This window comes from Hyaena hyaena, unplaced genomic scaffold (genome assembly GCF_003009895.1).
Source record: "Hyaena hyaena isolate Hyena2069 unplaced genomic scaffold, ASM300989v1 scaffold_28, whole genome shotgun sequence".
In the NCBI taxonomy this organism is placed as follows: domain Eukaryota; kingdom Metazoa; phylum Chordata; class Mammalia; order Carnivora; family Hyaenidae; genus Hyaena; species Hyaena hyaena.
In genome coordinates this window covers 28,281-172,459 of record NW_024080660.1, presented here as the reverse complement: position 1 = coordinate 172,459, position 144,179 = coordinate 28,281, and positions in this window count along the sequence as shown.

The following is a 144,179-nucleotide window of genomic DNA, read 5'->3' as shown; positions in this document are numbered from 1 at the left end:
CTGTGGGGAAGACAAAGAAAAAAAGATGTTTCTTCCCTGCTGACCACTTAGTAGGAGGAATAAGATGTGAACCTTGAATAATTCTAATATAAGACAAAAGGTGATATGATAGGAGACTCAAGGCTGTCTGAGCTAGCCTACAGAAGAGAGAAAATGGAGGAAGCTAGGATTGACAGGAACAGGAAGGAAGGACTCCTTCTTCCCTGGGATGAAGAGGACATTGGGTGGTAATTGCTGCTTGTAAACAGAGTTTTAATCGAGAAGACTCTTGAAGAGAGCATGGCTGACCAGGAAGGCCTAGAGAGAAAGCAGGGGTGAGACAGGGAACCCCATTCATCTGCCCTGGATATGAACATGAGGTGAGCTGTTCGGAGTCCACTTTGGTGACTTGCATTTAGGGCAGAAGGGGTCTGCAGGGAGAGATGCTGTCAGCTGCAAGCTGCTGTGCTGTGCTGCTGTTCTGTCACAGTGAAAGATAAAGGGTTGTAGTAGTAGGTGGCAGCGAGTTATACTGAGGTGTAAGTGAGATGAGGGGCTTCATCTTGTTCCAGTTTCAGCTCAGGGCCAACGTGGCACAGCATATTGCCTGAGCTCTGGTTCTGGAGCCTGTTTGTCTGGGTTCAAGTCCCAGCTCCCCCATTTACTATTATGCGACCTTTCACCACATTTTGTAATGACTCTGTGCCTCAGTTTTACCATCTCTAAAGTGGGCATAATAACTTATACCTACCTCATAAGATTACTGTGAAGACTAAGCAAGTTAATGCTTGCAAAGCATTCAGAATGGTGCCTGGCACAAAGTACACACCATGGAACTAACTGTGAGGCCTTACAGTGCATCTTGCATTCAGTTGAATTTTTGTAAGACTTCCCTGACCCGCCTTGCTTCAGTTACCAGCAGCTGAAGAGAGGTGTGGATAACAAAACTTGAACTCCACATTCATAAGGTATTTGAGTAACTGCTCAAAATACTTTGATGTTCACAGAAAAACATTTTTCCTGGGGTCATTACTAATGTTGGGACAATGAAATCTCTGGGGCACATCCAGGAAAACCCCTCTGTGGACTACAGAAGGATGTAGGATCATTTAAATATCCCTGATTGTAAGGAAGTACAGAGCCTTATATTAAAAAAGAAGAATCTATTAGAATTTGAGAGAAAGCTGATTACAGATGAATGCAGAGAAGAGAATGTTAAGAAGATTAAGGACGCCATGCCCAAGCCCCCTTGTCCACAGGGATATTCTAATGCAGACACCGTCCCAATCAGTAGTACCCAAAGGCGATCCTTACCTCTCTGTGCCTCTCCTACTAAAGAGTGAACTCAGGCTTTGGCCAAAGGTAACAATAAATATTAAAACCTTTATTATCAATGTTTGATAGCAACATGAAACATTTATATTTATATGTATTATTTCATTTGCTGTAAAGATGCAGGTGGTTTTAAAGATGCTATTGCTAGGTCATTTTTAAAAAGAAGATCTAATTATCTTCCTACCCATTTCCCTTTGTTAGAGCTGAGCAGAGTGGATGAAACAAAGAAAATCTGTGCTGGAAGTAGGGCTGGGGTAATGCTGGCTTACAGCTAAATCATTTGTTCTGAATCAAGGTCGACAGTATAAAGGCTGTTGTGTTTTCCCTCTTTCTTAATTTTCTATTTAACTTCCTTCACAATCTCTCTGTGATTTAGAAGCAAATGCGTGCAGACATTTTGGCAATTACAAAAGCCATTTTCAAATGATAGAAAGCGTTAACAAGAGCTAAGACATTAAGAATTCCTTCGGCATGGATGTGGTGAGACCTTGTTCCTCATGTAGATGTCTTTGTGTAATATAAAAATGAAGAGAAACTGGAGCCCTCCATCTGCCTCTCTTGTCTGTATGGACATAATTATGCCAATCATTTAACATATTTTGTTATGATAAATGTTGCACATACATGAATACTTTTAAAATGTGTGCTGCAATAGGATTAGGAAAAAAATCCTAAATTACAGATCCTAGCATTTGTAATCCCAAATCTCTAACTGGCCCAAAGAGGTAGTCAGACATTAGAAACAACATTGGTTTTGGATTATAGCACACCTAGACTTGAATTCCCACTCTACCACTCACACTTGGGTGATCTTGGACACGATGTTTTCTGAGACTTACTTCTCCTGTCCTTGGAAAAGAGATAATGACATCTATCTTTTTGGGGATTTCTGACAGTGAACTAAGATAATGCTTATAGAGGTTCTTAGCAGGATGTTTTGGGGGAGAGCAATCTGCTCATTAAATGGTAGTTGTTTTGCCAGTACCAGTAATACTCCTTTTCCTTCTTCGGTTTAGAGGTGAAAATAGTTACTCATGTTTTTTCTCTATATGCAGTTATTTTGTCAGGTTATTTAAAAGTTGTATTTTTGATTTAAAATTTTTTAAATGTTTTATTTATTTCTGAGAGAGAGAGAAGGGGAGAGAGAGAGACAGACAGACAGACAGCATGAGCAGGGTAGGGTCAGAGAGAGAGACACACACAGAATCCAAAGCAGGCTCCAGGCTCTGAGCCAGCTGTCAACACAGAGCCTGACACGGGGCTCGAACCCATGATCCATGAGAACACGCCCTGAGCTGAAGTCGGACACTCAACTGACTGAGCGACCCAGGCGCCCCTAAAAGTTGTATTTTGGTATATTAAGGATGTCTAACTTCTTAAAAAGTGTTCAGCTGTTTCTAAAAAGTGAAGAATTTAGTCTCCCTAAAATTCTACTTTCTTTTTTTTTTTTTTTAATGTGGCTTTGCAGAACTATGAAGATAATAGTTTCAGGGTAGTGTGTGTGTGTGTGTGTGTGTGTGTGTGTGTGTGTATGTGTGTGTTGTAGGTAGTGTATGATTTCTAGCCAACTCTTCTTATAGATGATTAAATATATCTATTCCTACCTGGCTATGCTTTAGTTAAGGTGGCTCTGCTAAATTTTAGATACTGGTTCTATTCTGCTTAATAATTTCTCCCACTGGGTGTCTGGAGGTCTGACACAATGTAAACCATACACTTAATAAATAATTAAGTACATATCTTTAAAGGAGCTGAAAATAACACCCGTGATAATGACTTCTCAGAGTACAAAGGACCATTCAACCATCCAGTTGAAACACATGTTAATTAAAAATTGAAAGTCATAAGTAATTGAATATTGATTTAATGTTTCTGCCCTGAAGGACAAGTTGAGGACTCTGGCAAATTTATATAGGAAGGAAGCCTTCTGCAGACATCCCAGGGGAGGGACATATTTCTAGAAAGTCCTTGTTGAACTGAATTTTGTTGGTGGTTCTTAAGGCTCCAAGCACTCATCTTGACCAATGGCATTTCTTAGATTTTCCATCTTTATGCAGCCTTGGTCTTGTCATTGTATGAAGTGCTCAGTGAGATGGGTCAAATGCTTATTCAAGGACCCTAGAAGCCAGCCTGAGGATCCTGGAAGGTTGGTGATGGGATGTCAACAGGATGAGATGGTGAAAAGTTAAGCTAGCAGTATTTCTATTACATGGGGCAGTTTGTTATTGTGCTCACTGAAGCAGAAAGAATGCAACATAAACAATTTAAAACAACTTCTTTTGATTGTAAAGGAAGATGCATTCATTATTTCAAATTTGGGAAAATCAAGAATATAATCATAATATTATTATCTGGTAGCACTGTCTGCTAATGTCTTGGTGATTTCCTTCTAGTCTTTTTTTTTTTTTCCTTTGCTAATCATTGTTTTACATAATTTTTAGAGAATGAAATGTGAAAAGAAATGGGACAAAAATAATTAATTGAGTCAGATATTTAGTGATTCCTATATTCAACAAAATAATTCCAAGGATATGGAAATTAGTATTCTATTCTCTATTGCACAAGGGCTTTCAACTCAAACCAAAAAATATATCTATCAGTTATTTGTTTTTTCACATGTCTGAACAAGGGAATATGTTATTATCTGCTTTTTATTTTTATTTTTTTGCAACAGGTATTCCATGAATAGAAACTTCATCTCATGATTTACACCTCAGAATTCTGTATTGCTTTTCTAAACCTTTTTTCCCCCTGGAATAATACTAGAAAAGGAGTAATTCCAACTTTGAAACATTTGAACATCGGGGATGAAATAGAGAACAAGTATTATATAGCATCATGGAAATTTAACTGCTTTTGATGATTGGATAATTGAGTGCTAATAGAATTTTTCATAGTTTAATACTTACGGAGTCTTGAATGTGTTTATTAATTACTTGCTTATAAAGGCAACTCTATAGAAGAGGGGGAGGATATTGAAATAGTACTGTATATTTTATCTTTTATTTATTTTGTTAGATTTTGAATTCAGTGAAAAAAGGGAAAAAAGAATATGTTCATTTTGATAGATCATAATGTTGACCTATTGGAGGAACATCATCTTTTTTTAAATAAGATTGGTATGGATAAAATTAAAACTCAGTAAAAGATGGGAAATTAAATCTTGAGTCTTTAAAAAAATTTTTTTTGTTTTTTATTTATTTTTGAGAGACAGAGAGAGACAGCGCTAGCAGGGAAGAGTCAGAGAGAGGGAGACACAGAATCCAAAGACAAGCTCCAGTCTCTGAGCTAGCTGTCAGCACAGAGCCCAATGCGGAACTCAAACCCACAAACCATGAGATCATGACCTGAGCCGAAGTCAGACGCTTAACTGACTGAGCCACCCATGCACCCCAAATCTTCTGAGTCTTAAGTGAATTTCTTACATGCTTTAGGCTAGTGGAGCATTTTCTAGTTGCTTATAACCTTTCCTATTAAATGTTTAACACCCCACATCAGTATATTTTATAGGCTTATGTAGAATTTAGAATATATCTTTCTGTGTTCTATTTTGAAGGAAGTGTGGTTTCTCAGCTTAGGTAAACCTTGCCTGAGCTTCTGATTAAACAGATCTTCAGAACTCATAAATTTAGTCTGAACCACAAAAAAGTGCTCATCTTCAGAACTGAAATTTTTCCAAACCCTTGGCATACTAGGAACCAAATGTAGTGTGATTTTTCTGCAAAAAAAAACCTTTTCACAAATTGAACAGGTTAAATTGTGGAATTGCTAAACATACTATTATAAAAATACATGGGAAAAGGAAAATCTCTTGAGCTCATACTTTGAGTCTCACCTACTTCAGTGCCAGAAGATATGATGAAATAATTGTTCTGACTGAAAATTTTGATGGGCTATACTATAAATAATTTGCTGTCTTATAATAAAAGTAAAATTCAAAGTGATAAATGGTTTTACTTGTAGGATTATTTAGGATCTTGTTTAGGTGTGCTTAACACAAGCCCCAAATTTCTGAAATTACTTAATTTTTATTTTGTTTTAGCTACAGATGTAAACAATTAACTCTATAAAAGGGATTTCCTTAATCATGTCTATTTTATTTTAAAGTAGCAACTAAATAACAGATATTTGTTAAGTACTTGTATGTGAAAGTATTGTGGTATTGTGGTAAGTACTACAGAGAGCAAAAAGTAAAAAGAAGTTATCTATTCGGGGAGCTTAAGGAATTGCCCAGACCATGAGACATTTGAATAGGAAATTATTAGAGACAAAGCAGTTTATGGTAGAATATTTATCAAATAAATTTTTGAGAAGAACAGTAATTACAAGTAGTTAATAAAACATGGAAATTATCTCACTAATAAAGTTTTTTATTTAAAAAAGTAAAGAATTACAGCCAGTATAACATACACCTGTAGGTAACAAAAGATTTGTGTGTATGTGCGTGTGTGCGTGCACATTTATATATGTGTAGATTTCCCTGCTATCTGAAAGCACAGTGTTCCATGAAACCTATCTAAGCTGAAATGGCATAAATCTAAGAAGCAATTACCATTAATTTACATGGGAAAATTTTGAGGGAAAATGACTCTGACTTCAAAATGTTATACCCAGACACGTAATTCATGTTCAAGTGTTCCAAATTATATTCTTTTTACTATTTTGAAAAAAAAAATTGCTTACATCTGTCACCAGGTAAATGAAGCAGAGTTAAGAGTTCAAGGATGGGGACTTTGTGCTATGAAAGAAATGGCAGTGAATATCAGAAACATTTAGCTTTAGAATTTAGAATAAATTTATGACATTTGGGAAAAAGTTCAATGCTAATCCAAATACAACTTTAAAAAGAAAAGATATAAAGTGTAACTGTTGTTTTGTGGCAATAATCTGGAGACTGGGGAAGACAGGGGGTGAGTGGGAGGAGACCAGACTGGTTCTGAGAGCTCATCAGAATCTTACATCAGAGAGACACCAGCTGATAGAAGCCAACAAAGCACAATTCACATGGCAAAAGGTCGGAAAAGAAGTTGGAATGATACATACAGAAGCAAAAGTAAATGTTATAGGAATCAAAAATAGAGGAGTTAAAATTCAAATTAACAGACAAAATTTCTGAGTAAAGTTAAAAAAATCCAGGAATATATTACTTATAATTTCCACAAAAGGTTTCAATGAAATGATGAAAATGAAAAAAAAAAACTTTCATTATAAAAACAAACACCTGTCAGTGATAACTTTGGATTTATTAAAATGCAAGACAAATAGAATAGAATTGGACAAAGAAGTTTAGTACTATTGGTAAAATGTAAGATTCACAAGCACTATAAATCTTTAGGTGCAACTATAACAAGAATGAAATATAAGAAACAAAATACTATTGAAGATACTACTTTTCTTAGTTTTGGATAAATCAGGTAGCCAAAACACAAGTTGGAATAAAGCAAATTTGAAAAATATAGTCATCATTGTTGAGAATTCTGTGGGATATTTTACATATATTCTCCTAAATGCTTATTTGGCAAAAGAGGAAGTCAAAACCACAACGGCTATTTAGAAAACATAAAAAAATATTTGTTATCATCAATGGATTTTTCTGCCACAAAGTGATACTCAGAGAAAATTTGAGATATTAAATGATTTGAAAATAAAAGGAAATAATAAAAAGACATTAAGACACATTCAACACAAATTATTAGAACATAAATAATGAAGTAAACCTTAGGAAAATAGGAGAAAGCCATAACAGAAGTATAGGTAGAATAACAAGTCAGAAACAGGAAAGCAGAGGCTTGTTAACTTAGTTTAACTCCTATTTAAGGAAAATAGGAGAAAGCAATAACAGAAGTATAGGTAGAATAACAAGTCAGAAACAGGAAAGCAGAGGCTTGTTAACTTAGTTTAAGAGTTAAAATAAGTTTAAGCTGTTAACTTATTGGCAGAAACATTGAGAAAATTCTGACTTCTGTTTGACAAAAATGGAAAACAATACGAAATCAAAGTATAAATGAGAAAAAGTATTGACTAGCAGGTAAAGAGGTGAAAGAGTATTTGTAACTGAGTATTGTAGAGAACTTCATGGTAATCCATTTGAAAATAGTAGAAGAAATTCTTATACATGATGAAAATGTAACCAAGGGGCAAAAGGCTTCAATAGACAAATAAACTGAGAGAAATTTAAAATACTATTACTATTTTGAATAAATAAGGTTGTAAGACTAATGTTTCTTTAGTGACTTATTCTTTTTTTTTTTTTTTTTTCACAGAACTCTGCTTGGAACATTATGGAAAGTTTACATTTTAAAAATATAACTATGATATAAAACTTTTCAAAGAGAACACACAAAAGGAAAATGACAACTTATTTTGCAGATTTAGTTTTGCAAGTAGATAGGAACAAAACTTCAAAGTTACATGAGTGTAAGAACAACCACTAATCTACAGCAAAGAGAGTTTTTATTTATTATCAGAGAGTCTATTATGTGTATTCTCAATATGTGAAAAAAATTGTCACTAAGATGCTAAAGTAGTATTAATAACCTTCTATATTGATTCTTTATAATGATAAACTACTACCAGAAATATTCTTCTTTAGCCTGATTAAAATAAAATATCCTGCACCAACAGTCAATATAGTAAATAGAAACTAGAACTATTTTTACTAAATTTGAGCACAAGGATGGGTGGTAATCATTATTGTGACTTAACATTATCCTAGAAATTCTAGCTGTTTCAATAAGCATGAAGCAAGGAGCACCTGGGTGGCTCAGTCGATTGAGCATCTGACTTCGGCTCAGGTCATGATCTCATGACTTGTGAGTTCCAGCCCTGTGTTGAACTGGAACCTGCTTTGGATTCTGTGCCACCCTCTCTTTCTGTTCTTCCCTGCTTGTGCTGTCTCTCTCTCTCTCTCAAAAATAAATAAACAGTAAGAAAATTTAAAAAAAATAAGCATGAAGGAAGAAATTATTAAGAGTTATAATCTATTAAAGAAGAAGAAAATATATATACCTACTTTCAGATTATTTTTATGGTCCCTTCAAAATATTTAAGACCATCAACTGAAAAAGCCATTAGGTAAAGTGGCTAATTAGCTAATTATCAAAACCAATAATTTTTTTCTAAACTTGTATAACAAGCTAGAAATATGATGAATAAAATATCTTCCCAGTAGATACAACAATTAAAATACCTAATAAATTTAATAAGAAATGTAAGATGTATATGAAGAGTACAGCTTTCCAGAGGAATATAAAGGAAAACAAATACATGGGACCGTTATCCTTTTCTTGGATAGGAAGACTGAATATTACAAAGATGTTTATTTTGAAATTAATTTTAGATTGACTTCAACTACAATTCAAATTCCAGTTTTTTTCTAACTTAGTTAAATGAGTCCAGATTTCAGTGGGAAAAAAGTGAGAATATTTATGGAAATTTGAAAAAAAAAGAATATGAGAAAGAGCATTTCCTACTAAATAATAAAAAGAATGTGATTTTGGTGCAAGAATCACCAGATTGACCAATAGGCCCAAATAACTCAGAAGTAGATTCTAGTATACACAAGGATTTTGCTTATAACACGAGATATTATAAGTTGGTGGAGAAAGGAAAGTTCATTAACAGTGCTGAGAGACTTGTTTAAAAATTTGCCATCCATAAAGTTACATATCACCTCTTACCTGTAACCAAAATAAGTTCTCTACATTTTTAGGAGTGATTTTTAGGGGAGATATTTTTTAAAAATTAAAATATAAACATAAATACTGAGTAAAAATGGCTATATTCTATTTAAAAATAAACAGCATCATTCTTGAAAATATAAACAAATAAAAATAAAAGATTAGGAAATTTGTCTAAAAAATTAGACAAATAAAAAATTAGGAAATCAGGGGAACCTGAGCAGCTTAATTGGTTAAGCATCTGGCTCTTGATTTTGGCTCAGGTCATGATCTCACAGTTGTGTCCAACTGTGTGCTGGGCCTGGGGCCTGCTTGAAAGTCTCCTTTCTTCTCTCTCTCCCCCCACTTTGCACTCACTTTGTCTCTCTCAAAAAACAAAACCAAAAAAAAAAAAAAACCACAATTAAAAAAACTCAGAAATCAATTGTCCTGGTGTTGGAGAGACCAGGGGCTAATATACTAAACATAAAAAGACTTCATAAAAATGGATTAGCAAAAACACTCGGCCCCATTTTCTAAGAAAAGAAAATGGGCAAAAGATATGGTTAGGCAAGAGACAGTAGAAAATATTCCCCAGAAAGTAAATTAAGGAAAAATATTCAGTACAAAGAAGCCATAAATTTAATCATACTCTCTTTCTACTTATTAGTTTAGCAAATATGAGGGAAACAGTGGTATTTGATGTTAGCAGGCATTTGGAGAAATATGCGCTTGTAGTGCTGGTGGGAATGTAAGTTGGTATAGCCTTCCTGGTGGGAACATGGCATGAGAATAGTTCAGACCTTTTGACTAATTCTCCTGGTAAGGTATTGTCCTAGAGACATAATCACAGATGTAGACAAAGATTTATATGGTCTGATATAGGATATTAATAAAATTGGAGATGAGAGAAAATAATTTCAGAACATATACAATGGTGGAATATTACTGAGTTATTAATTATTATGTTCTCAGACTATATTTAAACAGAGGGAAAATGCCTAGAATGCTGAAGAAAAGGAAAGAAATTTAAACAAACAGGCTTAAAATGATACTAATTGTGAGTCTGTGTGTATGTGTATGTAAAATATGTGTACACATTAAGAAAAGACTGGTAGAAATAAAGTGTCAACAGTGTATTTTTCATGGTAGCATTATTTTCTTTATACTTTGCTTTATTTAAAAAACTTCTACATTCTGGAATGGTTCTGTACACCATGATTTCATCTAAGTAAATTGTAGGTGCTTATTGTGAATAATGTAGAAATATAAGAATTATATGAAGGAAGTAGGCTTATAGGATCTATTATTGCTTTAAATAATTTTCATATGTTATTTTTAAACTTAGGAAAAATGGGAATTTATGGAGAGTTGAAGGCAAAGATACTTTAATATTTCTGAATCCTCTAATGAACGTTTTTTTTTGTTGTTGGAAAACTATCATTAAGATAAAATCCAGATAAGAGCATAGTAAATGTGGCTCCATTTCCTATCATTTTTTTTTTCCTTCTGCTTATCTGGGTTTAGGAACAAGTTTCAAAAATGTTGACTCATATTTTCCCTAAAAGATCTTTTTTTTAAAAAAGGTCAATACTGTCTTTGTTTTAAAAATATTTTTATTTATTTCTAGGAGAGAGAGAGAGACAGCATGAGCAGGGGAGGGTCAGAGAGAGGGAGATATAGACTCTGAAATAGGCTCCAGGCTCTGAGCTGGCAGTCAGCACAGAGCCTGACGCGGGGCTCGAACCCACGAACCGCGAGATCATGACCTAAGCCAAAGTCAGACGCTCAACTGACTAAGCCACCCAGGCGCCCCTCATATTTTCCCTAAAAGATCTTTGAAAAACTAAGTACCCTGCTTTGAAAGACTAAGTTGACAATCTACAATTTTGTTTTGCATTAATGAATAAAGTAGAATAGTAACAATTTCTGATGAATTGTAAATGTTTAAAATTTTAAAATAAGTTGTTAGATTACTTTCTAAATGTATCCAATGGAATCAGAAAAGCTTAGTCCTGCTGTGTGGCCGATGGACCATGGAATTCTGAAGACCCTTTCAGGTTATCTGCCAGGTCAATGATATTTTCATAATGATAAGAATGAGTTATTTGCCTTTTCCCACTGGCTTGGCCTGTATGCAAAAGCAATGGATAAAACTGCTGGCACATTCACATGGGTCAAGATAGCACTTGACTGTATGAGTTATTGGTGACTGTATATCTCCTCCCCACACAATCATGGGTAAAAAAAATGCCAGTTGCCCTTAAGAAAATCCTTTAATTATATTAAATCTTGACTCTTGTGTATACATCTTTTAGATATTCTGTGTGCCAACATGGGAATGCACATAGTTATTTCAAGGAAAAGCATTTTGTGATTGTTTCAGTTGATAACTGAACTTGTTACTTTTTTTTTTCTCTCATGGAACCACATTTTACCTGAAAGAACTATTGACAACCTATGGTTCTTCAGACTTGGATGTTTGTTAGACGTTTTTTTTTTTTTTTTCAGAAATGAGCCAAGTGAGTCTATTGTGGCAAGAAAAGCAACTGATCGTATCCGAGATACACGTAAGGCTTTCAATCAAAACTTATAGTTTGGAAAATTTGTATTTGCTGCTAGAAGCATGACAGCCTCCCAAAATGTCAAGACTTTTCTGATGAGACTAGTGGTGATAGCTAACATGAATTTTTGTTATTGCATAATGACATGTGTCAACACCTGGAAAATCTCTTTAACTCAGTGAGTGCATATTTCCTGAATAACCAGTATAGAATGTTCAAAATCATGCACAGGAAAAACATCCATTCAAAGCACAGAATAGGTCAAAGGATTTTAATGTAACAATATAAAAACTTCCCTGATAAGCTTTCAGATTGAAAATTCAGATTTTCAGTGCAACTAACCTTTAAGGAACTACCATTTGTTGAGTTTTAGTGTAGCACCAAAAAAGAATTTCTACAATGATAAAAGATTAATTAAGACACTCTTTCCTTTTCCAGTTATGAATCTTTGAGAGACTAGATTTTCTTCATATACTTTACCCAGATGGATTATCAAATAGGTTAAATGCAGAAGCAGGTTTGAGAATGTGGTTGTCTTCTAAGCCAGATGTTAAAGATACTTGCAAAAGGGTGCCTTGGTGGCTCAGTCAATTAAGCAACTAACTCTTGATTTCCCCTCAGGTCATGATCTCACAGTTTGTGGGTTTGAGCCCTGTTCTGACAGCATTGAGCCTGCTTAGGATTCTTGCTCTCCTCCTCTCTTTGCCCATCTCCTCCTTAAAAAAAATATATATATATATATGTATACATATATATATATATACACATATATATATATGTATACATATATATATAAAGATTCTTGCAAAAATGTAAAATAGTGTCACTCTTCTTACTAACTTGTTTTGTTTTGGAAAATGTAGCTACTTTTCATAAAACATGAAATTTATATTAACATGAATGTTTACTATTTTAAATGAATGAATTTAAAAAACTTATAATAAGTACCTTGAATTTTGAAAATGTTCTTAAAAACATCTTTTGGGTTGAAATATTATACTATTATTAATGCATGCTTGATTAAAACAATAACATAAATACATCTTCCATTTTGGTAAATACTAAATATCAAAAGTAAAATTTTATTGAAATCGTATCTCTTCAGATGATGGACATGGCTGTTTTTCCCCATCAATTAGTTCATGTATCTTATAAATAAATACCACATTTGCTAGTTGAGACTAGATTCAATAAAAACTAACATTAAAGGAAGGTAAGTTGGGGTGCCTGTGTGGCTCAGTCGGTTAAGCGTCCGACTTCGGCTCAGGTCATGATCTCACAGTCTGTGAGTTCGAGCCATGCAATGGGCTCTGTGGTGACAGCTCAGAGCCTGGAGCCTGCTTCAGATTCTGTGTCTCCCTTTCTCGCCCCTCCCCTGCTCGCTCTCTGTCTCTGTCTCTCAAAATAAAATAAAGACATAAAACAATTTTTTTTAAAAAGGAAGGTAAATTATTGGGCAATTAGGAAGTGCAGTGCTTACAAAAAGTTCCACTAGGGATTATATATATATTTTAATGTTTTATTTATTTCTGAGAGAGAGAGAGAGGCAGCGTGAGCAAGGGAGGGTCAGAGAGAGGGAAACAAAGAAACTGAAGCAGGCTCCAGGCGCCGAGCTAGCAGTCATTACAGAGCCCGATGTGGGGCTCGAACCCATGAACCGTGAAATCATGACCTGAGCCGAAGTCGGATGCTTAACCGACTGAGCCACCCAGGCGCCCCTAGTGATTATATTTTAAGAGCAATCTTAACATTTGGATCTACAATATCTTACAATTGAGTTCATTAAAATTAAATAAATGTATTGAAAGAGTAAATACATGATCAGAACAATGGTTGAGGACAAGCTGGAGACTTTCTCAGGGAGGAGAAATGAGTTTCAGTCTATGCTACCCTTTCTTCTTTTGGAAAAGTGATGGAAATGTTTCTTTTACGAGTTTGAATACAAGGCCAAGGAAATAGAACTACTAGTTACCATTGACATGTGTTATTTCTACCCATGATGTAGTGTTGAGCTGTCAAAGGTCAATGTGAAACTTTTTGCCACCTTGAAATCTGCAAAACATACAGCTGAGGAGGAGACACATGTCTTGATTAACAGAAGCTTAGAAGACACACATATTTCATGTTGTCCCTTTGCCACCTCAAAGAATTCATACTTTAAGGGATACCATAGTAAGAATCATAAAGGGCAAGAAGTATGCCTTTCTTTTGTAAAGAGGGTAAAGGGTAATTGTGCCAGGAAGGTGGGAAAGGAGAATAGGTGAGCTGCCCTGATGGCGACTTGCTCTTAAGCAGCTCAGTTTATTTTATTTTTTTATTTGAAAAAAATTTTTAACATTTTATTTATTTCTGAGAGAGTGAGAGACCACATGAGAAGGGGAAGGTCAGAGAGAGAGCAAGACACAGAATCTGAAACAGGCTCCAGGCTCTGAGCTTGCTGTCAGCACAGAGCCTGACACGGGGCTCGAACCCATGAACTGTGAGATCATGACCTGAGCCGAAGTCGGCCGCCCAACCAACTGAGCCACCCAGGCGCCCCAAGCAGATCAGTTTAGAAGAGTATATATGGAATGTGTGGGTCTGGAAATGGATTACCTTAAAACTAAAATAAATGGATACGTCATTCTTTTAAATGCATCCTATGGAATCTAAATATCAAAGCAATTTGTTACTCATTATCATTTATTTTATAAAATACATGGAAAAAGCTCTTCTTTTATAGTTGAAATTTGTCATTTCTTTTCACAATTAAATTCATATTTTATCCTTTATGCTTGAAAGCTTTTTACTAATCACTCTGCAATGAAAGTGCCTTCCACTGGGGAGTACCTGGACTCCCATTTGAAGATCTCTGTCTTAGAAATACACAGTAGGAATGTGAGCTCCACCCAGTGAGACCTCTCATTCCTTGATGCCTTTTTTAAGGCTGCCAAACATTGCAATAGGATTCGTTAATTTTGCTTTTACTTTTGGTGGGTTTCTTACTTTAGAGAAAGCCGACTAAGGACTATTTGTACCTCCTGCAAATTCCCTCGACTCTGATTTCTATTTCCAATATTGAAGGCAAATGTTCTTTTTATTTTTTTGCTTTTTTGTTTTTTTTCCTCTTCCATAACTTTATGGAGGGAGGGAGGTATTGACTCAAGTTACTTATTTGTAGATTGGTTCTAGTATGAATATAAGAGATTCATACTTTTGAACCTCTTTTGATCTTAATCCCAAATGCCCCCCTATTCAGAGCCTTGGTGCCTAGACTTCAACCCCAAAGGATGCAGTATCTTAGACTAGTAGTGTTGTTGCTTTTCTCTACCAGTGGAGTGAGAGGGTAAACGAACCCAGGACAGCTGATTATGAAAGAAGTGCAGAAGGAAGATAGAAGCTTAGAGAAAAGGTAGCTGGAGTTCTTAACAGTAGGGAAGAGGTTCTTTTGAAGTTCTAAGACCAATTTCAACATGTATGTCTCCAAGCAATTCTTATGTATCAGTAGAGTATCCTAGAATTCAACTCTGTTCTGACGTGATCTGCTAGAGATAGCATCAGATCCTGCAGGTTAAGGGCTCAGTCATTCAAGACTGCCCCCCATCCAGACACCAGTCAAGAGCCTAGTTAGTCATTTGTGCTTTTTATTAACTGGCTATAAATCAGAGGTTCCTACAACCCCCTCTTTGGGTTTGATTAATTTGTTAGAGTGTCTCATAAGAACTCAGAAAAAAATTTTACTTACTAGATCACTAGTTTATTATAAAAAGATATACAACTCAGGAATAGCCAGGTGGAAGAGACACACATAGCCAGGTATGAGGAAAGGGGCAGGGCTTCTGTGCCCTCTGTGCCAGTGTTCCCAAATCTCCCTGTGTTCCCCAACCCAGAAGCTCTCTGATCCTCTGTCCTTTGGATTTTTAAAAAAGTTTATTTATTTTGAGAAAGAGAGAGCAAGCATGTGTGTGAGTGGGGAAGAGGTAGGGAGAGAGAGGGAGAGAGAAAATCCCAAGCAGGCTCTGTGCTGTCAGAATGGAGCCTGATGTGGGGCTCAGTCTCATGAACCAGGAGATCATGACCTGAGCCACAACCAAGAGTTGGGCGCTTAACTGACTAAGCCACCTAGGTGTCTCCTTTTGGATTTTTATGGAGCTGTCATTACATATGCATGATTGATTAAACCAGTGGCCATTGATGATTGATTCAACTTTCTGCCCCCACTCTTCTCCCCAGAGGTCAGGGGATTGGTCTAGGACTTGGCTGATTCCCTTGGCAACCGTCTTTCATCCCTGGGTAGAGTCTGAAAGTCACCTCATTAACATAACGAAAGATGTCTTTATGGCTTTTATCACTTAGGGAATTCCAAAGATTTTAAGAGCTGTAGGTCAGGAACTGTGGAAAAGACCAAATATATATGAAAAATCTGAATGGCCAAATATATAGTTTGTATAAATCACAATATCTTACAGACCAAACACAAAGCTATCTGACTTCATGATTTTGCCTTAGACTATGAAAGTATTGTAAATTAGAAAGTCTAGTGTTAGATCAAATTTCCATCAAGGAGGAGAATGTGGAAAGGATTTTGGACGTTATTCCAAATATCTGAGTTAAACTCATTTGTCAATACACTTGAACAGCTTTATATTTTTATATATTAAGGGAGTCTCCAATTCCTTATGCCTTATAACAAGATCTTTATAAAGGAGCTATGTGGATTGCTTTTAGAGACAAAACCAATTTGACCATTTTAACTGAAGTGTTTCCCATCTCAATTGACTTGTTACCAGTTAAAAGGTAGAAATGTTAGTGCAGGAAGATAATGTTTAGTAATGGTTTCCTCTGAGGGCCATGTTTTCATGTGTCCTGGTCATTTTTATTGCTTACATGAAAAAGGTATGCCACATGGCTTATGTATATACACGTATTGCTTTGAAGGCAATCACATGTTTACACCTGCTAAGCTTATGTTGGAATTTATTTTAATTCATTGTACAGGCACTGGTGGCCAGAAAAGACATATTCATACATCTGTGGAGATTCAAGTAAATTGGGAACACATAAATTAATTTTTAGCTAGCATATTAAAATATGATTAGGAATGTTAGGTATCATTTAGTCTTGTCTTCATTACTTGCAGTTATAAAATTATATATTAGCCAACCTAAAAACTGAGTATGTTATAATTAACATAATTAAATATATATAATCAAATATATGTATAATTAAAAGATAGGGCATCATGGGCTTTGGAGTCTTGTGTTTGAATTTTGACTCTGCCACTTGCTTAACTTCCTTTTGTCTCCATTTCTGTATCTATAGAGTGGGGATATTGGAGATCCCTCATGGAGATACTGTAAAGGTTAAATGACAGAATACAAATGAAGCACTTAGCATAGTGTCTGACATACTAAGTGTTCAGTACATGTTAGTGAAATTGTTTTTTATTTATAAATTAAGAATTTGAAACAAATTGTTTATGTTTTGCAGTATGTGGAATATGTACTCAAGGTATGTGGAGATAGATATATTCAAACATCTTTTCAGTTGATGCCAAGGGTAAAGAAATATATATTATATTATGTCTAAATAAATGGGTCAGCATAAACTAGAGGTTTGGTTAGGCTCAATGAACTGATATGTATTAACCTGATTATGACGATATAGTTGCTGTGTGGGAACAAGGCCAGGACCCACGGAGACAAAATTAAGTCTTAAGGTACCAACTCATAGTATATATAGTGAAAGCCTTCCTGTTACATTAATACCTAAAGTTTTTTTTTTTAATTTATTACAAATCCATCTCCTTTTGTTTATTTTTTTTTTTATATGAGCAGGGGAAAATATTGTAGTCATTCTTCATACAACACTGCATTGTAAACACTTTTTGTAAATGTCCACAGGCGTCCTTAGCTGAGAATGAATCTATTTGAATAAAACCAGTAATCTGAAGGTAATTAAAGTAGTTTTGTAAGGTGCAGTAAACATCCATTGTTGGGTCTACAGAGCATTAGTTTATGCTATTGTGAAGAAGATGTCTTTTTAGGCCCTGAGCTGTTTTGAAAAATTTCAGAGGCCACAAGTCTGAAAAAAACAAGGACAAGATAATGACTAGAGACACAATTAATCCTGGTGCCTCTGTATAGTACAAACTGTTACAACAAGCAAAGAAAAAGCTGCTCAGGGGTTATAGAAAGAGAAGTTAATGCACAGTCTTAAAAAAAAAAAATAAAGGCTTATATGTAGAGGACTAAATGGGTAGAATGAATAATAGCTGAGAAATTAAACTAGCATAAGACAATACATTGTGTTATAAAGAAAGGGAAAATCAATTTAAAATGTTTGCAGAAAATATGCAATATAGTTTGTCTCCATGTGTATGTGAAGACAAGATTGAATTTAGGTAAATACTTTTGTATCTTTAGGCATGACCTCTTTTGGTGTCAAGATTTCAAAACCCCATGCAATACGTCACACATTCCTGACTCAGAGTTCTTGCCCACCATGTAAAGGGGTTGCACGTTACAAGGAGCCTGGAAGAAGCTGCTGATGCACGCTCTGAAGGTCAGCTTTTATCAGGAAGCAACTTTTTATTACTTAACTCTTTTCAAACTTCCTTCACAATAGCCTATGTTTATGAGGATGAACAGGAATAAACAGACACTTTCTGGGTCTGACTCCTACCCTAGTGGCCTCTAACTTTGGTACTTGATTTAGAAAATTAAATCTAACCTTTAAATATGAAATAGTTAACTTCCCCACCCTGAAGCTGAATGCTCAGGCAGACGGATTTCAGCCTTTCTGCTTCCCACCCCCTTTCTCACAAAACAGATTCAGTCAGCATTTTAGGAAAACCTCATTTTTTATCTGTGACCATTTCACATGGGATTTAAAATAAAACAACGGAGTATTCAGTTAGCCCCAGTGACCTCTTCTAGATTCCAGGGTGGTCATTTAATGGCTGTTTGAACTCCCTGTAACTTCAGACAAGTAAGAAGTATCTTCTTGCTTCTGTGTTGAGTTGGCATAAAGGCATTTGGTTGGAGCTGGGCTCAGCTCAGCTGTAGCAAGTTGGTGTACTGATTCAAATCAAGTATTTCTCCCTCATTCTCAGCAATCTTGTGCTAAGTTTTACACATGGCGACAACTGTATCAGTTCACTGATCTTGGGGACATCTTTTCATATATCTATTTGCATCCGCTAATCCTTTTAGGCTGGACACATATGGCCTCCGAAGAATCAAACACTGGTCTTCAGGAAAACCAGGATGCCTCACCTGAATACCTGTGGCTTGAGCGTGCCCTCTGCATCATATACTGAAATCCTTTGCACACATAATAATTAAACTTTTCCACATGAGTCTCTGACCTCACAGTCTTCCATAACCCTTGGAAGAGGGTTGCCAAATTTAGCGAAAGGCAAACAAACAGCAATGACAAAGCCAGATGCCCAGTTAAATGTGAACATCAAGTAAATCTTCATTTTTTTTTTTTTTTTTTTTTAGTGTAGGTATGTACAATACAATAGTAGGGACATACTTACACTAAAAAAAAATTCACTGTTTATCTGAAATTCATATTTAGCCAAGCATCCTATATTTGGTTTGGTAACTCTGTCTTGGAACCATGATAGATTACAGTTAGGAAAGACAGTCTGTTTCACAGTTGAAGTAATTGAGGCCCAGTGCGGGGGGGAAATAGCTTTCCTCCAATATCCTAGAGATTTGCTGCATTTGGTCACTTCCCTGGATGGCGTGTTTGAGGGACAGCTGAGAGTAGGCAAGGTTGTCATGGGCATTTTCACATGCTCTCATTCTTTTTGATTTTTCCATTCTTGCTCTGCCATACCTGCTCTCAAAATACATATTCAGATAACTGCCAGTTGAGAAAGCTCTATTATATTATTTTGCCATTGTGGGTAAATTATTGATTTACTGGCTCATTTACTTTTCCCTCATGGAGTGAATCTGTGTTGGTGGAATTTCAGGCATCAATTTGTGATAAATGGGAGAGGAAATTTGAGGTTGATGTGTGGGTTCTCTAAATATTATTAGATTGGGCCAAATCACAATATTCTAAATATTAATGCTATAAACCTGTGGCTGATGGCTGTATATAAAAAAACAACTTGGCCAGCTGAACAATATGTAGATATATGGCAATTTTATACCTCTGCCCCAGTAACTCTGGGATGAGGGATTCAAAATATATACTTCACCTCCAATATTGTATTATAAATTTTTTTGAATGTAGCAAATTTGAAAGAATTATACAATGAATAGCCATATACCTATTATTCAGAGTCTATAATGAACATTTTGCTCTATTTGCTTTATTGTGTATCTGTCCATCTTTTCATCACTTTATTCATCTATCATCTCATCTTTGATGCATTTCAAAGTAAGTTAACAATGTTTGTATACTTCATGCCTACACATTTCATTCAGCAGGTATATCAAATGTACCATTTGGTACATTTCAACAAAAATATATACCACAGATTATGTCTGTGTAAGATACAGAACACTACCATCACTCTAGAAAGTCTCCTTATGACCCATTCTAGAATAAGCATTTGCTGTTCTGATTTTTTTTTCATTATAGATTAGTTTTACCTGTTTAGAACTTCATAGAAAGAGAATCACACAATATGCGATTCTTGTGTAAGGCTTCTTTCACTCAGCGTGTTTTTGAGATTTATGCATGTTATTGGGTATATCAACGTTTTGTTTCTTTTCACTGATGAGTAGTATCCCATTCTATGAATATATCACAGAATGGTTAGCCATCTTTCTGTTGAGGAACACCTGGGGTGTTTCCAATTCATATCATAAATAAATTTGTAATAGGAGCGTCTGGGTGGTGCAATCAGTTAAGTGTCCAACCTCAGTTAGGGTCATAATTTCACGGTTCATGAGTTTGAGCCCTGCATTGGGCTCACTGCTGACAGCTCAGAGCCTGGAGCCTGGATCTTGCTTCGTATTCTGTGTTTCTCTCTCTTTCTGCCCCTCCCCTACTTGCACTCTGTCCCTCTCTCTCAAAAATAAATAAACATTAAAATACTTTAAAAATGAATTTGTGATAAATCTTTTAGTATATATCTTGTGGACATATTTCCTTCCCCTCCCCCAATCAATTCCTCCCATCCTCCACCTGTGGAATAAATGCTCAGGAGGGGAATCAACCAGGTTTGGGAAGCATTTTTCTAGCTTATGCTATTTTGAAAAATATTGGTTATCATATTGATTACCTACTAGCTCTTTTCTGGTTTGCAAAGCTTGACTGACTTTACTTTTTCTCTGCGCTTCTCACTTTGCTCTTAGATCTCAAAGGATTTAGATCTTCTCACATGATGAAACCAGTTGAAGACACTCTGGATTCCTAAAACTTGCTTAGAATAAGTCTTCATTCTATTCTGGATGTAGGACACCTCTGGTAGGTAGGGTCTTTGTCAGAATCCCATTTTATCATGAGTATGATATAATGAATGAATATATATATATATAAAATGTAATATAATGAATGAATATATATAGAATATATTCTATATATAAATGAATGAATGACTTATTTTCTTATTCACTGATTGTATATTGAGTGGATGCTAGATGCTATGTCCTGAGAATATAAAGGTGATAAAGCTTGGCCCCTGATTCAAAGAGCTCATAGACTTGTAGAGAGGTGGACAAGACAAATGGCCATTTCAGTACAATGTGGTAAATATTTTGGTAGGGGTAAGTACAGGGTGCTGTGGGAGTACCTTGAAAGTGCACTTGACCCAGAGTAGGATATATCAAGAAAGTTTCTAGAGGATATGAGTTATGTTATGATGGACCCAGGAGCAGTTAAATAGCAGGTAATAAAGGGAGTGTATTTTGGGCTGAGGGTTACAATGAAGTGTTAGGGGCAGGAGAAAGTGAATAGCTTTGAAAGTTCAATGTCAGTAGGTGAAGCTAAAGAGAAAGGAGGGGGAAGATCATAATGGGCTTTTAGATTTAGTTAAGGGTTACTTTATATTCTGAAATGTTTATTGTGTATCTATCTGTATCCATGTTAGGAGTAGGTCATAGACCACCAGTTATTTCTGTACCCATTTTGATAAACTGAAAAGAGTCTTTGTCCAGTGGCTTCAGCATATGCTCACTCTTCAAAATAAGGTTCATAATGAGTGTAAGACATCTAACTGGTGAAACTGCGTTTTTTTTTTCTTTCTTAAGAAAGAAAAAAAAAATGCTCAGTATCAGGCCATACATGAAGGGAAATTTCAGAATCTTTGCTAGAACTGGATAACTGCTGACCCCAGCATCCTTAAATTAACCTCTCAGGAAATGCAAGATTTATAAGTTGTGGGCTTTTTTTTTTTTTCTTTTGAAAAAAGGTCTTAATAATTCAAAGAACTTTTTAATGATTTTAAAAGTGCATGTTAAGTACTTGATGGATTGGATCAATTCAGTCTTTGTAGTGCTGTGTGTTGACATCCTCCTCTCTACATATGGAAATTCGACAGATGTACAGAAATGCTACACAGGATGGGATGTTTCTTTATGACATTTCCTTGTGCATTTCATTGGAGAAAAGAAATGTGTATATGCACTTTATAGTTAGTCATTAACTATAAAAACAAGCTTGTTCACAAACCTGCTTTGATCTGAATTTCCTGTGATTTATCTTTGGTGTCTTAGCATTCACTGAACTCCTCATTGTTATTAACTCCCCAAATATTTACATCACTCCAGATAATCAATGCTTATCACAGTCAATACAGATGTTACAAGATCCTAGAAGAAAGATAGTGTCAGCATAACATTTTAATTATTATAGCATGTGTTTTCAACTGTATCTTTTGTTTATAGCACCAGCTAGCACAGCTACTGTATATATCTATTAATACATAGAAAATATTAAAATGGTAGAACATGTAAATTATAGCTTTTCCCACCAAAGACTTGAAGCAATTGTGTTCAAATGCTTGAAGGTATTAATGCTTGTTTAATTAATTTAAATCATGCTGCTAAGACCGTATTTTCAGTTTCTGTTCCCCTGAGCTTGTACTCTCTGCATGGTTACTCAACTGTTATGTAAAACAAATTTGCTTGTGGATGTTTTAATGATACAAAATATCTGATTTGAACTAGCATGTCACTTCTGTTAATGAAATCACAAGATGGACTATTGTGAGGAAAAAAATAATGGGACTTTATTTTATCTGTTTGGCAAAATTCTGCGTGATTTGTAAGTCTCATTTTTAAGCATCATGCCTCAGTTTTTACTGTGCTGAGAGCAAAATGCTGCAAAGTTGTCTGAAACCTATGATACCCACCTCTGTGACTCCCTCCCCCACCCCAAGTATTTCACAGCCGCCGCCCTCGCAGAGGTAAAAACTGCATTTTGGGGAGTGAATGAGCAGAATCAGGTTGCTGGTGCAACATTGTCTAGCTTTTCCTAGCTGGAGGTATGTCACTGCCTCTCTTGTAAATGGTGCAGTTCTGCCAAGATATGTCCACATTCACTCTTCCTGGAAGAGCTAGGGTTTTATTTCAAGCAGCTGCGCCAAAGGTAATGGCACAAAATTATGCCGTGTGGAGGGTGTGCAGGAGCAGGATGGGCCGTATCCAGCTCTGTCAGTGAAAGCTACATGCAGGTGGGGTTGAGAACTTGCTGATGGTTGAAAGTTGAAGGTCTGCCTTCAACTTTCACTTGCGTTTTCTGATGACTATTTGCTCTGATAAAGTAAAATGCTTGTGCCCTTTCCCAGCTGCGAGGCTGGGCAAACTGCAAACTACATCTTCTATGCTGCGAGGCTGGGCAAACTGCAAACTACATCTTCTATAAATAAGAAATATCACAGGGACTTAGTGGGTTTTTTTTTTTTTTAATGAAACACCAGAGGAAATATAGAGTAATATCAAAGCTCTAGGGGTGCCTGGGTGGTTCAGTCAGTTAAGTGTCCGACTTCAGTTCAGGTCATGATCTCGCGGTTTGTGGGTTCGAGCCCCGCTTCGGGCTCTGTGCTGACAACTAGCTCAGAGCCTGGAGCCTGCTTCAGATCTGTGTCTCCCTCTCTTTCGGACCCTCCCCTGCTCATGCTGCCTCTCTTTCTCTCTCAGAAATAAATAAAACATTAAAATAAAAAACAAAGCTTTAGTTTTAATCGGAGGCCTGTGATGATAGCTAAAATAGCTAAGAATTCCCCGCCCCCCTCTCCTTTTTTCATATCCACCAAAATAAGGGCTTAAGGAAAGATACCATAGCCAAGTTAGTAAACTTGGGTTCTGTGCCCAGTACTGCTTCTGTTCAGGCTTCAGGAAAGAGACCATCTCTAGAAGGGAAGGACTTCTGTCAGACTGTTCTGAAGTATGAAGTATGTTCTGCTTTCTAGGCTTCCTGTCTTCTCCAGGGGCCTAAATTGGCTACAGTCTTTCAATCAAATGTGTTTGTGGATGGTTTTCTTTTTTTAGTTCAAGATACTAAATATATTGCATTTCCTCACAAGGAGACAAATATAGTGATGTTGGGAGCCCTTGCGGACTAGTGCAAGCTCAGGAGTCAGTAGAGTATCACAGTAGGTCTCCCTTGTAAAGACAATGTAGAGAACTTAAATCAGCACTAGCTTCTTTCTCATGGAAAAGTCCTATTACAGTAATGCAAGAAAGCCTGTGAAATGCTGAGAGGCCCTGAAGGCAGGGTGTGGTATCTTATATTCCTAAAGGAGTTCAAGAATTTTATCAAAATCATGTCTTTGACTTAAAGTACCACCGAAGAGAAACCATTCTGGGAAAAAATGAGTATAACATTTACTTAAATTTAAAATAGGTGTGCATGGCTGGCTCAGTCGGTTAAGCGTCCAACTTTGGCTCAGGTCATGATCTCAGGGTTTGTGGGTTTGAGCCCTGTCTTGGGCTCTGTGCTGACATCTCGAAGCCTGGAGCCTGCTTCAGATTCTGTGTCTCCCTCTCTCTTTGTCTCCCCTGCTTGCTCTCTCTCTCTCTCTCAAAAATAAACATTAAAATAAAAAAATTAAATAAAATAAGTGAGGTGCCTGGGTGGCACAGTCAGTTAAGCATCAAACTCTTGATCTCAGCTCAGGTCTTGATCTTGGGGTCCTGAATTCAAGCTCCACGTGGGCTCCACTCAGGGTGTAGAGCCTACTTTAAAAACAAACAAATGAACAAACAAACAAACAAAGTAAAAACCTCCAGCAAGACAATAACACTACCACAGCCTCTCTATTCTATTCCATAAAATACCATCATCACCAGGTTTCTTTGATTACTCAAACTAGAATATTGCACATTGACTTCGTTTCTGAGAGTTTTCCTTTGATCATTCATTAGTCACCATTTTTTGAATTTCCACAGCTCAAATTTATGAACAAGTAAAGAAATCATTATGCTAAAGTGGGGAAATAAAATAATAAAGGTGTACAGGAGACATTACTGAGATAGAGATTGGGCCCTGAATGTAGCGAGGAGTAGGGGAAGTTGGTCTAGAAGAGCTTCCTAGATGGTTTCTAGTTGGTTTTGCTGGAGGACAAAGAGTTTAAAGAGGGGAGAGAGATAAGTTTGCCTTTGTGGGCAGGGGTGTCTTACAGAGCAAGGGCTTTTCCAGTAACATCAATTTATAAAACTTTTTTTTGAATAGTATTTTTTTTTAGATATATAACTAGAATATACTTACGCTTTAAAGATTCTGTACGTATTAGACTGAAAGAAGAAAGTTGTAATTATTTGGAAGGATTGAATTTCAAATATGTTAAGTAACAATGATCTTTTTGGAACAATCTTCATTTTGCAGAATTACGTGACCACATACCATGTAAAGTCTTGTGCATTGCCTCAGTTTATATGGAAGTGTGATTCATCCATGACCAAGCCATCATCAATGTGTGATCAATTTTTTAAGTGAATCAAGTACTTTATAAATGCCTTATTTTTCTTTAATATCTATTTTGGCCCAAGTTATCAAGATTTACTCAATTTTTATTATTTTGGACTATGTGAACTTGGAATTAATACTCATTGGGACTTGGGACAATTTTTTTAAACAAATACTTTCAATAACAAATTAATTGAAAATAGTTTTGTGCTAGTAATTACTGTTGCTTTATTAGAGTTGGATCTTCCAAGGCATTGATTCCAAAGATACAAACCATGTTTTTCGAAATAATGAATTTGCATTTCTTTGAAGAATTTCATGTAAACTTTTCTCCAAGTCACACTTAGTTTTCAATTTATTAATACTTTATTTCTCTAGTGAAATATTTAAACTAATTTTTCTATCTTACATATAGAATGGATATTGTCTTTATGCTACAAAGCTCAAGGTTTAGAAAGGTCAAATATGGAAATGGAGGCACAAAGTCCCTCAGGCCCTATACGATACAACTCCAGGGGGCGCCATACACATAAACACAATCTGAAAGACAGCCAGTTCTTGGAATTGTAAATGGCTGCCCTGGGGGCTGAAATGTGGGGCTGGGGAAGGATGTTTTCTAACAAACAAACTCAGTCACTGAACCAACGGGTTATTTAATTAATTGATAAACCATTCCAAATTCTTTTTGAAGAAACCTTGGTTGAAAGGGATTTTTAAAAGTGCTTTCTGGACCAAAAGTTTCTATAGTCTAATAAGTTTGAGAAATTCTGGAATAAACAAGTTTTTCTCTCAGGACAGTTTTAAAAATGCTAGTGTGCTTTGCGAATCTACAAGTGAGGCCTAAAATAGTCATTACTTCCCAAGCGTATTTGACCATGGAAATGTTTATTGGCAGATTTTGTATTGGCAGTACTGATGTTTCAGGGTCTTATCTATCTGTTTAGTCATCACGGACGATCAGAATGACACTGTTTTCATGGATCTGAAAAGATAGGCAAGGGATTAGAATTGGAGATAATTCTGAGTAAGAAACAAGAGAAGAATGCTTAAGTTCTCTAAACTATAAAATGAAAATGGGCATTTGACTGTTTTGTTCTCAAATCTTTTCAGTCCTGCTTTTCTTAATGATGCTATACTATATAAAGATATGTACATATGATATATATTGTAGTGATATGCTCATACCTATTTAAAGGATACGATAAATCTTAATAAATGAAAAATCCACTATGCTTTACATTAAGATACACATAGGAATATATTGTGAATTATAAATAATTTGGGCTAATATAATACTTTGTAGTACTCAGATCTGAAACCTCCTTTTTCCCCCTCTCCCCCTGTCTGGTGACATCAGTATCCTCAGTTGTTTAGGATACTAAATGACTTGAAAATGATTTAGGAAACATGGGACTTCAATATTCAAGCTTTGGTTTGTTAAATAAAAAGAAATATCCACACGGCCAGTCATTTTTGTCATGTAGACAGTCTTGAATGAGAACATAGTACCTCTACGTGTTGAAAGCAGTCCCAGGGTGCTCAGTCAACCACAGCAGCTTTGACTTAAGAGTCTATTTTACATCAGATCATAACTTTTTTTTCTGACTGGCTTAGAGTGAAGTTTTGTTTTGAACAATCAATAGATACTTCAGTTCCCAGATTCCATGATTTGCTCACTAGTGTAAAGAATCATTATTTTATGATTGCATAGTTTCATGATTTTTGTTCACTCAATCTTTATGGTTAGTTAAGGATAAAACCGTTTATCACCTAAATGCCACATGTATTTAACAATTTTCTGAATTGTTTTCCTTTGACATTGTGAAATGAAACCCACATTTTTTAGAATCACATACCAAACTATTATAAAAATGAAGTGTTAGAAATCAATTCAAATGTTAAATACAAAGGACATCCTTGGCTCATTAAGTAAAAATATCTCATTTAATGAGCAGGAAAGCACTGGAGCACACTGAACCCTGACACAAAGCAAATTATTTAAGTGATAAATTATATTTTATGGGGAGTGTAAAAGTTAATAATACTCAGGGGCACGGTAATAAATGCAGAGGTGTAACTGACTTCATCGACTGCTTTACTTACAAACATGCCATATGTACTTAGTTACTTGAGATGATCATAAAAAGAAAGAAGAACAACTATACAAAAATTCATAAAGCGACCTCAGTATGATTATTTTTCAGTTGCTTCCCTTAAGTTGTATGATTTTAAAAGATTCTCTCTCTCTCTCTCTTTTTCCTGTCATTTGCAACATTCTGCTTCCTTCATTTTTGTTTTCACTTTTGGTCAAGTATTTGACCTTGCAGCAGTTAAAGCTGCAGCCTGCTCCTTATCTCTTGGCAGGCCTCATAAAATCAGCCATGCATTCATTCTCTCTGGTGGCCCACAAATGACCTCAGACCACACTTCATGAAGACCAACGTGTCATATGAAGAAATGGGTGGGTTAGCTTTTGTATTGGCACCACCCTGGCTCTTTCCTAAGCAAATATTTCTCAGTAGTGTTGAACGGACCCATCAACAAATGTGGTCAATGACCCCCACCCGTGCTTTGCTCAGATGCACAGAGATCTGTTTGCCAATACTGTCTCCACACAAGAGGAGAGCCAGGAAGACTTGCACTTGTCTAGATAATTAGGAGGACAGGCTGAGGGTGAAGTGCAAGGAAAGGAGCTGCTGTAGCTGCTGTTTCTTCTTCTTAATGTAAATTATATCTCTTTTGTTTGTTTGTTCGGTTTTAAAATGAGATTGTTCCACTTTTTTTCTTGACCTCTGCCTGTTTTTGGATTATGAGCAAATTCTAATGCCATATAATATTGCCTTTGTAGAGGTAGATTCCAGATGAAAATGTAGTTTATTGATGCTATACAAATGATTTTTCCTCCTGGATTTGGAAAGTAATATAGTCAGATTCTGTATTCAAAGCTGATTTTAGTCTGTGGGACCACTCTGCAGTGAATTGCAGGTTGGGAAGTAGAGAATTCCCCTAATGCCAGAGCAAATATGACTTACAGTGGTGTTTCACACCTCTGAGCCTTTGTGTATTCTATTTTCAATGCCTGGTTGCTCTTCTCTCTTGTCTGCTCAGCAAGGTCCAATAGACATTTCAAACCTACCTCAGAAATGGATTCCAGTAACTACTCTCTTCCTCCCTCTCTTCAAGTTCAGTTAATTACTCTTTCCATGCTACTTTTTAAAAACATACTTATACTACTGTATTTTCTTCTCATATGATACTTTATCTATTCACATTTTTCATTGTGGTTTAAGATTCATGAGTATAGAAACCTTGCTTTGGTTACCATTGTATATACCTACACGTAGACAGATAGTGGCCCATGATGATGGAAGCAAGAATAAAGGAAGAACAGGTGGAAGGAAATAAAACCCCTTCTTTCTTTTTTTTTTTTTTAAATAACTTCTTTTTAAAATTTATTTATTTATTTTGAGAGAGAAAATACAAGTAGGGGAGGACCAGAGGAAAAGGGAGAGATAGAGAGAATCCCAAGCAGGTTCCCCTCTGTCAATGCAGAGCCGGGTGTGTGGCTTATTTCATAAACTGTGAGATCATGACCTGAGCTGAAGTTGGACACGTAACCAACTGAGCCACCCAGGTGCCCCAAGAAAACCTTTCTTATTACATATGGCACCCTGTTCAAAACTTTTTTTTTAGAAAAATATTTTCCTTCCTCTGGACTGGTAGAGCTTTGGGCAAGGGTATAAGGCTTGGCTAGTGGATAACTATTTGGGTTTTGGTTCTTGCTCTTTGACTCTTCAGACTGAGAAAAAAAAAGGAATAAAGAGAGAGGAAAGGGGAGATAGTGGAAAGAATGAGAGATAGGGAGATATGTCTCTCTTTACTCTTCAACTATGGACACCCTCAGGGCAAAGACTGTATTTTTAAGTTTGAGTTCTGGAGCCTTGCACATAGTAACACTTCATACATATTTACTGGGTTGAATTGGATTATTGATATTTGACTTTGTGTCAGATTCCTTTATATGCAGCAAGGAACTGAAAGAAAAGGTATTGCTAAGAAAGAGGATAGTTGGAAAATGGAGAAAGGTTAGCATGACAGTTGGAAGAGAGTAACAACACTCTGAGTAGTCACTCACTGGAACTGGATTTATTATTTAAGCATTTTCAAAGTAACTTTGTCTGGATTATAATCATCCTTAAAAGTAAATATATATAGAATTCATTTTGAATCATTTGTTCCTTTGAAAGGAATGATTAATCTACCACCTGGGTGCCAATCCCATTTTTGCTACTTAATGGGGGTGATTTGGGGTAATTTAACTGCCTCAAGATTTGATTTGTTCAACTTTAAAATATATATTGAGTATCTACTTCAGCGGGTGTTTTGTGGTCTAGATGAGGTAATGTTTATAGTGTGCTTAGCACAGAGCTTGATATTATTACCACAGCTTAATGACAAAATATTTTGTAAATTTTTTTCATAGTATACTTATGTTTTTGCCTACAGCATTTATTTTTCTTTGGAAAACTACCTCTCTTTTACTCTTAGTTGATGGGGTTTCTGTGGAGGTGATGATATCTCTTGGCTACAGTGGTAGACACTTTCCAAAGCCAGTTCAATAGGAGCCAGTGAGTATCAGTGTGGAACTGGTGTATAAAGTGTTCTCTTTAGCTGGAGTTGCTATCTGAAGCTGCTGGTGACTATTTTTTCACTTTACACGGAGGACCTGCCTGAGATATTTGCCATTGCAAAAGATGGCAGATCTAAGTATTTACATAGAGAATGAGAAAGAAAAAAAGAAAGAAAGGAAAGAAGGAAGGAAGGATGGAAGGAAGGAAAGAAAGGAGAGAAAAGAAAAGAGAGATGAGAAAAAAGAGATTGATTGATTCTAGGTGATACTGTTTGAGCATCTGGATACAAGTCTGACTATAGCTAGAACTGGGAGCTGGAACTATCTCTGGGCTTTTTAATATGTGAGCTTTGGTTAAGTAAGTTTGAGTTAGCTTTTTCTTTTCTTTTTTTTTTTTTTGTTTGTTTTGTTTTTTGTTTTTTGTTTTTTGTTTTGATTTGCAGATGAGAGTCCCAAGTAATTGAGATTTGATTGTGGTCATTCACAATGGGGGTATTAGTGGCAGTGGACCCCTCCCCTCTCCATGCTTACGCTTGTGGGCTTCTTTGGCTTCTTCCTATTTGATGTCAGTGTACCTATTTTTAGCAGGTATCTCCCTTCTAGTTAAATTGGAGTTCAAATACTTAATGAAAATGAAATTTAGTTATAATCAGTGATAATTTATCTAGAAAAGGGCACTAGCAATTAGAGGGTTTTTATTGAAATTAAAAAGAATTTTTTAAAAATACACTTGTGTGCTTCCCAGAGTTCTCCAACAAACTTCTCTAGTGAAGGGCCTGGGTCTCATTCATTTTGGTATGCCCTGCCCCAGAAAGAGTGTTTGCCAGTTCATAGTGGTCACTGAACATTTGTTGACTTTAATACACTTGACTACCTGAGATGTGGAAACTAGGCCTCCCTCCCCTTCCCTCCTCAGCCTCTCCTTCCCCATCCTTTCCTCTTCTTTCCTTCCTCAGTCCTTCCTTCCTTTATAAGAAAAATTTTAAAAATACTAAAAAGTACAAAGATTATAGAATAAGCACCCTTGTTTCCACCTCACATTAATAACAATTAATATTTTGCCATGTTTTCTTCCAGTCTTTAATCTTCCTTTTGACTTTTTCCCATTTTTTCTCCTACTACCTCTTTGGGTAAGAATGATCATTGTTGTGTGTGTGTTTACTATTTGTTTTGTATAACATTACACACCTGTTTCTCCATTAATGACATACAGTATATCACTGTTTTGTGCATGCAGTAGATCTTTTCAGTTAACATTATGCATTTGTGATATGTGCATTTTGATTGCTTTTGACTGTAGTCTAATATTTCATTGAGTTATTTTATTATATTACATTATCTTTTGAGGGACACATAATGTCTTTTTCCAGTAAGAGTATTTTACAAAACCTGCTTTTATAAGGCAAAAATTGTGGTTGAAATTTATTATAATTCCAATTTAGTCATGGGAAACAAGTAGAAACATTAAAATAAATAACACCTCTGTATAATCAATTTCACCAGATGCAGGTTCTCTTACTGTGCTTTCAGATATTAACTATCTGCACTGATACAGATAGATAGATCTTTATATTTTCTTTTCTCTTTCTTTCTTTCTTTTTCTTTTTTTTTTTTACAACTTTAATGTGTTTGTTTATTAAGAAATGAAAGGTTTGGGGGCACCTCGGTGGCTCAGAGGGTTAAACATCTGACTTTTCATTTCAGCTCAGGTCATCATGTTGTGGCTTGTGAGTTCCAGCTTGGCATCCTGCTCTGCACTGATAGTGTGGAGCCTGCTTGGAATTCTATCTCTCTTTTTCAAAATAAACTTAAAAAAAAAAATAAACTGGGTATGAGGCTACTGTCTCCTTTCAGTTCACATGCCACAGCTCCTTCTTTTATTCCAAAAAGAAGACTAGCTCTGGCTTTGACAAAACAAGATCTAAGAGGATGTGTCCACAGTTCTCTAACATCACATCTCTGTACAGTTCCCGCTGACTGTGGTTTAGGAATCTCTTCTCCTCCTGAGAGAATTCTGCGGCCACATCCCTGAATGTCAGCAGTCCCTGAGAACTGGCCATTTCTTCTTCTTTCACCTTGTCCTCTAGATTGCCTTCTCAGAAGATATTTGTGGAGAAATCCTATATTTTCTTTTTAAAAAATATATATCTCTAACTCAGTATAAAAGAACGCTATGATTATTTGCTCTGGCCTCACTGGCCTCTTTGCTGTTCTTTGAACGCTCCAGGCACACTCCCACCCCAGAACCCCCACACCTGCTGTTTCCCCTGCCAGCAACACCTCCACAGACCTCACATGTCTTCGTCCTCATCTCTTTAATGTCTCTGCTCAAATGTCACCATCTCAGTGAGGCCTGCCCTGACTGTCCTATTTAAAATCACACTCTTTACCGTCTTGGTGGCACTCTCAATCCCTATTTTTTGATGTTTTCTCTCCACATTTGATCACTTTCTGCTAATCTATATATCCTAATTTTTCTTTATCTTAAAGAGGCAGAGCCCCATGAAAGTAGGATTTTATCGGTTTTATTTTTCCATTACTGTATCCCCAATGTTGAGAATAATGAATGGCATATAATTATGCTCAATAGCGTGTTGAATGAATAAATGGAAAATAGTAAATATGAAAATTACAGATAGTGTAATATGGAAGAAAGAAAAACCCTCATAAGCTTTCCTCTTAGAAGTAACATTTTGTTGTATCAACTTACAATATTTTCAGGTATATATATTTTATTTAGTTGAGATCATATAGCATATAGAACTTTTGAAAAGGTGTGATCCTATCTTTCTAGCTATTACACTGTAAGCAATTCCACTTTTCAAACAGTCATCATATTTCCTCATGCATATGTACCATATGCTATACTACCAGTTTCCTATTGGTTGAGATTTAGGTCACTTTAAATTTGGGAGTTTGTAAATGACATCCTGATGAGTATATTGTGTTTATATCTCTATCTGTATTTTGTAGTTTTAAAAATCATGTATTTGCAGAAGTAGAATTACTGCATTTGAGTGAAAGATGCATATTGCCAGATATTTCCCCCAAAGAGAGGCAGTATCAAATTACATTCCTGTCCCTGCTGTCTGAAAATATTTATTTCACCTCATTCTCATCATCATTGAGTATTTTCAAATAAAACTAATTTGCTATTTTGTTAGGGAAAAAAGTAGTTATTTGTTTTCATTTGTGCTTCTTTGGCTACGAGAAGAAGAGGGGAGAGCCCTCTCTGTCCTTGTAGATCGTGGGAGGAAGAATGGCAATGCAGACAGGAGAGTTTGGGGATGAGACACATCTGTCCTACTGTTCCCTCAGTTTAAGTCAGGAGAAAGGAGATAGTGTGATCGGTCTAGAGGAACTCGGAGAGAAAATTCCGCTGAATCTTATGTGTGGGACTTCAAGAAGAGACCGCTCTGTAGAATGCCTTGGCACCAAACTGATATGGGTGACCATATCAGGGGAAGAGTGGAGATGACGCAGAGGGAAATCCTGTCATAACTCATATATAGCTCACGTAGAGCCCTGTGGTTAAGGGATTAGGATGGGCTGCCTCAGCATCCAACCAAATTAGTGTCACAGTCAAACTTCAGGGCTACGGTAGCAGCAAAAGAGTGGAGGTGAGGACTACCTGTCAGGGAGAGCATTTTGTCTTGAGTAGGAGATTACAGTGGGAATGCAGAAGTGACAGGTTCAGGAAATGTATAGAAATAGGATTTTCTGGTGGGGGCATAGGAAAGGTGGTGGGAAGAAGTGAAGGATAGCTTCTAGATGTCTGGCACAAGTAACTAAGTAACAAGTAATATTACGACTGGGTGAATTGTAATGCCCTTTTCTGAGATATAGAACATTTGAGGAAGAAGAAGAAAAATACTTTTGGAGGGTTGGAATCAAGCTTGATTTGTGGGCATATCAAGACTGGAACACCTTTCAAATATCCAAGTAGAGTTGTTAGACAATAGGAGACATAGGTCTGGGCCTCAGGAGAGAAGCCAACTGGGTTGGAAATAGACATTTAGAAGCTATTGCATTTGCTCTAGTAAATGAAGCATGGGGTAGATTAGGAGACCTACAAGAGAATGTGGAATGAGAAGAAAGGAGGTCTTTGACCTAGATGAACTCCAACAGTTAATGGAAGAGAAGAAAAAGGAGTGTGGAGAAAATAGGCCAATGGGTTAGGAGGAAAGCTAGGAGGGTGTAATGTCAGGAGATCTAGAAGAAGTCTGTTTAAAGGAGAAGGGAACGGTCAACATTAGCTATTGTAGAGAATGCAACTTCCTCCATTTGGTGCAAAGGGGTTTAAAATCATGAGTCTGTTGTGCTTAACAACAGAGAGGCCATTAGCCATCTATGGATGATCCCTGACTTAGGACACTGGAAAAGAGGTATACATTCAAGTAGAAACCATACTCTGAAAATTTGCTCTTAGTCTTGGGCTAGCAATATGCGGTAAGATGCTCTCTTGTGATGCTGGGCAGCAAGTCCCATCCCCCAGTTAGCCACACAATTGTTAGGGTAAACAGTTGGCACATTTACAACCATTGTGTTCCCATACAACCCTCTGTGTTTCACTTTCAATACAATATTCAATAAATTACATGACCTATGCAACACTTTATTACCAACTAGGCTTTGTGTTGGATAATTGTGCCAACTGTCAGTGGATATAAGTTTTAAAGTAGGGTAGGCTAAGCTATGGTGTTTGATAGGTTTGGTGTATTAAATGCATTTTCAGTTTAGATATTTTTAGCTTATGAGAGGTTTATGGGGACATAGCCCCATTGTAAGTTGAGGAACATCTCATCCTGTCCAGATTCTTTCTACCAGACTGTTCCATCTACGCTCCCGATACTGTGAGATGTTTGCTCAAAATGGACTCTTTTTCTGAAGAATTGCCCTTGTCCAAATGGAGGGAGTTGCATTCCCCACCTCTTCCTCCATGGTGTGTTTGCAAATGTTTAACATTCAGCTTTCTGGTAGAGAAATTTATACCTCTATCTGCATCCATCTCTCTGTCTACTTTTATTATAAATTTTACTGATGTAAAAGACATTTAGTATACAATAATAATCAAACATCAGATTTTTAAATTCTAAATTCTATACAGCCAGTTGATTTTTATGGAGTGCTTTCCTTTTTCTTTTCTTTCTTTCTTCTTTTCTTTCCACCAAACTCTTGTATTAATAGCCAATACCTACATATTCAAATGACTGACAAATGTAGTTTTGTAAATGCTGGCTGATATCTGTGTTTATGTTAATGAGTAGTATGGAAATGAAACAGCAAGTATGTATGTCAGGATTTCACTCATTTGTCAATGACATGAATGGCTTCTTTATTGAGTCAGATAGTAGTTTTCATATATATCCAAGACTATTTCCGTAATTTCTTTTGTGCTATTCACAATGTAATGGCTACATTACATTAAGGTTTTCTCCATCTCTTAAGACTACCTGATTAAAAAACAGTAAACAAAGCCCTAATTTGTAATGTCAGTCATTTGCTATGTAAATACTCTCACTGTGGTATTTATATAGAAATGTGGGCTACTGGGGCTCCTGGGTGGCTTAGTCAGTTAAGCGTCTGACTTTCACTTAGGTCATGATCTCGTGGTTCGTGGGTTCGAGCCCCGCGTCGGGCTCTGTGCTGACTGCCAGCTCAGAGCCTGGAGCCTGTTTCAGAGTCTGTGACTCCCTCTCTCTCTCACCCTCCCCTGTCTCTCCCTCTCACGCTGTCTCTCCCTCTCTCTCTCCTAGAAATAAAACATTAAAAAAAAAAAAAAAAGAAATAGGGGCTACCAATTTTGGGCTCCCAAAGTGATGTCATGAACCTGGAATTGGAAAGAGCTGCTCATTAATTTACCATTATACTGTAGTTCTACCTACAGCACATAATAGATGTGATTAACCTCAAGGACACGGATAAAAGGTAGCAAAAGAATTAGGAAATGATGCATTTTGAGTATTTATTACCTTTGTTTTTAATATACTTTAATTGTACATTTATATAATTTAATTTATAATAGTAGCTGTGTTTAACAACCAGTTGGCAAAATTTTAAGAAATTTAAAAATTGGTTCTCACACGCCATGTAAGTCAGCTCCAGTACGCCATTCCCCAATTCCACTCTTTATGGTGCCTACCACCAATGACTGACTGACATGGAGGTAGAGAAGTCCAACTCTTTTGCCTCTGTGGGGCAATTCGTAGAACTCCCTGTAGACTTGGCTAAAGCTAGTCTCTAGTTGAGATGACATTCTTGCTTAGACTTTTTCCCTTCTGCCCAATTATGCTTCTCTCACTCCATTTTCCTGAGAGCACCCCATGAATAAATCATTTGCACAAGAATACCCATCTCAGGATCTGCTTCAGGGGAATCCACCCAAGATGTTATCTTATTAAGAATATGTTTGGTAAGGCTAAAGCCTAATTGACAAGAATGAGCAGTGAATTGTAAAGGGAGGAAATGGAGACAGCTAGTGTACACAGATTGAGAAGAGCAATGATGAATGAGAAAGTGAGTGGAAAGTGAGTGTACTACAAAGCTCATTGACATTGCTGGACCACGAAGTGGACACCAGGGTAGCAAGAGATGAGGCATTGGAATCAGTTCTTTCACTTTCTTCTCCCAATGTCATATAGTGTATGTTTTTATGTTTATTGTTAAACCTATAAATGTGCATTAAAAAAATAAATATTTTACACCAAACTGTAGCTAGTTATCTTCACATGAGGGGATTATAACTGATTGTTTTTACTTATTTTTGCTCATCTAAATGGTTTTATTTTGTCATATTTTTTTTCTTTTTTATTGTGGTAAAACAAATATACTATAATATTTATCATTTTAATTATTTATAAATATATAGTTCAGTGACATTAAATACAGTCACAATGTTGTATAACATTACCCAGTATCTATACTCAAATCATTTTATCATCCCCAACAAAATTTCTATACATGTTAAATAATAACTTCTCCTCTATTCTTCCCCCAGTCCCTGGTAGCCTCAATTTTACTTTCTGTGCCCATGAACTTGCCTATTCTAGGTACCTTATGCAAGTGGAATCATATAATATTTGTCATTCTGTATCTTATTTCATTAAGCATAATATTCTCAAGATCCATCCATGTTGTAGCACCTATCAAAATTTCATTCCTTTTTATGGCCGAATAATATGCCATTGTATACATATACCATGTTTTGTTTATCGATGCATCTATTGATGGACAGTTGGGTTGTTTTTTACCTTTTGGCTTTGGTGGATAATGCTACTACAAACTTTGGTGTACAAACATCTGTTTATTTCTCTGCTTTCAATTTGTTTATAAATATACCTAGTAGTGGAAATGCTGGGTCATATGATATTTCTGTTTAACCTTTTGAGAAACTGCCAAACTTGTTTGTAACAGCTATACCATTTTATATTCCCACTAGCAATGCACAGGATCCCAGTATCTCTGTTGTTGCATACACATGTTATTTTCCAGTTTTAAAAAATTATAGCCATCCTAGAAGGTAAAGTGATATTTCAGTGTGGTTTTGATTTGCACTGTCCTAATGATGAATGGATTTGAGTATCTTTTAACGTACTTATTGGCCATTTGCGTATCTTTTTTGGAGAAATGTTTATTTACATCCTTTGCCTATTTTTGAATTGTTTGTATTCTGTTTTTGACTTGTAAGGGTTCTTTATACATTAATATTAATCTCTTATCAGACAAGTAATTTACAAATATTTTTGCTCATTCAATAGGTTATTTTTTACTTTCTTGGTAGTATCTGTTGGTATGTAAAAGTGTTTAATTTTGATGAACTCCGTTTGTCTCTTTTACCTTTTGTTGCCTGTGCTTTTGGTGTTAAATTCATGAGATAATTGTCAAATTTAATGTAATGAAGATTTTCCCATGCACTTTCATTTTTGAAGGGTATCTTTTTAAGGATATAGAACAGTAGGTTGACTTTTTTCAAAAATTCAGTATTTTAAATATGTTGTTTCATTATCCTCTAACTTGCATTCTTTCTGATAAGAAAAATGAGATTACTTTTTATCTTTGTTCCCTTGTATATGTCATGTCTTTCTTTTCCTATTTCTGTTTTTAAGATATTTTCTTATTACTGGTTTTCAGCAATTTGAAATTTCAGCAATTTCACAAATTGATGTGCCTTGGTGTTGTTTTCTTTTTGCTTATCCTCCTTTGAGTTCATTGAGGTTCTTGGTTCTGTGGATTTATAATGTTCATCAAATTTATAAAAAAGAATTCTGCCACTATATCATCAAGTATATCTTTTGTTCCCCTTCTTTTTCTGGAATTCCAGTTATCTGTTTATGAGATCACTTAATACTATTCCACAGATTATTGAGGCTTTGTTAAGTCCCCCCACCCCCTAGTCTTTTGTTCTTTATAGCTTCAGTTGGATAGAATTTGCTATTACTTTGTTCTTTGTCAACTGCCCTCTGAGGAAAGTCATAAGTCTTGATTTTATCCATGATTAGAAGGCAGGGATCACATAATTTATTGACAATACTATTCTTTTTGGAGGTCTTTAAAGTCTTATGGAAGAAAATCAGATCCTTGAAGCTGGTTAGATGTAGATTTCCTGTGTAACTGGGAAAATTATACTAAACATCAGTTTTCTGTTCTCTTGATAAGATTTATTCTACCTTTTTATAGGGTTACTGTGAATGCTTAGTAGGTGTTTAGTAAATGCTAGCTGTCTTCTGCTCACCCTTAAATTGTTCACTCTGGTTATGCCAACAGCCATGCTTTCTTTGGTTTTATGGATTAATAGTACTTTAATGAGGCTGTCCTCTCAGCTGCCTTGATCATATGTTGACTTATCTTTCTGCAAGTTTTACAATTTCTCTGTAATTCCACTGAGTTTGTTAGAAAAGTGGACAGAGGCGTCTGGGTGGCTCAGTAGGTTAAGCATGTGACTTCAGCTCAGGTCATGATCTCATGGTTTGTGAGTTCAAGCCCTGCGTCAGGCTCTGTGCTACAGCTCAGAGCCTGGAACCTGCTTCGGATTCTCTGTCTCCCTCTCTCTCTGCCCCTCCCCCATTTGTGCTCTGTCTCTCAAAAATAAATAAATGTAAAAAATATTAAATAAAAAAGGAAAAGTGGACATAGCAATTTACCCAATAAGTGAAATTTATTTAAACAAAAAAAGAGAAATCACTAGGTTGAAGGATCCCATTTAGAAGGTAGATTCCAGAAAGCCTAGGAAGACTCTTTATTTACTCAACTTGCCTCTTTTTATTTCTAATTTTTTCTCTGCATAAATGTTACTACCCTCATAACCATGCTTCTCTAATTAGGTGATGAGAATGGTAGCAAAAACAAAATAAGACAATATAATTGTCTCATACCCACTAAGAAACTCAGGCTGTGAGAAGCTGGAAAAGCAGGACCTTGCAGTGTTACTAAGTGAAGAGTGAGAGCATTTTACTGCCATGAAGTGTATGAGGCTGAATACCTGGAGATGCTGATCTAAGGTTATGACTTCAAAGACTCTATAATAGTGCTGACCACCAGAACTTTCTGTGAGGATGGGCATGTTCTGTACCTTCACTGTTCAATACGGTGGCCACTAGCCAGCCACAGGTACCTGTTGAGCACTTGAAATATAGCTAAGGTGACGGAGGAACTAAATTTTTAATTTTATAATTTTAATTAATTTACATTAATATATTCATGTGTAGCTAGTGTCTGCCATATTGGACAATGCAGTTTAAGTGCAATCCTATTTTTATTATAGGAAGAACTGGTAGGAAATCAACATATTTACAGATGGTCCTGTCAACTTTCTACTGTAGATGTGAAAATTCTACTGTAGATGTGGAAAAAGTATTTGGACAGACAGTTTATAAAACAAGAAAGAAGATGTTGGATATTGCATGCAGTGGAGTCCTTTGATACATATATTGGCCCTTGAATTAGGGAAAGTGTCATGTTAGTTTGACCTATGGAGTAATGGGTATCTGAATTTTTAAGTAATAATTTTTTGAACTTTATTTTTAACTTTGGTACTGATATGTACATTACCATCCTGTCCTACTTTTTCAACCTAAAATAGGTCCTTTCAGGCTAAATTACAGTGTTGTAAACCATGTAGGAAAAATGAAGAGAGGGGCGCCTGGGTGGCTTAGTCGGTTAAGCGTCCGACTTTCGCTTAGGTCATGATCTCGCGGTTCGTGGGTTCGAGCCCCACGTCGGGCTCTGTGCTGACTGCCAGCTCGGAGCCTGGAGCCTGTTTCAGTCTGTGACTCCCTCTGTCTCTGACCCTTCCCTGTTCACACTGTCTCTCTTTCTCTCCTAGAAATAAATAAAACATTTAAAAAAAAAAAAAAAAAAAGAAAAATGAAGAGAATTTGTGATATGTTAGAAAATCATGTTTAGAATGTTTCACCTTTAAAAGAAGTGCTTGTTGCTGCATTCTTCTTAAAAATTAATTTGCAAATAAAATCATTTCAATAACATTTAAATAGAATTGAATAATATTTACTGTCACTTTCACATGTATTATCTCATTTATTCCTGTCATTGGCGCTGTGAGTCAAATAGAGAGGACATTATTTCTGCTTTACAGATGGGACTGCTGTGGCCTCAGAGAAGTTCAGTGACTTGCCCTTGGTCACTGAGGAGTTGAACTCAAACATTATTACTCATTTTTTATTCTTCCCCACATCTGCTAGCTATACTAGTTCATGAGGCCACTTGACTTTTTAAATTGATGACTGGTTCTTCCAGCATCTTCAAAACATCATGACTTCAAGCTTGTGTGGCCTCACCCTTATAATTTCTATGCTTCAAGAGGAAGACAGCTTCGATTCATGTCAGTTGTGTAAAATTAATGGTACCCTCATATTTTATTTAATAAATAATAATGGTTGGATTTGGCAGAGGGCAGGGGGCTATTTTAGACCTTTACTGTAAAGAAGATCATTATCACATCCCCAAATTTGATTTCTAGAGTGCTTATTTATCAATATTTATTAGACGCTTTGGTTGGCTCTAATTATTCTTCCTAGTTCACGGCACAGAGCTCCTGTCAGGCACTGTCACCCCAGCTAAGTGTATTCGAGTGCACTTATTTAACCGTTCTATCCTTCGGCTGAGGTTCATCGTGTCTTTGAGATATAACGCGGTTGGTGTCGTTTTTGTCAGCACACGATACAATAGAAATCCTAAATCAATAACACTTTTTATTCCTACACAGTTGATGCAGAACAGCCTGCCTCACATTGAGGTTTAATGTGTTGTAAATTAATTATCTGGAATGAATACAGGGTCAATGGACCTTGGTATGACCAGGATGTAATGTTAAAGTGTTCCATTTCCTCCTCCACTTCTCAGCAGTCTTACTCTGTCTTTTGTGCACGTCTGTTATGCCTTCGTCTGCAGTAAGCTCCCTAAAGAGTAGTTAATGCCCCTCTAGGGATTGATCGATAGAAAAAAATTTGCTTTACCATAAATTCGCTAAACTATTTTCTGCCTTCCAGGCAAAAATGGGACATTTTTATTTGTAATACATATAGCGGTACTTAAAAAAAAGAACATTTAATTGGAATTTGTAATTGCCAAATTCAAACTATCACACATTTTCTCTTAATTCAGAGTGATATCTAAAAGATTGTACAAATACATGTGGGTTTCATTTTCTCCCACTCTCTATTGGAAATGAGGATAATTGTTTATTTTTCAGAATTCAGTTCAAGAAAAGATAACTTTGTCCTATAATCTAAATGTGGATATGATGGCAACCCTATTTCAAATAATATAAAATCAGGTACCATGAAGTAGATTTTCCATCAGAACCAGAGCAATTAAAAAGCAGGAATTCACTAAGTTTTAAAGTACTCAATTTTCTATTTTCTTTAAAATAAGAATGAGAAAGGCAAACTCCATTATAGTTTCGAGGGTAGCTCTGCTATTAGTAGCTATAGAAACAAGGTAACCAGGTAGTGAATAACAGAAAAAGAGGGAGAGAGGGAGAGAGGGAGGAATAGAATATGAATAGAGCAAAGAAAACCATCAACCTAACTGTAACACTTCAATACTAATATTGTGATTCAGGAACAGGTGAATTGGGAAGTAGATTAGCCAACATCTTTGCTAGTTTATCAGTATGAATACTTCATTGTTAATGCGTGATTTCCCTGACACTTAGGCATATAGTATAGCACCCAAGCAAGAAAAATAGAACCGTCTTCATAGAAGAGGTAGTAAAGATGGAGATATAAATACACAACACCAAATTGCAGGAAGCACACATGGGTCAGCGTCATGATTTTTTGCAGAAGCCTTTTTCCTCTGTCAGGTTAAGGGATGGAGAGTGGAACGAAACTTGCTTTCCTTCCCTTGACAACGAGGTCAACACCACTTGTAAATCTGACCTCCTCCTATTGCAGCTGTGTCAAAGGTGGGGCACTCAGTGGGACACTGATTTCATACAAGACAGCACATTTTCCAGACTCCAGCTTGCCACATGCCTGGTGGAAATGCCTCTTATCTTAGTTTAAGTTCTCCAGGAATATTTTCAGCTTAGACTTTATCCTCACATCTGTCCTGGATCATCAGACTGTATTACATTGTCGCTTGATCTTTAGAAACAAACACCCTAACAACAAAGCTGGATGCTCTACATGGGCAGCTTTTGGAGTCAACAGAGTGTGTTTTCTTGCTAGTTAAAGCCTGAGAGGGTCGTGCAGTTACAAAAGATCGCCTCTGCTTCTATATCAGAGAGATAAATTATGGGGTATCCCAATAGGTACTTCAAATGACAGTAACTGCTAAAACCTAAGCTTTACTAAAAGGGGGACATATATTTTCAGTGTATCATCATCTTGAGCTACTAAACAGAATAACAAGGAGGTCAGTGTGGGCCAAATACAGAAGCAAATAAATTATTTAGTTTTTCAGAGTGAAACTATATATTCATTCTAAGAGACAGTATCATATAATGGTTAAGAGCAGGGGTCAGCAACCTAGAGCCACAGGCCAAATCTAGTCATCCACCTGGCTGTTTTGTAAATAAGGTTTTATTGATATAGTCACACCTATTTACATATTGTCTATGGCTGCTTTCTCACTGCCAAGGCAAATTGAATAGCTGTGGCAGAGGCTGTATGGTCTGCAGAGTTGAAAATACTATCTGGCTGTTATGGGAAAAGTTTGCCATACTCATACTAGTAGAGTATGGACTTTTGTTTCATATTGTCCAGCTTTGAATCCTGGCTTCAGTATTTACTGGCTGTGGTACCTGAGCCGATATTCTTTATGTTTCCGTCTTCTAACCTATAAAATGAGCATACCAATAGCAATTTCCTTTTAGGTAGCTATGGAGATTATATGACTTAATGCATATTATCTTAGGAGTCCACCTGGCTTGGAGTAATCAATCCTAATCTACTGCTCCCCTATTCTTAAACTTCTCAGGAAGGGTTCTGGATCTCTACTAAAATTATTTTGGCTTTTTATTGTGCACAGGACAGTTTTATATTTTTAGACACATTAAATTTGTAGGCTTCAGGACTCTTATTTCTTAAAAGTGTACACATAAGCAGCCCACTTTTATTAGAGGAAGTAATAAGAACTTTGGTCACCTATGGAATTTTCACTTATTTAAAATTTCTAGCATTGTTCAGATCTTGGTACCAAATGTGGTTCACAAAGAAATTTAATTATTTGTTCTTAAAATACTCCAGTAAGACTGGCAGAAGCAAATCTAAACCATGCTACCCGGCAGAAGTATAGGATGAGGCAAGCAGAAGAAATGTGGATAGCTCAGTCTGAGAGAATCAAGTGCATGTCTTTGAACCCTTAACCTTATGTTCTTCTAAACAGAATAAGGGTCCACATCCTATGGCACTGGGGACCAAGGAGTCACAGGGAATTATCATCCTGAATGGCTCCTGGCTGGTTGTACTAGAAAACGTTGCCAGACTGGCAAAGTACATCTTCCATGGCCCTTTCCTCCGTCTGGTGCCCTCTCCTTGCTGTCTTTGGCAGTTCTCGAGTCCCTAATGCATTACACTCCTCAGGCCAGACTGTTTCCAAAGTGACACATGTTCCAAATGACCTTTCCCTGCTCACCCCATAGTTCCTGAACAAAACTCTCAGTTCAGAACCCATCTATACCAAGCCCAAAACTGGGCTGATCAAAGTGACTCCTTCTAGGGGGCCCCTGGGTGGCTCAGTCGGTTAAGCGTCCAACTTGGGCTCAGGTCATGATCTCACGGTTTGTGAATTCGAGCCCCGCATCAGACTCTGTGCCAACAGCTTAGAACCTGGAGCCTGCTTCTGATTCTGTGTCTCCCTCTCTCTGCTTCTCCCCAGCTCGTGTTCTGTCTCTCTCTCTCAAAAATAACTAAACATTAAGAAAAATCAAAAACAAAGTGACTGCTTCTCAAGGAGTATTTCCATTTCAAAAGGAGAATGTTTAATACAAATGAAACTGTAACTAGTGAGGCGGTTCAGAGAACAGGGGCCTTCCTCATGCTTTTTCTATTTGAACTCCCTTTGTCTTCACTGCCATTAGTCAGCAGTTTAGCACCCCTGGCTTCTGAAAAGATTGCCAGGTGTTGCCAATCTAGGCCAGATTTATTGTGCTTATCTTATTCCAGAATACATCCCAAAGCACCATGTGTGTAGTAGGCTCTCCCTGTGCTATATCGGATTGGATGTGATGATATAGTAGCTCTAATGAGTGCTCCCTTAAACCCTCACATGGCACCAGAGCATGCCGAGCACGTCTTAAGTACATCAGCATGGAAACTGAGGAGGTGCATGTAAAGCATATACTGAATTTCCTTTCTGTTCCCCTCCCAGTTAGGAAATTACCTGTTTGATGGAGAATTTAGAGGTATGATTCCTACTGGGCAAATGGAATTTGTGATTCTTTCACAAGTATTGTACTTAAGCATCACTCTTTACTCTGTTGAGATACTTTCAGGTCTCAGATTGAAGGACACTATCTAATCCCTTTCATAAAGTATCCTGGATAGTGTTAGGTACATGATTTGATTTGCTTAATCTGTGTCTAATAACATCAATATATCCTGGTTAATTGTATTAGACCGCTGGATTTACAGAGTTCCTTTCTTCCTTAGAATGTAACTTATTTTCCCAAAGGTTTTACTTAGAGCACTGATATAAGTTAGAGGGCAGTTTCTATTATTTCATCATTTTTGTGGATAGACTTGGTGTCGATGTGACTGACTTATCCAAGGTCAGCCACTTTTCAGATGTGGACCTGGGATGACAACTTAGGCTCCTTCCAGCCCCGGTCAGTTTTCCATTGTAGACCACACTGCTTCAATGTCTTGGACTGCTACTGTGCCACCATGCTGTGGTTTCATGTTGTGAATTCACTTTTAAAGAAACCGTTGAGTTTGAAACTAAGCCTTTTGGATTAGGTTGCAGGTGAACCAACCTTACACCAAATGCCTCCTCATGATGAGAGTGAAGAGCTACCACTCAGGGAAGCTGTTTCATCCTCACATACCAGCTCTGGGCAAGAGTCAGACAAACTTGCTTGTATGGAGGGACTTCCTTCTTCACCTAATAGAACAATAGACATAGAATAATAGAACAATAGGGCCATAGAATCGGTTTTAGAGATGAGCACAAAATGCCTACATTTACGTCTCTTTGGCATATAACTAGGCATAAATTACTTGGGTAATAAGTTCTAGACATGATTTTTTTTTAAACTGCAATAAAAGTAAGGTTTTGTTTTTTGTGGTTTTTGTTTTGTTTTGTTTTGTTTTGTTATTTGAAACTAATACCTGGAAAAGAACTGTAGGAGGAATAGGGAGAAGGTAGCATTCTGAGATGGTAGGGGCTCTTCTCTGCTACTTATACCATCTGCTAAGAGCTTGCATTTCAAAGGGATTTGGCTTTACTTTTGGGTTAAGGCCACAGGCACTTTAACACTTGTGCTTTGTCTTATGTACACCATGTTGGTACACCATGTACCAACTTGAAGTGATGTTGGGAAACAAGGCCATTTCTTGAGGTGGTTGCAGTGTGGCTGCTTGTTGGTTTGCGTGGATCTGACTTCTGCACCTGGGGTGAGAATAGTGTTTAATCTGTGGAGACCTCAGCTACCCTTGGGTGTAGCTGGTTTAAGTTGGCAACTATATGAATATACAGTGAAAATGAAAATATCTTCAGGGGTGCCTGGGTGGCTCAGTTGGTTATGCGTCTGACTTCAGCTCAGATCATGAGCTCATGGCTCATGGGTTCATGCCGCTTGTCAGGCTCTGTGCTGACAGCTCAGAATCTGGAGCCTCCTTTAGATTCTGTGTCTCCCTCTCTCCCTGCTCCTCCCCTGCTTGTGCCCTCTCTGTCTCTCAAAGAATAAACATTAAAAATTTTTTAAAAAAGAAAGAAAATATCTTCAATGCCCCAGAGAGAAAAGAAGAGCTTTTATGGATAGGTCAAAATCAGTTCTTTCTGTATATTTATATTTTTAAATTTTTGTTAGCCATTCTTTTTTTTAAAAATATTTTATTTATTTCTAGGAGAGAGAGACAGCGTGAGCGGGGGAGGGTCAGAGAGAGAGGGAGTCACAGACTGAAACAGGCTCCAGGCTTTGAGCTGGCCGTCAGCACAGAGCCCAATGCGGGGCTCGAACCCACGAACCACGAGATCATGACCTAAGCGAAAGTCGGACGCTTAACCGACTAAGCCACCCAGGTGCCCCTAGTCATTCTTACTTTTGAAAGGCTTCATTGATGATGAAAGTTATTCTAACATTATGTTATAAGCAAGATATTTCAAGTAAACAAGAGATATAGTGCAGGAAGAATTTACATTGACATAGGAATCAATGGGCAGATTTTGTGCAGTATGATTATCAAGGATGATATAAGAAGAGGTGGGTTCTGAGATAATGTAAAAGGAAGATGAAAAATACTGACATTCTGTGAGGAAAAGCAGTTGGTTCTAGAGAGAACTGTGAAACATACATGAAACACATATGGTAGTTTGGCTCCTGTTCTCATGATTCCTCTATGGTGAATGCAGTTGTTGATTGATTTCCCTTACTCTGACTTTGCACAAGGTAGTAATTCAGGCCAGTGGGTCCATAGCAAGCAAAGCAAGTGGAAGAAATTACACATTTAAAACAGTCCATAAATGGTATGGTCAATTCCCAAATAATTGAAAGATGATGTATTGAACAAAACTGTTGGCAGCTTTGGAAAGGTACATTTAAAATTAAAAAAAAAAACAAACAAAAACTGGAGCACCTAGGTGGCTCAGTCAGTTAAGCATCTGAACTTGTGCTCAGGTCATAATCTCACAGTTTGTGAGTTTGAGCCCTGTGTCCGGCTCTCTGCTGACAGCTCAGTGGAGCCTGGAGCCTGCTTCAGATTCTGTGTCTGTCTCTGCCCCTCCTCCAATCGGTTTCTGTCTCTGTCTCTCAAAATAAATAAACATTTAAAAAATTAAAAAATAAAGTAAAAATTTTAAAGAAGAAAAAGACTATATTTTTTGAGAAATATTTTATTATTTATATTTTGCAGGTTGAGGAAAGTGAAATTTTGAAGGGTGAAGTAGCTTAACTAAGGTCACAGAGCTACCTAGTGGTAGGGCTGGGACTCTGGAAAAAGTCTGTTTGGCTCTGAAATTTCTCACTTTTTTAGTGATACCTTCAAGAAGGATGAGGGAAAGAGGGCATCTAACGTAGAATAGGACACATTATCACCTGAATTAGAGGGGAAATAAACCATTCAAGAGACTGTGGATAGCGGTGGGTGGTGGGCTTCCTGAAGGCAGAAACTCCTGGAATTTTTGCAACTCTCCCCTTTACTTTTGCCCCAACCCAGTAAGATTGCAAGTTATTTACAGATGCAGTAGAAATACTTTAGCTACTTAAGGAGAAAACAAATTTTAAGGATGTCTATTATAATAAGAAAATTAATAGCACTTATTTTTCTCTGTTTTGTATGATTACTCAAGTGGAACTAAGGCATTATGTATATATTTCACACATCTTTTCACTCTATTTTCCTTCCATTAACTACTTAGTATCCCAAGATGATGCAGTATTATTAAATACAAAAATTCCTTTAGACACTTTACATAATTAATTTACATCATAGGAAATATAGAATATAGTCTACTCTTCTCTTCAAGTAACTGGTCTACACTATATGTTGTGTGAATAGAAAAAAATAAATAATTTCCTTTATTTATCCGTCTCTTCCTAGATGAAGGTAGCCTAGTAAAAATATGTGTGTGAACTGGTGAATTCATCAACCTTGTCACAAGTCTGCATTAATTGATACTTGTAACTGCAAACCGTTTTCTTTTCTTTTCTTTTCTTTCTTTTTCTTTTCTTTTTTTCTTTTTCTTTTTCTTTTTTTTTTAGAGAGAGAGAGAGAATGGGAGCAGGGGAGAGGGGCAAAGGGTGAGAGAGAGGATCTTAAGCCTCAATAGGAAGCTCGATCCCATGACACTGAAATCATGACCTGAGCCAAAATTGAATTAGATGCTCAACTGACTGAGCCACCCAGGTACCCCTGCAAACTGCCTTTTTTTCTTTTTTTTTTTTAAAGATCTCCTGTCCTAAATTCTATTGTAACGTTAATAGCAAATAATTTAATTTCTATAGCGGGGTCTGTGTTATCTTCAATTCCATGAAATGTCTCAGTAAGTTAGTTTAATTGTTAATAAATCTAAATCTAAATTATCCTATCAGAATGATTTATTAATTTAGACAGAAAATTTATTTTGCAATATTTCTTATGTGAACCATTTAATATCCAGATTGTCTCATGAACCATTCAATATCCAAATCACTTTAGAAGAGAGCCATAAACAAAATAATGCGGTAACTTGGCTTCTATCTGTTATATTTAGGAATGACTGAAAAACTGGTGACATTTGCAGATGATGGGGACTGTTTACATTTACTGTATTCAGTTTAGAAGAGACAATACGCTTGTGCTAGGTCTGGAAGGGAAATTGTTAAAGGGGTAAAGTTCTAGAGAAGAATCCAAGTCTATATATTACAGTTGAAAAAAGGGAAAACAGAAAAGGAAGGGAGAAAAATTCACCTGTAGTAAGATTTACAGGGAAGGTTCTGACAGGTGCTGCAGGCTGGACTGAAACCCAGGCCTGGATTCCTCGGTAACTCTGATGGGGAAAGTTATGGGCTGAGCTGTGTCCCTCCAGATTCATGTGGTCAAGTCCTAATATTGCCACCTCTCCCCCTACTGCCCAGTGCCTTAGAATCTGACTGTATTTGGAGACAGGGACTTCAAAGAGTTAATTAAGGAAAAATGAGGTCATATGGATGGGCCTTAATTCAATATAACTGCTGTCCTAATAATAAGAAGACATTAGGCACAGACAACATGGACACAGGGGATGATCATATAGGAGACAGTGAGAAGGTGGCCATCTACAAACAAAGAAGTCTTCAGAAGAAACCAAACATGCTGAAACCTCGATCTTGGACTTCCAGCCTCCAGAATGGCGATAAAATTAATGTCTGTTGTTTAAGGCATCCAGTCTGTGGTACACTGTTATGGCAGCCCCTGCCAGAATTACCTAGGAAGCATCACGGGAGGCAGCTGGAGGAGCTGTGGGTGAGGGCAATGGGATGTGGGCTCAGTGAGAAAATGGCCCACTTTGGACTTTTTTTATTTTTCAAAGTGCCTATCAACTTAAGCATTTACAGCAGAGTGAGTAACTTCATACCTCTGAGAAAGGGAAATGAAACTCTTTGACCTGCTATTTTGCTATCCTGGGTTCCTTTTTTGAGCTCTCTCCTGTTCATTCTCTTTGTCTTTCTTCCCTTTCACATGTCTTTTTGCCCACATCCTTTCCCTTGTAGTCTCATGGCTACCAGTTATGATCCAGCCAACAAAGCTGTGCTTATGTTCATAGCTGTGCTACGATGTACTGATGAGCAGTGATTCATTTTGCACACTGCTTAGAGTGAAGCATATCTTTGTTGCTTAGTGAACTTTTGACGAGGAGTTTCCGTATTTCATATTACATATTTTCCATATGTCCTATATTTCTTATTTCCCACAGAGAACAGAATGGAAGCTGGTAAGTTCTGATCAAGGTGATCAGTGAAAAAATAAAAATGTTCCAGCCCTGAGGAGAATCTAGGGAGTTTTCTAGTGAAGTTAGAGGTTTCTGAGTCCTCAATACAAAAGGCTCAGGGTCACAGGGTGGATGTGGGTTATAATGGCACCAGGTGATGTTGGCTAGATCTGTGAGCATAGATCTATGCAATACTAAAGGGATCCCTCCAAAAAAATTGCTTCTTGGGCATGTTCAAGTTCTTTTATTTAATAAAGATTTAAATGTTTAACTGTGGTAAAATTATATAACATAAAATTCATTATCTTAACCAATTTTAAACATACAAGTCAATGGTGTTAAGTATATTCACAGTGTGCTTATGTTCTTAAATAATGAGTCCTATGGTAAAACTTCCACATTCTTACGTGAATTTTTGTTACAGATGATCAAATATAATCATTATATTTTAATTTTAGAAGTAATACAAAATAGTAAAAACAGTCTAATATAAAATTGAATTAATTGTGCAGAAGCCTACAGATATAGCATCTACTGTGAACAGGCACTGTTTCAGAGACTGCCCAGATAACACTAAATGTGACAGAACAAGGATCTAGTTTTCACTGAGCTCACATTTCCAGGGTGTGTGGTGGGCTGAGGAGAAAGTTCTCAAGAACCACGAAGGGTTGGAGATTTTACCGTACTTGCCAGCCAACAAGTTAGTGTGCTACAATTTCATGACTCCTGGATTAGAGTCAGAGGACAGTTTATCATTCATATCAGTAGAAGTAGCCAGATAGCCACCGTTTTCTTTGTGCTGGTTCCCAGAACCCCTGTTCCCATAAGGCAATGTGAAGAGCGCCAGGAAACACCTGCATATGTAGTGAATTATGTTACAGGAGAGGGACCTTAAACTTGGAGAACCCAAATCTTTGCTAGTGGGCAGTAAGCACGCCTACCCTTGGCTTTGTTAGAGAGACACTAATTCTCTCTTTCTGTCTGTAAGCAGATCTTCCTTTTGCCCTGAAGGAAAACACCATGTCTAATTTCAGAAGTTATTTGTTATGCAAACATTCCTGAAAAGATCATCCAGAAGAAAGGAAGCAATGCCTCTTTTTGTAAGATGTGCAGAAGCATGAGGGCCCAAAGGAGAGTTGTCTCTAGCAGTAGGCAGGGAGGAGATGCTGGTATTTATACTGAACTATTTATGCAAACAGTGAGGTGTCAACTCAGGCAAATATCAATTTCAACCTGTGATTTACATCAGCACTGGTGGTTCCCAGCATTGGTTTCAGCAGTCTTGTGAGAGAGCATGAACTTTATATCACCTGGTGGAGTGACTCAGTGCCATGTAACCAGTGTGAATCAGGGTTTACATTTCTTCTGCCCCTCACTAGCTATGTCACTTGGGCTGATTGCATAGCTTCTGTAAATCCATTTCCTATAAGGTAAAAATAATCAAAGTCACCTTACGGAATTATTGGAAGATTAAGTGAATAATGTTTTTAAATTACTTAGCATAAGGTGTGAATATAATAAGCATTTAATAAATGGGAGATATTTTTATTTACTGAGTGCATCCTAGGTGTCACAGGCTTTCCTTACATCATTTAATTTAATATTCATAACAACACTGCAATGTAGGTATTACTATCCTCATTTTATAGATTAGGAAGCAAAGACTCAGACTTATCTGAGGTTAGCAGCTAATAAGTGGGACAGCCGGATCTCAGCATGGGTCAGTCAGTGTCAAAGTCCACACCATTCACTACCCAGTGGAGTTTAGTGCTTAGTGCCTGTGCTCTCCAGGAAATTTTCCCAGCTCAAAATCCACGTCTGCCATTTATTATCTATATGATTTCAAACAAAATCCTTTATCTAAAAATATGGGAAGAATAATAGCACCTGTCAGGTAGTATGGTTAAGATAAATGCAATGATACCTATATAATGCTTGTCAAATAGTAATAAAAACTCACATCTATTGAGGTTACTAATGTTAGTTTTTATTAGGATTGCCATGACAATAACATGGAGGCAATATTATTTATTCCGGATGGACATTTGCCCTCATGGAATCTTGGGCCTCACCATTCAACCTCTGAGATAGGATGGTCTTATAAGCTGTACATTAGAATAGTTTTGAGGAGCAATAACTACGTAGATTATAAAGTATGATGAGTGCTTGATACATAACCTCAGATTTGATTAGAGGAAAGAAGACATAATATTTTATCAGTGTAAAGGCAGGTTTGCTTTTCTATTCTATTTTTCACTTCTCCCATAATTTTGGTAAATTATACAGAACTGTAATTGACCCAAACGAATGGATAAAATGTCACTTAATTTGCTTTAGCTCATTATACCCATTTGTTCTATGGATTAATTTATCTTACATACATTTCAGACAGTAGTTAACATTTATTTTGGAGAAAAATGTTATTAATAAGACTTCTCATTAATGCATACTAGTGAATATTTGCCAGTGAAGTAAACCACTTAATTATTCATGTCAATAAAAAATAGCACTGAGGACAAGTTAGTAGGACTAAGCAAAATTATCTTCCTTATTCTTTAGCTTCCAGAGATACTTTGCTATAGAAAGGGATATGACAGATTTCAAAAGTAACATAGTATAGTGGGAAAGACTTCACACCCAGAAACCAGAATGCCTGGGTTTGTATCCCAGCTCTGGTACTTACTGGTTGTGTGAACATGGTCAAGGTCCCAAAACTATAGGAGCTTCATGTTTTTAGGAAAGCGAGGAAAAATAATATATCTCACTGAGCTGTTAGGTGGGCTGCATGAGCTAACATCTATATGCAGTGCTGAAAAAGTCTTTGGTTCATAGTAACATTATACAAAAGTTTCCTATTGTTGTTACTCTTCCTCTCAGCCACTTGGCACGTGACATATCTCCTATACCATTGTCCTTAATCCTGCTGTGCACAGGAGTTGAGGCCAGTATTTCTGAGACATGGCTGCAGGAGACCCTGGAATATTGCCTTCAATAGCATGACTCAAAAGAAATCATTGCTCAGACTGAAATGTTTTAAATGGGTTTGTGAGATTTGGTATTGCTGAATGCTTTGTGAGGATATGCTAAAGAAATATCTTCTAATTATATTTTCCTTTCCAAATATTCCTTGTCAAAATACACAAGTACTTCTGACTTTCACAGCATTTACCCAGTTACCAATTAAATTGTTCATGTTGATCAGCCAGACTTACTATTTTAGCTGAAATAAAAATTCAATTTTAAAGCAGTTTACAGCATTGTACCTGATGCTGGTCAATTGCCTTTTTATTAGTTTTCTAAACCTGATAGCATACTATTAAATTCCAGGACCGCAGAGATTTGAGGCTGAATCCCCTATACTGTTTTGCTAATCTTGCATATTTATTTAATTCAAAAAAGGCTGGTCTTCTGATTCTAGAACCTCTCCTAGTCTAACAGGCCATCACATCTGTCCACCTTTGGTGGCTCTGTCCTTGATGCTTTCTTCTTTAACATGCTGGTTTCCATTCCTTAAGTCTTTTCTTAGGCCTCCTTTAAATTTGACTAGATTTCCTCCCAGAGCACCTTACCTATCTTTTACTTAATCTTTAGCATTATTTGGAAATTTCTCACTATCTTCTTCTTTGAGTTAACAGTGGAAAAAAACATAACTCTGTTAATTTTTTTAGTCCTTTTTCTTAGAAGGGAAATATGTGATTGCAATTCAACAACGATAAAAGGATACTATAAGGAAAAAGAATGGAAAGGGTTAAAAACTTGCTGAAAACCACATTCTTTAAGAAATAGCAGTAGTAATAACGGAACATTATGAGAACACTAATGAAGAAAAATAATTTAAGGCAAAAAGGATACTTTGTTTTTTCCAACCATTTTAATGATGAACCGTTGAGATAAGCTAATGTATCCCTAAGTGCTAACTGTCTAAAGCACTCACTCACCCCCAAAATGACATCGATCCTGCCCCTAGGGCATTCATGCTAAATGGAAATTGTGGGGATATATTCTTCACTGTTACCCTCCTGGGAAAGGGTGGTGCTAAACCACAAAGAAAGACAACTGACCATTCATAAAAAGCCCAGAAATGAAGGAGATTTAACACTGTGCTTATAAAAAATAATTCTCCCAGTTTCCACACCCCAACAGACTGCTACAGTCATTTAAATAATTTACATATTTTTCTAGAATCCCCTGAGAGACGTACCTGCTGTTTTGATGCTTTCTTTTTAATAGCAATAAATGTGTGATGCATTGAAGCCCTTTGAAGGGTTTCAGGCTGTGCCAAAAATTCTAGTCATGTGTTGGCTGACTAGATACATTTGTAGAATTTGTGGCCCAAATTAGCATGATAATAAAGGAAAGCCTGTGTAATCATGCTGCGTGTCTCGACCAGATTCCACCAGTTCCTTGGGTCAGTTGGAACAATTATTAAAACACCCAATAGTCAACAAACAATTTTTTTTTTTTGCTAGCACATTATTTCAAAAGAAGGCTGGAGAACCAGTTTGAAAGGCCTTCCTTAGCTGGCCCCCAGGTGGTAGCTAGTACAGGTCAGAGGGATGGTTTGGCATCGCCTTCAATTGCTTTTAGCTCCGGCTATGAGAAAGGTCCATTGCGTTATCACACCAAAGAAGGAACCTAAATGACACAGGCGTATAATGAGGGAAAAAGAAGGCTGCACTCTGGAGGCCAGAGGAAGCAGTGGAGTGGATGCACACAGGTGCCAGTCTACCAGTAGGTCTCCCAGGGAGCTTACTGTGGAGTGGTAGGTAACGTGATATCTTAACATGACCAACACCACAAATACAAGAGCATTTTAAAGCCAGGCGCATGGGAAGAAAACATGTCAGAGCAGAGTGGTGTTATTTTTAATGGGGCATGTGTTTGTCTTGTAAGTGTGTCAGAAAGAGAGGAGCAGGTGTCGGGTTCCTGGCTACTGCTTCCGATGCACAGCGAGAGGCGGCCACTAGATCTCCCACAGCTACACGCAATCTTTGATATTGCAAATGAATATATATCTGTCCAGGATACATGCACAGCACTGTCCTTTCTTAATATTTGTGTACAGTTGATTTGAAAGTAAAGTGTCCTCAGGGTGCAGATTTATGAGCGGTCTTTGGGATTGAGCCAGGTCCTCTTAGGCAATGATTAACAGCCCAATAAATAGAACTTGTGCACCACTGTAAGATTAACATAAGGAAACAGCAAAGTTGATCTAAGGTCTACTCCTAAGGAAAAGATGTGCCCCCGTCTGTTTTTTGTGAAGAGTAAGAACACGGATTTGTCAATAGTAAATGAATAACCCTTGTGTTAGAGAGTTGTCAATATGAGAGACTCTTATTTCCCATGTTCAGTAATAAAGCTTCCTATTATTTTGGTAAGAAATGTCTAAATTGAAATTCTAAAGGGCATTATGAACTTGAATTAAAAAGGTAATGGATTTTTTAATAAGTTCTGGGTCAAGATGTATTATCAAACTATTTTCCATAGGGCATAGAATATACCATCTATCCGTTTAATAATACCAGATCTAGCCTTACTTCCAGAAGCCAGCTGAGGCTGCCTGTCTATTATAGTCTCTCCCACCATCCCTAACAATGAACAAATAACTAGACGGCTATGAAACATTTTAAATAGAACTGTCTCTTAGAGAAACTGTTACTGGCAGAGACAACCCTGATCCAGACCTAGGTAACTTGCCTTGAGAAAGAGTACATCAATACAGTTTGGGAGTAAGTAGTAGAGGGAAATATGATAAATTAAGTAAATCATAAAGCACATGATCTATGCCTTATTCTACCTGATTGCTCTGATTCAGGAATGTGCAGATGATAATTCTATGTGCCTTGAAATTCAAAGCGCTTTCAAAAAAAGTATTTTAATTACTTAAGCCATTCATTAGTAATGAAAGTATTATGTCTGGAAATCCTTAAGGACTGTGAAGAACTTAACCAAGCATTTGAAAAATGGTCTGCAAATTCTAAGTTGCAGATGAGCTTTCTTCACTAATTTACAGTTTGGACCCAAAGCTTTAAACCATTCTTTCTGATACTCTTGACTGTCTGACTCTGCTATACTCTGTAAACCTTCCTTTTCACTGTGTGCTCTGTAAGAGGACTCCTTTGCACATACCCTGAATCCGTTCCTGTGTCCCTACTTGGTAGTGGGGACACGGACACTTCTATATGTAGCAATGGAGGAAAAGAGGGGTAAACCTAGTGACCTACAAAATAGCCGAACTCACCAGAATTAAGTGTTCTTATACTCTCACTGAAAAAATAAATTATTGGCAGTTAATAAATGTACAGAAAAAAAAAACCTGCTTCATTACGTGTTTAGATACCCTATAATCTAGGGGATGAATTCGTATACAATAGTGTCATAGTGATCTTCATAGCTCCATTCATTTTCAATTGTTTTAGATTAGTGCAGGAATTTACTTTATAATGTAATTTAATATTGGAAGCATTAAATTTATTGTTACAGATTGTCTTCTGTTTTCTATATCTTCCATAAAACAAAGCTATCAGTAAGATAAAAGAAGGCGTGCATCTTTCATCATGGACATGTGGGAAGAGAGTGGATCTGGAAAACAAATTTATACTTTTTCTGGAAATGGGAACTACTCATAAAACACTTAATGAGTTCAAGGACCCCTTGTTGTCATTCTGCCTTCGCTTCAGATGGACTATGAAAACCCAGAGGTAGTCAGAGTAGTAACATATTATTGGTTGACTCTGCTTCAAATTTGAAGAACTTATGAAAACTCTAAATGCCAGACAAAAATACACATTTTTCTTCAAACAAAGGGAGAGATTAATATTCAGCAATCACAATATACCATTAAAGAGAAAAATGAAATGAACTGTTTATGCAGGCACAGTGAGCTGCTTTAATATCACAATTGACCTGAAAGTCTGTGGCAGATTTTAAAAATTTTATTCAAAAGTATGAAGCCCCTCTGAGATGTTCTCACAAGTTATAACCCCCACTGCCATTTTTATGCATGTCGTGAACTTGTTTACCAGCTGCATTTATGTACGATGTTCAAATGTCTCCCGGTGCTGCTGGTCTCCCTCTGTGGATCTTTATGTACTATATGCCCTCATTAATTTTGGAAGGAATTTTTAAAGAGTGCTCAAATAACACTTCCAATTAGTAATTGATAGATATTTTTTTTTAGGTGTTGAAGTCCAAAGCTCATTGAAACAACCCCCAGATGGTTGGATTTTATTCTAAAAACAATTCCTGATAAGAAAAAGACTAACTGATGTCTAGAGGTCTCAGTGAACCTTCTAACTCAGTTAAAATTCCGTGCCTGCTGTCTAAATTCTGTTCTTCATCTCTAAACTTTAGACCCGGAGCAAACCCACCAGCTTCAGTTTCTCTAAGAGATCATCAGTTTGCCTTTCATTGTCGGAGTAGTAGCCTGGCTGAATTTATACTAACATCCGCGAACTCTATGGTGATGTTGCAGGGCGGGGGTTGGGGACTCTGTAGTGTGGATGCTGTGTATAGGGATGTTGGTGAGAAAGGAGATGAGCGAGCACATGTGTAACAAAGGAATAATTACCGATCATTTATATATTTCTGGAGGGCATCCTGAGATTTAGAAGGGAAGTATAATAACTGGGATTTCCTGGTCCACGTATGTAATGAAGGCTGTCAGGGAGGCAATTATTTACAGTCTGGGGTGTCAAGGATGACTGAGAGTTAAAAGATCAATAGTGGAGAGCAAGGCAGTGAATCAGAAGTTGTCTAGATGCTGCTATTCTTCCCTCTCCAACAAGAAGATGGGTATCTTTTTATTTTCAAGTCTTCCTGCTACTAGGGCATCCTGACCTCTAGATGTCCACTTTGGGATACCTATTCCCAAATAGCCTATCATCTCTCCACTCTTCGGTGGCTCAGCACCAGGTCTCAGAGGGCAAGATAGGAGGTTCTTACCGTTTTGGCCCTGCCATTGCTACCGCTCCCTAGGACCGTGGCTTGCACATTTTGCTCTGGATCCTTACTAACCACAACTAAAGCTTTGATAGCTATTGGGTGATGTTTTGTTGTCCCTCAAAAAAGACTGAGTCACTAACATGAAAAAAAAAATGCAAGTTGTCAGGAAAATTGTCAGGAGCCTTTTTTGGCTCCCCATTCCAGGTAAAGAATATTTTACTGAAGACCTCTATAAAATAATACCATCTAATGATTCTGTTTCCTAAATTTCAGTCATTCGTATACAATATTCGGGATTTTTGCCATATCTACTTATTACCTGTTACTTATTTAATGTTATTTTAAACTAACTTTTAAAGTGTGAATAGATTTTAATTAAAATGAGACTTTAGGGGAGCCTGGGTGGCTTAGTCGGTTAAGCGTCCGACTTTCACTTAGGTCATGATCTCGCGGTTCGTGGGTTCGAGCCCCACGTCGGGCTCTGTGCTGACTGCCAGCTCAGAGCCTGGAGCCTGTTTCAGAGTCTGTATCTCCCTCTCTCTCTGACTCTCCCTTGCTCACGCTGTCTCCCTCTCTCTCTCTCTCCTAGAAATAAAATAAAAAAAATATTAAAAAAATAACCCTTCTAAGTTATCATTAAAAAAAAAATGAGACTTTAAATCACTCCCATAAATGGAAAACCGGTATTATTTTCCTTAAATAGAAGAAATTGCCAGTCATTAGAGTGATACATGCTATTGAACTTTAATTAATTGTGACATGCACAGGGCTTTGAGCCTGAAGTTTATGTATTTATTTATTTTATTAAAAAGAGATAATAACAAAAGTTAGGACCTCAGTAATATTACCACCGAACTGAGAAATTCTCCTTGATTTTACCCACAAGGAGTAAGAAAGATTTAGAAAAGGGAATACTCATTTTCATATAATTTCTATATTGTTCAATTTTGTGTCCATATATTATTTTTGCCACTTGTCCCACACTGATTCAGCCCCAAGGCAAAACTGTAAATGATATGATTTTCTTTAAAAATTTTTAAATGTTTATTTATTTATTTATTTTTTAAAAATATTTTTACTTATTTCTAGGATAGAGAGAGACAGCGTGAACAGGGGAGGGTCAGAGAGAGAGGGAGTCACAGACTGAATCAGGCTCCAGGCTCTGAGCTGGCAGTTAGCACAGAGCCCGACGCGGGGCTCGAACCCACAAACTGCGAGATCATGACCTAAGCGAAAGTCAGACGCTTAACCGACTAAGCCACCCAGTCACCCCAAATGTTTATTTATTTTTGAGAGAGAGAGAGAGAGAGAGAGAGCGAGCACAGGGGAGGGGCAGAGGGAGAGGAGACATAATCTGAGTCAGGCTCCATGCTCTGAGCTGACAGCACAGAGCCCAATATGTGGCTCAAACTCATGGACCATGAGATCTTGACCTGAGATGAAGGTGGACAGGTGCCCAGCCAGGAACCCCTAAGTGATATGATTTTCAAGTTAGAAATGAAAGAAGAAAAAAATCTAGAGTGTCCTGTCAGGGAAGGATTTCACCTCCTTCACATCAACCCTAGTCCCAGTTGGAGAGACGATTCAGAGAGAAGTAACTTTCTCAATCTTGTGTGTGTGTGGTGTGGTGTGTGTGTGTGTGTGTGTGTGTGTGTGTGTGTGTCTTAATAGCTGGTAGCTATTTTGTTTATTTATTTAATATTTTTAATAAAATTTATTGTCAAGTTGGCTAATATACAGTGTATACAATGTGCTCTTGGCTTCAGGACTAGATTCCCATGATTTATTGCTTACATACAACACCCAGTGCTCATCCGAACAAGTGCCCTCCTCAGTGCCCATCACCCATTTCCTCCTACCCCCCGCCCCTCCCATAAGCTCTCAGTTTGTTTCTGTATTTGAGTCTCTTATGGTTTGTGTTCCTCTCTGTTTGAAACTACTGTGTATATTATTTCAGCTGTTCCTGAGCGATTTGGAGACTTTGTGCAAGACTGACAAGAAAATAGGGAACATAGTGAACACAGTGCTCTGAACCCCAGGAGATGCGTTTCGTGCGTATCAAACACGAGTTCTTTCAGGAAAGTTGTGAGGTTATCTCTATGTGAAGTTCTTTGTATTGAGTTGTAAGTTATTGAAGTAACTTGTTTTTTCCGCCTGAAATCCCACAAAAATCAGTTGGTTAAAATACAGATCATGTTTTAAAAGACAGTTTATAGGGATATAAAACTCTGGGACAACGAGAAATCCTACATTTTAGATGTCAGGGCATTTGGTCCATCATGTGAAGCCTTTGGCTGACTGAATGTCTATCTTTGTAAATTTAAGTGCCCTTTACTCTGAAGACCTGTAATTCTTTTTAAAAATCTTAAAAAATAATGGAGAATTCTCTGAGTTTCTTGACTCTAGATGAAATCCATGGGGGCAATCCTGGTTTTAGTCTTCACTCTATAAATGTTAAATTTATAACAACTTTCTGTCATGAGACCATGAATAGTACAATTTGGGGATTCTGGATTTATGAATGAACAGGCAGCTTTGAACTCCTTACAGGAGCAGGCATCATATGCCATTCAAAGGTAATTTCCCTTAGATTTACATTTCATTTATTCATCTTGTGCCTCTAATGCCAAGTGCTGTGTCAGGTCTTGAAAAGAAACATAACAGTGAATAGCAGTCCAGAGAAAGAACGATAAAGCTGACAAATGGTAGCCTCCTCAATAAATCACAGGTTCTATGGAGAGAAGTTGACTGTCAAGCCTACACATTAGAAAAAGAAATGTAAGAGGAGGAAAAGAAAACAATAGAAAGAAACTTGCCATGACTCACTGAATGAGAAAAATGCATCACAGGGAAACCTGAAATAAAATAAAAATTATTATCGAATTTTATGAAGCAAAATCTTAAGAAATATCTTTGCCAAACAGATTTGAAAAGCATAAGAATGAAAATTATTATGTATAGTGATAAGAAAAGAGATAAAACCAGTCTAGGTGTCAAAATTGTCAAGGGTGGGCATTTTCAAACAAGGTGGAATTGAAGTAGAAAGTTGATGAACATATGGGTGGCTAAAGAGGTGAGAGGCCAGAAGGTGACAGGTACATGCATATTCAAAGCAGGATGGGTTACATTTTCTTCTGCCATTTTGTCTTAGGAAAATTCCCATCATGTCCTGGTTTTGTGGGGCTTTGACATTTAAAGATTTAGTGCGGCTTTATTAGGAGAAAATTTAAAAAATTATAGACAATTAGGCATGGGACTTTAGAAGGTGTCCATGACATTGAGGAGCCCTGTTATGTAAGCTTCATTAACCACATGGTAAATCCACTACTGGTCTCCTTTGGAGACTCGTACCCTATGTGACCGGGGAGATACGGTGGGCTTTGAACTGCTGCATGGGGCAGGTAGTCTATGATTCATCTTCTTGCATGAACTGACTTGGGTCAGTGTATCCTCATTATTAGAACAATAAACTAGAGAGAGTTATAATTCTGGAATGCACTTAGAAGATAAAGGAGTTATTTCTGGCTGAAGTAGTGATTTTTATATTTTAGAAGTGTAAAGGGATCATTGAAGCCCCTCCTTTGTCTTATTTGAGTGGCCAGATATAGCAGAGTGTGATGGGTACTTGATATACAGAGAAGAATAAATGATGAATAAGATTTCATTTTGGGAATGGGAGGGGTGGAAGGTTGGGAGAAGAGATGCAGAAGGAACCTAGGGTGTCTCACCACCAAGAGATATTATACTTTGGATGGAACCTCAAATTCATTCATTTAACAAAAATTTATTGAGTGTTACATTGTTGTAGGACCTGGGGATTTAGCAGCAAACAAAACAGTCCCAGATTCCAGCTCACATGGTATTTTTATTCTAGTGGAGAGAAAAAGATAATATATAAGTATTAACTATAGATAAAGATATATACATACATGGGCAAATGCTCATAGGTACAATGGGGTAGAGTAGGCTATGGGGGAGTAGTCTGTGTGTGTGTGTGTGTGTGTGTGTGTGTGTGTGTGTGTGTATGTGTAGGGAGCTGTTGCTCTTTTAAAAAAATGTTCATTTTTGAGAGAGAGAGAGAGAGAGAACAGGAGTGGGGAAGGAGCAGACAGAGAGGGAGATACAGAATCAGAGGCAGGCTCCAGGTTCTGAGCTGTCAGCACAGAGCCTGATGTGGGGGGCTGGAACTCATGAACCGTGAGATCATGACTTGATCCGAAGTCAGATGCTCAACTGACTGAGCTACTCAGATGCCCCAAGGGGAGCTGTTGCTCTTTTATATAGAGTGACCAAGAAAGACCCTCAGTGATAAGAGGTTTAAAAAGAGATATTTAAAAAGAGGGAGTCATGTGATCTGACTTCTGTTTTTAAAGCTTCACTTTGTTGTGTGGAGAGCCTGTTTTACAAGGGCATTCCTGGAAACAACAAGCTCATTTGGGAGACTACTGGAGTAATCTGGGTGGGAGATGACAATTGCAGTAGGTTGGCAGCAATGGGAGGTGGGAAGTGGTTGGTTTCTGATTACACATTCAAGAAGGAGCCAGCAGGAGATCCTTGCAGATAAGATAAAGCCACTGGAGGCAAGATTTCAGACTGAGCAGCTAGAAGATCAGAATTTTTATTTAATGAGATAAGGAATAGTATGGGAAGAGCAGCTTGGGAGGGCATGGTGGGATTTCTGTACTGAGGTCTCCAATAGACATCTGATTGGGAATATGGGTAGGCAACTGGATGGGAGGTTAGAGTTCAGGGCAGTGGTTGAGACTAGAGATACATATTTGGGGGTCAGAAGCATACAGATAGTACTTAAAGCCATGAGATTAGACAAAATCACCTAGAGAATAAATATAATAAATATAATAGAGAAAAAGTAAAGTACATTGTGTTTTTTTTCCCTGAACTTTGCATATAATTGTCATTGAACTTCTAGAGGTGAACTAAATCTCTGGAACCCAGTGCAGTAAAACAAAAGCAAAATTAAGTCTCAATTCAATCAGAAACTACTGAGCTAAGTTCCTCAATGTCTTCTGCAGTGTCCTGGAGTGTGGTCTTCATGAATGTGCAGTAACAGACCTTCAGTGATCAGCTGAAGGGAGAGAGGAAACAAATAGGAAAATAAATCTTTGTAGGAAAGAGGGGGGACAGGGACAAAGGGAAGAGAAAGTTTTATTCTGAGAACAAACTGGAATATTCCTAACTGCGATCTACCTTTCATTTGACTAATGAGGGTGAGCCTCCTGACTAAAGAAATTGATCATCTCAACAGGGGGCTTAAAAATAACTTACAAATATAAAGCTGTTTGAGTCAAAGAGGCAATTAATTGTTTTGTTTTTTTTTTTTGGTTTATTTATTTATTTATTTATTTCTAGGAGAGAGAGAGAGACAGCGTGAGCAGGGGAGGGTCAGAGAGAGAGGGAGTCACAGACTGAAACAGGCTCCAGGCTCTGAGCTGGCAGTCAGCACAGAGCCCGACGCGGGGCTCGAACCCACGAACAGTGAGATCATGACCTAAATGAAAGTCGGACGCTTAACCGACTAAGCCACCCAGGCGCCCCGACAATTGTTTTTAAACAAACATTGTAAATTCTGTAAAATTCAGTAATCCAATCAAGTAATTCATTTCATAATTTCAAAATCATTTGGAAGAGTAGCTCTTTAAAAAGAAATTTAAAAAAATTAGATTTTGTTAATGCTTCCTCTGTATTACAAAAACTATCATCTGTAAACTGCTGATAGACTAGATGTCAGTTGGATAATATCATGTACACTAGTTGCTTTCCTAATGCAAATTGGCTTTGACATTTTTATTTATTATATCACTCAATTGAAATTCCTTAAAAGCAAGAACTACATGCTGTATGTCCTAATGTATGCTACTTTTAAATTTGGGAATGGAAATGCAGATTTCAGCACATTCTTAACTTTTTGTGTAGAACATATACACCATTCCATAACAATATGTTCCAGTAATAGTACAGTCATGATTTATAAACATTTTCAAGCTATACATGCTTTATCTCATCTCATTCTTACTAGATCCTTTTTTTTTTTCAGTTGAAAAGAAGCAGACATTATGGTACTTTAAGCGGTTTGCCCAGGTTTAGAAACCAATTTCTTCCAATTAAAAAAGCCCAAGCTTTTTCTTTAACTATGCCTTGACACATTTTTGCAAAATTTAAAAATTTGAGGGGTGCCTGGGTGACTTAGTTGTTTAAGTTTCTGACTCTTGATTTCAGTTCATGTCATGATCTCACGGTTTGTGAGTTTGAGCTCTGCATCCGACTCTGCTCTGATGGTGCAGAGTCGGCTTGGGATCCTCACTCTTCTCTCTCTACCCCTTTCCCTGATTCGTTCTCTCTCGCTCACAAAATAAATAAACTTAAAACAAAAAACCTTAAAACTCTTGTATCTGTCCTACATATATTCAAGAATTCCATTAATTAGGAAACTCCAAGTATGTAAGTATATTTGAAAATGTTTATTAAAGTATCATTCAAGATCTTTCATTATCAAACAGAAGTGATACATTGTAATTATTACCTCAAATGTATATTAAATTTACAAGGATCACAAAGAAGCAGTTATATTTGAATAAAGAAAATAATTATTTCAGATAGTTTTACTAAGTAATAGTATTTCATATCTATTTGACAACTAGGAGTATAAAGCATGTAAAAATATATAAATATGCAAGTATGCAAGTCTGGTAACATATTTCATTTCTGACAAATACAAATTAATGAAGAATAAATTCCTAATTTAATCTTTCTTCTAGCCAACCAAGTTTCCAATGTTTTATTATTTGCCTCTCACCACCCAGGAAATATATCCAATGCTTCTGTCGTAAAGAACTATTAAACAAGTTGAGAAGGATGTTCTTTTGCTCAAGCTTGGTGTCTTTGCCTGGGATTTCTTTCCAGCCTGGTCAACCTAAAAAACCTTTCCATATCTTTTAATAATCTGCTGGTGACTCATAAATTTATATTTTAAGCTCAGAACTTGAGCTCAGCTCCTCTTTCAGATATTATATTGGTCACTAGTCATCTCTACTTGAATTATTCTGGGTCATCTTAAGTCAACATGAGATACTTTTCTGTGACTCCATAGGAAGAGTGGATTATTCTCTTTTTGGCACCTCCATTGCAACTTTGTATAAACTTCTAGAATACTGTCTGTAATGCTTTATTCAAGATCTGCAAATACTTGGCATACAGATCAGCATCCCTTTTCTTTATTTATGGGATCTTATTATAATCACAATAGCTATTATTGTTAATATTAATATTTTCTGGACCTATGTGAATATGTTAGGCAGCTAATGCCAAGAGATGGGAAGCGATTGGTCATAGCAAACCTATTTGTCATTCCTGTGAATATACATTTTTATATTCATTTTTATAAACCTGTTGGTTTCTGATGGCACTTGGAGATAAATTAATAAATCAATAGGTGAATACATTTACAAAGTTATATATATTAATAAACAAGTCACATCATTTTCTTAGATAAGGTTTTGGTGGCATCACAGGGTAACTTTAGGGAACTTAAAGTCTGCCTCTAGCTTCTGCACAGAAAAGTTCATATTTGATGACAGTCAATCTAACAATTCAGCCCATTTCTTCAGCAGTGAATCAATTAACCAAAGTTTAATGCCGAAAAGTTTCTTCCCTGAGTCAGGGGAAAAGATGCACAATAACTACCTATGACAAGTATGCAATATTAATTGTATAGTTAATTAATTTTTAATACCATGCCTGTTTAATTAGTAACCAAAGAGTGGTGGCTGCCTTGTACAGCTAGAGATTGTATATTATGTAGGTGTGAAAGCTTATACTGCGAGAGGGGTTATAACCTCACATGCAGTTCAAGATTTATGAACCTTACAGGATACTTAAAAAGTCCTCTCAAGCCAAATTATAATTATTAAGTAGTTAGAATCTTAATTACATGATATATTTCCTCTTTATAAAGGGAGATGGTATCTAAGAGAATTTTGACTGCTGGAGGCTAATAGGATCAAGCCCTTCATGGAATTTTGTTTTTCTATGAACTGCAAGCATATAAAAAAAAAATCATGTCCTTAAAAGAGAAAAAAAATAATTAATCACTAATCAGTGAATTGCTTTGGTCTTCATATCCAGAGAACAATCTTGGTTCTGTCCTGGAAAGTCCTGAGTTCATTTTATTTATTTGTCTAAATGTTTCGAGATGATAGAGTTGGTAACTCCTCTGTCTCTATTATTTCCTGTTTCCTATGTTATGGAGCCTCTATATCATTCTGTAGAGTCAGGTGGAAGGGAAAAAGGAAGCATTGTTAAATTGACTTTAAAATAGCAAGAGAAAATAACTCTTCCACTTTATATTTTAAAAGAGAAATTGGATGATACACTTCAAACCCAACTTTTTGCAGCATTTTGTAATTATGCTCTTAGAATATATGATGTGTTTTTATTTTTATAATTAACAGGAAATACATGTTATACATTAAATGTGACACAAGAGATATGAATTATGCAGTCAACTCGGTATGTGCCGATGAGCACAAAGCCCAAGGCACGTTCCGTTGAGTTTCTATGAAGATCTATAATGAGTTTCAAGTACATCATTTCCTGATGGAGGATAAGAAAACATCCATCAATGCAAATTTTTGCACATTTTTTCAGCTTTTATGAATACTTTACAACTTCTGAAAAGAGTGAATTTCCAAAGTGCGACTTGAGCAAATTCTATGAGTGATTTTATATTCTGCTCTTTAGGCTCAGTGGAAGCTTCGAAGACATGTCCATATAGATATTATATACACACGTATATTTACACTTATTTTAGAGTGTTATAAAGGAAGGTGGCTAGTGTTGCAGTTTCCTGCACAATCTACTATCTAGTTAATGTTCAGCGTATGACATTAGTTTATGTTGGAAAATAAACAAATTGGTACTGTTTAACACAAAGCAAACAAATAACTTGCAAATGAAACACTGTGTTAAATGCAAAATTAAGACTTTCATATGCATATGCAGAATGAACATGTATATTTTATGCATTTAATTCTTTTGAAAGATTTGAGATTACTATGAGTATCTTAAGTTTCTGTTGGATTGCATTTTTAGTTTCTATTAGAACAGTATTTAAACATATACTAACGAGTGAAAGAAAATGCTTAGGGAGTTAAATTATGTTGAATATTGAATAAACACTAAAAATTACAGCACCATGAGGTCCTTAGAGATATTTTATAGACTACATATAGTTATTGTATAAGGAAGTCCAATAAGACAACAACCTCCTAATTGGTTCCCTTAACACGTCTCTCCCCCCACAGTCCGTTTTCCACAATAAAGAGTTATCATCCTGAAAAGCTAATCTGATCACATGGCTTCCCTGTTTAAAGACCTCTGTTGGCTCCCGGGTGCCTAGAGGATGAAGGCTAATCTCCCCAGCCTGGCCCCAGCCTGCTCCTCCAGCCTCATTTCCTGGCAAACTCCCCCACACACCTTAACCTCTGGTCCCTGAACTGTAGAAGCAGGGGCGGGGGGTGGGGGGGTTGGGCAGGGGCTGAGAGGGCAGGAAAGAAGCTCCATGGACACCACCTGACCGGTGCTTCTCCCCTTGAGGTGATTTGCCACCTCTTTTATACCTAAGATGATAAGCAGGTCTATCATCCACCGCTTTTACATTTACTTGTTTTCATTTCACCTCTTCTCTCTTCTCTAAGAAGAAATATTACAAAGCAACGAGCAGTCGAAAATTCTTATAACATAGTGCAATGTAAAGAGAAAATACACTTTTGCTCTCTTCCCTTACTATAAATTACCTCCTGGTTATGGAAAGTGACAGTTACCAATTCCATATGCTCACAGAGGAAGGACACATTGCCACAAGGAGAATGGCCAGAAAGTCCCTTGACCTGCTGAGTCAGTCATCCTAAGCACAGGTCCCTAGTTCTATGTACTGAGCTTGGCATGTATGTATGTCTGCAATAGATGTTTATTAATGAGATGCATTTAATTGACAGGTACATTTCAGTTGTTAGTAGGTTGAAGAAAGGAAAATCATTTCAAGGATACTACACATAAATTTATTTTGAATATTCTAAAATACTTCTTTTTCTTCCCTGTCAATACCTTTCATGATAAGGAATGGTTATTTTTGGTTCAAGTGAAAAAAGCATGCATATCGAGTGCTTGTTGGTAAGAGCTATAAATTATTGAGGGCCCAAATGTATGAGGTGTGTTTTTGACCTTTTCTTTTTTCTCTTTCCACACAACTTTAAAAGCTGGTATTATGACCCTTGTTTTTACACTGAAAGATGAAGTAACATACCCCAAAGCATTTGGATAACAAGCAACGAGTTGAGTGTATGTTTATCTGAATCAAAGGAAATGATCTTCCTACTATGCCACACAGACTATTTATATAGACTAGAGGCTTTAAAAAATCCTCCAGCTCAGGAAGTCATTGATCTGAGACCCCTAACCAAGAATGCATTTTTCTCAATTCCCTGAAGTTTAACATTAGGGACCAGTATTTCAGTTGTGAAGTAGGCAGGGGGGAAATAGATGATCTCCTATGTAATCTGAGCCTATCCCTCTGAGACCTTGATGGATTCATTTGCAGATTCAAATAGGAAAATACCCTTAGTATCTTAAAGTATTTTATAATTCTTGTAGTAAGAAGAAGTATTACAGAAGTTATTCAATATTGAATGATATGCTTGAATAGATACTAGCACAAATCAAATTCCCATTTAAGTTTCATTGTTTATGTAAGGAATATTGCTTCAAAAACTATTAAACCAAAACTATGGTATGGCAGAGCATAAAAGAGCTTGTACATCAAGCACTTAGTGGAGAGTTATATTATGCTAACAAGCTGAAGAGCTTGTCAACATCTCCCGGGTTAAGTATGCCTCCTCTTTGATCATCCAAAAAGGTTTCCAACACTGTAGGTGGCCCTAATTAACAGGGAACTGTGATCTTCTTTTACTGCTAGATTTCACAAGTTAGGCAATATACTACATTCTATTAATGCTTACTACTATTGTCCTATCCAAATCCCAATATCTCCCCAGATATACAACTGATTATGAATGCATGTCCTGTTTTAATAGTGTCTTTCAAGAGAAAGTTTGATGCTTCGTATCTAAATATCCTCAGGGTTCCTGTAGTCAATTATATTTTCTCATTATGGACTAAGAATGCCCCACACTCAGAATAAGTTCCATATCTGAATAATCCACATCTGAATTCTACCCTTGATTGAATTTATATGATCTTCCCAGGGTTAGAGGAGGGAGATGAGGGTGTGTGTGTGTGTGTGTGTGTGTGTGTGTGTGTGTGTGTGTGTGTGTGGTGGTTTCACCTGCATTTAAATTCTGTTTTAATAGCCACAGGAAAGATATGCTTTAAATATATATATCTCTTTTAATAGTTCAACCCCATTAAATAGTTATTTTGATGTTTATTTTAGAGATTAAGAGACCCAAACTCATTCTGTGGAAAGATGGCAGATTGAATATATGCATCTAATTTTATTTCTTTTGAAACTGCAGTGAAAATACAGTACAGAAATTTAAAAATATATATATATATGTAAAACCATAACGAGGATGGAGGAAATGAGAGAAAGTAGAACATGTTAATGCTGGAAAGCAGATGGTTGAGTGATAATTGATTTGACAGACCCAATAAAGCCAACCCTTGAAATGTGGAAAGCTTAGATCCACTAAGATGTAGAATCCTTGAAAGGTCAGACATGTTCAGAACCAGGAAGCTAGCCCTCATCAGAATAAGACCTTGATCTTGGACTTTCAGGCTTCAGAATTATGAGCAATAAACTTCTCTTGTTTATAATCCCCCCTGTGTCTGATATTTTGTATAGCAGCCCAGACAGACTAAAAGACCAGCGATTTTCCCCCATTTTTTTGAGTCTCTGTAATTTTTTTGTTTGTAAAATTTATTTAAATATTCTGGATATGAGCCTTTTAAAAAAGTTATTTGTGTTATAAGTGCCTTCTCCAACTTCATGTAGGTTTTTACACTTTTAATAAAATAGAATTTTTTAAATGAATGTATTTTCTTTATTTAATTGATGTGATTGATAAAATTTCCTTTAACACTGGTACTTTTGTGTCCTATTAAAAAAAAATCTTCCCCCAGTTTAAAATCTTGAAAATACTCCACATTTCATTCTAAATACTTGTTTTGCTCTTGAAATTTGTCTATAATCATTTGAAATTGTGTTTTAAAACATATATACTTAGCTGTGAAGCTATCTATCAAGTTTTAATTGTTCTCCATATGAAATTTAATTGATCCAGAACCATGAATTGAAGACCCCAGTCTTTCCACACTGCTCTGCAATGCTAATTTTCTAAGTGTGTGTGTGTGTGTGTGTGTGTGTGTGCGCGCGCGCGCCCACAGGAGTCTGCTCCATTGGTCTGTTGCCTATCCTTGGACTCGTACCACACTGCCTTCATACTACTGCATTATAAGTCTTGCTACCTAGTAGGACAAGTCATCTCCCCTTGTGCCACCTAGGTAAACTGAGGGTGCTCATTTCACTGCCTGTCCAGTTACGATCTACCCGTTCTCTGAGAGCTGAAAGTTGGCCATGATTAACGGAGAAAGGGAAATAGCTGCCTCCCACCCACATTCTTGCTGGATGTCCAGTACTAGGCCCATGCCACATCTTTGCAAGAGACCCTGGCTGTGATGAAGTCCTTTTCCCCCCAGATCTTACAACCTTGCCTACAGTTTCCCCCAGGAAGGTTCTTGTAAACTCTCAGGGGAACTAAAGACAGGACGTGACCTAGACTCTTTCCACTTATCTTCTCCTCAGAACCCATAAGAGTATTAATAATGCTCTTTCCTGGTGTAGCCGGCTTGAGTTTCCTACGCAGTTTTTTATAATCATTACCTGGTGATTTTCCCCCCCAACTGTTTGTTTTTCCTCTTCCTTCTCTTCTTACTCTTCTTTGTCCTCCTTCTCATCCTCCTTGTCCTGATCCTCCACCTCCACTTCTGCCTCCCTCCTCCTTCCTCTTCCCTTCCTCCTCCTCCTCCTCCTTCTTCTTCCTCTTCCTGTCCTCCCCCTCCCCCTCCTTCTTATCTGTGTACAGATACTGTGCTTGTTTCATTATTATAATTATGATGATGATTAATCTTTAAATGACCTGAGTGCTTTCTGGACCAGCTCTTTGCAAGTTTGTGAATAGTCCAGGGCAGTTTTCTGGGCTAGCAGTTCTCTCCCTGCTTCTTGTGAAATTTCCTTGTGCCACATGTTTATGCAGCTGAATGCGTTCTTTTAAACTTATTTTTCCCCCATTGAAAGAGATCTGCAGTTACTTGGTTGCTCACTATCTAGAGTCCCTCTCCTCATAGTTCATTTGATGGCAGATGGCCTTCAGCAGTGAACAAGTGTCTAAATATTCTTTGTTCAGCTCCAGGTCTTTGCTTTTCCACTTTGCCAGATGTGATCCTAGGAAGTTCCCTCCACGTAAAATTGTCATTCAAGAAAAAGGCTTGTTGGATTCCTCGTAAGCCTTGATCACTTGCTTTGGTAATTATGCTCCATAGGCTTTCTCCCAAACCTGCAGCCACAGCTGTCTCTTCCTGATATCTTCCCACACGTCTGTTAGATCTTTGCTGGCTTTCCTCAGATGTTGTAGGTTGGGGGTCACAGCATCTCATTGTTTCACCAGTGATGGCATTTACATTTCAGGGTCCCATTTTTGTTGTTGTTTTAGGGTGATCACTAAGGGAAGGAGGGACCATAAATGTCTTTTTTCTGCTCTCTCAAAGATTGAAGCTGATAGTCTATTAGAAGATATACTCTACTTGTCTTGTCTTCTGCTTCTCACAAATATGTTGTCTCTGCTCTAGTCCAGCAATGTTCAATACAGCTTCTGTGATGATGGAAATGTTCTCTATATGTGCTGTCTGCTATAGATAGCTGACAGCCCCATGTGGCTACTGAACACTTGAAATGTGGCTAGTGTGACTGAGGAATGGAATTTTAAATCTTATTTAAATTAATTTATTTAACGAACTATAGAAATGATCCCTGAAAGCATAGTCTTTAAATTAATTTATTTAAAATTAAACATCTAAACCTTAGTTCTTTAGGTTTCTCTAAAGGTTTATGCTTTTAGAAGGCATATATCTATCTTAGGTTTTGCTTTTTTCTTCTGCCTGTCATATCCCTTCCCTATAGGAAAGATCATAGTACCCACAGCTGCTTGAAAGTAAAAGGGAAAATGCTAGGAAAAAAAGTAGGCCAATATCTCAGAAATCTTATCCTCCATTAACTGGCATCTAACTTTCCTGCTTTGATGGAGTCAAAGGCCAAGAATTAGTTGGAGGCACCCAGCAGCTTATCTGGATCCAGATGTGCAGCACCTTTTAGTCTCAGCTGTCACCTTTGATACCTAAGGCAAATGCCAGTGCAGCATTCTTTAGAATTTCTAATTAGCTATGAAGAAAAAAATATTATGACTGGGCTCCATGGTCTCCAGAGGCACAAAACAAAGAGGAGATAAGATATGAAGTTGAATGTGTTCTTAGTCCAGGGAGTGGATGTCCCATAAAACCTCCATGCCTTGGCCACCACTTATATCTCCAGTGTCTTCTTGCAACTTCTCCTTCTGTTCTTTGTGATCTGGACTTCTCTCAGACTCCAGGAATGTGCTATGTCCCTGCTCGCTATAGGATTTTTTCATATCTTGTTCCCTATATTTAGAACCCCCACCATCCCTTTGCCATCTTTTGCTTTTAACCATTACTCATTCTTCAGATCAAGAATATTTTCCTCAAGGAAGCCTTTTTGACTCCTTAGTCTAGGTAGTTGCACCTTGATGAGTAAAGTGATTTAGATATCTGCCCCAGAGAGGTCACTTTTTAATTTTATTTTATTTTATTATTTTATTTTATTATTATTTTAATTAATTAATTTATATAATTTATTGTCAAATTGGTTTTCATGCAACACCCAGTGCTCATCCCAACAAGGGCACTCCTCAGTGCCCATCACCCACTTTCCCCTCTCCACACCCCCAGCCTTCAGTTGTTCTCAGTATTTAAGGGTCTCTTATGGTTTGCCTCCCTCCCTCCCTCTCTGTAACTTTTTTCCCCCTTCACCTCCCCCATGGTCTTCTGTTAAGTTTCTCAAGATCCACATATGAGTGAAAACATATGGTATCTGTCTTTCTCTCATTGACTTATTTCACTTAGTATAATACCCTCCAGTTCCATCCACATTGCTGCAAGTGGCCAGATTTCATTCTTTCTCATTGCCAAGTAGTATTCCATTGTATGTATAAACCACATTTTCTTTTTCCATTCATTCAGTTGATGAACATTTAGGCTCTTTCCATAATTTGGCTATTGTTGAAAGTGCTGCTATGAACATTGGGGTACATGTGCCCCTATCCATAAGCACTCCTGTATCCCTTGGGTAAATTCCTAGCAGTGCTATTGCTGGGTCATAGGGGAGTTCTATTGTTAATTTTTTGAGGAACTTCCACACTGTTTTCCAGAGGGGCTGCACCAGTTGGCATTCCCACCAACAGTGTAGGAGGGTGCCCATTTCTCCACATCCTTGCCAGCATCTGTAGTCTCCTGATTTGTTCATTTTAGCTGCTCTGACTGGCATGAGGCGGTATGTTAGTGTGGTTTTAATTTGTTTTTCTCTGATGATGAGTGATGCTGAGCGTCTTTTCATGTCTGTTGGCCATCTGGATGTCTTCTTTGGAAAAGTGTCTGTTCATGTCTTCTGCCCATGTCTTCACTGGATTATTTGTTTTTCAGGTGTGGAGTTTGGTAAGTTCTTTATAGATCTTGGATACTAACCCTTTATCTGATATGTCATTTGCAAAATCTTTTCCCATTCTGTCAATTGCCTTTTAGTTTTGTTGATTGTTTCTTTTGCCGTGCAGAAGCTTTTTATCTTGATGAGGTCTCAATAGTTCATTTTTGCTTTTAATTCCCTTGCCTTTGGAGAGGTGTTGAGTAAGAAATTGCTGCAGTTGAGGTCAAGGAGGTTGTTGCTTGTTTTCTCCTCTAGGGTTTTGATGGTTTCTTGTCTCACATTCAGGTACTTCATCCATTTTGAGTTTATTTTTGTGTATGATGTAAGAAAGTGGTCTAGTTTCATTCTTCTGCAAGTTGCTGAAGGTGCTGGTTCTTCCAGCACCATTTGTTAAAGAGACTGTCTTTTTTCCTTTGGATTCTCTTTCTTGCTTTGTCAAAGATTAGTTGGCTACACATTTGTGGGTCCAATTCTGGGTTCTCTATTCTATTCCATTGGTCTATGTGTCTGTTTTTGTGCCAATACCATACTGTCTTGATGATTACAGCTTTGTAGTAGAGGTTACAGTCTGGGATTGTGATGCCTCCTGCTTTGATTTTCTGCTTCAATATTACTTTGGCTATTTGGGGTCTTTTGGAGGTCACAGTATTTTAGAATTAGAGCCACAGTTGGGAACACATCAGCTCCCACTCTTCATCTCTAAGATGCATAGATGTATAGTGTTTATCATTTTAAAGTTCTTGAATGAATGGATTCTGGTTTCATCCAGAATCATAGGATGAAACTTCCTCTATGCATCCTATGCTGTAAACTATTGCCTTGATGCAAAGAAATTATACAAGTCCTCTTCTCAGGTATAGTATTGAGCCCTCCCTCTAGGTGATTTGCAACTGGACCCTCCAGAAATTTTGGTTGTAATTTAAAAAACTGGATAACTATTTTCATTCATAGAACTCACAGGGTTTTAAACATAGATGTTTTCTAGAAATGCAGGGTGAAATTGTAACAAATCATAGCAAAATTTTATTGAAAGGGGAAAGGTAGTGCTTTGACCTATTGAATAAAATTACCTTCCAGTTTGATGACCTGCAAAGTATGTTCATTGCACTCTACCAATTTAGTGCTTTGCAATTAATGGAGGTAGGGCTGGATAGTGGATGAACTGAAAGAAAAGGAATGAAAAAAAGGGAAACTAAGAGAGAAAGATTGGCTTAGGATAGAATGAAGGCAATCCCTAAGACTAATTTTCTCAATACAAGAGAGCTTGTAAAAGCAATTTCCCCCTTTCAAAAACTACACTGATTATGCTGAGTCAGGCAAATGCTAGGTTAATATGTAAGCTATTTTGTTCTGTTGTCTGGGAGGTTCATAGAATTATTTATTGACAAAGGGTCCTTACTGACCAAATAACATGACTTCTTCGAGTTTTCCAATATATCTGGAGTGAGTTGTTCATTAGCAAGGACTAGTGTGAAAGGCCACTAATTGTTACTTCCTAATTGGAGTTAACTCAGGCTAGATTAGGGGAAAGGAGGATAATCAGGAGGCAGCTGGGATATTAGGTTATTTCTAAATGATGAGTCAAACCAGCTTTCTTTTTTTCCTTATAGACTCAATTTAATTTTAAATTTATAAATGCACTAAAATTTCCTACACCTTGGTTGTACAGTGATTTATATTACCTTACCAGGAACAGAGCCACAAAAAGATCCAAAATGTCAACAACGTAATGAACCCATAAATGTGGAATTCTCAAGTCCTTCACATAGGTGGTGACCCAGAGGAAAGTAGCACTGGCAGGGGTACCTATTTACAGATGGAAACATGGTCTGAGCTTCCTTAGAGATGACTAATAGAAATCGGTCATGTAATTGTTCCAAAGTAGCCTGAAAATAAAATGAAATTCAGATGAAGTCATTATGCAGGCCTAACAGCCTTCTGAGAGTCAAGGCCCGAGGCTAAGAAAATAAAAATGGACCTTATTTGTATTTAACCAACAAATGAATTAATTATCTCCTTAAAAAGCTTAAAAAATATCATATTTAAGTAGCCTTGCTTGGTTAGATTTAGAAGCTACTTTTGTGAGTCAATCACCATCAATACCCAGTGAAAGTGGTGGTTAGGTATTGTACACATGGAATTTTTTTGTATTTCTTTCTCTTCACCTGCCTGAGCACTTGCTGTCTTACATTCTTAAGTGAAGGATACATAATCATGTAGCAAAGTGTGGCTTTTCTTTTTTGGGTGATCAGTGGCCCCTCATTTAATGGCTTTGGCAGAGGGGTGATGGAAAAACCTAACATTGGTGATCTCACAGAGCTGGGTGGAAACTCACAAACCAAAGGAGGGATCTCCAAGAGTCTTTTGGTCTGACTCAGAAATATGAACTTGGTCATTTATTGTCACAGATGCAATGTCACTAACGTGTCAATAAGACAGCAGACCCACAAGATAGGATTTCTTTGTTTTACTTGTGAATTTTTCTACAGAGCAGAGAATGATACTCCAAGTAATGAAAAGTAATGTACCTTGAACTGAAGATTTGTTCTTATGTTGAACTAAAATTTACATTAAGTCTAACATATTTAATGAAATTTACAAACATTTTGGTATCACCTTCTAAATAAGCATAGATTGAAAGTTTTGTGCATCCCATCTTAGAATCTGAGAGGCTGGCTCTGTTCAGATAACCCTCACCTTCTCTCAGGCCCAGAGAAGATAACTTTATTGCCTGAGAACATACAGCTAGTAAAGATTCACACCTCATCTCTTGAGTTTGTGATTACAATATAAGATTTTCCCCATTTGGATGGGACATTGAATGAGAATTTCTATAATTCTTTAAAAATCTAATAAAAAGATTACAGTAATTTTATATAAATTTTTATTGTGTAACTTTCTCTTCATAATCAACAAAATTCTCCAAATAACCTGTTTTGTTTCATCCTCACTTCTGACAGTTCTACCACCCAGAAATACTCAAATGTATTTTATTTTGGCAAAATATTTATATTACTTGTTCACAATGGTGGTTACTTTGACCTTAACCACTTTTTTTCACAACTTAAAATGTGAATTCTTTTTTCTTTCAGCATTAAAAATCCATCTTACAAATCTCTTGAGACCCTCTACCCAAGTGAGTTTTTTTTAGCAGATCTCATGCTCTTCTTTTCTTCTCTCCCCTCTTAATCTATAGATTTTTCAATATACTGGAGGATTTGAAGCAGAGGAAAAGTGGTGTGGTAAGGTGTTAAGTAGGGATGTTACCACATAAAGACTCAAAAGCAGGGGAAGAAGAAAGATGCTAGGCAGGGATGGAACCAGAGGGTGGGGAGAGCTAACACAAAACAGGGGAGCTGGAGAATGTGGGGCCTCACAATGGGAGAGGAGTGAGGAGTTCAGGTTTGCTCCAGAAAAGGATTTAGGGAGACTCACTTTGTGGTTCAGCTAATTTGGTTCTCTAGAAGAAGCAAAGTGCGCTTATTTCTCTATTTTGGAGTCAGGAAAGAATGCCTTGCTTCTCACCAGAACTAGTTTTTCCTGCCACCCCCCTCCTCATCCCCATCCCAGATCCTTTTAAAAGAAAACAAAGGTTTTCATTCCACAAAGTTAAAAGTCTCAACTCACTTGGAAGAGTTAACATGGGCAGGAACATAAATAAATATAGGCATTAGGTTCTTTCTGGTTTTGATAGAAGCAAGGCTCTCTGGGAACCAGATAGTATAGGTCTCCTGAAGTCAGGGGACTAGAGCAGAAAAGGTAAGACTGGTTATCAAAGACAAAACCCTGCTTTTATGATTTGCTTGTGGGTGTGGGGGAAAGAGGCTCAAGTATCTCTTTCATACCACCACTGATTTATTTTCCTTAAGAAACATGCCAAAAAATAAAAAAATAAAAAAAGGAAAAAGGAAAGAAAACATTTTATGCTGCAAATGATGCACAGACATTCTAGCTATTTGATTGCTGGTGTATAGCAATGACAGAATGGCATGAGATTTGGAGTCTGTGTTCCCTGAAACCAAGCATAGATGATCATCCTGGTTTTTGGTGTGGGTTTCTAGACAGAAGTGGCAGGGCTAAACAGTCCTGATACCTAAGAGGAGCAATAGACAAAGAAACTACTTCTATCTTTTTGTTAGAACTTGCCTTGTGTGGTTTCTGCTGAAGAATGACATTTTGAGTTTCCTCAGGAAATGTCATACTACTCTGGTTTTGTTTTGTTCTGTTTTGTTTTGCAATTGCTTAGGATGTGCAAACATTGGGCAGGAGCGGGTCCTTCTGGTTCCGGACTGTAACACATCCTGGGCAACCAGGCAAAGCATTGTGGCTCTTGTGGCATTGTGGTCACATCGTACTTTAAACAGCTTCCTTTCCCCTTTGACAGGATTGGAAACAAACTCAATTTGAATACTTCAGCCGCAGCAAGTGGGAAGTGGTAAATTAAGAAAAACAAATCATGATGATAATGAATTTATTCAGCTGTGAGCCTAGCTCTGGAGAGGGTTGCTGAAGTTATGGAGTGCCTAATACCTGAGACTGTGATTTAATTACAAATGTTTAACTTTTTATTTTGAAATAATTCTAGTCTTATAAGGATGTGGCAAAAATGGTACGAAGAATTCCTGTATGTCCTTTACCTATCTTCTCAAGATTATATAATTCACACTGATTTAATTCAGTTTAGTCATCTTCAGATCTTATTTAGATTTGCTGATTGTCTCTGGTCCAGGATCTAGTCTAGGATTGTACCTCACATACAGTTGCTGGATAATGACCTTTAAAGATTGTTATACCAACTAATAGGCAACCAACGGAATGGGAAAAGATAGTTGCAAATGATATATCAGATAAAGGGTTAATATCCAAAATCTATAAGGAACTCTCCAAACTCCACACCCTAAAAACAAACAACCCAGTTATGAAATGTGCAGAATATATGAACAGACACTTCTCCAAAGAGGACATCCAGATGGCCAACAGACACATGAAACGATGCTCAGCATCCCTCCTCATCAGGGAAATACAAATCAAAACCACACTGAGATACCACCTCATGCCAGTCACAGTGGCTAAAATGAGCAAATCAGAGAACTCTAGATGCTGGTGAGGATGTGGAGAAACGGGCACCCTCCTACACTGTTGGTGGGAGTGTAAACTGGTGCCGCCCCTCTGGAAAACAGTGTGGAGTTTCCTCAGGAAACTAACAATAGAACTCCCTTATGCCCCAGCAATAGCACTGCTAGGAATTTACCCAAGGGATACAGGAGTGCTGATGCATAGGAGCACATGTACCCCAATGTTCATAGCAGCACTCTCAACAATAGCCAAAACGTGGAAAGAGCCTAAGTGTCCATCCACAGATGAATGGATCAAGAAGATGCAGTTTATCTATACGATGGTATATTACATGGCAATGAGAAAGAATGAAATCTGGCCATGTGTAGCAACATGGATGGACCTTGAGGGTGTTATGCTGAGCTAAATAAGTCAGGCAGAGAAGGACAAATATCATATGTTTGCATGTATAGGAGGATTAGGAGGAACTTAACGGAGGATCGTGGGGGAGAAGAAGGGGGGAAATAGTGGGGGAGAGGGAGAGAGGCAAACCATGAGAGATTCTTGAATGCTGAGAACAAACTGAGGACTGATGGGTGTGGGGGGGAGGGGGGAGATGAACATGGAGGAGGGCACTTGTGGGGATGAGCACTGGGTGTTATATGGAAACCCACTTGACAATAAACTATTTGTTTAAAAAAATTGTTATACCAGCTACACTTAAAAAAAAAAAAAAAAAACAATTAGCAGGGGAGGACAGAGAGAGGGGGAGACAAAGAATCTGAAGCAGGCTCCAAGCTGTCAGCCCAGAGACTGACCCGGGGCTCGAACTCATGAATCCCGCGAGACCATGACCTGAGCCGAAGTCAGCCACTTAACCTACTGAGCCGCCCAGGCACCCGTAATTAAGAACCTCTAGTATAATAATGTCATAATTACAAGACTAGTTCAGTAAAAATGTCCATGCTTGTTGATTGTGAATTCAAATAACTGCTCTGATGTACTTATTATAAGTACAGTGGAAAGTAAAAAAGTCAAAATTTCCCCAAGCACATTTACTTCTCACCCATTTTAAATGGGAAGTGTTGTTATAGTCTTAGAAGCATTTTGCCAGGCCAGCATTTCCCATGGTCATCTGGGTCAGAAGCCAAATTAGATTTGTCTCCTATTTTTAGTCCATTTGACATGAGTTCCAATATTATTACCTGATTTCTATCTTTAGCCAAAATTAGCCAAAATTTATCCAAAAAGATTTTTTAATCATTTTTGTTTTGACACACGAACTGTTGAATTCTTACCCTAAATCAATGTAGTTGCAGTTTTTTAATGCCAGTTTTGTGAATAACACTGTGTAGTTAATATTTTGAGAAGTAGATGAACAGTTCCAGCCTCAAAGAGCTTAACTCATAGAAAGAGTACATATTTTTCTAAACATCTATGAAGGTGTGTATATTAGGTTTGTATATAAATCATATTTGCATATGATTTATCCTAAGGACTTGGCTCACAGGGCTGCAGAATCCTAAGATGTGCAGCCAACAAGCTGGAGACCCAGGAGAGCTGATGTGTAGGTGTAGTCTGGGTCTGAACACTTGAGGACAAGGAGAGCAGGTGATGTAAGTTCCAGTCCAAAAACTGGCAGGCTTGAGACCTAAGAAGAGCCTGTGTTTCAGAGTCTGAAGGTCCAAAACCCACAGCGTCCCAGCTTAAGTAGTCGTGGAGGAAGAGTTTCCTCTTTCCCAGTCTTTTGTACTATTCAGGTGTTCAATAGATTGGTTGAGGCCCACTCATGTTAGGGAGGGCAATCTGCTTTACTCATTCTACTGAATCAAATGCTAATCTTCTCCAGAAACACACTTTTACAGAGAGAATAATGTTTGACCAAATGTTGGGCATCCTGTGGCCCACTCAAGCTGATGCACAAAATTGGCTATCACAGTGTAGAATTAGTATAGGAATATGGAACAGGCAGGCCAGTGTGGGTTGGAATAGTGAACTTGACCTGAGGTTTAAAGTATGGACAGTGTCAGGCGGTGGACATGCTTGGAGCTAAGGGAAGGGTTTGAGTATTTAATAAACAACAGACAAACACAAAAAAACAACAGCAAAACAGAAATAAGGCAGGAAGTATCATCTGTTATAGAGTAAAATTTTAGAATGATTAACTGAAACATGATGTGAGTTAATGTTATGGTACCTCACCGAGCCCTAGCCTGAGAAATGAACTAAAAGGACTGCAGCTTTTGAAGATCAATCTCGTAGGAGTATTAATATGAATTTGAGTGGATTGAGGAATGGAAACTGGCTAGGAGACAACTATAAAAATAATTCAGACAAGGGATACCTGAGTGGCTCAGTCGGTTAAGTGTCCGACTTCAGTTCAGGACATGATTCCATGGTTTGTGAGTTCTAGCTCTGCATTGGGCTCTGTCCTGACAGTTCAGAGCCTGGAGCTTACTTTGGATTTTGTGTCTCCCTCTCTCTGCCCCTCCCCTGCTCTCTCTCTCTCTCTCTCTTTCTCTCTCTCTCTCAGAAGTAAATGAACAGTAAAAAAAATAATTCAGGTGAGGGATGATAATATTTTAGAAGGGAAGAAGGTGACTAAGGAAAAAAGGCAAATCTAAGAAAAATTACTGCCCCTATGCAGTTGATGGAATAAAGAAGAAAGGGGGAATAGGACCCAAAAATCCTAATTCCCACTACTTACTTATTCTTTACTATCTACTAGGGGCAGGTACTAAGACTTTAACCTACGTTACTTGCAATCATCTTTGTCAAGTGTCCCAAATCTCTACAGAGTAAAACCTAAGCTCTAAGTTGCATGGCACACAACCATTTATGTGTAGACCTTGTTTAACTGGTTAAACTCATCTTTGTCCAGTAAGTCAGTAGGTTTAGCCTTTGGGTTTATTTGTAGTTACATGCACTGGGTAACTTCTCTCAAGATTCTGGTTTTTTTTGCTAGTATGGAAACTTCTGGTTTATTCCTTTGAAAAGTTACTTACCTTTCCAAATTGAGTGTAAATGCTACCTTCTATGGAATGCCTTTACTTCATCCTTCCGGCCAGCTGACATGTTTTGGGGCCCTTATCTGACTCACTGGATCTCTGGATACTTGAAAAAGGGAGGCTGTACTTTTTATATTATATTCTCAGATTCTAACAATGTCAAGGAAAGTAGAGTTCATTTAGGTTAATTTTTTCCCCCTGCCTCATGCTTACTTGTACAAATAGCGCAGAAGGACAGCAGCCCTCAGACTCACACCAGTCCTTCCATCCTCACAGTGGCAGACCTAGGACTCTACTCTGGAGGCATCATGGGTGCCTTTGGGAGCTGGAGCTGCAGCCTCAGCCTGAGCCTTGTTTTGAGCCTTGGCCTTGGTCTTTGGCTGTCAGAGCCTGAGATCCTCAGCAGTATGGTTATGAGCACGATTCCTGAGCTTGAGCTAGGCAGTATGGGTAAGTTGATGGAGCTTGTGGCTGATGCCCTTTGGGATCCAGCACTTGACTTCCTAGGACCTTAGGAGGGCCTTGATAGCCTGTGCATGTGTACTCATGGCCTTAGCTTTGCTGGCCTATATTGTCTTCAGGTCCTTCTTGTGTTTCTAGACAAAGTGGAAGTTTCTCAGGAACTCAGGGTCTGCCACCTTAAAAGATTAGTATCTTTGTGGTTGGGGTTTCTTGACACCATTTCAATGCCATTTTTCGAACTGGTTGTGCATGACATGGTTCTCAGATTTGGCCATGTTTGCACTGAAGCCCATGACTCCTCATGGGGCTGGGATCAGAAGACAAAAAGTAAATAAATATTGTTGATGAATGAATGAATGACTGAATGAATGATGAGAATATGGTTCAGTCTTAGACCACTAATGTAAATGATTAGTTAAACGATATAGCACATTGATTGCTTAATCCTCTTCTCCCATTTGTTTTTTCCAGTGTCTAGAAGTCATCTTACCTTTTGCTATCACTCTTCTCTTGTTAGTACATGCTATCCAGAATAACTGTATGACTGACTAAAAATAGCACCCATGTTGCCACTTCACTGCCAGCCTGGACAAATTCTTCTCTCCTGCTTCCATCTTTCAGTGGGCATTGAAGATGGAGAATTTATTACCATTTGAAGACTTTTTGCTAGGGAAGAGCTTATTTTAAAATCTCTAAATTATTCATTATAAGAAGATGGTAATGTTGCAAAAATAACATTGGGAGAGATTTTCTCCATCCTCTGCATGATAGTTGTCATTTATTGAACTCCTCCATGTCAGGTGATTTCATTTTTATTTATTTCACAAATATTTATTGAGCACGTACAGATGCCAAATACTGCTTTGAGTGCCAGTTATTTTTTAGTGCAGTAAAAAAAATGGACAAAAATGTACACATCACATATTTTGTAATACGGGTTGGTTTGAGTCATATAATTGGAGTCATGTAATCCTTACAACAGCTCTTCAAGACTCGTTTTATTTTCCCTGTTTTATAAAGAAGATAAAGAAGCATAGAGAGCTTCAGTCAGTCAGTCATGATCTCATGGTTAGTGAGTTTCAAACTGAGATTGGGGTCCAGTACTATCTTCTTCCATAGCTAATATACTTCTGTTGTTTCGTGTGTCTCCTTAGTATGACCTTGTGGAGAATCTCAGAACTTATGGTCAGAAGACGGGGGGTGGGGGGAATCCCAGGTTAGTAACTCAGCTCAGTATGACTTGTGATGTATTTTGCACATATCTCTGAAGCTCAGTTTCCCCAGCCAGGTAGTAATAAAAGACTCTGACTTGCAGTGTTACTATGAAGAGGAAATAAAATACTCTTTTTTTTTTAAATGTTTTATTTATTTCTGAGAGAGAGACAGCATGAGCAGTGGAGGGTCAGAGAGAGAGGGAGATGGAGTCACAGAATCTGAAAAAGGCTCCGGGCTCTGAGCTAGCCATCAGCACAGAGCCCGACACGGGGCTCAAACCCACAAACCATGAGATCATGACCTGAGCTGAAGTCGGACGCTTAACCAACTGAGCCACCCAGGTGCCCCGAGGAAATAAATTATTCTAAATGAAAACCCATAGCACAGTTCCTGGCACAAAAGAGACATCCAGCAAATGTTAGTTTCATCTGAATTAAAAGTAAAAAGAATATTGTAGTTATTTCCAGTGTATGTGTGATGAATCACATTTCTCAGGTAATCTCTCTCCTCATATTTTATTTTCTGAATAACACCTGGGTTTATAAGTTGAATCAGTGAAGGAACTCAGTGGGAGGGCAGGGAGATGGTGAAAATATTAGCCAAGATTGATTCAGCTTCCTAGGCAATGGGGCAGTTGTCTTCTAAATGATCTATGTCCTTAAAGTCGCTCTTGGATGGTTCGAGTCTGCCAGGTGCTAAGTAACCCTCCACCTTGCTCCATGGAAGAGCCTCCCTCCGCAGAGCTATCACACGTTCTGGTTCTCTGTTGCTGGTTGTCTTCTCTGCCACAGCATCTGCAGTTGGGAGCACCTACCACTGATAATTACATAGTGCCTTTGCTACGACTACTGCCGTGGCTGCTATTCCTGCCCCAATCCCTAAAACATTGCTGAAAATGCAAAAACATTGTTCTGGGAGTCAGGGTAAGGATGTGACTGTCGGAAAGTCACTCCATGCCTCTAGATTCCTATTTCCTGAAAAGTAAGATTAGAGGAGATGATTTCTCAGATTTCTTCCAGTTCTCTAGTTCTATGATTGTTCTCCTTCCATATCTTATTCTTGTTCTTTCTGCATTTTGTTTGTTTTCCTACCTTCTTTAAGTTCCACTGAAAAAAGTGCTTTACTAAGAATGGGTATGGCTGTCGGTAACAGCTCCTCCTTCTTCCTCCAGAACAAGCAGACCAATCAGTGTGTCAATGAACAGCCTCCCTCTCCCGTCAGACCCTCCTGAATCACATCATCTTTGTTTTCTTAATGTTCATCTATTGCTAGGTGTGTGGGGCTTGATTAGCCACAAAGAGGTTCTTTTTTGGGTGTTGAATAATTTTCTCAAGTTTTTATGAGGCTTGGGGGTCTTAAAACATTACTCTCTAGAAGGATATGGCTTCACTATGACAGTAACAGACAAAATACATTTCAAAGCATTTTTTCATGTATTTCATTCTTCTTTACAAAATGAAAAGTTATTTGTAGATTAAAAAAAAAAGATGAACATGATACATTCATTCTCTACAGAATTACAAAGGCATTTATCTCAAGCTTCCGCAGAAAAAATTTAAACCTGCTAGTGGGATCCTCTTACTCCCTGAAGTGGTTAACTCAGCCCACAAACTAGACCTAACTGAATTTTTAAAGTGCCTGTAAAAGTTTAAAAAAAAATGATCATGTATGATATTTAAAGTGTGATCTTATTTATGATGTATTATCTATTTTTTCATGACATATTAGCAGAATTTCATTTTTTTAAGACGGCATGTTAGCACACAAACGGAAACAGGTAATAAAGGCTAGAGTGTCTGTCTTCTGTGGTAAGCACATCAAAGTTGACAAAAGGATCTTGACTGTCAAGGATCATTTAAAACCAATGAATTAAAAATCAGGAGGTCAGGGAGAGCCATGCAGAGATGACAAGGCTTTCTGTATTTGTCTTAGCAAGGGAAGTCTTAAACCAGAGTGATTTTCTTCTTCATTCTCCACTCCCCCCTCCACTAGGGAGAAACGTGAAACTCAATTTTACCCTTGGTTGAGAAGGTGCTAATTTGTCTGACAAGTTGTTAGAATCCGAGGATGCTCAAGGTATCCTTGATGTCTCAAACCTTCATGCTGAGTGAAGCATGCCTCTCATGTGTCAATGTTTAGGAGGTATTCTATATCTCATTAAGTAAGAACAATATAAACCACCTGCATGCAAATGGGGCAGGAACTTGTCCCTTTTCAAAGGGAAAACCTTCAACTTATAACCAAGGCATTTTTATAATCACCCTCATTCAAGTAAATATTTGATCAGAAATTAACTATTCTTTTATATCCTAGAGGATTTAAATGAACTTTCTCTCCATTTGCTGCCTATTTCTTGAGAAGTATGATCTTCAAATCTTTTCCTTTATTGATTGCAGTATCAGTTAGTATTTATCAAGAAGGCACCTAAGAGAGATGGCAATGTAAATATGAAAACTTTAATTCCTTTTCTTTTTAATTGTGTATTCATTGATTTTTTTTTCATATACTTTCTAAAGCCAAGAATTAGCTAGGTGAGTGACCTTTGTGTGTTAACTAAATCCTAGTTGGTAAACTGATGCATTATTAAGAGAAAAGTCCTATTGGTGAAAAAGATTTTCCTAGCACCTAATTCACCCCAAGTTGCATGGCTGATAATAATAGCTAACACTCATATAACTCTTATAATGGGCTAGGCACTTTTCTAAGTGTTTTTACTCATATTAACTCAAGTAATCCTCATAATAACCCTGTTAGGTGGGTATTATTATTATTTTAGCATTACAAAAATTGAAAAGCGATAGCAAAAATTGCCTAGCTATAACAATGGAGTCAAATTCAAACTCACACTGTCTGTGTGAGTCCAGCTCCTAACTCTTATGTTATGCTGCTTTTTCTCATATGTAGAACTCTGTTTCAGAGTGACAACATATGCTGGATAGGACTTTCATTTTGTAGCGAGGGGAAAATGCCACTGGAGTCAATAAAACCTTCCACAGGATCTGCTTATAGCTGTTTTTCATTATTTATTCATTTGTTTATTTGTTTATGAGAGAGAGCACACACATGCAAGTGGGGGAGGGGTAGAGGGAGAGGGAGAGAGAATGTTAAGCAGGCCCCATGCCCAGCACGGAGCCTGATCCTACAACCCACAACCATGAGATCATAAGCTGAGCTGAAATCAAGGGTCAGGCACTTAACTGACTATACCACCCAGGTACCCCCATAGCTTTTTTTTTTAAAGATAATATTATGAAATAAATTTTAATATTTGCATTAACATTTAACATTTACTTGTTACTTTTTAACCAGTATTATATATTATATAAAGATTGAGCTCCTGAACCACTCCTAGCATAATAGGAGCTGTTACTTATTGAGTCCCTACTATGTGTGAGACATTTTACATTAATCTTACCTTCAGAATAACTCATGTAGGTATTATTTTTTATATTTTACATAGAAGAATGAGATTTAGGGAGGTTAAGTAATATGACCAAGGCTCCATGTTATAGAAAGTGCTGGCTGTTTATCAGTATTCACTGTTTCCTACTTCATCAGTAATAAACCTTCCTGCCTATTAGCTATCATAAGAATACCTGGGGGGTCGCTGGGAGGCTCAGTCAGTTAAGCATCCAACTTTGGCTCAGGTCATGATCTTTTGGTTCATGAGTTCAAGTCCAACTGCTGACAGCTCAGAGCCTGGATCCTGCTTTGGATTCTGTGTCTTCCTCTCTGCTCCTCTGCCACTCATGTTCTCTCTCTCTCTCTTACAAAAATAAATAAACACTAAAAAAAAGAATACCTGGAATGAAGACTACTTTCAAGTATTCCTCGCAGCTAGTTGTTACCATGAGATTAAGTTCTGGCCAATAAAATGTGGGTAAATATGTGTGACTTCTGAAAAGTGTCCTTAAAAATGAGTGTGTATCTTTACCCTGCACTCCTACCCCCTCTTCTTTCTTCTGGCAGGAACATAGATATGATGGATGGTGCTCTAACAGCCTTTTTAGATTGTGAGGAGAAATCATTCCTAAGAACTGAACATTCCTGACAGTGTCGGTTCTACCCGGGACCACTAGTACATCAGTGTGTTTCAGACTCTCATGTGCATTCAGATCACCTAGAGGTCTTATTAAAATGTAGATTCTGATTCAGCAGATCTGGGGTGGGGTCTCAGAATTTGCATTTTTTAGAATTAAGTTTTTATTTTAATTCTAGTATAGTTAGTATACAGTGTTATATTAGTTTGGGTATACAGTATAATGATTCAACAGTTCCATTTGTCACCCATTTCTCATCATGATGTGTGTACTCCTTAGTCACCATCACCTGTTTAACCCATCTCTCCCACCCACCTACCCTGTGGTGACCATCAGTTTCTTCTCTATAGTTAAGAGTCTGTTTCTTGGTTTATTCATTCATGTATGGATGGATACTTGGGCTGCTTCCAAATAATGCTGTTGTGAATAATGATTGTAAATAATGCTGCTATAAACACAAGGGTACATGTATCCCATTGAATTCATAATTTGCATTTCTAATAAGATCCTAGGTGATGCTAATGCTGTTTGTTTGTCCATAGGCCACACTTTGATTATTAAGATAGTAAGACATAATATCAGAATTGGTACCTAGAGTTTTCAGATACCAAAGCCCATGCTATTTTCTTTATGTCTGGCAGCTTCCTTTAATATTTTCACTTTTGTAATTCCTCCTTATGCCCAAACTATCAGGACGATAGTATAAATATATTAATGCCTTAATGACTTATCTCCTTCACAACTTCAGGATGAAATGTAGGTTCTCCATGTAGAACATAATTGCTTGATTCAGGTGAGGTTGGCCTGGAGTGAAACTAAAGGGAAGGTGGCAGAGTTCATGTACTAATTTCAGTTTATTGAGTGATTCAGTTGAGCATGTAGCTTATTGACTTATGGTTGATTTTAAAGAGGACCAAATGTCATATTGAGTTGAGAGGGACAGTAAGATCATAGAAGAAATCAGAGGTGCTTACCCTTGATTGCAAATTATACTCTGCAGGGGAATACCGCAGAACTTCTGTTGCCCAGGCTGGAACCCAGGCCAGACAAAACAGGGTCTCTGAGGTGGGTACCAGGCATTAGTCTTCTCAAATCTCTCTGGGTAATTTCACCGTGTAGCTACAATTTACAAACCACTGACCTAAATGGAAGCTTTCATGAAAAACTCTGTACCCATTTCAAAAACCGTCAGCCATTAAAATAAATGTCCCATGAATTTTTCTTGAAGTTTCTTTTGTCTGAATCAAGAGTTACCACATAATTGCTTGACTATCTTAGCACCTGAAGTGTATATTTACTATGAAAGCATAAGAAATTGTTTGTTAAGGCATTCACTAAGTTCAAGAGATCCTCTATAATGATCTAAAAGATTCAATATAAATCAAGAGCATCTTCTCATACTTTAATAATTATTCAAACCATTATTCCTGAAAAATTAGCAGTCCGTATATACGTGCAGAGCACATTTTTTATGTACAGGTACTCAATGTCTTCCTTTTGCCCTTCCCAGTGCCCCCTTCACCCTTCTTCACCCTGTGACTTATAGGGACTACCTCTGTGGTGCCCATGCCCTCTGTATTCTGGTTGGCTCAGGACAATGGGAAATCCCATCCACACACCCCAACATTTAAAGGAAAATAAGACTTTTATTCTCTTGGCTCCCTTCAAAGTTTTCTCAGACTGGCTGTTTCCTTCCACTGAAGGTCATTGCTGCCTTCAAGGCCACCTTCTCTACTGATTCTCTCACATTTTGGGTCTCTCCTCTCTCTTTCCTCCTGCCTGTAAGCTGAAGGGAGGAAAGACTCCATTATGCTGGTTCCAGGTTCCTACCTCATCCCTAGTGCTCACTCTACTCCACCCACCAGTTTATATAGTCTCTATGAAAGCAAACCCTCCTCAAATCATCCCATTATGGCTGTGCTGTTTGTTTCATTGGACCTTGGACTGATACAGTGCTTGATAAACACTGAGGTAAGAAAATCTGTTCTGAGATCATACCAGTGACAGAGGCAGTACCTGGAAGACACTGGATGGCATGTCATTATAATACACACTAGAATCTAGATCTATTGTGGGAAGTGTGTGCAACAGTTTTTTAAGGGCGCATTTGCCTCAGTTTTTACAGGTGAATTGCGGGTTAAATTCTGTAGCCTATCTACCATTATGTCATTTAATAACATTAATTTAAGAATACCATGAATATCAAAATATGCATAGCATCTTTATTTATTACTGCTCTCAGTTATAGTTCCCTCTGGAGTATTTGCTATTTTCCATATTTGCCCTGTATTTTTCTGTCTGTTAGGTCACTCTCTTATTTCCTCTAAGAATTCATAGTCTAGATCAAATGCTATCTCTGCCGTGAAGTTTTCCCTGATTTTTCTCGTTTGTTCTTCCATGAAATCTAGCCCCTTATCTATATGTCTTGTGGCACTTTCGACTTTACTGTGTATCTCACGTTCACCCTTTGATCTTTGGCTGTCCTTGACCACACAATTATATTTTTCTCTGTTTTGTTTCTGTTTTTCTTATCTATAAAGTAGGAATAACAATAGTGTCTACCTTGGTGAATCGTTAGGCTTGTGTTAGATAAAGTAGGTAAGGCATTTCAATTAGTGTCTGGCACATAATGAGCAATAAATATTAGCTGTTTTATTATAATTATACCCTTGTAATGAAACTATTTGGCACATACTGTTTTTCTGCAATATAGTTTAAGGACAGTAATAGATTCACCTTTGTATTCCTAGCACCAAGCAAAGAGGCAAGCACAGAGTTGGTGGATGGGTGGTTGGTTAGTTCATTCATGTGTTCAGTTAGTGAAAAGAAGGCAGTATGGTACAGTGGTTAAGCCCAGGATTAGAGATATATTTCCTGGGCTAGAACTCTAGTTTCTGGCACTTAATGTTTGTGTAGCTATGAGCAAAGTATTTAATCTCATTTTGCCTCAGCCATCTCATCTGTGAATGAGATAATATAATTCTACTTTGTGGGATTGTTAAGGTTAAAGGAGATAATTATGTAAATCACCTAATACCATGCCTAGAACATTGTAAGCATTCAGTAAATAATAGTATTATTAAAGGAATCATAAGATTAGAAAAAAGGCAGTTGAGGGAGAAAACCACATATGAAGCTAAAATGCTGTGGTTTAATGATTATTGTATTAAAGGTATAATATATTGAAAAAATTACAGTGAAAAAATATATTCCTGATAGATAAGGAAAGCATTTTGAGGTTGAGAGTTATGTCAGGACAGGGTATCCTTGTATAAAACTGCTCTAGTGATGTGAAAAAGATTCATATAGTCTATCTCTTGCCAAAAGGTATGTCAAATATAAGATTTACACTTCCTAAGTGTTGTGGATTGTGATACATGCCATTTATTTGCGTGTCAGTAACTCTATATTCATTCCTATAGAGGAACCATTCACTTCTCACTGACCTCCCCTTTCCACTCTGTACATTCCTCATTACATACCAGATGTGTACTCTGATGTATGGCCAAAAATCTAGGTGAATCAAGAGTGGCAGTATAGAATAGACAGCAGCCGCGTCTTGCAGTGATTCATTCTAATTACACCCAAATCTAACTAATGGAGAAGTCAGTGCAGTTGGAAGAAGAAGAGGAATGTGGCTTCTCTTTCTGCCTTTTCTTTTCCAGAGACTGACCCTAGTGAACTGTTGGAACTTGATAGCCATAATCAATAGCTTGTAAAACAATAAGGTCAGCATTGTAAAGATTCAGATTTTCTGCTTCCAAATGTAATGGAAACAAGACTGGTGTGCTGAGCCATTGAGGTGAGTCTGACCTTAGCTGACTGACTGATAAAAGACCCCGGGCAGAGGAAGAGATAAAAGAATAACATGGGGAAGATGTGGTTGTAAATATAATATCAGCACAATCCTTGTTTTTACTCTGGGAACATGCTGAATTGTTATTTTGCTATTATATTAAAGGAAGAAAATCCAAGCTCTGTTAAAAATAGTAGGTCATATAAGAAGGCTCAGAAATGGGGCACCTCGATACATTACATGTGACATCCAGTTAAGGTGTCTCCATCAGTATGTTTCAACTGTCTTTATATATGTGAGTTAATTTCATTAATTCACTTGCATTTCCGAAGTACTAAGTTTACCTACAATTATTTTTTAAAGCCTAAGGATTAGTATTATTTATCCCAGAATGCTCACTGGAACTAGTAGTGGTTCAAAGTTCAGATGTTTCTACATTTAAAATGCATACTGAAGGAGTATTGTAGGTCTGCATATTTCTAAATCACACTGCTCTTGATATAGTAGGTATTTCCATTATATTTCTGCAAAACATTTTAGAATTTGATTACAAAATATGAGGGAAAGAAATTACTTTGTGGGCTAAATTAATGCTTGTCTCCAAACTTAAGAAGTTGTTTCAATCATAGGACAGATACATATACATACGAGCTGAGATTTGAAGTTCTACGCTAGCTATCATCAGAAGAAAAAAAAAACTTTTCTTACATTAAAATATCTTTAAAAGTTTTCTGAAAATGTTTCAGTGGGTTAGAAAGATGATCAAATAACCACCACCAGTTTTTCCTTGGTGATTTGTGAGCAGTTAGGGGGCATCTGGGTGGCTCAGTCAGTTAAGCATCTGACTTTGGTTTGGGTTTGTGATTCTGAGTCCTGCCTTGGACTCCTGTGTTGACAGCATAGAGCCTGAGACCTGCTTTGGATTCTGTGTCTCCCTCTTTGTCTGCCCCTCCTCTGTTTGTGCTCTGCCTCACTCTCTCTCTCTCTCAAAAATAAATAAACATTAACAAAATTTAAAAAGAAGTAAGAGTGAGCAGTTAGACACATATATAAATTTCTCCTCCAAATAAGTGTGGATTTATTTATTTATTTATAACTTTTTTTTAATGTTTTATTTATTTCTGAGAGAGACAGCATGAGCAGGGGAGGGTCAGAGAGAGAGGGAGACACAGAATCTGAAACAGGCTCCAGGCTCTGAGCTGGCTGTCAGCACAGAGCCCGATGTGGGGCTTGAACCCATGAACCGCAAGATCATGACCTGAGCAGAAGTTGGGCGCTTAACCGACTGAGCCACCCAGGCACCCCAGATAAGTGTGGATTTAAAAATTGGAAGGAAAGGTCTTCTTAGCATGTGTTACACATTTGTTGAAGGCAGATCATTTGAGAATTCAAGATGCTCACTGAAACTAAAAGGTTCAGGGATAGCCATTTTGAGATATGAGACCACTGAGGATGTAACAACAGCCCAGGGAACAGAAGCTCTCACTTAGGTGAGAAACAAACATGTGGAAAATGCAACAAAATTGACTCTTGCATTGAATACAATTTGAGTTGAATTCATAGTAAAGTCTTGTGCATTATATGATTAGAGTTTATTTTCTGCTCATGTGTAGTAAATGCCAGTCCCAGTGTACCTCTACAAAGCCAAATGTATTCTCCTTGCTGGGCTGACTTCTGGGTTTGAATTTATTCAAATTTATTTTACTTGAATATTAAGTAAATATTCCAGGAGACCTGACTGCACAGGATACAAGCTGTTATGACAAACAGTTGACAATTATTGCTTTCTTTAACACTCTCATTGTTATAGAATTGTTGTTCTATAAGCTGAGAGCAATGACCCTGTTAGAATATTGTTCTGAGTGGCTGCCAGGGTAGACTTGAAGTTTTTAAGATGTGATTATATATTTTTTGATGTATTTGATGTATTTTTTGCCTAAAAAAGTATAGTTATTTTGTTTGTTCTTCAGAATCAACATTTTTCTAACACAGTATGTAGTCTGGTTTTAAGGATGGGGACAGATCAAAAGAAAGCTCAAGAAATTGAAAGTATACATTTTCCATTGCATTTTAAACCAAGAATTGAATAAAATCTCCACTCTGAAACTTTTGGGACTCTCTACTTAAAATATTTGGCTTGTGTGTAGTTGATTCAGGTCTGTCCTGCTTTCTGTACTTACCCAGTTTGTAGTCTTCTCCTTTACCAGCTGAGCTACTGAAGGGTATACTATCCTGCTTTCTAGATTCACGTGTAGTCATCCTTTCTTTCCAAAGGAGATGAAATAGGAGCCACTGAAAAGAGGTACCTCATGACGCTTACTGATGGGGAACTGTTAAGCTAAGGCTTTAAAACATTTGTGATGTAATTGAAATGATAAATATCTCCAACATCACCTCTCCATGTGCCTATCTCATAATTGCTATTAAGAACCTTATAGGAATTCTGCCTATAAGAGATAAGTAGTTCTAATTTTGAAATTTTTAAAAAAATGCTGCTTTGCCCACTTATGTTATGTGAACTTGAAATTGATAGTTTTCAGTGATCTTTCTTCACTCAACCAAATACAGGTATCCTCTGCTTTCTGAAAATTCACATCAGACCTCCTTCACTTTTACAAAAGACCTACATTAGTATCTATTTTTGGTAACCAAAGGGAATCCAGAGAGGATTTTTAGTTCTACAAAAAAGGGTGAAAAGTGGAAAATAATGTTCAGCATCTGTTATTAAGCGAGACTTTTTAGGGGCGGCACCCATCCTGGGCAGTGAGAGTAGACCCACCAAACTCCTTGCCCAGAAACTATACTCTTACACCCCCTAGACTTTTTCAGCTTGCAAACAGTGCTTTTGTAGGAATGCCCTCCTTTCAGGTGGTGGAGGGCAGGGGGCGGGGAGAACCTGTGTAACATTTTGAAGAGCCAGAGAAAATTGTTTGTTTTGCTTTTAATTTTTTTAAAATGTTTCATTTTATTTCTTGAGAGAGAGAGAGAAGGTGAGAGAGAGAAAGAGAGAAAGAAAGAGAGACACAGAATCTGAAGCAGGCTCTAAGTTGTCAGCACAGAGCCCAACAGGGGGCTCGAACTTGTGAACTGTGAGATCATGACCTGAACTGCTGGACGCTTAACCAACTGAGCCACCTAGACAATCCCAGAGAAAGTTTTGGTTAGTGGCCCTTGTCAATACTTGGGAGAGTAATTGAAGGAGTAACTTATTAGAAATACTTGTCATTTCAGACATTGTAAAACATAGTGTAACAGACATATCAGAAGAGCATGCTTCAGAATGTCTGCCACTCAGTTCAGAGATGCCGGTTCTTGAGCAGATTTTGTTGAATTACAGTAGAAAATGATTTAATGTTTAAGAAAGTAAGTTAAAGATTCTACAAGAATAAAGGTCACCTAGAGAGATTGTATACCACAAGTCATTAGCATAATTTTTATTAACTGTCATAGCAGTCAGCACATCATAGCTATTAGGTGGTCTTGAACATTCACAGGAAATTGAATCCCGGGAATTACATAATATTCTGAGGATTTAACTAAAGATACCCAGGATACCAAAGTATTTGCAATAGTACTCATATATGCCCATAAGCAGAAGATAGACACTGTAATATGTTAATACCTTCATTATATTATCTCATAAGGACCTTTATCAAATGTATTGAGACTTCCATGCATTTATTAAGATTGTAAATCTCAACAATGATGTTATTGGAAGCCATATTATAAAAATACAGTGTGACCTCCAAAAAGAAACTTGCCCTCAGTTCCCTAATGTAATAAGCCAAAAGCTCTTTGAGAAGAAACACAAAGACACCCTATCTAAAGCATTTATGCCATTAGAAAAGTCTGATTTTAGTAATCTCTTGAAAGATTTTCCAAGGTTGTCTATGCTTCTGAGGTGTTGGATCTTCCTGAGGGGAGAATATGTATCATTTTCTCTGAATTTGGCCATTAGACCAATTCACTTGAGATGGAAATATTTCCCTTATTTTTCAGGAAAAAATACAGAAAAACTTGATTACCAAACCCAACAAACTTTCCTCAGAGTTGATGTATGTATCACTGTGCCAACTGTGCCGGTACTGAAATCTAGTGAATGTTAAAGTAAAACTAAGTGCAGATTCTAAATGGGTTTGTTTGTTTATTTATTTATTTACTTACTTATTTATTTTTATTTTAAAATAATTTTCATCTTACAGAAAGGTTGAAAAAATAGTTTAGAGTTTATATATATCTTTCATCAGATTTCTCTAATATTAGCGTCTTATGTAAGTGTAGTAAAATTATCAAAACCAGGAAGCTATCCTTAGTACAATACTATTAACTAAAACAGATTTTATTTAATTTTTCCACCTTTGTTCCAGGACCCAATTTAGCATCTCACACTGCATTTAGTTGTGCCTCCTTATCTCCTGCAATCTATAGCATCTTATCAGTCTTGGTGTTTCATGACCTTGACACTTTTGAAAAGTACTCATCAATTACTCTCTCTCTCTCTCTCTCTCTCTCTCTCTCTCTCTCTGTTATCTATATCTATATCTATCTATCTATAATACATTCACTAGTTGAAGAAATCTGTTTTTGGTAATTGTGAATGAAGCTGCTATAAACATCTGCATATAGGTATAGATCAAGATTTATGTCTTTTTTTTTTTATAAGAATGCCCAGTTTTTTCAGTACTGTAGAATTGCCTTGCCTTTGAACTTTTCTTTAAAAATTCAGTTGAAATTCTGTTTGTATGTTCAGTCTATTTCTGGACTTCTATCTATCACTGTGTCTCTCTTTTGAATGGTAATACCGTCTTTGTCACTATCACTTTATACTAAGTCCTGAAATTGGGTAGTGTGAGTCCTCAATTTTGCTCTTTCTAAAAATCGTTTTGACTCTTCTGGTTTCTTTAGCTTTACATAACACATTTAAAATGAGTGCGACTCTGTGCCCATCACCTCCCTCCAACAAACAAACAAATCCAGTTTGCTTGGATTTTTATTGAGAATATAATGAATCTATAAGTCACTTTTGAGTCTTTACAATATTGTCCAAAAGTGTGATGCAATATCTATATTATAGTATTAAATAATTATTATAAAATTATATTATATTTGCTATATAATGTAACACAACAATACAATTATAATATTGTATAATATTATAGTATTATATAATATTTTATTATTATTTTTAAGTTTTTTAAAATGTTTATTCTTTTTTTTTTTACTATGAAAACATTTTATTTTATTTTATTTTTACAGATAGTTTATTGTCAAGTTGGTTTCCATATAACACCCGGTGCTCATTTTTGAGAGAGAAAGAGATAGCATGAGTGGAGGAGGGGCAGGGAGAAAGGGAGACTGAATCTGAAGCAGGCTCCAGGCTCTGAGGTGTGTCACAGAGCCATGCAGAGATCATGACTGGAGCCTAAGTTGGACTCTTAACTGACTTGAGCCACCCAGGTGCCCCAAAATAGTATTTTATTATAATATTATATTGATTCTTCCAGTCCAAGAACAGATACATCTCTCCATGTTTCAGGTCTTCTTTGGTTTATTTTATCAGTATTGTTGGTGCTATTGTATATGACACTTTAAAAAATGAGTTTGTATTATAATTATTAATCGCTATTATATAAGAAACAATTTTTGTATATTGACCTTGTGTTTTGTGACTTAGATAAACTTACTGGTTTTAGAAGGTCTTGGAGATTATTGGGAATTTTCTTTGTCAACAGTCATATTGTCTGCTAATAGAAACAGTTTTATTTCTTCCTCTATCTCCTGAATGCCTTCTTCTTTCTTTTTCTTTCCTTTTTACACTGGCTAGAACTTCTACTATTACCTTCAATAAGAGTTGTGAGAAAGAACAGTCTTGCCTTGTTCCCCATCTTGTTGGAGTGGGGAGCATGTTCCGTCTTTTGCCATTAGCTGTAGATTTTTATAGATTCCCTTTATTAAGTTTAGGAAATTCTTTTTTATTACTGTTTTTCTGAGAGTTTTTATAATGAATGAATAATGAATTTTGTCATATGATTTTTCTGTATTACTTGAGAAGATCACATACCTTTTCTTTACTAATATGAATTATTTGGATTAATTTTTGAATGTTAAGAAGCTATGCTATTTTATTGTCCTTTTTAAAAAATATTTTTATTTATTTCTACGAGAGAGAGAGAGAGAGACAGCGTGAGCAGGGGAGGGTCAGAGAGAGAGGGAGTGACAGACTCTGAAATAGGCTCCAGGCTCTGAGCTGGCAGTCAGCACAGAGCCCGACGCGGGGCTCGAACCCATGAACCGCGAGATCATGACCTAAGCGAAAGTCGGACGCTTAACCGACTAAGCCACCCAGGCGCCCCATTGTGCTTTTTATATATTGTTGGTTTCGATTTGGTAATATTTAGATGACTGTTTTGCTCATGAGGAACATTAGCCTATATATTTTGAATTATTTTATTTTTAATTTTTATTTGTTTTAGAGGATTTATAGAATTTATTATAGATCTCCAGTAATCCAAACAGTGTAATATTTGTTTCACAGCAGACATGTAGATCACTGAAGTGAAAAAGATATTCCAGGAGTGTACTAACACAGATATAATGAATTGATTATCAGCAAATGTTCATTTCAATGGAGAAAACATAGTTTTTTCTTCTTTCTTTCTTTCCTTCTTTCTTTCTTTCTTTCTTTCTTTCTTTCTTTCTTTCTTTCTTTCTTTCTTTCTTTCTTTCTTTCTTTCTCTCTTTCTCTCTTTCTCTCTTTCTCTCTTTCTCTCTTTCTCTCTTTCTCTCTTTCTCTCTTTCTCTCTTTCTCCCTTCCTTCCTTCCTTCCTTCCTTCCTTCCTTCCTTCCTTCCTTCCTTCCTTCCTTCCTTCCTTCCTTCCTTCCTTCCTTTTCTTTCTGCCAAAGTACACTTGTGAAATATTTATTCGTTTAGGATAACATTATTTTTTTTGTTTCCTTTATCCTTTTTTTTTAATATTGTTTAACTTATATCCAAATCAGTTATATGGTGCAACAATGGTTTCAGGAGTAGATTCCTTAATGCCCATTACCCATTTAGACTACCCCTTCTCCCACAACCCCTCTAGTAACTCTCTGTTCTCTATATTTAGGAGTCTCTTATGTTTTGCCCCCCTCCCTATTTTTATGTTATTTTTGCTTCCCTTCCCTTATGTTCATTTGTTTTGTTTCTTAAAATCCTCATCTGAGTGAAGTCATATGATATTTGTCTTTCTCTGACTAATTTTGCTTAGCATAATACCTTCCAATTCCATCCATCTAGTTGCAAATGGCAATATTTTTTTCATTTAATTGCCAAATAATACTCCATTGTGTGTGTGTGTGTGTATACACACACACATATATATACATATATACATGTGTGTATATATATATATATATATATATATATATATATATATACACACACACCACATCTTCTTTATCCATTCACCTGTTGATGGACATTTGGGCTCTTTCCATACTTTGGCTATTGTCGATAGCACTGCTATAAACATTGGGGTGCATGTGCCCCTTCAAAGCAGCACACCTGTTTCCCTTGGATAAATACCTAGTAGTGCAATTGCTGGGTTGTAGAATAGTTCTATTGTTCTTTTTTTTTTTTTCTATTGTTCATTTTTTGAGGAACCTCCATACTGTTTTCCAGAGTGGCTGCACCAGTTTGCATTCCCACTAGGACTGCAAAAGAGATCCTCTTTCTCCCCATCCTCATCAATATATGTTGTTGCTTGACTTGTTGATGTTAACCATTCTGACAGGTGGTATCTCATTGTGGTTTTGATTTGTAGTTCCCTGATGATGAGTGGTGTTGAGCATTTTTTCATGTGTCTGCTCGCCATCTGGATGTCTTCTTTGGAGAAGTATCTATTCATGTCTTTTGCCCATTTCTTCACTGGATTATTTGTTTTTTGGGTGTTGAGTTTGATAAGTTCTTTATAGATTTTGGATACTAACCCTTTATCTGATATGTCATTTGCAAATATCTTCTCCCATTCTGTCAGTTGTCTTTTAGTTTTGCTGATTGTTTCCTTCACTGTGTAGAAGCTTTTTATTTTCATGAGGTCCCAATAGTTCATGTTTGCTTCATTTCCATTGCCTCCAGAGACATGTTGAGTATGAAGTTGCTGTAGCCGAAGTCAAAGGTTTTTGCTTGCTTTCCCCTCTAGGATTTTGATGGCTTCCTGTCTTATATTTAGGTCTTTCTTCCATTTTGAGTTTATTTTTGTGTGTGGTATAAGAAAGTGGCCCAGGCTCATTTTTCTGCAGATCATTGTCCAGTTTTCTCAGCACCATTTGCTGAAGAGATTGTCTTTATTCCATTGGGTATTCTTTCCTGCTTTGTTAAATATTAGTTGGCCATACATTTGTGGGTCTATTTCTGTGTTTTCTATTCTGTTCCATTGATGTGAGTGTCTGTTTTTGTGCCAGTACCATACTGTTTTTATGATTACAGCTTTATTATACAGCTTGAAGTCTGGGATTGTGATGCCTTCAGCTTTGGTTTTCTTTCTCAAGATTGCTTTGGCTATTCGAGGTATTTTCTGGTTCCATACAAATTTTAGGATTATTTATTCTATCTCTGTGAAGAATCCTGGTGTTATTTTGATAGGTATTGCATTGAATATGCAGATTGCTTTGGGTAGTATCGACATTTTAACAATGCTTGTTCTTCTAATCCAGGAGCATAGAATATTTTTCCATTTTTTGTCTTCTTCAATTTCTTTCATATGCTTTCTATAGTTTTCAGTGTGTAGATTTTTCACCTCTTTAGTTATATTTATTCGTAGGTATTTTATGGTTTTTGGTGCAATTGTAAATGTGATTGATTCCTTGATTTCTCTTTCTGTTGCTTCATTATTGGTATATAGGAATGCAACCAATTTCTGTGCATTGATTTTGTATCCAGTGACTTTGCTGAATTCATGGATCAGTTTTAACAGAATTTTGATGGAATCTTTTGGGTTTTTCATATAGAGTATCATGTCATCTGCAAAGAGTGAAAAATTGATCTCCTCCTGGCCGATTTGGATGCCTTTTATTTCTTTGTGTTGTCTGATTGCTGAAGCTAAAACTTCCAATACTATGTTGAATAACAGTGGTGAGACATCCCTGTTGTGTTCCTGACCTTAGGGGGAAAGCTCTCAGTTTTTCCCCATTGAGGATGATTTAGTAGTGAGTCTTTTATATATGGCTTTTATGATCTTTAGGTATGATCTTTCTATCCCTACTTTCTTGAGGGTTTTTATCAAGAAAGGGTGCTGTATTTTGTCAAATGCTTAATCTTTCTCAATAGATGAGAGGATCATGTGGTTTTTGTCCTTTCTTTTATTGATGTGATGTATCACATTGATTGTTTTGTGGATACTGAACCAGCCCTTCATCCGAGGTATAAATCCCACTTAGTTGTGGTAAATAATTCTTTTAATGTATTGTTGGATCCAGTTGGCTAGTATCTTGTTGAGGATTTTTGCATCCATGTTCATCAGGGAAGTTGGTCTATAGTTCTCCATTTTAGTAGGGTCTTTGTCTGGTTTTGGAATTAAGGTAATGCTAGCTTCATAGAAAGAGTTTGGAAGTTTTTCTTCCATTTCTTTTCTTTTCTTTTTCTTTTTTTTTTTTTGGAACAGCTTCAAGAGAATAGTTGTTAACTCTTCTTTAAATGTTTAGTAGAATTCCCCTTTACAGCCATCTGGCCCTGGACTTTTTTTTTTGGGGGGGGGAGATTTTTGATTACTGTTTTTTTACTACTTATGGGTCTGTTCAAATTTTCTATTTCTTCCTGCTTCAGTTTAGGTAGTTTATATGATTTCTAGGAATTTGTCCATTTCTTCCAGTTTTCCCATTTTATTGTATAATTGCTCATAATATTCTCTTATTATTGTGTGTACTTCTGCAGTGTTGGTTGTGATTTCCACTCTTTCTTTCTTGATTTTATTTATTTGGGTCCTTTCCTTTTTCTTTCTGATCAAACTCGCGAGGGGCTTATCAAGTTTGTTAATTCTTATAAAGCACCAGCTCCTGGTTTCATTAATCTGTTCTATTGTTTCTTTTTCTTTCTTTCTTTTGGTTTCAATAGTATTAATTTCTGCTCTAATCTTTATTATATCCTGTTTTCTGCTGGTTTTGAGTTTTATTTGCTGCTCTTTCTCCAGCTGTTTGAAGTGTAAGGTTAGGTTGTGTATCTGAGACCTTTCTTCCTTCTTTAAGAAGGCTTGGATTACTATATACTTCCTTCTTATGACCGCCTCTGCTGCCTCCCAGAGGTTTTGGGCTGTGATGTTATCATTTTCATTGGCTTCCATGTAATTTTTAATTTCCTCTTTAATTTCTTGATTAGCTCATTCATTCTTTAGTAGAATGTTCTTTCGTCTCCAAGTATTTGTTGTCTTTCCAAATTTTTTCTTGTTGATTTCGACTTTCATAGTGTTGTGGTCTGAAAATATGCACGCTATGATCTCAATCTTCTTGTACTTGTTTAGGACTGCTTTGTGTCTCAGTATGTGAATTATTCTGGAGAATGTTCTGTGTGTACTCGTGAAGAATGTGTATTCTTCTGCTTTAGGATGAAATGTTCTGAAGATATCTGGTAAGTCCATCTGGGCCAGTGTGTCATTCAAAGCCATTGTTTCCTTGTTGCTTTTCTGTTTAGATGATTGTCCATTGTTGTAAGTGGGGTGTTGAAGTCCCCTGCTATGATGGTATTATTATCAATGAGTTTATGTATGTTTGTGATTAATTGACTTATATATTTGGGTGTTCCATGTTTGGAACATAAATGTTTACAATTGTTAGCTCTTCTTGGTGGATAGACCCCTTAATTATGTATAATGACCTTCTGCATCTCTTGTTACAGTCTTTATTTTAAAATCTAGATTGTCTGATCATACTGATAAGTATGGCTACCCCGGCTTTCTTTCGGTGACCTTTAGCATGATACATGGTTCTCCATCCCCTTATTTTCAATCTGCAGGTGTCTTTAGGTCTAAAATGAGTCTTTTGTAAACAGTGTATAGATGGATCTTGTTTTCCTATTCAGTCTTTACCCTATGTCTTTTGATTGGAGCATTTAGACCATTGACACTATTGATGGACATTAAGGTGTTAAATTTTTGACTGTTAACAACAATGCTGCAGCAATCTTGCATTATATATTTGTATTGTTAAGGAGGTTTCAAACAAGACACACTTTTATAGTAAACTTGCTAAGGAAAAGGCTATATGTACTTTGAATGTTGATGGATATTTCTGCATTTCTTCCCAGAAAGGCCATGCCATCTCCATCACCACCAGAAGTGTATGGAACTGCCTATTTCTACTCCATTCCATTTCCAAATACTGCTTTCCCCTGGAGCTTATTCTCAGAGGAGTAGGATGCTGCTAAAACCTTTTGTATTGTTGTGGAAGTGATGAATTCAGTGTTTGGGCATATTAGTTTGGCATTAGCATTAAGAGAATGCATGGACATGAGTGAATTTTGATGCATGGAGACAAATGTCATAATCCAAAGTTTGAGGACTTGTAAGCTATGATCAAGGTAGTTGGATACCAGTAGGCATGTAGCAAAGAGATTATTGTTTCAGAGAAAACAAAGTAAGACTTATTAGGGCTTGGATATGAGACCCTAATTTAGATTCATAAGACTAGGATTTGAGTCTCAGATATGCTATTGTTACCAACTTAGTGACCTTGATCTATTCTTCCAGTTTTCAGTTTCCTTATCTCTAACAGGTTTACTTTAAGGATTAAATGAGGCAATTTATATGATCGCTTTTAAAACTCTAACATCTGACACAAATGTAAGAGAAACATAATAAAGTGTGGGAAGTAAAGGAGAAGAAAGACTTAATGATGATTCCAGTATTTGAGCTAGGTGATCCAAGAAGTAAGGAGACATTGGTGGAAGGAAGATGATTAAAAGGGACACTGACCCAGTTCAGATTTGGAACTCTGGTGGTTGAAGTAACTACAGAGCTTCCACATCAGAAGAGCCACGTTAATGTATACAACTGAATTAGAATTAGGGAGATAAAGATTTGAAATGAATTTCCTCTAGGAAGGGCTAGAGATTGGCTCTCTGATCACACAGCCCCTCCTCTAGTCTTTTGACTATAAGTAACTGACAGGTTGAACATCCTTTACTGTACTCCCCTTCCTCCAGAGAGGGCTGAGGTGGCCCATACTAATCTCATATTAGTTGGAGTTGGCTTGCTAGTAGCATCTTTCCAAACATATTATGCTTGGGATCATGTTTGGAGGTTAAAGCTCAGTTTGTAGGCTTGGAAAAAGGACATCATCTGCTTTAGCTTGAATTTTCTGTTGATCAGAGGATTATCAAAAATATACTAGTTGATGCCATGAGAATTAATATTAGATATAATGGAATTGCTTGCTTTTTAGTTGATAGGCTTTGACAAATAATAATGAAAATAATACTATCCTTGTTCTCAATGAGCTTTAAGTCTGGTAGGAAGAGGACTGACCTCTAGTAGTAAAATATAACTGGTGTTTTTTTAGGAGTGTACATTGGCACAGTGGAGAAGGGAGAAGCAAGGGAGGGTGTGGTCAATTCTATATTCCAGGGGAGGGAGACAAATATTTCAGAAAACTCTAGGGGGATGTTGATTGAGCTGAAACTTAAAAGATAGCATTTGTGGGTATACAAGAGGGCAGGACATTTAAGGAAGAAAGAGAAGAAATATCAACTGTATGCATGGGAGAAACATTTTGAAATATTCCAGTGTGATGGTACCTGCAAGAGGATCATTGTGACTTGAGTTCAGGGAGAGGTGGGGTGAGGCAGGCTGCATTGGCAGGACCATGTTGGAGCCGTGCCCTTGCTATGATGGTCTCTTCTGCCTTTCCTCAACTTCTCCATCTCCAGTCTTGGTTTTTCCTTCATTTGAATAATGTAATCTCCTTCATTCAAATAATGTACAACTCTTCTGTACCCCCAACCCCCACTCTGTCCTAAACCTGAGATGATTCGGTGGGATTTGGTCATGATTTGAAGGCTTATATCATCTGTTCATCTTGACCTTGGTGTGGTATAGTGATAGTAATGCCCAAGGTTTATTTTGATACATTGGATAAAGTGAAGTTTTCAGAGCTTTGGTATTGGTAGATTTAAAAGAAGGCGGGGAAAAAAAACAACATGTTAACTCCTAGAAAAGGAATAAATATGTGCCACTTCTCCCAAGCACAGTGTAATATGACTTATGTGATACTGTAACCTAATGAAGCCTGAAGTGATTCAAAATACCGCATGCTGCATAATAATTCAGACAGATCACTTGTTTGAGGTAGTGCCTGAAGACAGGCAGGCTTCTGGAGAAAAGAGAACTGTTCCAATCTTCAGCATCTCTAGTCATGACCTGGTGGCTGGGCTGTCTGCAGCTGTTCTAGTAACTCAATTTCAGGCCTCCCCTCCATTAAATGATTTGCTCTTCCTCATTATTTGTTTTCCTTTACTGTGCTGTCTTCTCTTTGTCTTTGCTCTCAATTATCTTGCCATGAGAGTAATTTGTTTATTGACCCGTGAAGACAAGTTTGTCATGCTTTATATTTTTATCCAAAGGAAATTGCACTTGCTTCTTATGAAGATTATTTTGACTTCATGGCATCATAAAAACATATATTTTAAGTTGGGATATGGTCTGACCTCCCACAAATATAGATAGCCTTTCTTTTAATGTACACTTTTTCATTTAAAAGATTTCATTTATTTATTTATTTATTATTTATTTATTTATTTGAGAGAGAGAGAGCATGTGCAGGGGAGAGGGGCAGAGGGAGTGAGAGAGAGACTCTTAAGCAGGCTTCACGCTCAGTGCAGAGCCTGATGTGGGGCTCCATCCCATGATCCTGGGATCATGACCTGAGCCCAAATCAACAGATGGACGCTTTATAGACTGAAATACCCAGGTGCCCCTAAAAGATTTTAGTTTTAAGTCATCTCTCTACCCAATATGGGGGTCAAAGTCACAACCTTGAGATTGAGTCACATGCTTCACCCACTGAGTCAGCCAGCTGGCCCTAATACATCTTATTTAAATAAAGCAAGAGGATACAAAATATATTTTACCTTTAGGTCATCAGGAAGCACAAAATGTTCTCTATCCATACAAAGTGTTTAAACATAGTAGGTTCTCCTGACCTAGGTTCTAGACCAATTTGCATATTTTAATTGGACATTGTCATTTCCCCAGAATATCTGTTTTCTGAGGAGTAGGCTTAAGTGGTGGCAACTCCTTTTCTCATGTCTTGCCTAGTTCTGGACTGGGGCATGGACGGGCCATGAGCATTCTCTATGATCCATGTAGAAGGTAAATGGCCTAGGCCACCCAGAAGGCCTTCCTCCTGCCATCTGATACCCTGCACTCTGTCTCTTCTTGTCCTTGATATCAGCACCATTGTGTCACTGCTTCACATCTACTCCATCTGTCTGGCTGTCTTGATTTCACACACTAGGCACACAATGGGTTTTTTCTGAATACCTGCCAAAGGCAAAGGAGATGGCTCTTCTGTTAGAAGGTGTGTGCAAACGTACTGTAGACTTCAGGTTGTGAAGTCATCCTTCTCCATTGTTTGAGTTCCGGATACCCCCAAAGTGCCAAAACATATCCAAGATGTTCATGGCTTCGTGTTCCCAGGTCTCTTCTGAAACATCTTATGCTCGGTGAGGTCTTCCTGACTACTCTATTTGAAATTGTCCTACACTTTCCTAGAGCTTCTTATTTCTCTTCCATTTTTTAATTTTTCATTTTAGCATTCATCGTATATACTATATTCTTTCTTTTCTTCATTTATTAAATTTATTTATTTATTGTTAGTCTTGGACTGAGGATTTAGCTTTTCACTCCTCTATTCCTAGAGTCTAGAACTGTGTTTGACACATGGCAGGCACTTAACAAAAGTATCTTGAACAAGTGGATGAGTAAAAATATAGCTACTCTCTCTTCATTCTCTGCTTTCTTCTTTTCTCCATAGATTGGCTTTTTAAAAAATGTTTTCAATGAACAAATGGCACCCATCAGTTTCCACGTCAGAATTCCAACCACATTCAGAGGCTGAGTTGCTGTTTCTCAGTCTCAATCCTAAATTCCCAGGCAAAGAGATAAAATTGATGCCACTTGCATCAGGAGTGGCCAATTGCCCTGGTCCAATTGCCCTGGTCCAATTGGTCATGGCCAAACTGTCAGGGACATGAGGAATCTGCTAAGATTGTTTCCAGGATCCACTTTTCTGAGAAGAGAAGGAAATTTCAAGAAAAGAATAATCAGGCACTGAATGGGTCACAGGTATTTCAGTGGTTCAAGAGTACCGATGAATATTTTTCAAATCATTTAAAATTTCCTAAATATTTTAAATGAGTTCACAAAAGAGTCATATGTAGGCTGCCATAACATTATACTATGGACTGGGTGACCTAAACAACAGATGTGTATTTTCTCACAGTTCTGGAGGCTGGAAGTCTGAGTTCAGGGTGCCAGCCTGGTCAGCTTCTAATGAGGACTCTTACCAGCTTGCAGATAGCTACCTCTTTGCACATTGCAGAGGGAGATGGAGAGTCAGAGCAAGCTTTCTGATGTCTCTTCTTGCAAGGCCACTAATCTTATCATGAAGGCCTGCTCTCATCAGCTACTGAAACCTAATTGTCTCTTAAAGGGCAAGCATCTCACAGTGGGGATTCAACATATGAATTTTTCAGGGGAGGGACACAATTCAGCCCATATCAGGTATTTTATTGATTTAAAAAAAATTTTTTTTTATGTTTATTTATTTCTAGGAGAGAGAGAGAGAGACAGCTTGAGCAGGGGAGGGTCAGAGAGAGACGAGTCACAGACTGAAAAAGGCTCCAGGCTCCGAGCTGGCAGTCAGTCCGAGCTGGCAGTCAGCACAGAGCCCAACGCGGGGCTCGAACCCACGAACCGCGAGATCATGACCTAAGTGAAAGTCAGACGCTTAACCGACTAAGCCACCCAGGTGCCCCTTTATTGATCTTTGTTAACCTCAGCCTGTAGCAAACTTCTCAGGAACAGATCTCATGTTTCAAACTATCTTTATGCATTGCCTAATGTTTTTAGGCATTTTAATGCCTTTGTTCCATTGATGATGGACAAATGGTAAAAATGGGAAACTGGTTATTCGATAACCATATCTTGAAAAAAAGAAAAATAAGGTAGGGCATTTTGGGGGAAATAATTTTAAAAAAATGGTGGAGAAAGAATTTAGTATTTGACTTAGGAAAGTGCAATCCTATATGGAAATGTATGAACAAACTTAGTGAATTCCTGATGCACCTCTAAGCAGAGGCTTGACTTCAGGATAATAGCTTACAAATGTCCCTTGCTGTTTGACAATGTTAATGGACGGGAAGTGAGTAATGATTTATAAAGTGATGTTGGAGCTATAGTTAACACGTCTCCCTGACCACAGTGCAGCATGCAGACGGAAGCAGCAGTGGTGGCTCACAGAGGAGGGAAGGGGCTTTCCTTCGTCATCAGTTCCTATCTTTCACATTGTTCAACTTCTAAGCTCCCTTCAGCTCTTTTTTTTTTTTTTTTTTCTGACAATGCAGAGCCTAAGCATGACCTCTGAGTAAGCTTTTAAAGGCAGGTTGTGGATAAAATACAGGATGTTCAGTTGAATTTGAATTTCAGATAGATAAAGAATAATTTTCCAGTGTGAGTATGTTTCACATACTGCACACTAAGGAATTATTTACTGTTTATCTAGAATTTAAACTTAACTGATGTCTTGTATTTTTATTTACTAAATCTGGCAACTCCACTTATAGTCCATATTGTTTCACAAGAGGTTATCAACTAACTGATATTCCTTCAGTTCATTGTTAGTAACTTGTGGGGGTGTGGGGGGGGGAGTTGTGGTGGGGAAGGAATAACAGACTGCTGAAGAATATAAGCTTAAAACCAAGTGCGGAAAAATTTCTGTTGTTATTAAATGCTCTGAGTTGCTTTTTGATAGTTTAAAAGAGTGACACTATTTATGTGGCCATGTCGTGAATGTATGGACTTTAAAAAAAGTTCACTGTATATTTAGGAGAGGAAACCTGCTAAATCATAGAATGAAGCAGCCAGAAGGAACTAGATCATAGTTTAATCTCCCTTATTTTACAGAAAAGGAATGGAAATGACAGAGTGGAAATAGTCTTTTTTTTTTTAATGTTTATTTCTGAGAGACAGAGCGCGAGTGGGGGAGGAACAGAGAGGGAGGCACACAATCCGAAGCAGGCTGCAGGCTCCCAGCTGTCAACATAGAGCCTGATGTGGGGCTCGAACTCACGAACTGTGAGATCATAATCTGAGCCGATCAGGTGCTTAACTGATTGAGCCAACCAGGTTCCTCTATAGTGGAAATAAAGTCTTAAAGTCAGACCTGAAAAATTCAGGTTACATCACTCCATAATTGGGAGAAACGGGCAGGTGATTTATGCTGTCTAAGCTTTAGTTTCCTACTTCTGGAAATGGTAATAGTTTCCTTACAGAGTTCTATTTAGGATTAAATGAGTCAGTATAATGCCCCCAGAACTGCTTCCCAAGGTGTCAGTGCCCATGGCTTCCCAGCACTTGCCTGAAGTGGTGCTTAGCACACACTGCACTTGATTGTTAGGTGATAATTGTTGGTCTCCATTTGTCACCAAAGTAGGATACAGAGTAATTTACTTCTGCAGGATAAATTATAAGCTTTCACATTGACCCTATAAAATGTGGGGAAGAGGAAGTAAATAATGTTCATCTAAAAAAAAATAACCCACAATCCCCCAGAACAAAACAAATGACAGCAAAACAGACTGGAGTGTCTGTCTCCCTGGGCTAGGAAAAGAGCTCTGCCTAAGTAATTTAGGCCCATTTTGTGAAGCAGGGGATCTCCTTTGGTAATGCCTCCTGAAAACCCCCACACTTTGATTCTGTTCAACATGAGATACTTTACTGTATCAGGTTAGTAATTTTCTCCAGACCGCTCATTTTCACATCCTATAAAGTGATGGTTCTCAAAATATGGTCCTTAAGCCTGTAGCAGCAACACTGGGGAATTGCTTGTATTGTAAATTCTCAAAGGCTCATGCAGACCTTCTGAATCTGAAACTCTGGAGGTGGGGCTCAGTAATCTGTGTTTTCACACTCTCTTAGCGATACTGGTACTGACTAGAGTCTAAGAATCACTGCCTTAGCTAAAGCTTTGACTCCCCACACATCCTGAGGTCTGTCTGCATCTTGGTTTGATAACAAGAGTTAGATCGGTCTGCATTTTTGCCCACGATATCTAATTACAATTTGAGGACACTCAGCAATTGTTAAGTAACGGTATGGGAAGGAGGGACCTTTATATTCATTAAGCGCATAGTATGGGCCAGGGATTACGCTAGGCATTTTATATACATTATCCCATTTCGTGCTCACATCAGCTCTCTGCAGTTGGTATTATCCCACCGCTTCACAAATAATGAAACTGAAGTTCATACGGGTCAGGTAATTTGTCTAACCCACATAGCTCTAAAGAGGTAGAGTAGAGATTTAAGCCCAGTTTGACTTTCAACCTTATTAAGATATGTAACAGAATCTAGCTTTTCCCCTGGGAACTACGTGAAATTGGAAGGACCCAAGACTTGTAGTGACTGGGAAAAACTGAGCTGACAAATTTCTCAAGCTTGTTAGAAGTAAGGGAACTACAGGTTGCAGAAGGCAGCTATTAGGGGAGCCACAGCTGCCAATGATTGTGCATTCACACCATGGGGGGGAGGGATAGGATATCCATACACACATTTCTCACAGCCAAGTTTAAAACAATGTAAATGAAGCAAAGTATTCAATTAGAGATGCTTGAGGAAACCAGGCACGTTTCATCTGTGTCAGCAGTGAAGGAGAAGAAAATGTTTAGCCTTCGCAAGCTGTGACCACTTCAGCACTGTATGATGATGTTGCTTCACGGAAGAGCAGAAGAATACATTGAATACCTTAGAGAGATTAATTTCCTAGGAAAGAAAATAAAACAAAGGAAGATCCTCTGATTACATTTAAATATTTCCTTGCCAATGCTTAGGGGAATTCTAGCATTCCTCGCTAGCAGAGGAAAGCTTTTGTGCCTGGGAAAAAGGTGATTAGGGCACTGTGCCTGGGTGGATAGAGATGAGGGAGGGAGTGGAAGGGAGGAAGGGGTGTTTCAATAGTAGCACAGGTGCAACAGTTTGGAGTGAGTGATGGCCTTACAAATGACCCTGGCACAGAGCAGAGGAAACCCAAGGAGAAGATTAATTGAATTACAGCTACAGTATGTGTGCATTTTATTTCTGCTGTGCAGTCTAAATGGATTGTGGGGCTGGCTCACCAGCTGGGGTAAGGTCATAATATTGAGGAAATGGGAGGGGATATAGATGAACAATTTTCCGGATGGGGAACAATCCTTTGGTTGTTTGCTTTAGGGTGAAGCATTTTTGGGATGATATAAACTCAGTTTATAATCTCCGTTGTCTAAGAGCAATCTAATTATTTTTTGTGCCAGGATGTGAGCAGTATCTGAAAAGTAGTATCTTCCACTTTAAAACAATTGGGAAAAAGAGTAACATATTTGTCTTATAATACAATTTTTCACTTTCTAAGAAAATTGACAGGATTTTTTTCTTTAGGGCACTAAAAATGTCATTTGTTTTAAGAAAAAATAATATCCAGACATCTCTTCCTTTGCAATATATATTGCTAAAAGTTTTTTCTTTGTGAATAGATTTTGTGGTATATAAACATTTTTAATTTTATCAATATGATTTCATATTTCCTTAGAATGTTTAGTTAAGTGATGCAAACAAGTTGATACTCCAATATTTGCCTAATCTCTTTTTTTTTTTTTTTTTTTTTTTTTANTTTTATTTATTTATAGGAGAGAGAGAGAGAGAGACAGCGGAGCAGGGGAGGGTCAGAGAGAGAGGGAGTCACAGACCGAAACAGGCTCCAGGCTCTGAGCTGGCAGTCAGCACAGAGCCCGACGCGGGGCTCGAACCCACGAACCGCGAGATCATGACCTAAGCGAAAGTCGGACGCTTAACCGACTAAGCCACCCAGGCGCCCCTTGCCTAATCTCTTAAAACATTAGTTTATTTATAGTAATTAAAAGTTTAGATTATTCAGTTGCTCAATGATTTATATAGGTATCTATTCACTTATCTACTTAATTCTGTTCATGTAATATCTTGTGTCCTTGTATCCCACTGCTTTTTGAATGATTTTAATGCTTTCTTCAATGTTCCTTTGGCTAACTTAGCAAGAAGCAACCTCCATATATCTTAAGGTCTAGCAAATATTGTTCTAACTCAGAAAACATATATTAAGTCTTCTAAAAAAAAGTAGAGAGAGGTACTGTGGAATAAGCATAAAAAATAAACATAGTAGGATGGGCGGCAACATTATTTGCTTTTAAATAAACTTTTGAAAAGAAAGACTTGGATTCAAATCCTGCCTTTATGTCTTCCTCCTGCCAGGTGATGCTGGGTAAATTGCTTAAATTCCAACCCTCAGTTTCATCATTTGTAAAACTGAGATCAGAATGATATCTTACAGTGTTGGTATAAGAATTACATGAGGTTGTGTGTACCCGGCATCTGGAAATTTTCTTGTCCAGAGCAGACCTTCAACAAAGGCCAACTTTTCCACCCCCTTTCTCATTTAAAAGTTGTTTTAGAAAAAGTATGGTATATTAGAAAGACTACTAAACTGGGAGTCTAATAGCTGGGGTCTAATCTGGCTATGTAATCTTAGACAAGTCATTTTAATCTCTCTGAAATATGGCTAATTTGTGTCTAATATGTCCTCAGTCTGCCTTTTGAGAGTCACACTTGCCCAGACACTCTTCCCCTTCCCGTTCGTGTTGACTTCGTTTGTGGTCGCTTATGTTTCCATCTACCGTGATCTTGTTAGCTCCTCAGCAGTATCCCTCTCCCAGTCGCTGTGCATTTATAGAAACTCGTGGAGCACGTGTTTCATTGTGGCTTAGGTGACCCACATTCAGGGATCACTGAGAGAGGTGTATCTGCCCGGCCTGTGTAATAGGGTTGCTGTGAGGGGTTAATAAAATAAGTGAAAAACAGTTACAAAGTGGAAAGTGTGAGACAGATGTTCATTAAATCTTGGTGCCTTTATTCCTAGAGTCCTGAATACTTTGTCCTTCCTTTCAAAAAGCTTAAATTACCTTGTGTATTTGACTTCATTTAGTCTCACTGCATCCCTTTAAAGTAACAGGCTAATTGCTTGGTTTAATAAACTTCTCCCTTCTGACAGTCTATTAGCTATTTTCCCCTCTATAAGTTGTGCAAAGTGACAGCAGGATTGACTTTGAGGTCTTCCAGGGTTTTCTACTTAAAGTCTTTCCTAGGGAGTCTTGCATCAAAAGTATAAAGGAAGGAAGGGATGGCTTTTCATTTCAGTTCTCTGTCCCCGCAGTTGGCAACACACTTTGATAAGGGTTTTGAGGAAACAAAAATAAAATTAATTAACAATGCCCTAGAATCTCTTCTTTAAGGAATATATTCCTTAGGTTCATGCAGGCCCCCAGAATTCTAAAGTAGTAATAGAAGAAAGGGGTGCCCTAGACATGTCCAGAACTATGATTCTGAGTTTGCATTACAACCATCCTACAATTTAGAACACATTACTTGGAAGAATCTACATGCCTGCTCTGCACAGTATTCTGTTTTATGTATATAGTTCTATTTATTTAGTAACTCTACTATTGCAGTACTGTTCACTACAATAACCCTGCCAGCAATGTTGTTTTCTATTAGAAACTCACGTGATTTAATTCATCACTATCCTCTACGAGGCGTTATATTCTTTGAGAACAGGCTGCACCTGCTGATCTCCTAGCTCATCTCCAGTGCTCAGTGTGGTGCTTGGCATAGAGTAGGTGGACAAGTATTTTTTTGAAAAACTGAATGAATACATGATTTTATTAGTACAATGCCTAGAAATGAAACCATACCTAGATTGAGGGTGTGTGTTGGATCTACATATCTTAGAATTTCACATTCCATTTCTTGTTCTTTCAGCATGTATGATATTCAGATTGTGTGCTTCTTTGATTCTCAGTTATGAAATCAAGTATTGGGAAAGTTCATCATCGTAGCACTGAAGGCGTCATGGGCTTCCCCTAACACATTGGAAGCACTATAAAATGGGTTCTCTCCTGACCATGAACTTATCTGCTGTGGGGTTTATAATCTTTAAACTAATGCTTTTTCATAGAGGATCCTGTGTGGTATGGGAATGCAGGAATGGGGATGAGTTGGAGTTGGGGAATGAGAAATGAGAGTAGAGGCAACATACAGAGAACTCTGGAAAAGAAGTCCTTGATTTGCATCGGATGTGAGGGTGAGGCGAGCTCTAAACTTTCAGACCACAAAAGCCAGGGATCAGGGTTATTGGTGAGCAATGTAAGTGATAACATGTAGTTACATTTTTCTAACTTCAAGAACAACTAACACATTACAGCTAAACATCAGAAAGAATTTCCATTATTTTGAGGAAAATAACATTTTTGCATCATTGAATCACAAAATGGGAGAGCTGGAAGGAAAACTTGAAACTACCTAATTCAGTCTAATTTTAGACTGTCAATAAACTCAAGACTTTCTCAAAGATTTTTATGAGCCTTATTTAATTTTGTCTCCCACATTTATTTAGGAATTGCGTGGAATACTTGGTGTTATGGGGAGACTGCTCATGTAGAAAAGAGAACGAACACAGTCCATGGTGACCATGAACATTTTGAACTGGACGGAGATGATATGACAGTTGGGTAAGCAGTCATTTTACTCCCTTCCTAGAAACAGTAAGTACCTTGTATGGTGCTGTTCTATGAGAATATATAAGAATCTTTCTTACAAACCTCACACTGTTTTACTGAGGACTTCAGGTGTCTTGAAGAATGGAACTAATTTGTGATTTTCGTGGCAACAACCCAAGATGTTTTATCTTAAGCCAATTTCCCCCCACGTATTTTATTTTTAATATAATCAGCATTTTGGGGGTGGGGTGAGGTGGGAGACGCGTTCTTTGAAGTACTCTAATCTGTTACATAATCCAAGGAATTCTTCTTTCGGATTCTCTGTTTCTACAAGCTAAGTCTTTCGAAATATTGCTCTCTGAAATGATGAGCACATCACTCTCGTAAACTGATTTGAATCACCTCCAGTGTCCCCAGCACAATAATCCTCAACTAACAATGTACTTGGAAAGACCCTGCATTTCACTGAAGGGTAGCGTCCTCACTAGAAGATAGCAGCTCTTCTAGGCACAAGGCTTTAGCCTGCTTTGTGTAAAAATCTAGGTGCCTCTGCAGTATATTCATACTGAATCAGGGATAGATTTAATAGAATTTCTCTTTGTGTCCATTAGGATTAAGAATGTAAATTGATGCTAACTGCATGACTGACATCTAGTGGATAGATGCCAGTGGTGCTGTTTACAACCAGGTTTCCTTTTTTCCCCTCTGGAATGTTATTTATATGGGGGGGAAATCACATTTGAAGAAATCATTGCCTTAAGTCCAAAGTTATAAAACTAGACATTACTAAAATGTTAACATAATATAATGTTCTGTAAATGAAGAATACATGCTTTTTAGAGTTGTGAAAGAATGCATAATATAGGTTAGAAAGTGAAAGGAAGACCACATATCAAAACTTAGGTTGATTTAGTTTGTTGGCAAGGCTCGAAATCCATTGACATGATAGTAGAAACTTGTGAAATATGTAAATATTCACAATGAATTGGAATGCTTCTTGCTTTTTACCTGTCATTTCTTGTTTGTTACTCACTTGCCTGCTTAAGAGATGCTGAAAAAGGTCTGATTCTTATTCTGATATGAACTATCAATTGGGTTGAACCTTTGCTACTGTTCTAAGACTCAAATATTGATAACTGACAAGTAGAATGAATTTTTAGCTATTCTTTTTTTTTTTTTTTTTACTACCAGAAAAATTTCATTGGTTGCTTATATTAAAAACATACAAAAGAATTGACCATGTCAATGGGAAATTTTAAGCACAAAATGTTTTGGGGGAAAATACCTGTTTTGTTATAATTAAGGTATTGGAATCTAGATGATTGTGGAAATATAGTGTAGATTATAAAGTTAAAACCTGATCGTTTAGGAAAAAGTCCTAGACATTTTTAGTTAAGAAGTTATTGGACATAGAGAAACAACAAGCCAGACAGTATGACAATGTATAAATTTGATTTGCAGAATGCCATTCTTGGTAATAGTAGTTTTTAATTGCCAGTAATAGAAGATATTTTGACATAGAATCTTGCAGATTTTTAAAATGCAAATTTCCTTGCAGCAGTTTTCTTCAGAAGAAACTATTTTCCCCTCATTCCGTTCCCGTACTTAAGGTATATGAAATTTCAAGCAAATATAGAATATTGTTTTAAAGGGCATTTTGTCAGGGAGAGCAGTCCAGCTGTGTAAATTGCATTGGTAAGGGGTACTCATATAATGGTATTTCATAATAAGCAAAATTCATGCTGCTTATGATATGGGGCAGATGGCTCATGTTTGTTTTTATAAGCTGATCAGATAGACCTATTCCTGATCCTTTAGATCACTGTTTACTCTAGGAATGGTTAGAATGGACCTGCCATGGTGGAAATTCTGCTAGTAGGTGTAAAGAAGCGGCAAAAGTCAAAATAATTTTTAGAAGCAGTTTCATACTGACTGGAAAGAATAGACTACAAGTTTGCAAACTGTGTCTTTTATATGCATTCATGCACTGATACTGAGAAAAGCTTCCTTGGTGATGATGTGACAAAGCTGATGATCATTATACTGAAATTATTAATTTTTCTCTTATTTTAAAAATTGAGGTATAAGTTACATACAGTTGACATGTAGTGTTACAGTTAAATGAGTTTTAACAAAAGTACACACCTATGTAATCCACATCTCCTATCAAGTTTCAAAATATATTATCTCCCTGGAAAGCTTCCTTGAACCTCTTCCCAGGCAAACTCTGCACCCCCCACCACTTGACTGGATTCTCATACTCTATTTATTGTCTAATCCTTTTTACTTCTGATTATTGGTTGTAGCTCTAAGTTCTTTTAACAATGACATTGTTGAATGAATCAAAATAGAGATATGTACAGAATGTTGGGAATATATGAAAGAAGGTTTACCTCCTGTCTAGGTTAATGTCTTTTCTCTTTGACCTTCTTAAAATCTGTGCTTACTTCTATCTTGATACATCTTAAAAGATAGTCTCTTACTTTATTCCTTTTTCTGGTAGGACCTGTGAACTTTCCGAGATACTGGGTGTACCTTTTTAATTTTATATCCTTAGGACCTAGCACACTGCTAGTACATGATAGGTGCTTTATTTGTTGAATAAGGTCTATTATTAGAGAGAGGAGGTGGGGGTCAGAGTGAGAGGGGGAAAGAACATCTCAGGCAGGCTCCACGCCCAGTGCAGAGCCCGACTCAGGGCTTATCCTATGACTGTGAGATCATGACCTGAGCCGAAATCATGAGTCAGACACTCAACTGACTGAGCCACCCAGGTGCCCCAGGTGTTTAATATTTTAATAAATATAGTAACATTGAAGTAGTTTGGTTGGAATGAAGTGAATTTGGTAGCAGGAATAGTACTTAAAATATTTAAATAATCTCAATAATAGATGATGTAGTCATTGGGATAAAACAGAAGGAAATATATTCAGGAGGTATTTACTTAGGAAGTAGGATTGATAGAACTTGACGAATGACTGGAAGATGTGGGGGAGCATGAAGTCAAGAATACTCATATTTATACCTTCAAAGAGTGAATACATCATTATAATGCCATTAAATGAAATAGGGACTCAAGAGGCACAGATGTATTTTGCAGAGGATAATAAGTTCAATTTTGAATATATTGAATTTGAGGTAACTATGAGTTATCCAGGTGGAAACTTCCAAGTTCGTTGTTGGAAAGAAAGTTCTAGAACTCCTAAATCTAGGTTAGAGATAAGATTTGCACTAATCAACCTATGGATGATGATTATAATAGGTTAATGTTTGGTATTCTCAAGGGAGAATATAGCGAGGGAGAAGAGATGAATTTGGTTAATGCAGCCGAAGGGAAAATCAAACGTTATCAGTCTCTGGCTTAATGTAAGTGGAGGTCAGGGAGGCAAACAGATTAAGGAGTAAGATGGGAGAAAGTGTGAGGAAAACTCTGAGCCTGGTTATAATGGTTGCAAGTGGATGGATTAATAAATGGTATCCAACCCTTCAAATCAGGACCAAAGAGACCTTTGGAGGTGACCAAATTAGGAAATATTATTCATTACACACACATTAGTATACGGAAGACTACAAGGTTTCTTTGTTGGGATTTGTTGGGAGTCAAACCAATGTGAATTTGAATTCTCCTCTATCAGTTCTGGCAGTTTTAACTTAGACAAGATCCTCAAGTTTCTCTTTTTTAAGGAAATTTAATTCTAGTATAGTTCACATACAGTGTTATATTAGATTTAGGTGTATGATATAGTGGTTCAACACTTCCGTACATCACCTAGTGCTCATCACTACAAGTGCCCTCTTTAACTCCAATCTCCTATTTCACCCATCCCCCCTTCTCTCCCCTCTGGTAACCGTCTGTTCTCTTTAGTTAAGGCTTCTCAAGTTTTTGACCCATAGTTTACTTTGGTGTAAAATCGGAATAAATTCTGATGATGCTCTGGTGGATGAAGGGAAGTAACCTATGCTTTCTGGATACAGTAAACTATACTGAGATAATGTGCATTTTGACTGAGAGGGAGGGTAGGTGAATGGTTTTGGAACTTGGAAAAGAAGAAGCAAATCCTTTCTTCCTTTTTCTCTTACAATCTGGCCCTCGACATCACGGTATACTAACCAAGTCCACACTAGTATGCTAATAAATAATAAATAAAGCACAGGCCTCAATTATGAGATTTGTTGGTAGGCCTGAGATTATAAGTACTATTTATAAATTATTTCTAGAGGAAAATATTTTTTTAAGTTACAACCACATCACACCTGGACCTTGGAGTGAAACTAGTTTGTCAGTTGAAGATTGCTTGCATTGGCTTGTCAGGTTGCAATGCTAGTATCCACCCAGTGTATAGAAGTAATTCCCATTTCATTAAACTTTGAATGTGTGTGCGTGTGTGTGTGTGTGTGTGTGTCTGTGTGTAGAAATATGGAACAGAAGATTGAAATTCCCAGTGAAGAATATGGTGTTTGAGAATCGTAATTCACATGTAAGATAAGGAAGATTATATGGAATTCAAGAGCCAGGAATATTTCTCTAAGCTTTTCTGAAGGTAAAAAGTGAATTATGTAAAAAAATGAATTATGTGAAAATAAACATGATGTTGAAGCTTTTGTAATTTCTGTAATGCTGGAGTTTGAAGCTATTTTTTTAAAGCCCTTCAAAAACTATTCAAGAAACTTTTCAAAACTTCCAAATATATTTTTATTTATGGAAGTCCACTTCATTGATACTAAGCTTAAGTAAAAGTGAGTTTCTTTTCTACAACTTTTCTTCACTTCTCTAACCCCTTCTTTGATTCCCAATTATTTGGGCAGTGAATGAAGAATTCAAAGATAAACTGCAACTATTTCAATGTCGGATACTCTAAAAGCCAGGAATTTTAGTTTTTGCAGATATTAACCATTTTATAAATTTGAAATTTTTCTCTGTAAAGTATGTATTTTCTTTTTTCTGAACTCAAATGTAGCATTAGAGCCATAATATATAAGTATCTGCTGATGTTTTGGGGGAAACCAGCCATGCTTATGTACCTGCTAAATTGAGAATATAATGAGAGCTTAGTGTAAGCAAATTAGTTAAAAATCTAGTTTTTAATAAATTACATGAGAGTTCCAACAATTATTTATTAAGTTTGCTTCATAACATTTATTAAAAACAGCACTTTTGGGAATAGGAAAATGGGGGGAGAGAACCCTCTGAAATAATTTATTTCGGGGTTGTTATTTGCATTTCCTTAAAGCAATCAAGACCATGAAAGTGGATTTTCTGTCCCCCTTTCCTCATTCTCCCTTTCCTCACTCCACTGTGAAGCTGGTGTTATGGATTCATGTCCAATTAGAGGCTGAAGTGGCACTGTGGCTTCAGCCTTTAGGTTAGCTGATTGTAGGAGGATGGTTATGGGCTGAATTGTGCCTTTCTCAAATCTATATGTTGAAGCCCTAACCTCATATACCTCAGAATGCAACTAAATTTGGTCTTTAAAGAGTTTAATTTTTAGGGGTGCCTGGGTGGCTCAGTCTGTTAAGTGTCCAACTTTGGCTCAGGTAATGATCTCACAGTTTTAATTTGAGCCCTGTGTCAGGCTCTGTGCTGACAGCTCAGAGCCTAGAGCCTGCTTCAGATTCTGTGTCTCATTCTCTCTCTGCCCCTCCTTCACTTGTGCTCTCTTAAAAATAAATAAATGTAAAAAAAAATTTAAAAAAAGAGTTTAATTTTTTGAAAGAGATAAGTCTTTAAAGAGTTAATTAAAGTCAAATGAAGTCATTAGAGTGGGACATAATCCAATTCGAATAGATATATACAAAGAGGAAATTAGGACACAGACCCATACGAAAGGAAGAGAGCATGTGAAGGCATGAGGAGAAGGTGACTACCCGTAAGCCAAGAAGAGAGTTGTCAGAAGAAATCAACCCTGCTGACATCTGGATTTCAGATTCCAGCCTCAAGATTTATAACCAAATAAATACCCAGTCTGTGGAACTTTATTATGGCAAGTCTAGCAAACAAATACAAGGATCAAAATGATTATAGTGGTTAAGAAGAGAAAGAAAAAAAGGAAGAGTTTAAAAAAAGAGAATAAAAAAAACCCCCATGAAGCCATCCTGTGAAAATGAGATTCTCTGAATGGAATTTGTTGATGCTAGAGATGACTTGCTGTGTGGACATGTCTGGGAACTTCCTCTATGTTGAGGCAATTTAGCTGAGAGCAAATAGCGAGGGACCTAAACCTTTGCCTGATGATTATTGTAGAGACAGAAGGAAGAGTGAATGTGCTCTTCTGATTTGTTTGGCTTGAGTACCCTTCAGATACACACTTAACCCAATGTTTTTTTAAATATTTATCCATGGCTAGTCTTGCAGTTTTGTACTATGATGTTTACCATAAATACTCCAAATGAAATTACATTATAGTAAACTCTCAAGGAAAGAAACCATATCTTATTCATTTGTATGACTTATTAAATATCACATAGCAGGCCCTCAAAAATGCTTTTTGAATGAATATGTAGATTTATTAGCTATTAACCTACTGTATTGAGTCTAAATTACTTTAATTGGCTTTCAAAATATGTCACTATCTATCGTCTTCAAAATACATCTTTTCTTCCACTTAACCTGCTGTTATAGAACAGTTTCCCACAAATTGTCTATTGCTCATATTATGTTCTTTGGTTTAATGTATTGTTTCACTTGAGATGCCCTTTCTTTGGTTTTCAAAATTCATTTCTCATGTATACTTGATTATAAACCATGGATCCCAGTCTACACTCAACAAATATTGATTGAGCCTCTATTCTATGCCAGGCACTGTGTTAAATACCAGGGATACACAGACATATTCAACAAGGTTGTCTGTCTTCCAGAGTTTTGCACTCAACCCAGGGAGAAAGGTGAACAGTTAAAATATAGTGTCCCGAGTGCAATAGTAGAAGCAGAAGACAGATGCTATTAGATAATAGGGGAAATAAAAGATAGACTTATATGGGGGCTCATGGGGAGCATACAGCATACAGAAAGTGAATTAAATTGACTCTAGAAGGTCATTTGGGAATTACACAGGTTAAGAAAGTACATAGGATGAATGAAAGAAAAGGAATAGCCTAGATTAGAGCCTGGAGACTTGACATATTGGAGACTCTTTAGCGCATGTATATATTTTTTGTTTCTGAATCAGCTCTGTAGTCTTGAAACCAAGGAATGGACACCATAATCATTTGCCCACATGGCTTAGGAAAAGAGTAGAATATTAGTTATATAAAGTACCCCCAATAGGAAAGGAAAGAAGTGGGAGGCAAGAAAGTTGAGGTCATGCCATTTCTTTGTCTGGTCTCTAGGTGACATCACTGTTCCAAGCAGATTCTTTCTTTAGGCCTGCCTCTTATATTTCCCTGTTTACAAAGCACTTTTACATCCATTGTGTCTTTTGAGTCTCATAATAACCCTGTGAGAAAAATACTAGCAAATGATATTCTCCCCACTCTGAAGATAAAGAAACTAAGATTCAGTAGGTTTGAGTCATTTGAGCAAATTCACCGAGATAGAAAGTTGTCAGTCTAGGATTCACAGACAGGTTCTTTGACTTTACAACCTAAGTTCTTTTCCTTACAACAGGTTCTCTTCTACAAGACATATGAACAGTTTTAGAAGAAGAGAGAATGTGAGTTCAACCACTTGAAAGTGTAGGAATTCCACATGTTCAAAATTTAGGGAGTGATATCACCTGAAATGGTTCTTAAGAAGCTGAGTTCTAAGGACACACAGTAAGAACAGTTCATTGTTCCACCAACAGAAAATTATGTAAAATTTATAATGATTTCAGAGTAGATTCCTGTGATTCATCCCCTATGTATAATACCCAGTGCTCATCTCAACAAGTGTCTTCCTTATGCCCCTTACCCATCTAGCCATCGTCCCACCCACAACCCCTCTAGCAACCCTCAGTTCTCTGTATTTAAGAGTCTCTTTCTTATGTTTTGTCCTCTTCCTTGTTTTTGTATTATTTTTGCTTCCCTTTCCTCATGTTCATCTGTTTTGTGTCTTAAATTCTATATATGAGTGAAGTCATACGATATCTGTCTTCCTCTGACTGACTTATTTCACTCAGCATAATATCCTACAGTTGCATCCACCTTGTTGCAAATGGCAAGATTTCATTCTTTTTCATTGTTGAGTAATATTCCATTGTACATATATAGCACATCCTCTTTATTCATTCATCAGTTAGTGGACATTTGGGCTCTTTCCATACTTTGGCTACTGTCGATAGCACTAGTAAAACCATTGGGGTGCATGTGCCCTTTCGAAGCAGCACACATGTATCCCTTGGATAGATTCCTAGTAGTGCAATTGCTGGGTCGTAGGGTAGTTCTATTTTTAATTTTTTGAGGAACCTCCACACTGTCTCCCAGAGTGGCTGTACCAGTTTGCATTCCCACTAGGAGTGCAAAAGAGATCCTCTTTCTCCAAATCCTCGCCAACATCTGTTGTTGCCTGAATTGTTAATTTTAGTCATTCTCACTGTTGTGAGGTGGTATCTCATTTTGGTTTTTATTTGTATTTCCCACCCACAGGAAATATAATTGTCAACCTATCTCACATGTCCTTTATTGATGATATTTTTGCATAGACCACATGTTCATGTTCTTCAGTGCCACAGAAGCAATGAAATGATACATTACATGTCCCAGGGGGTGATAAAGAGTGGTTAAGAGCAAGGGCTCTTGAGTTAGATTTGGGTTCACATCCTTGCCTCCCCAATGACAATTTGTTAAGTTACTTGTTTGCTCTGTGTCAGTTTCCTTGACCTGTAAAATATGGATTATAAACTGAGCTTTCTCAGAGTTGTGAAAGATTCATTTCACATTGTGTGAAATGCTTACAACAGTTCCTGGCAAATAATTACTAAGATGTTAGCAGTTATTATGGTTATCCTAAATTTGTGGAAGTAAAGTGACAAATCTCTTGTGCCTCAACAATCTTGTTTCAGTATCTATCAGTTGATACTTCTTGATGCCAAATGTCACATCACCCTCTCAATGCAGAAGGACATTTTACCCGGGAGAGTTTTGGTATACTTTCTTGTTTGGATGGAAATGCTATTATCATATGAAACATTTGAATTAGACTTTTGTAGCAAGTCCCAGGTTATAATGATTTTCTACTAAGGGTGTCTGGATGGCTCAGTCAGTTTAGCATCAGAATCTTGATTTCAGCTCAGGTCATGATCTCACAGTTCATGGGTTCGAGCACTGTGTTAATGGCACGGAACCTGCTTGGGATTCTCTCTCTCTCCCTCTTCTCTCAGCCCGTTATTCACTCATTCTTTCTCTCTTTCTCTCAAAAATAAGTAAATAAACTTAAAAAAAGAATGATTTTCTACTAAATATAAAGTTTTCAAAATTGTGTCTTAAGGCATATTTGATGAATAATACTTCTGATACACAGAGTCCATTTTTGTAAATGAAATCTTAATGGATGGAATGGAAAAAAATTAAAACAGGAAGCATTTTGTAAAGGTATATATTAAGGCATAACTTTTGGAATTGATTATTATGTGATGGAAATGATGAGTTTAATTTTATACACTTTTTTTTACTTGAACCATACAATAAGTTAAATTTATGCCTTAAAATGGTAATTGTCGTATTTAAAAGGTTGTCTTTATAAATTGAGGCACAAAATTTTCTTTCATTAAGAGCATAATCAGAACTTTTTTTGCCATGCCAGTCCTGTCATCTGGAAAACATACGATGTTTATACAGTTTTCAAAGATACATGTGATTTAGTTAGGTGCCCAGAGACCTCCACATGAATTGTTAATTCCATATTGCCTACAACAGTCATCCCCTCAATGTTTGCAGAGTTTATAGGAGATCAGTTACAAATGTGATTATATCAGCCATTCCTCAGTCCTGACACCAGTTTCAAATTAAAAACTGACAGACCTCACCTGCTCCTGGGTTCACCCACGGGTCACCTTCTTGTCACTTCAGCTCTCCCCCCATTAAAATGACATCTGTGTTCATAAAGGGTCTGAGAGGGGCTGTGAGTTGTTAGAATTGTTGAAGAATAAGAATAAGGTGTCGTCTGCCCAGATAATATAGTGTTCAACTTTGGCCTTTGAGGGGACAGGAGGTGAGCAACATCCTTCAGTGTTTCCAAATACAAGAACAGAGGCCCAGAGAGGTCACCCATTGCTCCTAATACAACCCATGGAATAGAACAAACCTGACATTATAAAGAATAAAGATTCACATCAGTAAGAGGAAAGAGGAAAATAGAAATAGCTATTTAAAAAATATTCTTCCTTTATATCTAAAATATTCTCCAGGTATTTTATTAATTTTACCTAACAATAAAAAATATTTATTTTTTCTTGTAAGAAGTGTAAAAAAATACACTTAGAACAATACAAGTGTCAACTAAGTGAAAAAAGTGTTTAAATTATCTATACATTGCCTTTGCTTCAAATAATTTACCGTATGTTAGCTGTAATGCTTATCTATAAAACATTACAACATATTATCTCCTTTTTATGGAATACAACATGTTTGCAGACTGTATTTCAATTAAGACACGCACTCCCCAGTTAAAGAATTAAGGAAAAATGATCTTTTTTTTTAAATTTTTTATTTATTTCTAGGAGAGAGAGAGACAGCGTGAGCAGGGGAGGGTCAGAGAGAGAGGGAGTCACAGACTCTGAAACAGGCTCCAGGCTCTGAGCTGGCAGTCAGCACAGAGCCCGACGCGGGGCTCGAACCCACGAACCGCGAGATCATGACCTAAGCGAAAGTCGGACGCTTAAACGACTAAGCCACCCAGGCGCCCCGGAAAAATGATCATTTTTAAAGAGAAGACTAGATGATAAAGCATTTGAAATAATGTCTTATTTCTGTATCTGATACTTGGGGCAGTGCCATGTATGGTAGGCATTTAATAAACATGTGTTGATGGTAATAGTAAGGAAACCTAATGTCCAGAGGAGATACCTGGTAATTCAAAAAGTCACATACCTGAAAAATAATTATATCAAAAATTATGATTATGAAAGTAGATTATTGTTACTATAACTTAAGTGTCTTAGACTTTTGAAAACAAAGAATTATTAGTTAAAGCCTTAAAAAACATAGTAACAGTTTTTAGCGATATCTGCTTCCAGGCCATGAGGAGCCCAAGATGGTTCCTCTGTGTCCTGTGGAAGCCCTGTGAATAATCCAAGCTCATGGGTACATGGTGCCCAGCTGAGTAGGAGGCAGGTGATGAGGGGTTAAGGCAAAAGAGGAAAACCAATTCCCCCGCACAAATATTTAAAATATCTCTTTTATACATAGAATTACACAAATAAGCTTTATTTATCTTCAATTTCTTCATCTATTTATTGGCTGCTCCCCACTCTTAGAGAGTGGCACATGATAGCATGGTGGTGGGCTGTGCTGTCATCTAGTGACATCCGCTGACCTGCCTGCGGTGATCCCCAGTGATGCCATTTACTACCTGGGTGTTTTAGTCCATTTGGGTTGCTATAACAAAAATATAGACGGGGCAGCATAAAGAAAAAAACATTTATTTCTCATAGTTCTGGAGGCTAGAGAGTCCAAGATCAAGGTGTGGAAGTTTCAGTGCTGGTGAAGTCCTGCTTCCTTATTCATTGACTATTGTCTCTGGGGGACCTGGTTCACAGAGATGGCTTTCTGGTCTGCACACAGTGAAAGAGTAAGAAAGAAGGCTCTGTGGGGTCTCTTTTATAAGGGCACTAATTCTATTCTTTTATAAGGTTCCACCCTCATGGCTTAATCGGCCATGATATTAGGACTTAGAATTTCAACATCTGTGTTTAGGGGAGACACAAACATTCAATCCGTAACATTGGGTAATCTTGGGCTACTTATTTGAATACTTTGTCTTTGCCTCCTCATCTGTAGAATGGGGCCATAGTAATATCTACTTCGCCAGTGGAATTAAATGAGTTGATAGTACATAAAGTACTTAGAATACTGCTTGGGCATATTAAATGCTATGTAAGTGTTTGTCAAATCAAATAATTGTAAACTGAGAATAATTACAATACTTAAAGGGCATATTTTTGAGAGTTATTATAAGAATTAGATAAGTAAACTGTAAACTCACATACTTATTTGATAGCCTGATTATTACCTCATTATTATTATTAATTATTAATAGTAGTAGTAGTTATAGTAGTAGTAGTAAAATGTAATGCTGGGCTGGCTGCAAGGGAAACAGTTTCTATGCTCAAGGAGACCATCCTGTAGCAGGTGTAATATGGTCATTCATGACTTCTTTTGTCCAAAACAGACAATGAAGTAAACTGGGCTCTAGAAAGTGTTAGAAATGTGCGGTTTCCTGGAATCAAATAGTTAAGAAAGGTATACAAAAATGCAGGTGTGAAGGGCTACGTTCACCCCAATGTTTATAGCAGCATTACCAATAATAGCTAAACCATGCAGAGAGCCTAAATATCCATTGACTGATGAATTGATAAAGAAGATGTGATACACACACACACAGAGTATATGTATACACACACACACACCATATGTTTACACACAATGGGATATTACTTAGTCATCAAAAAGAATGAAATCTTGCCATTTGCAACGACATGGATGGAGCTAGAAAGTATTATCTAAATGAAATAAGTCAATCAGAGAAGGAAAATACCACATGATTTCCAGTATTTGGAATTCAAGAAACAAAATGGATGAACAAATGGGACATAGGGGAAGAGAAGAGAGGCAAACAAATCACAAGAGACTCTTAATGATAGAGAATAAACTGAGGATTGATGGAGGGAGGTGGGTGGCAGATGGGCTAGATGGGTGATGAGTATTAAGGAGGGTACTTGTGATGAGCACTGGGTATTAAATGTAAGTGATAAGTCATTGAATTATACTCCGGAAACCAATATTGCACTGCATGTTAACTAACTAAAATTTAAAAAAAAAGAAAAATTTACAGTGAGAGATGGGTATTTGAGATGTCTTCAAATATGATTAGACTTTGGGAGTAAATATGGTGGACAGTAGAGTTGTTCCTCTGAACAACGTGGTGTTAATGCACTGATCCCTCCTGCACTGTTGAAATTCATGTCTAGCTTTTGTTTCCCCCAAAACTTTACTAATAGCCTATTGTTAACCAGAGCTGGAAGACTGGAAGACATAGCTGATAATAGAAATGTCGATTGATATTTATTTTGTATGCTATATGTATTATATACTATATTATTAAATAAAATAAACTAGAGGAAAGAAAATTTACTAAGAAAATTATAAGGGAGAGAAAATACATTTATGGTACTGTATTGTATCTAGTTAAAAAAAAATCCGTGTTGTTCTGTGTTGTATCTGTATTGTTCAAGGGTCAACTATATTTCATTTTAGGGGAGCTATACACACACACACGTATTATGAACTAGATCTTAAAAATAACGAAGAGTGACTGATATTTGTTTATGATTAAGAATTGTTTTGATTACATTTAAAATTATAAGTGGAGGAGCATCATGGAAGCCCCCAGCTTGTCTCATCCCTGAAACAGCTAGATCAGCACCAAACCATTTTGCATACCTAGGATATTGATCTTAGAATTAACACAACAATCTGGATAACTTGAGCCACATAACTAGGCAGGTACATGGTGCAGAGAGGTGAACTGGGGTAGAGAAAACCCACAGAGTCTAGGAAGCTATTTTTGCAGAGAGAGGACAGAGAAAGGGAGAGAGTGTGGCACATCAGGTGAGTGCAGGAAAAACACTCCTCCAAAAGTAGCTGGAGAGAAAGAGAGAGAAAGAATGAAAACACAGGGCACTGAACAAGAAATATGTTCCCCAAAACCAATGATGGGAAGAAAGGAGAGGGTTTCAGTACCACAAGGATTCTATGAACAGTGGAGTGCAAGGTCTGAAGTTTCAGAGTTCAGTGCCTGGTGGGGCTATAGTGAGGAAGTAGGGTGAATCCCTAGGAGCAAGCAGTGGGGCCTGAGGGGTATGTTTGCCACATGGGGAGAAGTAGTTCCCTTGCTTGGAGAGCATTTGGTAGAGGCCATATGGCCTCTCCATAGGCAAAGGTCTCAGTGGACCCCAGAGAGCAGCCACGTTTGCTGGTTTTGGGACAAAGATGCCAGTGTGGTGAAACCTGGCACCGGCTGTGTGTTGTAGTTTGCCAGAATCTCTGGATGTCTGCTGTTGTTTGATCTCAAGAACATTTTCTGGGGCAAGCTGGCACCTGGCTGTTGCTCAGTGAGACCCTCCCCCAGAGAGTCGGTGCGGGTCCAAGCTGCAGGTGTCTCTGAAGTGTGGGGTTTTGAAACACAACCCCATCAGAGATAAAGTGCTGGAAGGAGGTGCTGCATGGCAGATTGCTTGGACACAGACAGGGTAGAAGCAGGGAGTGAATGGATGGAGGCCTGAGACAAAAGAGGGGTGCTTGATTGGGAGTTGGTGAGAGATCCAAGTTCCTGTGCCAGAGACTAGGAAGCTAGATGAAGCCATTTCTACCTATTCTGCACACGTACATGTGCACCACACTCATCCACCCCAGTAAACTAAGGAGCACCACATAATGTAGAATGGAGACATTACACCGTGTCCCACCCACCAATGCCCTCCAAGAACGTCCCCTAGAAGACCAGCACAAGTCCTTCTAACTACTTATATAGCTTTATAAGATTTATAGAGTGCTTTATAGCTTCAGTTCTAGGGAAAACTAGATGGAATTTAATTCAGGTTTCATTCTGTTTGCTAATTCATTTAGCAATTTGGTTTTTTTGCTTCTATTTTCTTAATTTTTTTCAATTCTTTTTCTTAATACAGAAAGAGAAATTTTTATTTTTATTTACTTTTTTGATATATTTTTATTTTTAATTATTTTTTATTTTAAAAATATTGTATTCTATTTCATTTTCTTTATTTCACTTTATTCTATCTTATTATATAATTTTTTATTTTTGAAAAATTTTTCTTCCTTTTTTTCTTTCCTATCTTTCCTTACACCCCCCCCCCCCCACGCCCCCATCAAGCTTCTTTCAACACAGACCAAAACACACTTAGGATCTAGCTTCTTTTATTTGTTTTTGGTTTTGTTTTTAATTTTTAAATTTTATTATTTTTTTCTTCCTCTAAAATGACAAAATGAAGGAATTCATTACAAAAGAAAGAATAGTAAGAAATAACATCCAAGGGATTAATCAACAAAAAATATAAGTAAGATGTCTGAACTAGAATTTAGAGCCACAATAATAAGAACACTAGCCGGGGTTGAAAAAAGCATAGAATCCCTTTCTGCAGAGAAAAAAGTAGTAAAATCTAGCGAGGCTGAAATTAAAAATGCTATAACCAAGATGTAATCTGGAATGGATGCCATGACAGCAAGGATGGACAAAGCAGAGCACAAATCATCAATATTTAAGACAAAATTATGGAGAATAATGAAGTAGGAAACAAGAGGGAAACAAAGGCAAAAGAAGACAGTACAAGACTTAGAGAACTCAGTGTCTTACTAAAAAGGAATAACATCTGAATTATAGGAGTCCTAGAAGATGAAAAGAGAAAAAAAAAAAAAAAGGACAGATTTATGTGAGTAAATTATAGAAGAAAACTTTCCTAATCTGGGGAAGGACACAGAGATCAAAATCCAGGAAGCCTATTAGATTCAATAAAAACTGACCATCACCAAAGTGTATTATAGTCAAATTCACAAAATACACAGACGAGGAAAGAATTATAAAAGCAGCAAAGGAAAAACAAAAGTTCTTAGCATATAAGGGAAGACAGATCAGGTTCGCAGCAGACCTATCCACAGACACTTGGCAGGCCAGTAAGGAATGGCAGGCTGTATTCAACGTGCTGAGTCAGAAAAATATGCAGGCAAGAATTCTTTATCCAGCAAGGCTGTCATTCAAAAGAGAAGGAGAGATAAAAGAGTTTCCCAGACAAACAAAAACTAAAGGAGTTTGTGACCACTAAACCAGCTCCGTAAGAAACTTTAAGGGGGACTCTTTGAGTGGAGCAAAGATAAAACAAAACAAAACAAAAGACCAAAAGCAACAAAGACTAGAAAGGACCAGAGAACATCACCAGAAACACCAACTCTACAGGCAACACAATGGTACTAAATTCATTTTTCAGCACTCACTCTAAATATCAGTGGACTAAATGTTCCAATCCAAAGATATAGGGTATCAGAAATAGATAAGAAGACAGGACCCATCTATATGCTGCCTACAACAGACCCATTTTAGACCCAAAGACACCTGCAGACTGAAAGTAAGGAGGTAGAGACTCATCTATCATGCTAATGGTAATCAAAAGAAAGCTGGATTAGGCATACTTATATCAGACAAACTAGATTTTAAAGTAAACACTGTAACAAGAAGTGAAGAAGGGCATTAAATATAATTAAGGGTTCTGTCTACCCACAAGATCTACCAATTGTAAATATTTATGTCCCAAACAAGAAAGCCCTCAAATATAAAAAACTAATCACAAACATAAAGGAACTCATTGATAATAATACCATAATAGTAAGGGACTTCAACACCCCACTTACAGCAGTGGACAGATCATCTAAGCAGAAAATCCACAGGGAAACAAGGGCTTTGAATGACACACTGGACTGAATGGACTTAACAGGTATATTCAGAACATTTAATCCTAAAGGAGCAGAATACACATTCTTCTCAAGTGCACATGGAATATTTCTCCGGAATAGATCACATACTGGGACACAAATCAACCTTCAACAAGTACAGAAAGATCAAGGGGTGCCTGGGCGGCTCAGTTGGTTGAGGGTCCAACTTCAGCTCAGGCCATGATCTCACTGTTCATGTGTTTGAGTTCTGTGTTGAGCTCTGTGCTGACAGAGCCTGGAAGCTGCTGTGTCTCCCTCTCTCTCTGCCCCTTTCCTGCTCACAATCTGTCTCTCTTTATCTCTCTGTCTCTCAAAAATCAATAAACATTAAAAATTAAAAAAAAAAACAAGTACAAAAAGATCGAGATCATACCTTACATATTTTCAGACAACATCATTATGAAACCCAAAAACCTAACTACAAGAAAACATTTGAAAAGACTATGAATACTTGGAGATTAAAGAACAGTCTACTAAAAAATGAATGGGTTAACCAAAAAATTAAAGAGGAAATTAAAAAGTACATGGAAGCCAATGAAAATGAAAACACAACAGCCCAAAACCTCCGGGATGCAACAAAGGTGGTCATAAGAGGGAGGTATATAGCAATACAGGCCTTACTAAAGAAGGAAGAAAGATCTCAAATACTCAACCTAACTTTACATCAGAAAGACCTGGAAAAAGCCCAAACCAGCAGAAGAAAGGATATAGTAAGATTAGAGCAGAAATCAATGATACCGGGAAAAAAACCAAAGCAAAGCAAACCAAACCAAACAGTAGAATAGATTAATGAAATGAGGAGCTGGTTCTTTGAAAGAAGAGAATTGATAACCCTCTAGCCAGAATGATCAAAAAGGAAAAGGAAAGGACCCAAATAAATAAAATCATGAATGAAAGAGGAAAGATCACAAAAAATACCACAGAAATACAAACAATAATAAGAGAATATTATGAGCGATTATATGCCAACAAATTGGGCAACCTGAAAGAAATGGACAAATTCCTAGAAACATATAATCTACCAAAATGGAAACAGGAAGAAATAGAAAATTGAACAGACCCATAACCAGTAAAGAAATCAAATCCGTAATCAAAAATCTCCCAACAAGCAAGTGTCCAGGGCCAGATGTCTTTCCAGGGTAGTTCTACTAAATACTTAAAGAAAAGTTAACAGCAATTCTTTTGAAGCTGTTCCAAAAAACAGAAATGTAAGGAAAAGTTCCAAACTCATTCTGCAAGGCCAACATTACCTTATTTCCCAAACCAGACAAAGGTTGCACTAAAAAAGGAGAACTAAAGGCCAAATTCCCTTTAGTTGGATGCAAAAAGGAAATGGATGCAAAAATTCTCAACAAGATGTGGGGCGCCTGGGTGGCTTAGTTGGTTAAGCGTCCGACTTTCGCTTAGGTCATGATCTCGTGGTTCGTGGGTTCGAGCCCCTCGTCGGGCTCTGTGCTGACTGCCAGCTCAGAGCCTGGAGCCTGTTTCAGTCTGTGACTCTCTCTCTCTGACCCTCCCCTGCTCATGCTGTCTCTCTGTGTCTCCTACAAATAAATAAAAAACATTAAAAAAATAAAAAAAAATTAAAAAAAAAATTCTCAACAAGATGCTAGAAAACTGGATCCAACAATACACTAAAATAATTATTTACTGTGATCAAGTAGGATTTGTTCCTGGGATGCCAAGGTGGTTCAATATCTGCAAATCAATCAATGTAATACATTACATTAATAATAAAAAAAAAGAATGAGAACCACATGATCCTCTTAATAGATGCAGAGAAAACATTTGACAAAATACAGCATCGTTTCTTGATAAAAACCCTCAAGAAGGTAGGGATAGAAGGGTCATACCTCAAGATCATAAAGCCATATACAAAAGACCCACTGCTAATATCATCCTCAATGAGGAAAAACTGAGAGGTTTCCCCCTGAGGTCAGGAACACAACGGGGATGTCCACTATCACCACTGTTATTGAACATAGTGTTGGAAGTCCCAGCCTCAGCAATTAGACAACACAAAGAAGCAAAAGGCATCTATATTGACAAGGAGGAAGTCAGACTTTCACTCTTTGCAGATAACATGGCACTCTATGTGGAAAACCAAAAAGACTCTACCAGAAAAACTGCTATGAATTCAGCAAAGTTGCAGGATATAGAAACAATGTACAGAAATTGGTTGCATTTCTATACACCAATTATGAATCAGCAGAAAGAAAAATCATGGAATTGATCCCATTTACAATTGCACCGAAAACCATAAAATACCTATGAATAAATATGACCAAAGAGGTGAACAATCTATACACTGAAAACTATAGAAGGCTTACCAAAGAAATTGAAGAAGACACAAAAAATGGAAACACATTCCATGTTCATGGATTGGAAGAACAAATGTTGTTAAATTCTTGACACTACCCAAAGCAATCTATGTATTCAATGCAATCCCTATCAAAATAACACCAGGATTCTTCACAGAGCTAGAATAAACAATCCTAAAATTTGTATGGAATCAGAAAAGAACCCGAATAGCCAAAGCACTCCTGAAAAAGAAACCCAAAGCTGGAGGCATCACAATTCCAGACTTCAAGCTGTATTATAAAACTATGATCGTCAAGACTGTATGGTACTGGCAGAAAAACAGACATATAGATCAATGGAACAGAATAGAGAACCTTGAAATGGACCCACAATGTGTGGCCAACTAATATTTAACAAAGCAGGAAAGAGTATCCAGTGGGAAAAAGATGGTCTCTTTAGCAAATGATGTTGGGAAAGCTGGACAGCAACATGCAGAAGAATGAACCTGGACCACTTTATTACACCATACAGAAAAATAAACTCAAAATGGATGAAAGACCTAAACATAAGACAGGAAGCCATCAAATCCTAGAGGAGAAAACAGACAACAACCTCTTTGACCTCCACCATAACAACTTCTTACTTGGTATATCTCCAGAAGCAAGGGAAACAAAAACAAGAATGAGTTATTGGGGCCTCGTCAATATAAAAAGCTTCTACACAGTGAAGGAAACAATCAACAAAACTATAAAGCAACTGATTGACTGGATTGACTGATGAATGGATAAAGGAGATGTGGTATATATACACAATGGAATATTACTTGACAATAAAAAAGAATTAGATCTTGCCATTTGCAACAACATGGATGGAACTAGTGTGTATTATGCTAAGAGAAATAAGTCAGAGAAAGACAAATATCATATGATTTCACTCATGTGGAATTTAAGATACAAAACAGTGAACATAAGGGAAGGGAAGCAAAAATAAGATTAAAACAGAGACAAACCATGAGAGACTCTTGAATACAGAGAATAAACTGAGGGGAGTGTTAGGTGGGGGGATGGGCTAAATGAACAAGGGGATTAAGAAGGACACTTGTTTGGATGAGTACTGGGTGTCATATGTAAGTGCTTAATCACTGAATTCTATTCCTGAAATCATTATTACAATGTATGTTAACTAGCTTGGATTTAAATTTAAAAAAAATAAAATAAAACAAAGTAAATATAAGGTAAAGTTACAAATGGAATCAGGTTATATACACAGAGCGTTATATAGTTTATTCAAGCTGAGTTACACAGAGCCCAGTATAGGGACTGCAATATTTACTGGCTGGCTCGTGAAAACTGATATAATGATGAAAATTATTATTTATGGTTTTCTTACTAAAATAGAGTATTAACAACTACACATGCATTTTTTCATTTAATTCCCATAATAACCCACAAAAGTATATATTATGATTATCTAAATTTTATGGTTGAGGAAAACAATTGGGGCTTAGAGAGGTGAAATGACTTGTCCATGGTCACCATGTGTCCATGGAGCCACATCTTTCTAACTGGAGGCCAAGCTACTGATAGTTCAATATGCTGTGTCACAAGATGTGTAAAGCTCTAAAAGCATTTTAGCAGAGATGATAGCACTGAGCAGGAAGATATGGTATGGATGCATTGATTTAAATAACATTAAAAGGAAACAGAAATATAAACAGATACTTTTTGGGTGAAAAGAAAGGATGAAGTAGTGACAGGGAGACCAAAATGTGGTCTTCTGAGATGGTAGTGATGCCGTGTTTCTTGATCAGAGGACGTTACACTGGTGTGCTCATGGCTTGTTATTTGTTAAGCTGTACACTTAGGATTCATACCTTTTCTTATTGGAAGTTATAATTCAGTTAAAGTTTGTAAAACTTACTTATTCCACATCCAGGTTCGTTAATGAGATCCAGTGAAATGAGTTCAGGAATGGAATAAACAAAACAACCACCAGGGAAATACAAATCTCCACAGTGAGATATTACTTCACACCAATCAGAATGGCTAAAATTAAAAACTCAGGTAATGACAGATGTTGGTGAGAATGTGGAGAAAGAGGAATCCTTTTGCACTACTGGTGGAATGCAAACTGGTGCAGCCACTCTGGAAAACAGTATGGAGGTTCCTCAAAAATTAAAAATAGAACTACCCTAAAAAAAATAGAACTACCCTATGCCCCAGCAATTGCATTACTAGATACTTATCCAAAGGATATAGGTGTGTTGTTTCGAAGGCGCACGTGCACTCCTAGTTTATAGCAGTGCTATAGCCAATAGCCAAAGTATGGAAGGAGCCCAAATTTCCATTGGCAGATGAATGGATAAAGAAGATGTGGTGTATGTATACAATGGAGTATTACTCAGCAATAAAAAAGAATGAAATCTTGCCATTTGTAACAATATGAATGGGACTAGAGTGTATTAAGCTAAGCAAAATTAGAGAAAGACAAATATATGACTTCACTCATATGTGAATTTAAAATACAAAACAGATGAACATAAGGGAAGGGAAGCAAAAATAATATGAAAACGAGGAGAACAAAACATAAGAGACTCTTAAATACAGAGAACAAACTGAGGGTTGATGGAGTTGTTGTGGGTAGGGGGATGGGCTAATGGGCAAGGGACATTAAGGAGGACACTTGTTGGGATGAACACTGGATGTTGTATTAGGGGATGAATCACTGGATTCTACTCCTGAAGTCATTATTGCACTATATGCTAACTAACTTGGGTGTAAATTAAAACAAACAAACCAACCAATCACTCAAGTATACACGTACAATTTCTGGCCACCAAGAAAGCCACCTTCATTTCCACTTATTCTCCTATCCCTGCCACACTGTGCTGGAAAGGACTTCTAGAGACTACATCATGAAGTCCTTGGATAAAAAGTAGAAATGAGTGATAACGTAAAAGGCACATGGAGGGGCACCTGGTTGGCTTAGTCAGTTAAACGTCTGACTTCAGCTCAGATCATGATCTCATGGTTTGTGAATTCAAGCCCCATGTTGGGCTCTGTGATGACAGCTCAGAGCCTGGAGCCTGCTTCCGATTCTGTAACTCCCTCTCTCTCTGTCCTTGCCCTGCTCATGCTCTGTCTTCTCTCTGTCTCTCAAAAATAAATAAATGTAAAAAAAATTTTTTTAAAGGTACATGGAGTCCGGGTAAACATGTCTCACAAATGGGAAATAGCTATATCAATATTATGCTAAATATCTGGATGTATAGTTTAGAATTCTAAGAAATATACAGCTAATTGGTTGCTATTAGGTTATATGAAGACATTTAACTGATTATATGATCTCTAATTGTTAGGGAGATGCATGACATATTATATAGAAGCAGCTGATTCATAAAAGTTCAGGTATATAGAATAAAATGACTCTTTTTATGAATTATATCACTAGAGAGAATAATACCATCATGGAAGCATTGTGTCCAGTTACCACTGGGTTCCCTAGTGGAAGTGAAGATATGATAAGCAAAATGATGACCCTATGTTTAGTAGAATTAAGTTAAATAATTTTATCTTGTTATTATAAATTATTTATAATGTTTATTTATTTTTGAGAGAAAGAGAGAGCGTGAGCATGAGAGGGGCAGAGAGGGGGAGACACAGAATCTGAAGCAGACTTCAGGCTCTAAGCTGTCAGTGTAGAGCCCGGTCTCATGAACTGCGAGATCATGACCTGAACCAAAGTCGGATGCTCAAACCAATGAGCCACCGCCCCTATCATGTTATTATAAAGTTAAATTCCCATGTTTCTCTTGCTAGAATCTTTGTGGAGGAATTCAGTGAGACTCATTAGAGGGACAATGGAATATCTAGAAGCTCCTTCATTCCTGAGCTAAATATTTTCATTGTTTTGAATTTTGACATCATCATATATCATAAGGTTATTAACCAGTTAGAAATTTGAAGAAAATCCATTTTCCCCTTAAAAACTATTTCTTTATAATCTGCTGAAAACAAAAAGGAACAAATATTTGAGATCCTATAATGTTGAGAAATGAATCCTGATGGCTTTGTTTATTGGCCTTTAGGATAAATTCTGCATCTTGATATCCCTTTAACATTGATGTAAAGTGGAGATTATAATGTTCATTAACATTTACAATATTATTATTTAATGTTTTAGTACTTCTGCATTCTGATTCAGACTCATAGATTCTTTGCAAAGAGTGATCAAACTGGAAACCCCTTCATGTACCTTACCTGTGAGACTGAGGTCATGTGCCATTTCTAGCGCCATACTAGGAGGAATGGCAGCTCCTCACCGTATTTCTCTTCTGTGCATACCTAATGTTCTTTTGAAGTATTACTTGAATGTTTTTTTCTTTTCTACCCAGTGATCCTTGTGGGCAAAAATGATGCTATATGGGTATTTTTTGAATCATTGGGGAGATAGAAGGTGATTTATTTAGTAAGAAAGTATCAACCATTAATGCTTTTCCTTCTTCAGTCAGGATTACTTTGTATGAAAAAAAAAAAAAGAATTAGGATACAGAGATATCCTTCTTTTCCACAGTGCAGGAGATGATATTGTTGCCTATCTATCTGCTAGGTAATTCAGTATATTTATTAAGTTCTAAAAGTTTGTTCAATAATGATTGGCCTGTTGACTGTAATAAATATGGATGTGTGTTTATGTGTGCATTCTGACTGCTTAGTCAGTTTATTAATATTTAATTATATAAAAATGCAGGCTAAGATAAACCTTGACTTCAGATCAGAAGTGAAACAGCAAATGAAATCATTTTGGAGTTTGGGGGCAGGAAGTTTAGGTTTACATTTTACTTTTACCACTTACTACGTTAACGTAAATGAGTCACTTAATCTCTTCAAAGTTTCAGAAGCGGAAATGATAGAAATTGTCTCTCTCACAGTTAAAATGAGAATCAAGTGAGATCAAATGAGATAATATAGAACTATGATTCATAGAATGTATCCTATAAAAATGCTTTCCTGCAAATCACAAGAGGTCCTTACAACCTGCAGGATGAGCATTCATGTTAAGAAAGTTCTTTCAAATTCCATTTGAGGGTCAGTCTATCCTTTGTGCTTCCTTTCTTTCTGTGCTTTTAACAAACTCTTCAGCATATTAAACATGTATCAGCTTTGACTGATACGTTGTTATGGCTAAAGGAATTCAATAAAGTATTGATCATCATCTGGAAGGGCATTGTAGTGAGACCGAAAGAAAAACTGTAGCATTGTCATTTTAGAAACTATACAACTGGTGATTCATTCCAAGAAAATCACAAGATTGGGGCGCCTGGGTGGCTCAGTCGGTTAATTGTCCGACTTCAGCTCAGGTCATGATCTCATGGTTGGTGGGTTCGAGCCCCGCTGCCGGGTTCTGTGTTGACAGCTCAGAGCCTGGAGCCTGCTTAGCCTGCTTCAGATTCTGTATCTCCCTCTCTCTCTGACCCTCCCCTTCTCATGCTGTCTCTCTCTCAGAAATAAATAAAACATTAAAAAAGTTTAAAAAAAAGAAAATCACAAGAGTTGAATTATTTCAAAGAAGTGTAACTACTAACATATATAGGGAGGGAAGTGGTCTTTCTTTTTCTACAGATATACTGTAGAGGCTATGTGGAAAGATAAAGTCTGACCAAGATGTAATCAGTAGAAAAATTACAAAGTTCTATGTGTCTAAGATGAGATTTTAAAACTCTAAAGCAAACAGGGGCTGACAACCTAGAGCCTATATGTTAAATCTAGCCCACCATCTGTGTATTTGCAGTCTGTGACTAAGAATAGTTTTTACATTTTTAAATAGTTGACAAATTTTAAAAAATACTATTTTGTTTCATGTAAAAATTATGTGAAATTCAGATTTCAATGTCCATAAATAAAGTTTTATTGGAACACAGCCATGCTCATTCATTTACATACTGTCTGTGGTAGAATGGAGTAATTACAATATAGTGCATGTGGTCCACAAAGTATAAAATATTTACTATCTGGCCCTTAATAGAAAAAGCTTACTGGCCCCTAATGTAAAGCTCATTGTTTAGGTCATGGCAAAGCAGTATAACTATGCACGTAACGTAGCACACTTATGGAAATGATTTTCCCTCATATATCTAGCTTCTGAAAATGTCTGAAGATTTAAAATTGTTTTAGGTGCACATTGCATTTAAATTAGGCTTAAATACGTCCTCTCCTACAAAACTTTCTTTGCTCTGAGAAGGAAATGTCACTTCTCTCTTAAACTCAAAGCACTTTATAACTCTTACGGTATCACAGTATTTGCTTTGACTAATGTTATCACTTGTGCTTATCTCACTTTCTCAGCTAGATTATAATCTCCTTGAGGAACGGGAATAGTTGTTTCTCATCTCACTTTTCTCCCTTGTTATCTAGCACAGTGTTTTGTGCAGAGTATTATTCAGTGTTTGTTGAGTGAACGTCAGTGTCAGTGACCTGATTAGCTGCATTTGTAAAGAAAATTGATTTTTATTCTTTTTGATTTAATGTTGTTTTTTTACTTATTTCTAGGAGAGAGAGAGAGAAAGCGTGAGCAGGGGAGGGTCAGAGAGAGAGGGAGTCACAGACTGAAACAGGCTCCAGGCTCTGAGCTGGCAGTCAGCACAGAGCCCGACGCGGGGCTCGAACCCACGAACCGCGAGATCATGACCTAAGCGAAAGTCGGACGCTTAACCGACTAAGCCACCCAGGCGCCCCAATTTTTATTCTTTTTGAGATATGCCTTCAAGATAACACAAAAGCTACCTGGTATATTATTGTTTCTAAGAATACAGAGTTGGATGATGTCCTTCAAAATGAAACTCTTATCTTGTGACATCTAGATTGAAATATTATTACTTATAGACTAGCTGTCTTCTTGATCCAAGCAGCTGAAGTCTTCTTTCTTTGGCTTACTGAATGATTTCTTTTTCATTTCTTCCCTTCCTCTCTGCATGGGTCTTCTCTTCTAAAGGCCATCAGAGAGGTAAATGTTAGGATTTCATTTTTGTTTTCATTAAAAACAATAAAAATATTGCTTTTGTTACTGATCTTCACTTCATATACTCTTAATTTACATTTTTATACGTGGGCCATGATATTGTTGTTGTTGTTGTTGTTCCTCTTATTATTATCATATATCATGTGAATTAGAAAAAATATAATTTCAACCTCAAAAACATTATTTTATTCCTAAATTTTTGGTCTGTTTTTTTGTACTTTACCTGGACATCCTTTTATTATTCTCTCTTTTGTTTTCCTGAAGCATTTCCTAACTTCTTTCCTTCCTCGTTGATAACCTGCCTTCTCACTGCAAGTAGAAACTTCAGTGTAAACTCAAAAAATGAGAAATTCACTATCTAAATCCAAAGAAATTTTGTACAGCCTGAGTAATCAATAACTGAATAGATGAGGATAAATTAAATCAAAATAAACTGAAGATAGAGCTGTGTATGCAATTCTGTGTTTGAAGAAAAGGATCCTTTCAAGGTTTGTAAAACCATGCTTGGCAGGGGGAAAAATAACAAAAATAGATTTACTGAGGGCAACACTTTAAAAAAAATGATTTGGGTATTGATCATTTTTAATCTTTTGCCCTGAACAACTGGGAGATGTATTAGAGCTAGAGCCTGCAATGAAAAGCAGGTCTGTTCTTTAACCTGCCCCAATTCACTTAGACATATTTTATATCTCGGGGGATTTGGCCACAAAGTCCATTAGAGCTTTGGAGGCAGTCAGGTCAAATCAATTGTCCACACTGCAGACAGGGTACCCATCATTTACGGTAATTCACCCCCGTCATGGTAGAGGAGAGGAAAGGTTAAAAGCTGTATTGCCATGAGCACATCTCATCTATCTTTCAGTATATTGGTAATACCCAAACATTCCTTGCTTAAGGAACAGGATGTACAACTTCAAATTAAGTTGGATTTAGAGGTTCCTATGGGCAGTTCACAAAATTCTGTTAATGATGTTTTAGAGAGCACACACACACACACACACACACACACACACACACACACAACTGCTTGTAAGTAGAAATGAGGAAATATCTTGTTCCTGAACAAACCTGAATAATTTTTCATGCTTGATGAGATGTATGCAAAGTATATGGAGTGCTTAGTAATGAAGTCTTGAGAGATTCAGAATGGGTTGAGTAACTGATTTCCCTGCCTCCACCCCCCTCCAGATTCCACTTCACATTTCGTTAGGTGGAGAGAAGAGATTTATAAATATATTATCTACATCTGAAGCATAAAGATAGGTCCTAAACAAGGAGAAAGAGATTGAATAAAAGGATCATTTAAAAAAGTATTGGTGATTTCCATATTTTCAGGAAGATAAAACCTCCTGTTTTGAGGCATGCTTAAAATATGTCATATAATATTTTATGGTGGGCATCAACATGGTACAAATGTGTTCTTGATATTTTGTTAGTAGGGAGAATTGACTTCAGTTTACAAACCCAACCCTGCTTTTCCGTGGCATCAGTGGCTTCTTATTTAGTCTATGGTTGGGGGGCAAATAAAATCAGGTGTGCCTGTCCTGGAATTTTAAGTGAGGTGCAAAGCTATTTGCTATTTTACAGAATGGGGAGGTGTGAATTAAAATGTATGTGGGAAAAATAGCCTTTTTTCCTTCCTTTTTACTTTGGGGTTCTTCCTTTTTACTTTGCTTGGTTTCTTCTTGAGTTATATTTTCCTCCTTAGACTTCCTCATGGAAAGCAAATGATTTTAGAGAAGATCATATTTTTGGTGGAGAAACGAATAGAATGTGGATGAGATTCAGTTTTGTTTGGGAATGCACATATGACCAATCAAGCAAATGTTGAAAATCAGTACAATTCAAGCAGCAAATCTTTCTCAACTTTTTATAAGTGCTTATTTCTGTTTAAGGATGGATGCAAAGAAACCACATCTATAGAAGGACTGTGAGGTAATTTTCCTTTAGATACAAAATGAACCCATCTTACTGTAAATAATAATAAAGGAAAATCTTCTATAACTCTTTCTGTAATTTCTTTCAGTACCATTTGTCTGTGACATTGCTACAAATCAGGAATTCTTTTGTTCCTTTCTATAACTCCTGGTTTCCTCTATCTTCAAGGCTTCCTGTGTTTTCTGAAGGCACAGAATGAGTGGAAGGGATATGGCTTGCAATGAGGAACAAAGACATGTTAAAAAGAAAACAGCGTGTTATAACATCAGTTCTACACAAGAACTACTTATTAAAATAACCAATAACTGGAGCCAGAACCCTGGTTATATGACAGTGATAGTTGCGATTTAGGGATACATTTTCCACAGGTTCCAGAATATAAGAATTTTTTTTTTAAAAGACATTTGCTTCAATCACTCCATTTATAAATATACTGGTACATATCAAATTAGTAGAGTTTCAGAACTGCTGCTTGAGGCAATTGTTCTGAATTTAAGTTTAGAAGGTGGGAAACATACACATTTATTTAAACTCTCAATCATACAAATTCATTTCAGCTCTCAAATCAGAACATAGTTAATGCATCTTCAGACAAAAAGAATTCTTTGAAACTTGCATCTGGTCTAAAATTTGGGGAGCCAAATTTCTGCCTAATGCAATTTGCAATGGATGAAACAGTTCTGGCAATAATTGTGTCCTCAGTGGAAATGGTGACTTGATAGACTTTGAACAAAGCAGAGTTGCAGAATAGAGCTTTTCTCAGATAATTTATTTGTTTGAGGAATGTATCTAAAATGTATGTTTTAGAAAACCGAAAATAATGGTTTCAGTTGGCCAAAGTGTCTGTTACTAGTTATGTCTTTATTTATGGCATAGGATAAGAAGGAGGATCGTCTCTTCTGGGAAACTGAAACAAGTGATTTGACAAAGGATCAGACAGATGTCTTTCTCAGATGAGTTGAAAAAAATGAGAAAAGGAAGTGAATGCTTTTTACAATTTCTAGGAAGTTCTGCATCTTCATTTTGGGTGAATTTCTATATTAACACTTTCAGAAAATGATAACTGGGAAGGCAGAAGGCTAATAATAAGTTCAAATCCTACTTGTGGTTATTTATATGTCCTTAATGGAATAGAACACTTCCTTGTTGTTTCAGCTTGGACAAAGTGGTAGAAATTCCTGAAAATCAGTTTGATTTTCTGGGTGAACGTGAAAATATTTCTAAGGACTCCGGCTTATTTACTGAGAAAGAGGTGCTATGGCAATTCATTGGAATCATGAAGGTGGTATTTATTGAATTGAAAAGTGTAGCCAGCATATTGAATGAATGGGACTGTTAATATGAAGGTGGAAAACACCATTATTCTTTCCTTCACTATTCCTTCACCTGTTGCCTCATCAGAGAAGGCTTCTTGGACCATCCACCTACTTAAAATAGTTTTAACTCTAAAATAGGATTTTCTCTCTAATCTCATTCTTTCTTCCCTGAACTCACCAACATCTGATATTTTATTGCCTGTTTCCCCATTTTGAGTGTAAGCTCCATGAGAAAAGGCGCTTTGTTCTTCCTAGGTATGTCCCCAGCACCTAGACAGGGCCTTGCATGTACCAGGTACTGAGAAATATTTGTTATATAAATAAATAGATCAATACATGAATAAATTAATTTTTTTCTTTTTTATCAAAACAATATTGTACAGCTTGATTGTCAACTTTATTAAGCACATTGGCCTTGAATAACTTGGTTATTTCCAAATATCAAACCTGCTATTAATAAGTACTGTAAATAGTATGTTACATGTTTTAAGTGTAATTGTGTGGAAGTTCAATTTATTATAATTACTCCCTGAAAACAGATGAATTGTAGAAAAGACAGTGCATGAATGGGAATAAAATACAACTTAAAATTGTTGCTTTGAAGTCTTAATTATAAAATTAACCATTATATCTTAGAAATTTGATGAGACATTTCATGTATAGTTTAGAGGAGGATTCTTTCTAATTAAATAGGTCTCTCTACGCAATTATTTATTTTTATGATCCACCAAATAAATTCTATCCGGTAAGG